Consider the following 144,179-nt stretch of genomic DNA (forward strand, 5'->3'; position numbering starts at 1 on the left):
TCTCTCTAAATCCCTGAGCCCTGTATCAGTACAGGCTCCTTACGAGGATGGAGTTCGGAACAATATATAAAGCACAGGCATTTGCTGTAATGATAGTCATTCTTGATTCACATTTTTCATAACATCCTATTGTAATGTCCCTACCATGTTTATGCTAAAACACAACAAGGCTCTGTCAGGGATCCAACAAATGTGAAGGAGTTGGAGTCAATGTGGAATTCACGATGTTAATATTTCCTTTCTGACCAAATGAGCTCCACATGTTTTCTGCTGCAACGAATCTCCTTCCTGTGGAATTAGGCATGCTCTGACTCATTCTTTATTTTTTGAGCACAACAATTTAATCCAGAGTAGTCCTCATTTCACATAGCTTGGGGCTCTTGGTTCATATCTGTGTGCTGGCGTTAGGGCTAAACTACAGGGCAAAGGTATTAAGGTGGAATTGTAAGAGAAAGGCTCTCAGTACCCAGGTGCAGGCAAAAAAGCCTTGGCCAGTGACCTGGTAAAGAAAGACTGTAGGTAGCATGAGTCTGAAGAGAAAAAAACTGCTAAGATATCTGTTGATCTGTAGGTGTGATGAAATGCTCCAGAACAAATTTATGACATTTACATTAGACCTTTGGATTTAAATACGATGTGGCTAAATCTAAACAGCAATAAAGTGGAGCATGGAACTCCAGTGTGAATGTAAGGAGATGGTCATGAAGCTAAGGAATAACAGCAGAGATTCAAAACTAGCTCTTTAGGCCCACAACTGGGTCTGAACCTTTTCACTACTCCTTCTAAAGCAGGTTGTTGCATAGGACATGAGAGCACAGATTAAAACATGAATAATGTTTTAATTAAAGGTCAGAAAACTGAAGTGATTGTTAAGTCAGCAAAGATGAGATAGCAACAGCTTCATCTACAACCAAATCAGGTCTCAGTATCCTTTATCCTAGGCCTATCATTGTCTCCATCACTTCGATCACTCATGAGAACTAGATGAAGCCCATCACAGAACACTATAGAGTTTATAATAGTGAGCAAATATGGCACAAAGCAGAAAGTGAAAGACAGTAGGTATTTAAAGGACTGAAGCATGCACTGCTTATTTTTGTTGCCACCCTATCTAACATGGTGTTCCAAGCATGATGATCCAGGCTGTGACCTACAAACTGTCTAGGTTTCTCTATTTCTATTTTCTTATGAGTCACAATCACTGAAGAGGCCTGACGGTGCACGACATGATTACATCCACAATTTGAAGAGCATGTATGCCAGATAATGGAAGGGTGGAAAATGGCTGAGTGGAAGAGTGAGGAAATTGTCTTTGAGATTGGGAGGCTCATCAAGAAGTTCTTATGGGGTCCCACACCAAACAACAACCTGATAGGCTGATGCTTTTGTTTCTATCAAATTTCACAATTAAAGCCAAATGTGAGCCAAGCTAGCAAAACTTCAAAACACATGTACAACATGTGACCCTAGGGGCCAGGAAAGTTTTTCAGAACCCTATGCTATTGGAGTTGCAATGTGAGTGTGAGACACCAGATGTGGGTGCAGGAAAGAGAACCCAAGTCTGGAAAAGAAGCCAGTGCCTCTCTCTTCTCTCTCACACATCTCTTTTCTTTCTCAGGCTCTAGCAGACATGTATGTTTTGTTTTCTTCCAACTTATTAATCAGAAACTTCAAAACACAGACACAACAAATCTAGAAACATTCCTTTTTGTTTGTTTGCTTGTTTTCTTATTCAGTAACTCTTTCTATTAGATATTTTCTTTATTTACATTTCAAATGTTATCCCCTTTCCTAGTTTTCTCTCTGAAAATCCCCTATCCCCTCCCCTCTACCCCTGCTCCTCAACTCACCCACTCCCACTTTCTAGCCCTGTCATTCCCCTACACTGGGGCATAGAACTTTCACAGGACCAAGGGCCTCTCCTCCCATTGATGACCGAGTAGGCCATCCTCTGATACATATGCAGCTAGAGCCATGGGTCCTACCATGTGTTTTGTTTGTTTGTTTAGTTCCAGGGAGCTCTGGGAGTACTGGTTAGTTCATATTGTTATTCCCCCTATGGGGCTGCAAACCCCTTCAGCTTCTTGGGTATTTTCTCTAGCTCCTTCATTAGGGACCCTATGCTCCATCCAATGTTTTTTACCATGTCAAAGCCCTTAGGGGTTATTTAAGACATTTCTGTCAGCACATGGGGATGTTCTAGTACAACATAGGCACCAGACATTTTTATTAATATAACTGTTCTCCATTGTTTATGCAATTAAAAATAAATTGGCAAAATAGATGTTCAGTTACTTAAAAGATTAGTATGAAATAGGAATGTTTCACGTATTTAATTTTATATATTCCAAAAATATTTCCAATGTTAAGGAAGTCAGATGAAACAAAATCTAAAACAAATGTAAATCATAAACTAAAATGTGTTCCATCGAAAGTATTTCCTGATCTATTTAGCTTTTTAAAAATCAAAATTCTTATCTAACTTTATGCATTTCTGTCTGTGATTGTGGTTATTTTCCATAGCCCTATGGCAGCCTTAAAACTATTCCCAAAATGCCTTTCAGTCGAGTTTTATGCTTCAACTAATGAAGTTCACAGATGTTGCAAAGGAAGCCCTGCTGGAATCAACCCAAATCTAAATAAATAAAAATCCCTTCCATTACTGTGTCACATGATGGCTGTACCATATCCATTTCTTCAAGCCACAGCTTTACCTAGAAACACTCAGGGGATGCGATTGTCATTTTCTACCAGTGCTAACAGTTGATCATGTGACCAATGCTCATTCCTCATTCAAAGGCAGTTATTGTCGTCGGATACAATTATATAAAACTAATTTCCCTGCAGTCAAGGTAATGGAGGCACTTAATGAAAACCCTCATTCTGCTGGCCAACCTGCATCATAAACGCAAGGCTCCAGACCTCATCCTGATGTAGGGAGGCAAGGTGAACACCCTGTTGGGAGGAGGACCCTCAAATGAATGACTGTCTCATCTGAACACTGACGATGTGACACTGTGAAACATCCTGAGAATTGCATGAACTACTGTCTCTCCCCTAGGGCTTGTCTGTGGAGTAGGAAAAGCAAAATGAAACTGCATCCTTACCTTTGATCACAAGTGTGTACCCATGACACTTCTGAAATCATGAATTACTACACAATGCCATCCAATAAACCCCTTATGTACCTTACACTTAGAATCCTGAGTCATAACATCAGTATCTGTAAGTACAGTTTACACAGGTCAACTCCAGAGAATCAAACCACTGAAGAAGATGTTTATGCTATTTTTTAAGTGTAGAAAGCCAAATTCCCAAAAGACAGTATTTTTAGATTCAAATTTGTTTTAAAGGAAACAGAAAAATTATAGTGGTTTTATTCTGATTAAAACGAGTTGTGTGCATGATTCACTATGGCTGGCAGATATCCCTCATGAGCAACCCAGTGTGACTCCTTGAGTATTTATTCAAATTAATATAGCAGAACTAAGGGGTCTTGTTTTTGTTTATTTGTTTGTTTTTACTTTTTGGAGAAAGTTTTTGCTATGTATTTTCTTAAATCAGGAACTATAGTGAGCTCAGGCCGTAGACAGCCAGCAAGCAGCACCCTCCCTGTCTTCTCCTTCAGTTCCTTCTTCCATGGTTTCTACCTTCAGTTTTTGACCTGATTCCCCTCTGTGACAGACTGTTACCTCAGAGTGCAAGCTGAATAAACCCTATCTTACCACATGATTGATAAGTGTTTTTTTATCACAGCAATGTAAAAGAAACAAAGACAGTATTAAAACTCATAACTCCAGGCCTGCTGATGTACCCTAGAATTGAAGAAATCTGAGAAATCCAATACCGTAGAGTTTCTGAAATCTGTCTGCCGGAAGTATGCACATATGAGTGAGGAGGCTGACAGGCAAGAGTCTTGGCTGTGTGATGTGTATACCCAGCCTCTGACTACACACCCTACACTAGCAAATGTTCAATTATGTATTGTTCTTTTTGTTCTGGCTTCTACCTGTGGAGAGATTTTTTTAATATGAAATTTTTTTATATGAGATTTTTTTCATAAGGAGACAAAAATATATTAAGCCCTAACGTCATGTGTCTAACAAAAGAAATCAATTAATTGGGCTTAATCAGATCTTAATCTCAAAGTATGGGGCATACTCTAGCTTATATAATTTCAAAGAAAATAATTATAAATAAGTCTGAAGAAAAAGAACAATAGTGTTTGTTTGTTTGTTATTAAAGGACTTCTACCCAACATGTGTTCAAATGAAAAGGGCAGCTCCAGCTTCCTTGTGTTGAGTCCCATGGTATCCAGCAGTGGAAACAATTGTTCCCAGGCAACTTTCGTTGTGGACAAAATGAAAGACTTGGAAAATCCATGTGTACAACTGGTTCTATATTGCACTTGTGAGCAATTATTGAGACAACCTTGAATGTGTGTGTGTTTAATGCACAAATAATAAGATTAAATACAGTTGTCATATTGACACATAAGCGTACAGTACACTTTAGAATGGTAAAATCTCAATTATTTTTTATCATTTCTTTGTTAGGTTCTAGGAAGTGCAGAATTGCAGATCTAATTCCAGTTATTATCTAGGAAATTATAATCTACATATTTTACCTGATCTAATTCTCAGGTCTGATTTTGTATTTATACCTCTGTTCTCCGTGATCTTGAATCAATATATTTATTTTTCCTATATAAACTGTCTCAGTTTATATTCAGTTTATATTATAGTAGGATACGCCACTACAATAGAGTCTATATAGAAAGCAGAACCATCAGCTCATCTAGCATTCCTTTCTTCTTTTACTTCTTTAAAATTACTAACATAAAGACTAGACTGAGCTCTTAAAACTGTAATAATTTTGACTACAATAAAGAGCAGTGCTTGGAGCCTTATTAGCCTCTCTTACCTATAACTATGAGCTGCTGAATTGTTGGGTCCAGTCATCAAGTCGATGGACAACTGAAGTCATGATAGAGACTGGCTTTTCTCTTTTTGTAATCATTGTAGTGTGTGTGTGTGTGTGTGTGTGTGTGCATCTGTACCTGTGTCTGCTTCACTGTGTCTCTGTGCCTATCTGAATCTCTCTGGGTGTGTGAGCATGTGAATTTGTCTGCAACTGTGTCTGCTTCACTGTGTCTGTGTGTATGTCTCTCTGTGTGTTTGTGTGTTTATCTATATCTATTATATCTGTGTCTGCTTCACTGCATCTCTCTCTCTCCCTCTCCCTCTCCCCCACCCTCCCGCTCTCCCTCGCTCTCTCTCTCTCTGTTTTTTTCTCTCTTTCTCTCTCCCTGTCTCTGTCTCTCTCTCAGTGTGTGTGTGGGAGGGTGCGCACGCATATGTGTCTGTCTATGTCCTGTCTGCTTGTCTCTGTGTGCAAACTGAGCATGCAGCACCTGTGCAAAACATAAAAATGGCATCAGATCCTCTAGTCCAGAACTTATTTGCAGATGTGAGTCACACACATGCAGATGTGAGTCACCCAATTTGAGTGCTGGAAACCAAACCTGTTTTTTTCTATAAAGCAGTAAGTGATTTTAATCAATGAGCCATCTCTCAAGACCCTTGAATGGTGCTTTAAAAAAAAAAGCATTTACGTATATTTTAAATGAATATATTTATATGTTATAAGTACATTATAAAGTATATAATATGTACTTTAAGCATGCTATATAAATGTCTCACTACCTTCCTCCTCATTGTTGGTTCTTTTATTGTCCTAGACAGTTTAGTTTCTACTTTCATGCCATATATTTGTGTGTGAGTTTATATGTCTATATAAAATCTATAATCACAAATAAAAGAAAACATACAGTATATTTCTTTATGAGATTTTCTTAATTTGCTTAATATGGTTATCTACAGTTATGTCCTTTCTCTTGAAAATGATGTAAACTTGTTGTTATGACTAAAAAGCCTTCCTCTGTACATGTGTGTCTCTGTGTATGTGCATGTATGTGTGTCAGTGTATGTGTGTTTATGTTGGTGTCGGTATGAGTATGTTGGTGTCTGTGTATTTATCTGTGGTATGTGCCTGTGACTGTGTACTTGTGCCTGTGTGTCTGTGTTTGTCCGTGTAGGTGTGTGCTTATACATTTCTGTGTGTGGATGTGTGTTTGTATGTGGATCTCTGTATGAGTTTCACATTTTCTCTTTATATAGCTGTATCCTAATGATTCCCTACATTGTTTCCATAACTTTGCTATGTAGCCATTTTGAAAGTGGGTCAATGAAAATATAATGCAGTTATCTCTGTGATTCATTCACTGGGCATCTTTCAGGTAAACACTTACTTGGATCATATTGTAGTTATTTTAAATTTTTGAAGAATTGCTATTCTGATTTCCATATTCTGAATTAGTTTTATTCTTGACCCATCAGCAATAAACCTTCCATACTGCAAGACTTACAGAGATAGGATTTTATGTAAGCCAAAATGAACTGCCCAGTATGGAGGCTGAGCTTTCAACATCTCAGATGCCCCCCCCCAAAAGACTATCCTGACAATAGAGATGCTCCCTGATATTTATAGTGTAATTGTTACATTATAACATTAAAAATTTTAATACAAAGCTAAAACAATTTATTTCTTGTCTTTTGTCCCTGCCTTGTGACCTTTGGAGATCTTGATTTCTTGTCTTTCCTTTTCTTCTTTCATCTTACTCCAAGTTTCTTTTTCCTGTAAATAAACATGAGAGAAGACAGACATTACTTCAGTTGACTGTGCATGCATGGCAATCATAGACCAGAATCTCTCATGATGAAGATCATCCAACTTGATGTCCGTATCATGTTAGCTCACATGGGATGATGCAGGCTACAAAGATGAACTCTAGGACTCTTCTGTGTCCTTAGGCTAACCATGAGACTGTGATACTAACAGATGTCTCTACTTGGGCAACAATTCTATTTTACTCTCCATCCCGAAACTTCAATACCATAGAAACGTAAGTTCTTAATCCTGTCCAAGCACTAACTTCCTCATCTCTAAAGCAAGATTATTTTATGGTAGTGTAAGTTAATGACCACCTTAAAAATTCTAAATATCAGAGAAAGCATTTTTGTGTTGGTTTTTTTTTTCTGCTTTCGACTTGTTTGTTTTAGTGACACAATGACAGTTGTGTCATCATCTCTTAAAAGCATATCTTCCATGTGCAAGCAATAAAAAGACTGGAATTCTGTTCTCAGATGATAAGTCTCACATTGATGAAGACTTAATCTGACTGGCTACTAGCATCTCATTAAATGTTTTAGGGAATGTAGAAATATTTTTAAATTGTTATCTTTAAGTTGTAAATTTTTATCTTTGAAATTTTGAAATGTATGCATATATTCCCTGAGTGAGTTTTATGTGTTATACTTGCATGCAAAGACTATAAATGCAAAAGAGACACTAGAAGAGGAATCACAAGCGATTCTGAGCTGCCCAATCTGTGGGTATGAGAACCTAACCTGTGAACTTGGTAAAAGCAGTAAGTGCTTACAAATGTAGTGAATTCTGAAGGCGTTCTAGTCATTTTCTTATATAAATATCAAGTTGGATATCTTAGGAACAAATAGTGCAGGAATATAGACTTGTATACACATGGTAAATGCTTCCCTGTTCTACACCTAAGAGATCCCATTGGCTGAGAAATGGAGGCCTCTGGCTTTTTCTTTAAGTCTGAAAGGTATATCTTAAACACTATGTTAGCAATAAGAGCTTCAAGTTTTTTTTTAATATTTGATATTTTTATTACATATTTTCCTCAATTACATTTCCAATGCTATCCCAAAAGTCCCCCATAGCACCCCCCACTTCCCTACCCACCCATTCCCATTCTTTTGGCCCTGGCATTCCCCTATATTGGGACATATAAAGTTTGCAAGTCCAATGGGCCTCTCTTTCCATTGATGGCCGACTAGGCCATCTTTCGATACATATGCAGCTAGAGACAAGAGCTCCAGGGTTCTGGTTAGTACATCATGTTGTTCCAACAATAGGGTTGCAGATCCCTTTAGCTCCTTGGTTACTTTCTCTAGCTTCTCCATTGGGAGCCCTGTGATACATCCAATAGCTGACTGTGAACATCCACTCCTGTGTTTGCTAGGCCCCGGCATCGTCTCACAAGAGACAGCTATATTTGGGTCCTTTCAGCAAAATCTTGCTAGTGTATGCAATGGTGTCAGCGTTTAGAAGCTGATTATGGGATGGATCCCTGGATACATCAGTCTCTAAATGGTCCATCCTTTCATCACAGCTACGAACTTTGTCTCTGTAACTCCTTCCCTGGGTGTTTTGTTCCCAATTCTAAGAAGGTGCACAGTGTCCACACTTTGGTCTTCATTCTTCTTGAGTTTCATGCGTTTAGCAAATTGTATCTTATATCTTGGGAATCCTAAGTTTTGGGCTAATATCCACTTATCAGTGAATACATATTGTGTGAGTTCTTTTGTGATTGTGTTACTTCACTCAAGATGATGCCCTCCAGGTCCATCCATTTGGCTAGGAATTTCATAAATTCATTCTTTTTAATAGCTGAGTAGTACTCCATTGTGTAAATGTACCATAATTTCTGTATCCATTCCTCTGTTGAGGGACATCTGGGTTCTTTCCAGCTTCTGGCTATTATAAATAGGGCTGCTATGAACATAGTGGAGCATGTGTCCTTTTTACCGGTTGGAACATCTTCTGGATATATGCCCAGGAGAGGTATTGCTGGATCCTCCGGTAGTACTATGTCCAATTTTCTGAGGAACCCCCAGACTGATTTCCAGAGTGGTTGTACAAGCTTGCAATCCCACCAACAATGGAGAAGTTTTCCTCTTTCTCCACATCCTCGCCAGCATCTGCTGTCACCTGAATTTTTGATCTTAGCCATTCTGACTGGTGTGAGGTGGAATCTCAGGGTTGTTTTGATTTGCATTTCCCTGATGATTAAGGATGTTGAACATTTTTTCAGGTGCTTCTCTGCCATTCGGTATTCCTCAGGTGAGAATTCTTTGTTCAGTTCTGAGCCCCATTTTTTAATGGGGTTATTTGACTTTCTGGAGTCCACCTTCTTGAGTTCTTTATATATATTGGATATTAGTACCTTGTCTGATTTAGGATAGGTGAAGATCCTTTCCCAATCTGTTGGTGGTTTTTTTGTCTTATTGATGGTGTCTTTAGCCTTGCAGAAGCTTTGTAGTTTAATGAGGTCCCACTTGTCAATTCTCGATCTTACAGCACAAGCCATTACTGTTCTATTCAGGAATTTTTCCCCTGTGCCCATATCTTCAAGGCTTTTCCCCACTTTCTCCTCTATAAGTTTCAGTGTCTCTGGTTTTATGTGAAGTTCCTTGATCCACTTAGACTTGACCTTAGTACAAGGAGATAGGAATGGATCGATTCGCATTCTTCTACATGTTAACAACCAGTTGTGCCAGCACCATTTGTTGAAAATGCTGTCTTTCTTCCACTGGATGTTTTTAGCTCCCTTGTCGAAGATCAAGTGACCATAGGTGTGTGGGTTCATTTCTGGGTCTTCAATTCTATTCCATTGGTCTATTTGTCTGTCACTATACCAGTACCATGCAGTTTTTATCACAATTGCTCTGTAGTAGAGCTTTAGGTCCGGCATGGTGATTCCACCAGAGGTTCTTTTATCCTTGAGAAGAGTTTTTGCTATCCTAGGTTTTTTGTTATTCCAGATGAATTTGCAGATTGCACTTTCTAATTCGTTGAAGAATTGAGTTGGAATTTTGATGGGGATTGCATTGAATCTGTAGATTGCTTTTGGCAAGATAGCCATTTTTACAATGTTGATCCTGCCAATCCATGAGCATGGGAGATCTTTCCATCTTCTGAGATCTTCTAGAATTTCTTTCTTCAGAGACTTGAAGTTTTTATTATACAGATCTTTCACTTCCTTAGTTAGAGTCACGCCAAGATATTTTATATTATTTGTGACTATTGAGAAGGGTGTTGTTTCCCTAATTTCTTTCTCAGCCTGTTTATTCTTTGTGTAGAGAAAGGCCATTGATTTGTTTGAGTTAATTTTATATCCAGCTACTTCACCGAAGCTGTTTATCAGGCTTAGGAGTTCTCTGGTGGAATTTTTAGGGTCACTTATATATACTATCATATCATCTGCAAAGAGTGATATTTTGACTTCATCTTTTCCAATTTGTATCCCTTTGATCTCCTTTTGTTGTCGAATTGCTCTGGCTAGGACTTCAAGTACAATGTTGAATAGGTATGGAGAAAGTGGACAGCCTTGTCTAGTCCCTGATTTTAGAGGGATTGCTTCAAGCTTCTCACCATTTACTTTGATGTTGGCTACTGGTTTGCTGTAGATTGCTTTTATCATGTTTAGGTATGGGCCTTGAATTCCTGATCTTTCCAAGACTTTTATCATGAATGGGTGTTGGATCTTGTCAAATGCTTTTTCCGCATCTAACGAGATGACCATGTGGTTTTTGTCTTTGAGTTTGTTTATATACTGGATTACGTTGATGGATTTCCATATATTGAACCATCCCTGCATCCCTGGGATGAAACCTACTTGGTCAGGATGGATGATTGTTTTGATGTGTTCTTGGATTCGGTTAGCAAGAACTTTATTGAGGATTTTTGCATCAATATTCATAAGGGATATTGGTCTGAAGTTTTCTATCTTTGTTGGGTCTTTTTATGGTTTAGGTATCAGAGTAATTGTGGCTTCATAGAATGAGTTGGGTAGAGTACCTTCTGTTTCTATTTTATGGAATAGTTTGTGAAGAACTGGGATTAGATCTTCTTTGAAGGTCTGATAGAACTCTGCACTAAACCCATCTGGTCCTGGGCTTTTTTTAGTTGGGAGACTATTAATGACTGCTTCTATTTCTTTGGGGGATATAGGGCTGTTTAGATCATTAACCTGATCTTGATTCAACTTTGGTACCTGGTATCTGTCTAGGAACTTCTCCATTTCATCCAGGTTCTCCAGTTTTGTTGAGTATAGCCTTTGGTAGAAGGATCTGATGGTGTTTTGGATGTCTTCAGGATCTGTTGTTATGTCTCCTTTTTCATTTCTGATTTTGTTAATTAGGATGCTTTCCCTGTGCCCTCTAGTGAGTCTGGCTAAGGGTTTATCTATCTTGTTGATTTTCTCAAAGAACCAGCTCCTTGATTGGTTGATTCTTTGAATAGTTTTTCTTGTTTCCACTTGGTTGATTTCGCCCCTGAGTTTGATTATTTCCTGCCGTCTACTCCTCTTGGGCGAATTTGCTTCCTTTTGTTCTAGTGCTTTTAGGTATGTTGTCAAGCTGCTAATGGGTGCTCTCTCTAGTTTCCTTTTGGAAGCACTCAGAGCTATGAGTTTTCCTCTTAGAAATGCTTTCATTGCGTCCCATAAGTTTGGGTATGTTGTGGCTTCATTTTCATTGAACTCTAAAAAGTCCTTAATTTCTTTCTTTATTCCTTCCTTGACCAAGGTATCATTGAGAAGAGTGTTGTTCAGTTTCCACGTGAAGGTTGGCTTTCTATTATTTATTTTGTTATTGAAGATCAGCCTTAGTCCATGGTGATCTGATAGGATGCATGGGACAATTTCAATATTTTTGTATCTCTTGAGGCCTGTTTTGTGACCAATTATGTGGTCAATTTTGGAGAAGGTACCATGAGGTGCTGAGAAGAAGGTATATCCTTTTGTTTTAGGATAGAATGTTCTGTAGATATCTGCCAGATCCATTTGATTCATAATTTCTTTTAGTTTCTCTGTGTCCCTGTTTAGTTTCTGTTTCCATGATCTGTCCATTGGTGAAAGTGGTGTGTTGAAGTCTCCCACTATTATTGTATGAGGTGAAATGTGTGCTTTGAGATTTACTAAAGTTTCTTTAATGAATGTGGCTGCCTTTGTATTTGGAGCATAGATATTCAGGATTGATAGTTCCTCTTGGAGGATTTTACCTTTGATGAGTATGAAGTGTCCCTCCCTGTCTTTTTTGATGACTTTGGGTTGGAAGTCAATCTTATCAGATATTAGAATGGCTACTCCAGCTTGTTTCTTCATACCATTTGCTTGGAAAATTGTTTTCCAGCCTTTCATTCTGAGGTAGTGTCTATCTTTTTCTCTGAGATGAGTTTCCTGTAAGCAGCAAAATGTTGGGTCTTGTTTGTGTAGCCAGTTTGTTAGTCTATGTCTTTTTATCGGGGAGTTGAGTCCATTGATATTAAGAGATATTAAGGAAAAGTAATTGTTGTTTCCTGTTATTTTTGTTGTTAAAGTTGGCATTCTGTTCTTGTGGCTGTCTTCTTTTAGGTTTGTTGAGGGATTACCTTCTTGTTGTTTCTAGGGCGTGGTTCCTGTCCTTTTATTGGTTTTTTTCTGTTATTATCCTTTGAAGGGCTGGATTCGTGGAGAGATAATGTGTGAATTTGGTTTTGTCGTGGAATACTTTGGTTTCTCCATCTATGTTAATTGAGAGTTTGGCTGGGTATAGTAGCCTGGGCTGGAATTTGTGTTCTTTTAGTGTCTGTATAACATCCGTCCAGGATCTTCTGGCTCTCATAGTCTCTGGTTAAAAATCTGGTGTAATTCTGATTGGCTTGCCTTTATATGTTACTTGGCCTTTTTCTCTTACTGCTTTTAGTATTCTATCTTTATTTAGAGCATTTGTTGTTCTGATTATTATGTGTCGGGAGGTATTTCTTTTCTGGTCCAGTCTATTTGGAGTTCTGTAGGCTTCTTGTATGTTCATGGGCATCTCTTTCTTTAGATTTGGGAAGTTTTCTTCTATAATTTTGTTGAAGATGTTTGCTGGTCCTTTGAGTTGAAAATCTTCATTCTCATCCACTCCTATTATCCGTAGGTTTGGTCTTCTCATTGTGTCCTGGATTTCTTGGATGTTTTGAGTTAGGATCTTTTTGCATTTTACATTTTCCTTGATTGTTGTGCCGATGTTCTCTATGGAATCTTCTGCACCTGAGATTCTCTCTTCCATCTCTTGTATTCTGTTGCTGATGCTGGTATCTATGGTTCCAGATTTCTTTCCTAGGGTTTCTATCTCCAGTGTTGCCTCATTTTGGGTTTTCTTTATTGTGTCTACTTCCCTTTTTAGGTCTAGTATGGTTTTGTTCATTTCCATCATCTGTTTGGATGTGTTTTCCTGTTTTTCATTAAGGACTTCTACCTGTTTGATTATGTTATCCTGTTTTTCTTTAAGGATTTGTAACTCTTTAGCATTGTTCTCCTGCAATTCTTTAAGGGATTTTTGTGCTTCCTCTTTATTGTCTTCTACCTGTTTACCAGCGTTCCTTTGTATTTCTTTAAGTGTGTTATTAAAGTCCTTCTTGAAGTCCTCTATCATCATCAGGAGATATGCTTTTAGATCCGTGTCTAGCTTTTCCGGTGTGTTGGGGTGCCCTGGACTGGGCGAAGTGGGAGTGCTGGGTTCTGATGATGGTGAGTGGTCTTGGTTTCTGTTAGTAAGATTATTACGTTTACCTTTCGCCATCTGGTAATCTCTGGGGTTAGTTGTTGTCGTTGTCACTGTTTAAAGATTGGAGCAGAAGCTGTGTTCCACTCACCAGCAGTCTCAAAATCCTATGGCTGGGGTCGTGGGTACCTGGCGGTACCCCGGTGCTGGTCCAGCCGGAAGAGGCCTGTGGTCCTACTCAGGCCGGTTTTCTGCTTCCCTAACTAATGCAGTCTCCAAGTTTTTTGTTTTTTTTTTTAAATTTTTAATATTTTTATTACATATTTTCTTCAATTACATTTACAATGCTATCCCAAAAGTCCCCCATAGTGCCCCCCACTTCCCTACCCACCCATTCCCATTCTTTTGGCCCTGGCATTCCCCTGTATTGGGGCATATAAAGTTTGCAAGTCCAATGGGCCTCTCTTTCCATTGATGGCCGACTAGGCCATCTTTCGATACATATGCAGCTAGAGACAAGAGCTCCGGGGTACTGGTTAGTTCATCATGTTGTTCCAACTATAGGGTAGCAGATCACTTTAGCTCCTTGGGTACTTTCTCTAGCTTCTCCATTGGGAGCCCTGTGATACATCCAATAGCTGACTGTGAGCATCCACTCCTGTGTTTGCTAGGCCCCTGCATAGTCTCACAAGAGACAGCTATATTTGGGTCCTTTCAGCAAAATCTTGCTAGTGTATGCAATGGTGTCAGCGTTTAGAAGCTGATTATGGGATGGATCCCTGGATACGGCAGTCTCTAGATGGTCCATCCTTTCATCACAGCTCCAAACTTTGTCTCTGTAACTCCTTCCATGGGTGTTTTGTTCCCAATTCTAAGAAGGGGCACAGTGTCCACATTTTGGTCTTCATTCTTCTTGAGTTTCATGCGTTTAGCAAATTGTATCTTATATCTTGGGTATCCTAAGTTTTGGGCTAATATCCACTCATCAGTGAATACATATTGTGTGAGTTCCTTTGTGATTGTGTTACCTCACTCAAGATGATGCCCTCCAGGTCCATCCATTTGGCTAGGAATTTCATAAATTCATTCTTTTTAATAGCTGAGTAGTACTCCATTGTGTAAATGTACCATAATTTCTGTATCCATTCCTCTGTTGAGGGACATCTGGGTTCTTTCCAGCTTCTGGCTATTATAAATAGGGCTGCTATGAACATAGTGGAGCATGTGTCCTTCTTACCGGTTGGGACATCTTCTGGATATATGCCCAGGAGAGGTATTGCTGGATCCTCCGGTAGTACTATGTCCAATTTTCTGAGGAACCCCCAGACTGATTTCCAGAGTGGTTGTACAAGCTTGCAATCCCACCAACAATGAGCTTCAAGTTTTAAATATGAATATTATTTAAGTATAAATATCAAATGTATAAGGCTGCTACTGCATATTTGAATAGAAAAAAAAGTGGCTTGCATCTTTACACCTAGCCTATCAGAGTATGAGAGAAAGAGAAAAGCCACGACAATTTAAGACTTGCCAACTCTGCTTTACAATTCTGCAGCATGGTATGGAAAAGGGAGTGGCACTGGGAAATACTAGACCTGAACTCATCTTGAAGCAAGGAACAGTTATTTCAAACAGTGGGAAGGTCCACTAGCAATTATATCCCAGTAGTATCTCTTATCTTATAGAATCAGACTAATTTCACACCTGAGATGTGGGATAGGGAGAGAAAAATGGGTTGGGAGAGATAGGTGAGCATACGTAAGTCATACTTGGGAGTAAGTGTCTATAAGCCTTGTTTCTAGAAGATTTGATGCTGGAATAATTCATTATCCTCTCACATCATTATCTGGCAATTTAAAAGTATCATAAGGGAATAGCCAGTAAACTCAAAGCATTTTGTATGAGCTCTACTATATGGCAAGAACTCATTTCTATTGAATAGTGTGAAAACTGAAGTTAATGGGTGTGTTGAAGTTCAGAATAGACTTCAACTAGCAAGAACTAAATTAGACAATCACAGAAACTAATATCGTCACGTATATGGAAAGTGAGCTCATAAGTGTATAAGTATGTTTTATATAGTAGATGTATTGTTTTCTCTGTCTTCAAGGCTTACTGAGAATAAACTCACCCTTTCTAGTTCATTCTGGGTTCTTGCTGGTTGGTTCAACTCAGCTGTTCTGACTCAAACTCCTCTCCAAGCTAGATTCAACCTAGCTTCTTTCAGCTTCTCACTGAATTTCTCTGCTTGGCCTCAAACTAACTCTATCAGTTTTCCTAATTTCCTGGGCCCTTATTCTCTGGCTTCAGCTGCCTCTGCTGACCTGCACTGAACTGAATAAACTCGGGAAGCAACTCAACTCCAGTGCACTGCCTTCCTGCACTGACTCCCAACTGACTCACTCTTCCTCCCTGTGCAGCTCTTAGACAGCTTCTCTTTCCTGTATTGTTCAGCTCAAGAGAACAGACTGTATCCAATCTCTGAATCATTCTGTCAGATTGTTCTCTGACTAATCACTTTGTCTGCCTCTTAACCAGACACCAGCTTTAGACATCTAATTAGATAAACTAATTTTATCTTAAATGTGTTTACCAAGGGCACCTTTATATTTTGCATACATGTATGGAAATGGGACAATAAGCCAATGTATGGCGCCACTTGCCTCTTATCCAGCCTTCCAGAGGTTGATGCAGGAGGACTGTTACAGTTTAGGCCACTGTGACTATATAGCAAAATTGTCTTCAAAATTAAGAAAATATGAAAATGAAACCCAGTAACCTTTAGATTTAAACTATACTTTTAGGGTTGATTGTGTTTCTATTGTTATTGATATCCAGCTTTAATCCAAGGTGTTCAGATAGGATGCACACTCTTATTTCTTTTTTATATATTTTTGAGATTTTTTTTGTCTTTAGATGTAGTCAATTTTGGATAAATTTATAGAAATTGTTAACTGACTCCTTCAGTGTGTTTTCTGGCTTCCACTTGAGCACACACACATAAATGTAAGCAAATAACATAGGAAGCTCTTAGGGTCCCCAAACAGTGTTATATCATACTTTGGCCAGTGAGACTTAAACTTTAAGAACATAGATTGTGACTTCCTATAAAGTCAAGAAGAAAGGGAGTATCATCCGACATTTATATGGCAGCCTTTGAGTATAGACCATTCCTCTCTTCCCTTTGCCTGCTTCAGGATATGCTGAAGTGGAGATGTTTGTTAATTAATGACCCCAAAATTAAAACTGGTCATTTCTCAGACTAGCTTGAATACTGCTCCCGCGGGCTTTAGCTATGGTGGTGGAAGGACTACAGCTTTCATTTCGACTCTTTCTTATCTGGTGTTACTTCCACATGCTAATCGAGCTTTTAAAAGAAGAGTTTATTCTGGTTTACTTAGAATATCTTCCTCATCTTTGAGTTGTATGTAAGACTTACATAATAAACTATGCAATGAAGTAATTTTATTACTTTCTCTAACTTAGTCTTTCAACACTTAATTATTATTTTGAGCAATGATGTGTAGTTTTCACAGAATTAATTCAAGCTGAGATATATTTTACTTTCAAATGTCAATTTGGGAGAAAAGTTTGTATGTTCTTCAATATGTAATGATGACTATAAGTAATACAAAGAGCTGCTTTTCTAGTTCAGTTTTCAAACATAGTCATTCAAACATTAGTGATGTTTCCTTCTGAGAAATGGAGTGGATGAGTGACATGAAACCTCTCATTTACACATGATCACTGAGTGATGACTGCAACACTGCGTGGAAGCTAACTGAAGCTCAAACATTTCAAGGAAGCACTGCAGAGAAAGTACGTTGTTTTTTAGCTTGAAGTCTTCCCTTTGAGGAGACTGAGCATTGTGACTCAAGCAATGTAAAATATAGCTTGCTCTTTGCCAAAAGACAGCCTGTGAAATGATTATCTATCCAGCAGTAGTAATGATTGAATCTTCTAATTGCTTCAAGTGCTTTCTGGAGAGATGTAGAGGGTAAATTAGAAATATTACTCTGTTCTATGTATTCTTGAACATGAAACTCTACTCAATATTATAGGTAAATAATTATAAAAATAGGTATAGACCATCTTCCCCTTTCCTCCCTCCAGCCTCTCCCTAATGTTCCAACTCTCAAATTGAGAGCTTATCTCTCCCCCATCTCTCTCTTATAGATAGATAGATAGATGATAGATAGAGAGATAGAGAGATAGAGAGAGATAGATAGATAGATAGATAGATAGATAGATAGATAGATAGATGATAGAGTTCTTATTATTGTTATAGTATATATAATATATAGTTTAATATATATAAACATATCACACTAATATACATATACACACATACATATACATATGCACATATACGTATACATATATTTAAACATACACAAATATATAAATACAACCTGGTAAGTCCACTGTTTGTATATTACAGGGCTAATTACTCTGTATTTGACAGCCAACTAAAACAATAAAGGTATTGTCAATGCACTTGGTCTCTCATAAGTTGAAGGTAAGTCTCTACTGCTAAAGGCAGTGCACATTTAGGACCCAGGACCTTAGTGATTACAGCTCATTCTAACTTAAAATCCTGCAGTCTAGCTTTCACAGTAGCAGGATGTACTATACAAGCTGCCAAGGGAGAGAAGAAATTACCAGTCTACCAATCTGTGACACCTATGAATCACAACAGTGACCAACAAGAAATCCCTAATCATAAACTAGTGTCCCTTACATGGTGGTAACCAAAACCTCCCTAATTGAACCTAAGACCCACATCAATAGAAGGGAACCTGTACTAGAAACCACATAGTGTGTCTGTACAGCAAGTCTGAATTAGGAATCAGAGATGACCATGGGCGAAAGAGGTTCTTCCATCTCCCTAAGTTTTCCCTGAATAATTGTTCCTTAGACCCTACTTTTCAAAATCATCAGTAGTTTTGTAATACATAGGAAAACACAACTCAAAGAATTATGAAAGAAACATGTAAGAAATGCAATGTAAAATGATATGTATTGGGAACAAAACATACACAGTGAAGTAAAAATATGATAATCTAAGTAAATATTTACACCTATGTTATTGTTAGAAGACAACACATGAGAGAAAGAGTAATATATGAGAGTAATTGTAAAATGAAGTGTGTACATGGAGCTTAGCTTAGCAATCATTTGTCAAGGGCAGTCATGGGCTATAATAAGTAACAGGCAAATGTTTCATAAGTGCTACAGTATGGAATTTAAGTGTAATTAAGATTTATGACAATCTCCTCGGCATGTGGTTTTATTTTGGGCACATGTGGATTTGTCAACAAGTGGAGTAGCAATACATTTTTCTTCAAGTTAAAAGCAAGCTATGTAATGGCTTTGTTGTCCAGAGATATTCTTCTAGATGATTGACTGTCTAAAGACACTACTGGACCCCTGGGATTTCATCAAATTTAGGAAAATATACATTCCATACATCTCTAGCACGATTGTTTGGCTTGTTGCTATTCACCACTTGTCTTAATTCAGGTCTATCTTCAAATTTCCTTCACATACAAAATGCATGTCATCTTTGTGGCACAATATGATCATACAAACGAATTAAAATTTCTGTATGAATCTAAATCTCTATGTCATACTCTATATATACTCTGTATATATGTATATGTACAGGTATACATATATGTATATATGTATACATACATATATGTGTGTATGTATACATACATATATATGTGTGTGTGTGTGTACATATATGTGTGTATGTATGTAAACATGTCTTTCTTCCTCTCCCTTTATTTTTCTCCTTATCTCCCTGTTGTCTGTTCTGCTGAGATCAAATATAATTTTTCAGGAATCTGATGCAATTCTTCTACCACTAAAGCTACATCTCCAAATATTCCCACTGTATTCTTAAACCCTGTGTATTTAGTAGATTGTAGGAAGTAAGTATTGTATTTTAAGCAGACTTTCAAATAATTTTTATATGGATTCAGGTTATGAATTTCCAGTTCATACTGCATAGTTAATAATTCCTTGCTGTCACATTACATTTTGATTTTCAAAAGATCCCTCTTTCAATTAGTCATGCCTCTTTTGAGGATGTAACCTATCTTACTTATGCAAAGTAGTCAATTAATATGGAATTTGTTCAAATGCTTTCATATTGAATTATGTGTGTGTGTGTGTGTGTGTGTGTGTGTATGTGTGTGTAATTGTAATTTAGAAAACTGACATCTGGGAGGGGCAGCATTTGAAATGTAAATAAATAAAATAATTTATTAATAAAAGATTGACATGACAGATAATATTGCTTCCCTGACACATATCTACTTTGGCTTTCATTCTATACTTCCCCAAAGTATGCCATTACTTTCAGTTAAGATGTTAACAATCACAACATTCATGGTATCCCAAACAACCCCAGGAATTGGATACTGTGAGTATACTAATATGCTCAAAATGTTGGGGTAGGTAGGCAACTTTTGTTCAGTAAGACATGAAAGATTTTGACAAGCTGAAGAATTTTCCTAACCATAAAACCAGAAGGAACTCCACTGAGGAGCTCTGGTACAACACTGCTGCCCATGCCCCATTTCCCAGACTCTCCTGCTCTCATGTGACCACAGTACTCAGTTCCAACCAACCAGACATCTACAGGAACATATGGAGAGGTTTTAAGAAAGCTTTAGTTTATAATGATAGCCAACTCAAACATAAGTCACCATCACATCTCATCTGTTTCTTCCTTGAACATAAGTATCTGTGTCCAGAGTTACCATGAAGGCCCTGCCCTTGAAGTTGATGAGTGGAACTAATGTCATTATTTGCTTTCACTCGTTAAGGTATGACAAAAAATAAATATCTTTTGCCACTAATAATCAAATTGTCAATTCACTTGCTTGCTGATAATTTGACACACTAATCTGTTATTCAACTAATCCCATTACAATATTCTCATGTACAAATGCTAATGCTAATTTGAGTAAATCTTTCCTACATTACCCTGTGTTGTAGACATATACTCTCCATAGATGTATGTGAACATCTGTGGAGATGTATGTTCATTATTAACTAAAGGTTCACTCTTATAAATAGAAGGTACTAACTAATATGAACAGTCATGCACACTGTAAGTACAGTGCATAGAGCAGTGTGCCACAAAAGCACAGTTCATAAAAAGAAAGAAATCTGAGAATATTTGGAAGTTTACCATGGAAGCATTAAAGGGAACTGACATGGTTTGTAATGGTAGTTTCTCTAGACATCCACAAGGTTTCCTAAGACAGAGAATATGTTCTCCGTTCCCTACTTAATCCTCTGCTACAAGCCAAGGTTTTGAACAAGGTTTAGAACACTGATGAAGGATTCTTGAAATGGATGCCAATATATCTAATTGGGATCTCTAGAAACAAACAATGAAAAATTGGAATAGCACTACAGACTTCCAGAAAACGATCCTTCAAGTACAAAAATAAAAATAAAACAGCTTTCATGTTTTCTTAAGAACCCTCTTTTCCTGGCAGAACATATTTTTCTAAACTCCATGCTGTGTGCAAGCTCATCTCCAGATGCGTCCTTGTACATTAGAGGCATGCATGAAACAAAGTTCAGACATTTGTCTTTCTGTAAACATTTTTATATGTTTAGTAAAGATCACACTTTGTGACAGAGTATCAGGTGGTCAGATTACATCTGAATAATTGTGTCTATATTATAATTAGGCTGTCTGAGTGATGATGCATGTAAGTGGCCAAAGCCAGCAAAAAAGGGGGAAGCAATTAAATTATGTAATGAGGATTTAATTATGTTGATATGGTGAGTTTTTTATTCGACTTTACTAAAGCATTGTGGCTAGGGTAAAGACAAGTTCTCCATTTTGGGAAGCTACTTCATATTATCAATTCATGTTTAGTTTTCTAGCAACCATTTAAAAAGCACTTGTGTTGTACAAGGATAATGTGCTTAGTTCACTTCCTTCCTGTCTGCATTTATATAACTGATGTTTATAAACCAGGATGAGATTTTATATTTGAAGTCTAAGTTTGATATATTGGATGTTGCTTCAGACTTAATATGTGTTTTCTCCCCCACAGTCTTGTTTTATTTTCAATGTCATATTTATGTGCCTATGCACATGTATGTGACTCTCTTATGTGTCTATAAATCTTACAGCACATGCGTATGTGAGAGAAATCAGGATGGCTATCTTCCTGAAGTTGGTTTATTATTACTTAATATTATTATTATGTGCCCTCTTTCTAGATGGATTCAAAACACACATACAGGTACACGCTCTCTCTCTCGCTCTCTCTCTCTCTCACACACACACACACACACACACACACACACACACACTCACACACACACACACACACACACACACACACACACACACACACACCATTACTTTGCATTACTGGGACTATTGATGCTGGTTAGCTGGTGCTAAGAAATTATCGGTGATTAAGAAGAGACCAGCTTTTCCCTGATGATTAAGGATGGTGAACATTTTTTTTCAGGTGCTTCAAGTCATTCAGTATTGCTCAGGTGAGAATTCTTTGTTTAGCTCTGAGCCCCATTTATAATGGGGTTATTTGATTTTCTGGAGTCCACCTTCTTGAGTTCTTTATATATATTTGATATTAGTCCCCTATCTGATTTAGGATAGGTAAAGATCCTTTCCCAATCTGTTGGTGGCCTTTTTGCCTTATTGACGGTGTCTTTTGCCTTACAGAAGCTTTGCAATTTTATGAGTTCCCATTTGTCGATCCTCGATCTTACAGCACAAGCCATTGCTGTTCTATTCAGGAATTTTTCCCCTGTGCCCATATCTTCAAGGCTTTCCCCCACTTTCTCCTCTATAAGTTTCACTGTCTCTGGTTTTATGTGGAGTTCCTTAATCCACTTAGATTTGACCTTAGTACAAGGAGATAGGAATGGATCAATTCTAATTCTTCTACATGATGAACACCAGTTGTGCCAGCACCATTTGTCGAAAATGCTGTCTTTTTTCCACTGGATGGTTTTAGCTCCATTGTCCAAGATCAAGTGACCATAGGTGTGTGGGTTCATTTCTGGGTCTTCAATGCTATTCTATTGGTCTACTTGTCTGTTGCTATACCAGTACCATGCAGTTTTTATCACACCAGTCAGAATGGCTAAGATCAAAAATTCAGGTGACAGCAGATGCTGGAGATGATGTGGAGAAAGAGGAACACTCCTCCATTGTTGGTGTGATTGCAAGCTTGTACAACCACTCTGGAAATCAGTCTGGCAGTTCCTTAAAAAATTGGACATAGTACTACCGGAGGATCCCGCAATACCTCTCCTGGGCATATATCCAGAAGATGTTCCAACCAGTAAGAAGGACACATGCTCCACTATGTTCATAGCAGCCTTATTTATAATAGCCAGAAGCTGGAAAGAACCCAGATGCCCCTCAACAGAGGAATGGATACAGAAAATGTGGTACATTTACACAAAAGAGTACTACTCAGGTATTAAAAAATGAATTTATGAAATTCCTAGGCAAATGGATGGACCTGGAGGGTATCATCCTAAGTGAGGTAACCCAATCACAAAAGAACTCACATGATATGTACTCACTGATAAGTGGATATTAGCCCAGAAACTTAGAATACCCAAGATACAAGATACAATTTGCAAAACAGATGAAATTCAAGAAGAATGGAGACCAAATTGTGGACACTTTGCTCCTTTTTAGAATTGGGAACAAAACACCCATGGAAAGAGTTACAGAGACAAAGTTTGGAGCTGAGACGAAAGGATGGACCATCTAGAGACTGCCATACCAGGGGATCCATCCCCTAATCAGCTCCAAACACTGACACCATTGCATACACTAGCAAGATTTTGCTGAAAGGACCCTGTTATAGCTGTCTCTTGTGGGGCTATGCTGGGGCCTAGCAAACACAGAATTGGATCCTCACAGTCAGCTATTGGATGGATCACAGGGCCCCCAATGGAGGAGCTAGAGAAAGTGCCCAAGGAGCTAAAGGGGTCTGCAACCCTATATGAGGAACAACAATATGAACTAACCAGTTGCCCGGAGCTCGTGTCTCTAGCTGCATATGTATCAGAAGATGGCCTAGTTGGCCATCAGTGGAAAGAGAGGCCAATTGGTCGTGCAGGGGACGACCTTAGTACAGGGGAACGCCAGGTCCAAGAATTGGGAGTGGGTGGGTAGGGGAGTGGGGGGGCGATGGTATGGGGGACTTTTGGGATAGCATTAGAAATGTAAATGAAGAAAATACCAAATTTAAAAAGAGAGAGAGAGAGAGAGAGCCCAGCATCGTTGAGGTGACATCTTCTGGGAAGTGTTTTCTGAAAGCACAAAGAGGTTGTGTTCCAGAGATAGCCAAATTTGTACCTCGTGCAGCAGAAGGAATTGGTAATACGTATGAGTCACCCAGGTGGTACTGGTTTTGAAGGCATGAAGGCATCATGCAGAGCAGCTGAGGCTCGGCACTGTGAGAGGCCATGGAAGGCTATTGGTGAAGGTGCAGCCTCGGTTGCAATTGATGGCCCAGGACTGAAGAAGGGTCATGCAGTGTTTTGGAGATTCCAGGACCATGAGATGAGCACCAAGAACAGCAGCAGCAGTAGAGTACAGGCATCTGGAGCCTAGAAGGCAATGTGTGTGCTACAAAAGGCATGGCTGGAGAAGTGACCCAAGCCCTTGAAGGAATCCAGAAGATTGTGAGTGAATCCCAGACATTGGACAGTTGGAGTTTGATTTTGCTTTTGATTGTGACTGTGCCCTGACATTTTTTTCCCTCTTGAAGGAAGAAAATACTTTAGTGGAGCCCACAGTTAAGAGGCTTTGACTTTTTTTTTTCTTTTTTTTTTTTTTTTTGATTTTTAATATTTTTATTACATATTTTCCTCAATTACATTTTGACTTTTAAAAGATATTGGACATTTTATAGGGATTGAACTTTTAATATGTAAAGACTGTGGGTCTTTTAAAATTATTTAGATCTTGGGGATGACTAAGAAAGTAAGGGTTGAAGCTTAATAGTGATGTGTTTGTGTGTCAAGTTGACAAGAGGCCAATTGTACTGGCTGGTTTTCAACTTGACACAGGGCTGTAGTTATCACAGAGAAAGGAGCTTCAGTTGGGGAAGTGCCTCCATGAGATACAACTGTAAGGCATTTTCTCAATTAGTGATCAAGGGGGACAGGCCCATTGTGGGTGGTATCATCTCTGGGCTGGTAGTCTTGGGTTTTATAAGAGATCAGGCTGAGCAAGCCAGGGGAAGCAAGCCAGTAAAGAACATCACTCCATGGTCTCTGCATCAGCTCCTGCTTTCTGACCTGCTTGAGTTCCAGTCCTGACTTCCTTTAGTGATGAACAGCAATGTGGAAGTGTAGGCTGAATAAACCCTTTCCTTCTCAACTTGATTCTTGGTCATGATGTTTGTGCAGGAATAGAAACCCTGACTAAGTCAAATTGGCATATGTATCTTTAGGTTGGGTAAATTTTCCTGCATGATTTTGTTGAAAATATTTTCTGGTTCTTGTAGCTGGGAATCTTCACTTACTTCTATCCCTATTCTTCTTAGGTTTGGTGTTTTCATAGTGTCCCAGACTTCTTGGGTGTGTTTTGTGTCAGGAACATTTTTGATTATCATTTCCTTTTACTCGTTGTATCAACTTCAGCCAGTACAGTCAACAGAAATACCAGAACTGTGAATGATTATAGGAAGGGCAGAAAGAAGATGCAAGAGACAGAGATGGAAGGGCTGCTGGTGGATACCATGCAAACAATGTGTGTATTTTCTCAGTGTCTTTTAAAGGCAAGCAACACAAAATGTGACCAATCCCAGGAAGTTAAACAATGACCACACATGTTTACTTGATGAGTTTATGGTACACTGTATTTGTGCTTGACAAAGGCCATTTCCTTCAGGCTAGGACAGTCTCTTGAGAACATATGTGTAAGCTGAGGAACTTGGCAGGATACAATGCACATCTTAATTAAAAACAAAAACAGATGCAGGCAGACTCATTCATGATTAATCACAAGCAAGAAATCAGCCAAAGATAACTCAGGAAGTGCTCTCCATGTGTCTCCCTTTTCTTCATCTATACAAGACAAAGCTGTATCACCTATTGGTTTAGAAAGGCTGTCCCTGATTTAGAAGGAAGTATGGCCTTTACCCTGCCCATCATCATACATGAATCATAGCACTCACACTCTGTCTTAGGTTGATCCCTCTCTGAGAGACTTTTATCTATCTTTCTTATCTATAAGAGGCATTTTGTCAGTCACAGAGTAGAAATTTGTGCCTGTCTTAGCTTGTCATTTGAAAACATAGCTCTTACCCATCATTGGCATGCAAACAATCTTATATTTGTGGCCTTTCTTAGGTTGAGAAGTTTTTCAAGACGATCTTACCCATCATTGACTACCAACTTCTGCTAGGGAGAACTTTGGAGCCTGGACTTATGTAACTCTGCTTTGACATCTGTAAAAGCCCTGATGATTTCTCTCAAAAGCACATGTAATAGACATGTCATGAAAAGGATCATAAAGCCAAGTCCTGCTATGCCTGATGAGAGAGAAGTGAATGAGAACTATGAAGGAAAAACAGCCTGTAATTTTCTTTCAGAATATCATTTGTAGTGTTATTCATGACAAAAACAAGGATTTGCATTTCTTAGACTTACAACCTCCTTATGCAGGGCAAATAAATCTAAAGAAGTATTAGTATTATCTCAAATACACTAAAGTTGCCTTTTTACTCTGGTCCAGGTATGCTGACTCTCATTGTGCATTTTTTGGACTTATACAAATCTAGAGATATTAACCATGGCATTCCAAATGGCTCTGACTTTCATTCCTTGTACCTCATCTCCAGTGATCTGCACTATATAATGTGTCAATTCTTTGTTCTAGCTGCTTATCCAAATCTTCTTGTATTCTCGGGGCATTAATTACATATTCTGCGAGATGATTAACAAAACTGGTTGTCTGTACATCTGTGTTTAAGCTAATGCAGAAGTAGTAGCCCTGGCTATAAGAGTTATGAGAGCAACAACGGCAATCATCAGCTCAACCGTACATTTACTCTTTGACAGAGTGTGAGCTAATCCTTCCAATATTTGTAAGCCTTTTTCTGAATACCCATGATTCAGATAAATTTACAGGAATCATAATAAAAGCTTTTTAATGTACTACCATTACCAGTTGACCATCATACAGTGTAGAAACACAGTTGGACAAAAGACAATTAAAATAAGAAACATTGAACTCATTATCAAAGCTAATAACAAAGTTAACACTCCCAATTAGTAAGATGAGGTGGGGTAACACAGGATGGTACATTTGCCTTAACTTCAGAACCTGTTCATTTTTATCCACAATGAACGGAACATCATACAAAGCAGGTGCCAATTCCCAAATATGTCTCTGAAAATGTCCAGAACCAGCCCTCCAAATGCCCACTGTCATTTCCTTTTGTCCAATATTGGATTGATTTCCTGAACAGTCCATGACTGAATCAGAATAACTGGTCACATTAAAGGAAAGAGGAGGGTCATTATAACAAATTGTCCACTTGATTGATTTTTTTGAAGGCAGATTCTGCAGTCTTCATGTTCTCTGTCCTGCAAGGTCTAAAAGCCGGAGGCAAGGCAGCTTGTACAGTCTGATATAGACATTCCCATCTTAATGCTTTGTACTACAGCCTTCTTCCAAGTCTGAGGGTGCACAGAAACACATCCAGAATTTGGTACTATGTCTAGTAAAACAAATTGGTAGTCCCTGACCCATTCAATGTAATTCACCAATTTAGAATACTTTTTACTCTCAAACCGAGGGAATCCTAACAGGTGAATATTGTAGAGGTCACAATTATTTCTGGCCTTGACCATACAGAAGGATGTAGCAAAGGTGGGTCAGGAACATATGTTCAATAAAGCTTACCTGTCACCATTGTTAGTTTACTCAGCAAGATCACCGTCAGCATCATTTTTTGGATCAGCATTGGCACAATTCACCAGTTACTCTGGAAGCTACCTGGCACTTTCAGCATCCTGAGAAAAAAAACATGTATGTTCCCTCTTCCCCATATTAATATAGATCAGAGTCGTGCCATATGCCAGTAAGTGGATCCTTCCATTTCACCTATGCATGAACATGCTTAGTTGTAAGGTACCATAGACATGTAGCAGCAGAGCATTTTTGGCATCCAAGCTCAAAAAATTCAAAATAAAATTTTGTGGTAAAGGAATATACAACTCCTCATTGTTTATTTTTGTAACTGATTTTTTTAGAGCTCCATGGGTCCATTCCGTTATTCCCTGTATGCACAATTATGTATATTATATATAATAACTCATATTTTATAGATTTAATTCATATGATTTATACTTACCATATAATATATACTAACATAATCATAACAATGTATATAATTTATATTCATAAAATATATAACATGTTTTATAGATTTAACTCTTTTAATTCATATTTTAACATATCTAATTAATATTTAATTATATAATTTTCATTTAGAGCATACAATTAATATTTAATGCATATCATTTACATTTATTATATGTAATATATTAATGTATTTAAATAATATTCAATGTATATAATTCATATTTAAATTGTATGATTTACATTTAATGTATAATTTATATTTAATGTGGATAATTTATTTAAACACATGCATGTGTGAACATGCATTTAGCTGTATACATGTTTCAATGTATATAAATTCTAAATTGTATGATATATGCTAGTTTTTATAATTTATATTTGGGGCCACCTGCTGGATTGGATCAGAACAGGCAGGTATCTTTATCAGGATTCCATTTGGCCTATGAGAAGCAGATCCAAGTTTAGGACTCTTGATTCCCTGAAGTTTATGTGAACATCAGTTTACAAAAGGATGTACATTAGTATCTACCATTGTATTGAAATCCATATTTTAGACTATAGTTAACATTGGTTAGATAACAGGAGTAGACTTAGACCTTTGAGACCTAGTAAAAGCTATAGGCTTGGGTTCAAAGGCACAAAACATTTATTCCTCAATCCAGAAGGCTCAATATACAGATGGAATGGAGATGGTTTTTGGATGATGAGAAGCATCTTTAAGTTTATGTTCAGAAGATAACCAAAGATAAATTAAAATCTTGAGCTTGTGACTCTTGATTCCCTGAAGTTTATGTGAACATCAGTTTACAAAAGGATGTACATTAGTATCTACCATTGTATTGAAATCCATATTTTAGACTATAGTTAACATTGGTTAGATAACAGGAGTAGACTTAGACCTTTGAGACCTAGTAAAAGCTATAGGCTTGGGTTCAAAGGCACAAAACATTTATTCCTCAATCCAGAAGGCTCAATATACAGATGGAATGGAGATGGTTTTTGGATGATGAGAAGCATCTTTAAGTTTATGTTCAGAAGATAACCAAAGATAAATTAAAATCTTGAGCTTGTGACTCACCTATATCAGAGCACAACATTTCTGCATCAGCCGCAGTGTCCCCAGAACAGAGGGCAGGACAGATTCTCTGAAACCCACTTCTCTCCCTATACCTAGTCATGATCCAAAGAGTAAAAGTATCTATGGGCACTTTACCTAGTTCATGCACGTAATAAGAATTTAGAGGTCTTTCTCCAACTTTCTTCTAGGTTACTATATCTATTGTACCTTTCTCAGGTAACCAAGGACAAACCTTTCTACAAAATCTAAAACATTATGTCGTTGTTGCCCTACTTCAGTGAAGCATATTAAACATTTGCACAAAAAGCATATAGCTGTTTCCATTTCCATTCTTTTCATTTCTCTCCCTCTCTGTCTCTGTCTCTTTCTCTGTTTGTCTCTGTCTCTCTCTCCCTCTCTTTCTGACCTTTTTACTAGTTCTCTTACCTTTTTCAATCTCCTTTACTTTTTCTGAGCTCCCTTATCCATGTTTTCTTAAGTCTTTTTTACTCCTGAGAAAAAAACGCACTGATTGCTTCCTTTTTCTGAGTTTCCTTCTGTCTTTCTGAGAGCTCACTTTTTCAACACTGTTCTTCATGGCTCCCCCATAGTTGAGCCTCATGCTGAACACCATTCTATCAGAGCAAGCCATTACACTCAACTGAGAAACCACAACTAGGAGAGTAAGGATGACTATAGGAAGGGCAGAAAGAAGATGCAAGAGACAGAGATTCTTTTATTTGTGTTGATTGTGAATCTTCTAAGAGACAAGTTTCTTCTCTTGTGTCATTCACACCTGATAGTCCCTCTTCCATCTCTTATATTCTGTTGGTGATGCTGTGTCTGAAGTTTCTGTTCTCTTACCTAGGTTTTTCATCTCCAGAATTCCCTCATTTGAGTACTGTTTATTGCTTCTATTTCCATTTTCAGATCTTGAACAGTTTTTTTATTTCATTCCCCTGTTTGGCTATACTTTTGCTGTGTATCCTTAAGGAATCTATACATTAGTCTTTAAATGCCTCTTTAAGATTGGGTTGAAGGTCATTTTCTTGTGCTTTATCTGTGTTAGAATATCCAAGGCTTAATCTAGTAGGATAGCTGGGCTTTGTTGGTGCCATGTTGCTCTGACTGTTGATTGTGTTCTTATGCTAGCCTTAAGTCATATGGATTTTCCAGTTATTATAGGCTGAGATGCTAATTTCTGGGTTTCTTTGTTAAATGGATATTTTTGTGATATTTTTTCCTCTTGGTTTTTATTTACTCTGTCTTCAGAGAGTGACCTGGAGTTCTAGTGACTAATGAGTCCTCAGTTCTAGTAAGTAGAATGTTTATCTTTGTGTGTGTGTGTGTATATATATATGGCCTACATGGCCTCTGGTGTTTTAAACACTAACCTTGACTCTTAGGGCTCTATTACCAGCATAGCCAACAGTCCCTGGTACCACAGCGGCCTCCTGGTAGATAGTCGGTGTTGTGGGCTGGAAAATGGAGTCTAGGGAGTAGGGTGCCATTTAAGGCTTTTGGGTGTGTTTTTTTATTTCATTTTTTATTAGGTGTTTTCTTCATTTACATTTCCAATGCTATCCCAAAAGTCCCCCATACCCTTCCCCCCACTCCGCTACCCACCTACTCCTACTTCTTGGCCCTGGTGTCCCCCTGTACTGAGGTTTTGGGTGTGTTTTAAGAGGACTTTGTAGGGAATGTCTTGGTGAAGGGGTATTACCTGCTGTTCTTGGTGCCAACAGGCTTCCAGGAAAGCGAGCAGAGTTGTAGTCTGAAAAATGGGTGACAGAATGAAATTACAGCTGTTGGGTGTGATTTTGGGGGTCTTGGCAGCCAGGAGATTGGGGAGTGAGTTCTTACTTGGTTGTCTCTGATGCTGGCAGGCCTGGGAAAGCAGGCCTTTTCATCTTTTGAGATCTTGTCATATAGATCTTTCACTTGCTTTGTTAGAGTCACAAGAAGGTATGTAATATTATTTGTGGCTGTTGTGAAGGGTGTCATTTCTCTAATTTCTTTCTCAGCCTGTTTATCTTTTGAGTAGAGGAAGGCTACTGATTTGTTTGAGTTAATTTTATATCCACCTACTTCACTGAAGTCGTTTATCAGTTTTAGGAGTTCTCTGGTGGAATTTTTGGGTTTCCTTAAGTGTATTATCATATCATCTGCAAATATGTTGAATTCTTCCTTCCAATTTGTATCCCTTTGATTTCCTCTTGTCTAATTTCTCTAGCTAGAACTTCAAGAACGATGTTGAATAGATAGGGAGAGAGTGGACAGCCTTGTCTAGTCCCTGATTTTAGTGGGATTGCTTCAAGTTTCTCTCCATTCAGTTTGATTTTGGCTACTGGTTTTCTTTATATTGCTTTTACTATGTTTAGGTATGAGCCTCGAATTACTGATCTTCCCAAGACTTTTAACATGAAAGGATGCTGAATTTTGTCAATTGCTTTTTCAATGAGTTTGTTTATGTAGTGGATTACTTTGATGGACTTCAGTGTATTGAATCATCTCTGCATCCCTGGGATGAAACCTGCTTGATCATGGGTAATGATCATGTTGATGTGTTCATGGATTCAGTTGGCAAGAATTTTATTGAGAATTTTTGTATCAGTGTTCATAAAGGAGATTGGTATGAAGTTCTCTTTCTTCATTTGGTCTTTGAGTAGTTTAGGTATAAGTGTAATTGTGGCTTCATAAAATGAACTGGGTAGTGTAACTTCTATTTTGTGGAATAGTTTGAAGAGTATTGTATTGGTATTAGGTCTTCTTTAAAAGTCTGATAAAATTCTTCACCAAACCCATCTGGTCCTGGATTTTGTTTTGTTTTGTTTTGTTTTGTTTTGTTTGGTTTGGTTTGGTTTGGTTTGGTTTGGTTTGGTTTGGTTTGGTTTGGTTTGGGAGACTATTAATGACAGCTTCTATTTTTTTTTTTTTTTTTTTAGGGGTTATAGGACTGTTTAGATGTTTATCTGGTCCTGACTTAACTTTGACACCTTATGTCTAGAATATTGTTCACTTCATCCACATTTTCCAATTTAGTTGAGTATAAACTTTTGATGATTCTTTTTTTAATTTCCCTGGTTTCTATTGTTATGTCTCCCTTTTCATTTATGATTGTATTAATTTGGATTCTGACTCTGTGCCCTCTGGTTAGTCTGGCTAAGGCTTTTACCATCTTGTTGATATTCTCAAAGAACTAGCTCCTGGTTTTGTTGAATCTTTGTATAGTTCTTTTTGTTTCTATTTGGTTAATTTCAGCCGAGTTTGATTATTTTCTGCTGTCTACTCCTCTTGGGTGTATTTGCTTCTTTTTGTTCTAGAGCTTTCAGGTGTGCTGTCAAGCTGCTAGTATAAGCTCTCTCCAGTTTCTTTTTGGAGACACTTAGAGCTATGAATTTTCCTCTTACCACTGCTTTCATTGTATCCCATAAGTTTTGGTATGATGTGTCTTCATTTTCATTAAATTCTAAAAAGTCTTTAATTTCTTTATTTCTTCCTTGACCAAGTTATCATAGAGTGTTGTTCATTTTCCATGTGGATGTGTGTTTTCCATTGTTTTTGTTGGAATATAAGACAAGTCTTAGTCTGTGGTGATCTTTCAGGGTGCAAGGGATTATTTCAATCTTCTTGTATCTGTTGAAGCCTGTTTTGTGGCCAATTATATGGTAAATTTTGGAGAAGGTACCTTGAGGTGCTGAGAAGAAAGTATATTCTTTTGCTTTAAGATGTTATGTTCTATAAATATCTGTTAGATCCATTTGGTACAAAACTTCTGTTTCACTGATTCTTGGTTTAATTTCTGTTTTCATGATCTGTCCATTGCTGAGAGTGGGATGTTGAAGTCTCCCACTATTATTGTGTGGGGTGCAATGTATGCTTTGAGCTTTAGTAACATTTTTTTTTAATGAATGTGGGTGCCCTTGCATTTGGAGCATAGATGTTCAGAATTGAGAGTTCATCTTGGTAGATTTTTTTCTTTGATGAGTATGAAGTGTTCTTCCTTACCCTTTTTGATAACTTTTGATTGAAAGTTGACTTATTTGATATTACAATGGCTTGTTTCTTGTGACCATTTGCTTGGAAAAATTTTTTCCAGTCTTTTACTCTGAGGTAGTGTCTGTCTTTGTCACTGAGGTGTGTTTCTTATATGCAACAAAATGCTGGGTCCTGTTACATATCCAGTCTGTTAATCTATGTCTTTTTACTAGGGAATTGAGTCCATTGATGTTGAGATAATAAAGAAAAGTGATACTCCATGTTATTTTTGTTGGTAGAGGTGGCATTATGTTTGTGTGCCTATCTTCTTTTGGATTTGTTGAAAGATTACTTTCTTGCTTTTTTTCTAGGGTGTAGTTTGCCTCCTTGTGTGAGTGTTTTCCATCAACTATTCTTTGTAGGGCTGGATTTGTAGAAAGATATTGTGTAAATTTGGTTTTGTCATGGAATATCTTGGTTTCTCCATTTATGGTAATTGAGATTTTTGCTGGGTATAGTAGTCTGTGCTGGCATTTATTTTCTCTTAGGGTTTGTATGACATCTGTCCAGGATCATCTGTCTTTCATAGTCTCTGATGATAAGTCTGGTGTAATTCTGATAGGTCTGCCTTTATATATTAATTTACCTTTGTTCCTGACTGCTTTTAATAGTCTTTATTGAATTATTTGGTATTTTGATTATGTAACAGGAGGAATTTCTTTTCAGTTCCAGCCTATTTGGATTTTTGTAGGCTTCTTGTTTGTTCATGGGCATCTCTTTAGGTTGGGGAAGTTTTCATGTATAATTTTGTTGAAGATATTTACTGGCCCTTTAATATGGGAATCTTCACTCTCTCACTCTCTTCTATACGTATTATCCTTAGGTTTGGTCTTCTCATTGTGTTCTGGATTTCCTGGATGTTTCTAGTTAGGAGCTTTTTGCATTTTGCATTTTCTTAGACTGTTGTGTCAATGTTTTCTAAGGTATCTTCTGCCCCTGATACTCTCTCTTCTATCTCTTATATTCTGTTGGTGATGCTTGTATCTGTGACTCCTGATCTCTTTCTAGATTTTCTAACTCTAAGGTTGTCTCCCTTTGTGATTTCTTTGTTTCTCTTTCCATTTTTACATCTTGGATGGTTTTGTTCATTTCCTTCCCCTGTTTTCCTGTAATTCTTTAAAGGGATTTTTATGTTTCTTCTTTAAGGGCTTCTAGATGTTTACCTGTGTTCTCCTGTATTTATTTAAGGGAGTTATTTATGTCCTTCTTAAAGTCCTCCATCATCATCATGAGAAGTGACTTCAGATCAGAACCAAATCTTGATGTTCTAGTGTGATGGTATATCCAGGACTTGCTATGGTGGGAGAATTGCGTTCTGATGATGCCAAATAACCTTGGTTTCTGTTGCTTCTGTTATTATGCTTGCTTCCTGCCATCTGATTATCTCTAGTGCTCCCTGCCCTTGCTATATCTGACTGGAGCCTTTCCTTCCTGTAGTTCTGGTTGAGTCAGAACTCCTCAGAGTCCAGCTGTCTCTATGATCCTGTGATTCTGTGATTCTGAGTGTATCAGAGTTCCTGGGAGTCAAGCTGCCTCTGAGACCCTGAGATCCTGGTGTGACCAAGCTCCTGGGATCCTGGGATGCTGGTATCCTAAGGTCCTGGTCATGATAGAGCACCTGGTAGTGGAGCCTCCTCTAGGGGCTGTGGGACTGGCCTCTACCAAGTTAGTGCCCAAGGTAGACTGGCACAACCAGAAGGAACTTGAGCCACTGGTCGGAAGGCATTCCTGCATCCCTGGATCCTGCTGGTCCCAATCACTCAGATAACAGATAACTGGAACAGATGTTGTGTTCTACTCCCTTGATATTAACTTTTAAGGCAACATTATATTGAGTCTGTGTGATGGCTATTATTAAAGACTCCTGTGCAGGCTTGCATTGAAAAATGGCAAGTGGAATAGGAAGAAATACAAAAATGTACATTAAAAATGAATTAAAAAACCATAATGTTGCAGTCAAAACTTGCTGAAAGAGATAAAGAGATTAGTTCCATTAGGAGAGCCTTCCTCTGCTTCACTGTAATAAAAAGAAAGGTACCCTCAGGCAAAGACTCACCCAGCTAAACTTCTATGTTATAAAAGAGCCAGAGATATTTTCTGCTCTTAAGAGAGTAACTATGTGAGAAAGTGTGTAGAGCATAGCTTACAGAAAGCACTAGAGAAAGCAGAATAATTAAACACAGAGACTTTTTCCTTCTAGGGAAGGAAATGAGACCTTTATACCCAGAAGGCTGGAGTGGATGTTGTCTAACAACCTGGTGATCTTTTGCTCTTTTATGGAGCCAGCCTTCACCCAAATCCCTCCCAAATCCTGAACATTGTTTAGGCCCTGATCCTGAGCTTTGTTGGGCAATGGAACCCGTTATTATAAAAAGAGGTGCCATAAATTTGGCATTCTCGATCAATAGAACCCATCTTTCTGCTTACTAGAAATTCTTTTTCATTAGGTCCTTCCCTGAACATTGTCCTCTCTGTTAATAAAAACTCAACTCTTATGGTAAATGTCACAATTGCTTTGCTAAAAACGTGTAGATTGCAAAGGAGGTTCACTATAGTCATACATAAAATTTGTTGTGATAATTTTCAAGTGGAAACTTTTCTCTAAAGTTTTAAACTGTGTTCAAATGTTAAGAAAAATAAACCAGTTGGTCAGACTCCAGAAGTTTTTGACCCAGCGTGGGCTAAAGTCTTACTGACCAGAGCTTCATTTCTTAACCTCACCAGGATCATTTTCTCTGCTGGCTATGTCACTTGCAGGGAACCCTGCAAGAAAGCTGGTGCTAATGTGATTCAAGGGGGTTAGGGCCCTACCCCTAGCTGGCAGCCAAATTTGGCAGTCCTATTTAAATTATGATAGCTTAATAGACATGAAAGATCTGAGGAAACAGGTTTTAAAATCCTCCTCTGTTGCTTTAGAGAACCACAAACACCATTTATGAAACTGTGAATGTGAAGCCTAGGGTGCAGTAAAGGTGCCAAGATATAGAAAATGCCAGAACCATGGGATAGAAGCCAAGGAGAACAGGGTACAGGGAATGGTACCAGCCCAAGAGACACATGTTACAGTGTTAGAGACAGCAAAGCTGTAAAGTAAAAGCCATCTATGCTCTTTGACAAGATTTGGTGTTTTCACTGCTGGGTTTTAGGCTTGATTTGGTTCAGTATTTTCTCATTATGCTCTGATGGTGAAATGAGCCAATTCAAGCCAGGTTAGAATATATTAAATGCAGTTGTTTGGAGGAGCGGCTCTCAGGTAGGTGAGTTCAATGGCCCCAAGAATAAAGCCAGGGATGTCACCATGGGGTTGAGAGGAAAAAGAAAGTGTATGCACTCAACACACTTAGGCAGAAGAGAGAGAGAGAGAGAGAGAGAGAGAGAGAGAGAGAGAGAGAGAGAGAGAGAGAGAGAACAGCAGGGTGTCAAAATGTCTGGATGATATAGGGCAGAGCCTCTGTGGGAAGGACACCCCTGCCTCTGGACTGGGAAGTTCAGGATTGGGGGCAGGGTATGCCAAGAAGGGACTGCAGGATGCTGGGAGAACATGGAGGTCAGGTCTGTTTTGGTATGTAAAGTATGCACCTCAGCCCCTTGTTCTGGATTCTGAAACCAAAAGCTGTATTCCTTTCTTTAGGAATGGTGATGAGAGAGAGAGAGAGAGAGAGAGAGAGAGAGAATACATATAATAGTATATACTACCATACACACACACACACACGTGTGCACATGTGTGTGTGTGTTTGTATGTGTATTCTGTGCCATTATATGTTGGAAGAATGTAATTTGCTTTTGTATTTTAAAGAATCTTTCAATTAAGAGAGTTCCTTGAGTCTCACAAGAGACTTTGGACTTGAGAATTTTAAATATGAAAGGCTATGAAGACTTTAGTATTTGGACTTAATCATTATATGGCCTGAAAACTATGAGGTCCAGGTTCATAAAATGTGGTTTGAATGAGAAAGGTCCCCATGGTCTCAGGAATTTGAACAGTTCATCCACAGCAGATGGCACTGTTTAGAGAGCTTTAGGTGATGTAGCACTGCTGTAGGAAGTATGTCCTTGGAGATCATCTTTAAGAACCGTGCCTACCAACAATTTTCATGGTTTCTGCTCCATTAGAGACTCTAAGCCTCTGGAATCCTAATCAAAATAAACTCATCATCATGATATTCTATCACAATAACATTAAGTAACACTAAGATAACACCCAAGATGAGAAATGACGCAGCTTAATAAAAATCTAAATGAAAAGGAACTTTTACAGGAGATTCCAATGAAATCAGGAGGGTTGTTTGAGAATGCATGAAACAACCCCAGACCTTCAAATCCTGGAAAATCTAGAAGAAATAGAAAAATTCTTAGAAACATATGACATACAAAAATTGAAACAGGAGGATATAAGTAAAAATGATCACCAATTCTTCAGCTCTTACCTCTAGGTACCTGCCTTGAGTTCCTTCCCTGCCTTTCCTAGATGATGGTTTACAAGCTGTAAGATGACACACACCCTCCTCTCCTACTTGTTTTTGTGATGGTGTTTCATCACAGCAAATGAAACTGCAAATCAGACAGGTGGAGAGGAGGAAAGGTATCTTCCTTCATGTATTCTTCCATTCCTTCCCTCAAACCTCATCTCTCCTGAAACTCTGTTGCGTCTATCTATAAGACTGAATTAATAAGCTCTACAGTGGCAACAAATAAATAGATCTCAGATTAAGCCTCTTAAATAACCCCAGTAGAAGTATTGGAAAGCCATTCTTCATTGTCTGTTGTTTATCAATCACTACTGCCCTGTTACTCAAACTCTATTAAAGGCTTTGATGATACATGTGCCCTATTATATCGCAGCACTATTGGAGATATTGAAATATATTAAAGTTTTAACTTGGCAATACTTAATGTCCCTGATGTCAAAAGAATTTTAAGTAAAAATGTATTAATTTACATATATGTGTGTATATATACATACATATATATGTATATATATTTCTATCAAAGGTATTTCTTCAAGTCAACTTGTGTCAGCTAAGTTGTATATGGTTTCCTTAACTTATATATTTCATACAAATTATAATTGTTAAAGAAGATCTGATTATTAGAATTTTACATAGAAAAATAATACAATCTATAGATTGTACTCAAAATATTCACCTAATATAAATTTGGGGTTTTATAATGTTAAGTACTGTAACAATAAAAGGATATTATTAAATAAAATTGTACATAAAAGAAGTTAATACTCTGCTATTCTAAATTTCATTTGTTGTATGTTATGCAACGATACTTTAATTGGTTATATAAAACCTTTTCCTGAGAAGTTATTACAAAAAGATATTTTCTTCAGAAGTGCTTGTTCCTAGATTTTCTAATCTTTTCTAAGATAAATATAATAATTTATTTTATAAAGATTCTAGGACAGTTCTGCTCTTACATAACCAAGCCTGAAAAGTAATTATTATTGAATTACTAATGACTATTAATTATTGTTAAGAGGATCAAATGTCTTCTGCACTTTTCAAAATTCTCTAGGCAGTGCAGTAAATGTGCACTAAGGAAAGGCTGAGGAGGTAAGCTGTTAATATGTCCGAATAAAAAGAAAATTTGATGTATAACAGCACTCTGTTCTTTGAGAACTGCTCCTAATGCATGTTATGTTCTAGTTGCTAGTTTCCTCTCGCTTTTACTCACACTTGAAAGGTAAAGCTGATTAACAATCCATAGGGCATGCTGTTGCATGTGAGCATGCTTATGGATGCATGAACACACTGGCACAAGTGATGTGTGCTAAAATGTATTTTTAGTTCTTACATCAGTTCTTCCTTTAGTTCTGACTTCAGATATGAAGGTGTAAACAAATAAAAAAATTGATTCACAGCTCTCAGACCAGAATGATATTTATATTTTTTGCATGCTAATACTGCATTGTCTCTGCACAAAATGCCTTTTTATGCTTACAATATTAAAAAGGAGAAAAAGTAACCATATTTTTGTTACCAGCTGCATTAGAAAAAATAAAAACAGAATAATATAACAGTTGCTGAAAACATTTCTGCAAACTTGCCAACACCAAAAACTAGGACTATGTCATGTACGTATTTGAACTTTTTGTTCTCTCACTCACTTCAGGAATGAAACTGTAGCCAAATGTCTCAAAATTGGGCCCTGGAGACTCTCCTCACTCTCTCTTGTCAAAGAAAAATGTGAAAAATGATGGACAATCTTCACATGTTCTTCCAAAACTGACACACTTTAGTTTTGTGCTTAGTGAACCTTAAAATTTTGGATAGAATGAACTTAGGGGTGAGAAAATCTTGGAATTCTTCACAACCTTATGAAGTATTTTGTATAAAATGTCCTAATCTTTACCCAGAGAACACATTTTTTTCAATGATAAGTGCCTAACTATATGCATAATTGGTATCTCATGATCAAAACACTTGTTATTAGAACATGTAATGAAAGGGTTTCTAGCTTTATTTCTGTTGCTGTGATAAAATACTCTGGCCAACAGCAACTTATAATACAAAGCTGTTTATGTGTCCTACAATTTAGAGGTCACAGCCCTTCAGTCAGGAAAGTTATGGCAGGAACTCAAGAACTTGATGAAGAACCAATGAGGGAGTACTACTTGCTGGCTCGTCCAATATTACACTCACCTAACTTTCTTATACAACTCAGGACCATCTTCCCAGGGACTGCTGCTGTGCACAGAGAACTGTCTGCTTTCGTTCACAATCAAGATAACGTCCTCAGAAAAGTCCACAGGCCAATCTGATCTAGACAATCTTTTCATCAAGGCTTTCCTTACATGACTCTAGCCTGTATCAAGTTGACAGCTGGTACTAAGTAAGACAGGAGAGAAATCATCCATTGTGTACCTAGTTCTCATAGGTCCAAATTCGAATAACTTTCATGTGCCAATCATTTGTCCATGGTAAAGAAAAGAGCAGCAGATCTAATGTGCACTGACCAGTTCTCTCTTGTCTTCACTGGTTTGATCTCCTATCTATCCTTACATGATCTCTAACAGTCATACTGAACTCTTACCGTAAATATTTTATCTATGTTACACTTATTTTTATTGATACTACTCTCATATTTACTCTATTGTTCCCTACTCAATGTCAAATGTTTTGTGAAATTTGCCCAGAACTCTTTCTTTGCTCTTCCTGTTCTGGAACATTAAGCCAATTTTCATTCTCCTTGGTACATAACTACTGATCTTGTGTCTGTCAAATCAGGAAACGATTGGTCCTTTCACATCTCATTGCTCTATACTTCCTATTCAGTTCAGTACATGACAAGAGGTAGCTGTTCAGTTGACTGAACATTAGATTTCTCTGGTTAGTATATGAAAACTCTTGGTTTACTTTCTTTGAACACGTGATGTAATGCAACCTCATATTTCTCACTATGTTTTGCCTCTGAGAAGATCCTTTTTGTTTACTTCCTCCATCAGCATTCAATGTCCCAAGAATGGGACACATTTCAAATAGAGAAAGTGGAAAACTTGAATTGCAACTGAAAAATATTACTGGTATTACTGTGATCCTTTAAGCCAAGAGCTGGATGGACTTGAGACAGAAATATCATGTTCCACTAAGGCTTCAGTTGATTAAACAAGTAGAAAAGGTAATCTAGATTAGAATTCTATCCTACAGAGCATGTTAAATAGCAAAGTATCCCTCTGTACAATGCTGCACATATAATCAGAAGTTTTAAGACAAGCAACCACAACATGATCATCAGAATAAGTCTATTATCACAATAATTCACTATAACTTTTATATCTGACTATCACATGTTTTAGGGGGTATATTCCCAAAAGAAGCAACACTCCATCAAAACACACAGTTATGTTCTGTTTCATTAAAGGCTTTGGCTTTTTTCCTCATATGACTCAAGTCACAGTGAAATTGAGGTTTTGCTATACCATTGGAACCAGTAAATCTATGAATGGAACCCAGGAGATTTCCTGCTTCTTAATAGGTTCTTACCAAAATTCCTGGGCAATAGACACAAATAGTAACACAATGAAAACAGCACCATGGGATAGACCATTTAAGATGAGCTCAGCACTTACCACTCATCCAAGGGGCAGCCAGAGGTAAAATAAAATGGCCCAGGAAATTGAAAAGGAAATTACTCAAATTAGGTGTGATGAGTCCTCTCAGAAATGGGAGCTGAAGCAAAAAAAAAAAAAAAAGTTATGCTAATTACCATTTTCTACTTTCTATTCTCCTTTGCATCAATGCTTTTTCTGAGAACCCTGGGAGTTCTGCTTTCAAGTCCCTCATGAGCAACAAGCTCTTTCACCATGTAGAATCAGTGGGGTTCAGATAATGAGAATTCCTATAAAGTGTGAGAAGAAAAAAGAGTGAGATAAAGTATGCATACTCCTTCCTCTGGGTTGGTGAATCTATCCCTCTACCAAACACTAGTTTCATGTAACCACTCTGTTTTTCATACTCTATTCATGCCTATAAAGATCTTGTGCTACAAGAATTGTCTATGTTTACCAGCCTCTATATAGTATTCCTCTCTTAGTTGATTTCCTTAAACTTGATTGATTTCACTGAACCTAGAAGCAGCTCTCATTTACTAATTTTATAAATGCTATGTCTGCTGGAAAGGAAAAAAATAAACAAAGGGATAAAATCTGATAGAGTTGCCAACAACCAAAAATTACTTTCTTATCTAAAATATTTATCAAACTTTCTTTTACTGTGCACTATGTTAAACAGCCTATTTCCAACACGCTCTTGAAATGGGAAGAAAGATAGCTTACCCCAAGTTAAGTAAACCATGAGACTGCTGAACATAGAGGTGTTAGAAAGATCCTGCAATTACTGTAAACATAATTTTAAAAGTCAGTGGGGGAGGTTGTGGAAGGCCATATCATTTGAGATGTAAACAAATTAAATGCTTTTTTTTTATAAAGTCAATAACAAGAGGTTAAGAGAGGTAAGACTTGGATTAACTGAGTCACACCTGAGTGCATCCACTATCAGGTAAGTCAACATGCTCTCAGAGATGAGAAAGGAAAAAAAAAAACAAAACAAAAAATAAAACTAGCATTAAGTCTGAACTTTCTAGTTTTAGAAAGCTAGAGAAAAGTTTGAGTGACAATGGTACAACTTAAAGATCCCTGTAGGAAGGGAGAAAGAAGCAAGGCACCACACTCTCCTCTCTGTGTGTACATAGCTGCTCAACTGTGTGATTCCCAGCTGTAGCCTTACTTGTACTTAGAGCAGAAGTTCCTCTTGGGTGCTCATAGCATTGTTGGAAGGGAGAGGATGAAGAGTAAAGAGTGGCTCAGGGAATCTCAGAAAATTAGACATTGTTGTCAACAAATCATTGCAAGCACTCTACACTCAGTACAGTCCTCCTCCCTGTACACACTCCACACTCACAGTAGAGTCCTCCACCCTGTGCTAACTCCACACTCAGTAGAGTCTTCCACCCTGTGCTCACTGCCTGGCTGTTCTGCTGACTGCTAATCTGAAGAAGAGCCTGTCTAACACCTGAGCTGGCTAGGAATCAGGACTCTGGCCACACTAGATCAACTCTTTAGAATGGAGATACAAGTTCCATGGTAAACCCTGTGGGTAAAAGTATAATATACTTTGTAATTTATAAACATGACAAGGCTGTGGAATTGATAGATCATAAAAATCTCAGCAGAGAAATCAGGAAACTAAAAAGAAATAGAAATAATGCACCAGTATAAATTTGTTTTGAAGTCATGATAGTAACCTCGGAAGAACTCAAGTGATATTGCATTCCTAAGCTAAATAAAGTTGCCAACCTATAAAAATCAGTAATGGAAAAAAAGGCTTATAAATTATTATGAGAGTCATCAAATGAATTAGAATAATAAAAATATCAATCTAAGATTAATAATCAAAGAAAAAGATAAATATTTCATTAAAGTTAAAATACCAAGAAATAACAATAGAATATTTGTTAGTTTTTATAAATATTTAATATATAGGTTAGATAGATTAGATACATACATACATACATACATACATACATACATACATACATACATACACAGACAGTCAGACAGACAGACAGAGTCAGAGAACCTGCTGAGCTTGATGCTGGAGCCCTCTGGCACAAATCGAACAGTCCCTGAGGGAGGAGTTAGGATGATTAAAAGAAAGAAAGAAGAGACAAGAGATAGATTCAGGATAGGGCAGGGGCTGTCAGTGAATACTGTAGCCCCCAAGGTTATTTTGCATAGCCTTTTTATACCCTGCATTGCCTTGGGAAACAAAACCACAAGCTATCAGAAACAGTGCTGACACACACAAAATATACCTATTCCCATCCAGAGGCCTCCCGGCTCCTTCCACCAAGGTTAATAGAACTTTCAGCCCCTCTCCATGAACCTAAAGTATATCTCATCTTGGTTCCATGAGTCAGCAGGCCAGGAAATCTGCCTGCCTGCACACCATCCTGCCAGGCCAGCAGGCCATCCTGCCTGACCTGTTTGACTCGGCCTCGTAGACAAACTTTTGCTCTGCTAGAGAAGCAGACAAATGGCTCCAGACAGTCTGAATCCGTTCAGTGTTGCTTGTACCTGTATGATTTCAGGGCTTCCCACTTGGCTAACAATTAGAGGGCTTATTCCTGGGAAAGACTAACTGTGCCTCTCTCTTAAGTCACCAATTTCCTGTAATTCTTTGGCTAGGAATTGGACCCCCTGAGAAATCACCTTTTACATTAGCATATCAATTGAAGTTGTCATTGTTCAGAACTTGTTTATATTGCCATAGTGTTGAGGTATCATAGTTGTAACTTCTCTCTAATTTCTAAGAGACAAAAGCTAGCAGCAGATTTTCTAGCCTTCTAGCTTTTACAATCTTTGACCTAGATGTTTTCTAAACCTTAGGTACAAAACGTGTATTGTAGATGGATCATTTGGGGTTGGGCTCCCCATGAATCATTGATCTTTGCATTCTGGCCAGTTATGATTTCCTGTAATTGTCTCCTTTTGTTGCAAACACAGACATCTTAGATAAGGGGTGAGAGCTATACTTCTTTTTGGGTATAAACATAAGTTTAGAATCAGTTAGGAATTAACTCTGATTTAGTAAAGTTGTAGATTATTTTCTAAGGTCCATTATCTCACGAGTCCTAGGTCCTTGGCTTTGATTATACCATGTGTGATCTTCCTCTTATTGAATGGGCTTTAAGTACAATTAGACAACTGTTGGTTTTAAGTGTCCAATAGTGACACTGATATCTAAGTATCATTATTGAGTGTTGAGAGATATCCTACCATGCTTGTCATTACTGAGGTTCATAGGTGTCACTACTGGGTAGGACTATTGATTGATTCCCTCTCTGGGCAGCTTGGAGAGCTGGACTTTGGGAAGGATGTTTCAGACCTCGTATTATTCCTTATATCATTGTATTTTGAAAAGATCACAAATCACAGAAAGTACATTATATTTTTAAATTCTAAAGAGAATATTTTTCATTTAAGTGTGAAAACAAAATTTTAAAAGAATCATTGTAGACTATGATGCTCTAGTATCCATGAGTTTTTCCTGCAAAATAAAAATATCACAACTGAGACACAAAAGAACAAGTAGGAAAGATTATATGGATCTGAGAGTCATTCACTGAATGGACTCTTGGGGAAAGAGCCCCTTCTATAACTGTTTCTTATAATTGCAAAATCAAATAACAATTATGAATAAAACTACTGTGCAAGGATATGGTTCAAATATATTTATTAAGAAAAAAAACTTTCCTCTCTAAGCAACCAAATGACTAAGAGGGAACAATCAAATTACCATTAAATTACAAGATAAGACCAGAAAATATGAGCTCAATGCTAAGATAGATGACCTGTGTGTGTGTGTGAGTGTGTGTGTGTGTGTGTTCAAGGGGGTAAGGCAGTAAAAATGTATTGTGGCATATGTGTGGCAGGGGACAGCATTTCTAGGTTGTTTTCCTGCTTCTACCATGTGATTAGTAGGGATTGAATCAGGGTCAACAGTCTTGGTGTAAAGTGTCTTTATAATCATTTTGTCAGCCCTTAGGTAATTCAATTTTGTCTACAACTTTGAGATGAAGAATATACTAGAATTACCAGATGCAGTTACCATGTTTCCCCACTCACCAGAAAATAAGGAAGTAGGACTCACCTGTAGTTCCCTAAGAGATTACCGGTGAAACATGAAATGGTGACATCCATGGATGTAAGTTTAAATATATTAATTATCCATGAGAATATCCAAACAATTCTTCATCCAAAGAAAGAGTTGACTTATTAATTTATTCACATTTCCATTTGGAACAAAGATTTGTAATATTCTTATAGGTGATGAAACATATTCAGGTACAAAAAGTAAAATATGTCTATCAATATATAAATTAGAAGTAAATCTACCAGAGACATTCTGAGAAGAAAGAGGCATGATGGGAATCAACTCTCTTACTCCTGAGATCTCTTGTGTGCCCCCTATGGCTTCAGATATTATTGACTACGGTGATCCAAAATTAGCCTTCAAGACACTTCCACAAGAACACTGAACACTTAAACTATATTTAAACAATGGAAATACTTCACTGTTTGATCTTTTGAATGCAAGATAATATGATTGATATCAGGGTGATGAGCCAACAACACTGAAGATATTCATATAGGTATGGACACAGAAAGAGAAAGACAGAGAAGGCAACCAAGGTCATGTGCTTATGGATCCCATGCTCAGTGAAAGCCTTATAGAAAAGAAACAAACGAAAGCACTGTGTGATACTTACAAACTCAACCTGCAATCTACTATGGCATTTTTCACCATTTGACCTTTGAGAAGCTTCACGTTCCCACATCTATAATAGATGACTGAAACATTTAAAAATTAACTAAACTGTGTGATTCAACCTTGTCCTGCACTATTAGTCAATGCAACAAATGACAGAGATGTTATTATAGAAACGTTAATTCCCAGAAATGACATGCTTACAAATAGTAACTCAGTTAATTAATTTCTTTGAATCATGAGATTTAAGGGATTCATTAAGCATGAAGAGGAAAAACATAAGAGTCTGTAAAATATTAACTGCACTGCTAGACTAGAAATGACACTTTTAACACTCTTTCATGCTTCATTAATCAGTAACATTTTCTAACCACACAAATCTTGTAACCAGTTGAAAACCTGATCATACTCGGATTACAAATATGAAAGTTATGATCTCTTTTGTGGAAATAAGCAATACCTAAAATATATGAAGGCAGCAGATGCCACAACACTGTCCATTTGAGCACATATAGAGTGTAAACTTTTTCATAAACAATTTTAATTTTTGTACTAAGTTGATTGTTACCTTCATTCTTTACTGGGAAGTTGTCTCTTCATGATTTAATTTCTTTATATAGAGAAGTATAGCAACAATTGTAGAAGGGTTCTAGACTTTTGAAAATATATGAGCATTTATATATTTCCTCTAAGAATTCTATTGGAAACAGCCTATTGTTATAGTAAGGTATGTTACATTTGATGCTATCACAAGCTGCCATCAAAAATCAATGTTTCTTGAACACAACTTCTCTCATAGGTGATCTCTGTTTATCGATGAAAGAGATTCACTATTATTATTCTAGCACTCTCCAGGATGGTAGGCTGAGTGAGACATTAGGAAATGTTGTACCTGCCAAGATCTCATAGATAAAAGGCATTGAAATGTATCTCCCTTAGTCAGAATCTAAAGCTAGAGATATGAAATGATGATCCTAGAATGATTGCTCATACATCACCAAAATATTCATAATTTAACCAAACTATCCTATTAAGACAAACGTGCACTAAATATATGTATAGAGAGGTATATGTATATATATATATACACACAAATGAAAGACTAAATTGAATTGAGATAATTATAACTAAATGGGATTATAAGTAATCCTTTAGTTGTTGACTTTACTCTTTTTTATCCAAATGTAAATTTCCTTTATTTATTTTCACTCCATATTTTATTCCCTGCCCCATCCACCCTCTGACTGTCCCATATCCCATACCTCCTCTCCAGCCCACTGACTCCACGAGGATGTCTCCACCCCTACTCCACCTGACCTCTAAACTCCAGAGGCATCCAGATTATTGAAGGTCAGGTGCATTATCTCTGAATGAATATAGCCCAGCAGTCCTCTGCTTATGTGTGTTGGGAGGCTCATATCAGCTGATGTATGCTGCCTGTTTGGTGGCCCAGTGTTTGAGGGATCTCAGGGTCCAGATCAATTGAGACCTGATCCTCCTAGAGGGTTGACCTCCTCCTCAGCTTTTTCAGCCTTTCCCTAATCCAACAACATGGGTCAGCAGCTCCTGTCCATTGGTTGGGTGCAAATGCCTGAATCTCTTTCAGCTGCTTGTTGGGTCTTCAGGAGTGCTGTCATGCTAGGTTCCGTTTTGTGAGTGTTCCATACATAGCCTCAATAATAGTGTCAGGCCTTGGGACCTCCCCTTGAGCTAGATCCCAAGCTGCTTGTTGGGTCTTCAGGAGTGCTGTCATGCTAGGTTCCGTTTTGTGAGTGTTCCATACATAGCCTCAATAATAGTGTCAGGCCTTGGGACCTCCCCTTGAGCTAGATCCCACTTTAGGCCTGTGGCTGGACATTCTTTTCCTCAGGCTCCTCTCCATTTCCATCCCTGTAATTCTTTCAGACAGGAACAATTTTGGGTCAGAGTTGTGCCTGTGGGATGCCCCTCCTCCCTCATTTGATGCCCTGTCTTCCTGCTGGAGGTGGTCTCTCTAAGTTCCCTCTCCCTACTCTTGGGCATTTCATCTAAGGTCCCTCCCTTTGAGTCCAGAGAGACACTCACCTCCCAAGTCTCTGGTGCATTCTGCAGGGTCCCTCCATCCTCCTACTTTCCAAGATTGCATGTTTCCATTCTTTCTGCTGGCCCTCTGGGCTTCAGTAATTTTCCCTCACCCAATACCAAATCAGGTTCCCCTCTCCCTCCCCCCTTTCCCCATCCACTTTCCCTTCCTGGTTGCTCCCTTCCTCCCCACATGTGATTTCTTTCTTCTCCCTCCAGAGTAAGACTGAGGCATCCTCACTTGGCCCCTTCAGCTTGCTGACCTTTTTGAGTTCTGCGGACTGGAAACTCCTTCAGCTCCATGGGTACTTTCTCTAGCTCCTTCATTGAGGACCCTGTGCTCAATCTCTGTAAATTTCTGAAGTGAACATTGGCGGTTTTGAAAATTAGGATAGATGGAAATTTAGTCCTTCTCTCCTGATACAATAAAGAATTTGAATACAATTGTATAGTGATGTCAATATAAGATTGTAATGGTAAGAAAAACAGTTTATATTTGTATATAAGTATAATAACTTAATTCAGAAACTGAGGGATTCTTGAGAAATTTACTGATTTAGAGGCATTGCCTCTAACTAGATTCTATACTCAAGAACTTTGTTCTCAACCTGGGAAAATTGTTAAAAGAAATCTTCCAGTATTATTTGATCAGACAATAAGCCATAATTCTCAAGAGCATCCAGTTGTCTTGAGATTTAAGTACCATAGGGACCTTAAACTCACTACCTGACAGAATAAATGTATCTATTGATCAAACCTAACCATTTATAATATAAAATATCTATGAGAAAGGAATTAGTGGCATTTTTATTTTATTCTAGATATGTCTCCAGTTCACTAAGGTTTCTGAATACAGCTGTTTGAGCTGTGCTTGCCCTCCACTTCCTACTGTAATTCTGGAGTGCTGACACCCACTACCCATGATGATAGTGCTATAGCAATGGACAATTATTTTCCCCAATGGTCTTGTTTCATTTATAGCTGATATTTTAATTATATCCCTTAACTACTTTGCATATGCACATTTAAATTTGACAAAAAGTTAGATTAAATCCTATTGAAAAACACTTGAGTATTAAACAATTTAAACAATTGCCATCTCTTTTACGTGCGAATAAGACAGATATAAAAAAGTTGGAGAAAATAATTTTTTTAAAGGCAGAGTTGGTAGCTACTCCAAGAAAACAACATCATGTAGACATAATGGGTCTGTTACACATACAAACCCATAGAGACTATGGTACAACACGGAAGACCTTCAAGGGTCAAAACAGACAAAATCTCATCACTGAAAGTAGACATAGAATTCCACCTCTAACCAAGAATCTATTTGCAATCCATGCCTATTTGGAAAAGGAATATCGCACTTTTTTTTCTTGGTGGAACATCACTGGTTCTAGCGACCACAACCGAGAGCAAGACCCAGGCTAGTTTCACAACATAGGAGTCAGATCTCTACTTCTCCATATGGGCTTCCGGAAATATTATCTCAGCGCTGGTAGAAAGCATCTTTTCCTGTTATATCATCTCGCCAGCCCGCAATTTTTATTCTCTAAACAGTGTTCCTGTAAGGGAATATTTCTGTGTAATAGATATCATCAAATTCAACCTTAAGAAGAAATTAATATACCTATTCTGTCCGTGTTCTCAACCCATTTTCTCTGAAAATAAACGTACGAGTGAAAAGATATATTCAGTGTCATGGAAGGAAGGAAGCCAGTTACTTTTGCTTAGAAACCCTCATTATGAGCATAAAATTGGGTCTAAACATCTTTGTTCTTCTATTGCAAATGGGAACCAGAAGGTATGAGTAAGAAGAATGCATCTAAGAGAACTGACAGGATGATGTAGCAGACAAATGATCAGAATGCACGTAAGAAAGCTGGCAGGGGGAGATGACACTGACAAATGATGAGAACAAAAGTGTACATCTCTCCAGATGTTATAAGAAAGAGCTATGGCTTGCATGGGTGAGTGCGTTACACCATAAACCGAGGAGTTCTTCATATAGAGTTTGTGTGTTCTGAGATGCCAGAGAGTGCATTAAGATATCTTGGCTCTAACTATGGCCTCTGTAAATGTCAGCACATTCATCATGCTGTTTAGGCGCCACACTACTTAAACCAAAGCCAAGGATTTATCTCTTTCCATTTGTGTTTGGGGTCAAAAGCTTCCCCAAAACGACTTCCCCTAGTTTCAAGTTACTTTGTTTATCTCCATCTTAAGCGACATATGGTATTCTTCAGTCCCAATCAGGGATAATAATCTAAATTAAATTAATTAATGATTTATGAAATGTAAACTCATTAACTTTATTGATGACTGTATCATTAAAGACCAATCCGGGTAAAAAGGACAACACACAAAGTGGACTTTGGCTTTGAGGAAGTATAAAAAGTGCTCTACCTTTTCAAGGCATCCAATAGCTTATTAGAAGTATGACAAAACAAATAAATGAGAATGTGATTACCATACTTTCCAAGTTTTTAGGAAATCTACTAATATAGCATGTTTTGAACAAAAGACTGTAGGCGTTACTTATTTCAAAGACAACATATATATTGCTATGGTTACTAAATGGTTTTACATTAGTAAAGTTACGCTTCTGTTGAATTCAAACTACTACTGAATTTGTTAACATTACAATCGATATTATTTTTTGTCTAGATCCCAACCTGTGCTCTGAAGCCAACTAGAAGAATGGATTCTCTTCCATCTAATTTTAAAAATACAGGTCTAATAACTTAAGGAAAATTTCCTAATTAGCAATGATTTGTTCTTATGTCTTTAGGAGTAATTTGATATAGAAACAATTAACTTGAAATTTTCTAAGTGAATGGAATTTCATGTACTTTAAAACCTTTCTCAAGTCCCATCAGCTAGTAATGCAAACACCATAGATTATCTTCAAAGAAAGCAAAATAGCTAAAAATGTTGAAATTTATATGTAAGGCAAGGCCATACTTAGGTCAAAATCAGACTCAAATCCTTTAAAGTAGGTGGTGACCAGGAATGGATGGTGTGGGAGTGATGACCAGAAATGGCTCCTATAGGGGAGATGATGGAGAATGGTTGGTGTGGGAGTGATGGCCAGGAATGGTCGGTGTGAGGGTAATGACCAGGAATTGTTATGTTTGTGGAGATAATCAGGAAGGGCTGTGCAGTGATGTCTGTGAAGGTTCAAGGATGTTAGGTGGTGGGGTGTCACCAAATCTCCCATTTGTAAACATGTGGAACACTAAATCATGGAGTGAGCTTTAAAAGTCAAAATCAATAATGAATACAGAGGAAAGAGAATGCTATGTTCATACATCAGTGGATGTGTGTGAACACTGCCATGTCACCAGTTATCAGGACTCATGCATGTTCTAAATTTACTTTTTTATTGTTTCATAAAGAAAAACCACAGGCTGTTTTTATGGTGTTTTGGAAAAGGTTAGCCATACCCCCCAAAAATGCTTTTTAAATGAAATTATATTTTCTACTTTACCATCAGACACTATGCATTAGTTGTAATATGTTTTTTGCATAATTCTACTCCAGCAAATTCTATTTGTTAAACTAATTCTTTCAAAACTGTAGCTGCTTCTTCATGGTCTATACTATGGCTCTCATACATGGTACTACCCTCCTGTTGCAAATCTAGGGTTGGTCTTCTCATTGTCATGAGTTTTCCACTATACAATGATGTGTTATGATTTTGATTTTCCCTACAGTGTGTTGGACTATTCACTTTCCCAGAAATGAAAGTACCATGGTGAAGCAGAGATGGGGGAGGGGATTTCATTTATCTGTTCTGCCTCCCATATTGACTCTGTTCTTGTTATAGGCATGCACAGCAAAACTGTCTTCTGGAATGTTTTCTTTTTGAGCAGTAATGTGCTGTGGACAACCTGACAAATTCCAGGTTCAGACTTTGCATCTCTGGAGCCTCTTTTATTTAGCATGCTATGCAGATGTGCTGTTTTGCATGACCGATTCTCACGTCTACAACTTTGTGTTGACTTCTGAAAAAGAGGGGTATAGTTTTACTCGCTGTATTTGTAAATAACCACCAAGTAGAAAATTTTCTCTGGATTTAGATGTTACTATATCCAAAGCAGACCATCATATGAGATGTTTAAAATACAGGTTGGGGTGGTTTTTTAAATGCAGATACCAGAAACAAAATCCCAAACATAGCTTCCCTTATGGACACCATCCTTGTGGTCCTTATGAATGAAGTTATTAATGTTTGGGATATAATTATTATAAAAATGTCATGGACTATAGTATACTAATGGAGTATGTATTTTATCATTTAACAATACTGTGACCATATGCTCAGTTCAAAATCATTAGTAAATAAGAAAGGCAAGAACTTCTGTTCTCATAGATCTTAAGTTATGCTCCCCACCCCCACTGTGTATGGTCAATGTAAAGGGGCATAGACAACCAGCTATGAGACAGCCATCCAGCTATGAGATAGCCAACCAACTGTGAGATAGCCAACCAGCAAGGCTTATGCCTTTCATCTCTGTCCCTGACATGAGCACCTACAACACTAGATGAACTAATATGAAAATCGGGTTGATTTTTAAAATCTTAAGATGTCATGAGGAAGAAATACACTGGAAATTCAAATCTCTATCTAGTCTAACCATCTCTCCATATTTTGCTTCCTGACTTAAACATGGAAAAATTAATATACCAGCAAGTGGAATTCTATATAATAATCTTATTATCAAAATGCCTCCACCTAGACATTTGAAGTGCCTATTACTGAAATTCATGGTAATTCACACCTACTTACACTGATAAGCACACAATTATGTTTGTTATGTATGAATATTAGACACCAAGTTTTATATATGAAAGTATATATAAACCAGAGTGAAACAAACAGGTCAGACATTAACACTATTCAATGCAAACCACATTTAAATTTCTAATAGTTGCTGTTATTTATTTATCTGTTTATTTATGGTTCTGGGCACTAAACCCAAGTCCTTGTACATACTGGCCAAGACTGCTACCAGGGAGTTACACCCTTTGTCCCAGGACATTTAAGCTTTAAAATGTTTCATTATTATAAAACATGAATATACCTTTTATGTAGTAAGGAACTAGTATCATGAACTCAGGAGTAACCAGCCTTTCTGAAATGGCACTTCAAAGAAAATAAGTTAAACCTAATTATAACTTATGAGAGAAGACTACACAATGAAAAATGTAAGACAAACATGCCAAATGGCCACCAAATATATAGAGCAAGTGTTGTAAGTGATTTCGACCTATTAAACCATAAAAGAAAATGAGTTTTTCATGACATGGAACATGTTTTTGGATCCAAAGAATGAATCAATTTACATGTAAACCACAGTAATGATTCAGTCCATATAACAATAAATTATGTCCTGGCTTGGAGCCCATAGCAACAGGGGTTGCCTTATCTTGTAAACTTTATTAAATGAAAGGTCTATATGATAAATGCTGTGACCAGTCTTGCTCTGGAAAAAAATCAATCCTTAATGCAAAGGCACTGTTGTTTGGAGATTATCGGTTGTGGGCTGTATTCAAATAGGATGTAAGTTGTCCTTAAATCTCAGTATGCTTTTTGTAAGATATTTGGTTGATATCCAGAGAAAAGAGTCTTAAACAGAATAAAGGGTCTCAGAGTTCATCAAAGTTAATTCATGTTCTTTGGGGACTAAAGAGATAATGTTCAAAATAAAGGGGGGAGAGATATATGCTACTAAAATTAGGCAAAAGAAAATGTAAATAGACTGAAGAAGTGAACCAAATTTTAGCAAAGCTAAGCAAATTTTATTATTAATGTGAATTGATAAACAATGGCTAAGTGTGTTCGTTAAAGGCAGCCTTATGCATAAGGAGTTACTTTTGCATATCACTGTTTGTCTGCTCTGTATGTAGACTTTTTTCAGTCACACAGGGTAAAAACTGATAAAGTTAGTAGACAGAATAAAGAAAATATTAAACCAAACGTCGCAGGTTCTGCAACTGCGTGGGAATTAGCTCTAGCAGCTGGTAGCATCATTGTTGACTTGCTAGACTAGACTTGAGAGTTTAATTATTAGCCACATGGTTCATTTATAGAATTTCAACAACATGGCCATTCCTGAGAACTCTAGGCTGTTTATCTCCCTGCTCTCAGGGCTGACAAGGCCATGCAGAATTCCCATGTGAAGACAGAACATAGCCTCCAGGTCCAAGTTCTGCAGGTGGAAATGAAGGTACACTGGCCTGGGAAAGTGATAAGGGGGCAGCTGGGTAGTTTATCTTTCCCAGATCCTGCAAAACATCTCTTTGAAGGCCATTTCGTCCTTGTACAGTCCCCTCCCCCTTCCATTAACAATTGCTCAGTTATCTCAACAGCTTAGCCTGGGTTAAGTGAATTTGCCTCCGTGTTTTGAAAGGAATCAGGTCCTTACAAGTTGCTAATGCATGTTTGCTAGCCCACGTCAAGTTTACTCGGGTCCTTCACTTCCTGTGTTACTTCGGCACTCCACCTTGAGCCATGGAGTGCACAGCTCAAGTGTCTTCACCCTGTAATCGTGAACATCTGGGGCAGTATCAGAGCCAAAATAAACAGAACAGAGCAGATGATTCTGTGAGATTATGCTAAATAACATTTAAACAGACTCAAATGTCTTCTGAGGAAGTACAAAGAACCTACTTATACCAGTCCTTGTTTATGAGAGGCAGGCAGGCAGACGGACAGACAGGCAGGCAGGCAGGCAGGCAGGTCATCATTATAGCTACTCAGTTACTTGGCACAATTTTATAAATTATTTTTCATTAAAGACACGTTTTCTGCACAAGTCACAGGGCCTGCTTTCTCATTAACTTTCAATATGTGGTTGATAGTGTTTTTCTTTCTGTCTCTGACGATGAAAGGCCATCTGTTTTTGTGGAGAAAGTTCAGTAAGTGTTCAGTGATCACTGCTATCAGTTTGCTCTTGACTCTCATAAAGCCCTGGTTCTCTTTCTGTCATGTTTACTGTCCAGGTTTGCATGCACCAAGAGAAAGATAAACACATGGGCAGGGCATCAGAAGGCTGGCTCTTCCATTTTGTTGCAATAATAAAAAAAAAATCCAGACAGAAGTGGTGAGCAAACCACCGTGTTTAGAGTGTACTCTTTCTGATAAAAATAGTTGCCTTCGTTTCCTTCCACAATCAGCTTTCGTCTTTCTTCTCTCCCATGGAGACTGCTGTGTCCTCTGTCCTCTGGTTCCAGTCCAGCTGTGCTTTCCATTAGCAGTGTGTAGTTAGAACTTTATTCCACTGTCAACTCTGCAACACTATGCCTTTAATGAGATGCTTGCTTCATGATTTATATTTTATTATCCATCATCTGGGGATTTTGATATTTTTTTGCTCATTTCCAAATTTTGTTTTCTAAAACAACTATGCTATTTAACCACACCCCTTGATGCTTTACAATTTTTGTTGGTTTTGTTTGATTCTTAGATTTTTCTAAAAAAAAAAAAAAAAGATTCTCTTATGCCTTTTATTTCTATCAGAGAATGGCCAGCTACATACTGGTGTCTAGAATCAGTTAGCAACCTGTGACGATTGATATTTCTTGTTTCTTCTTCCTGACCTGCTGGTCCTTGCTCATGGCATTTGGGTTAGTTTTGTAATCAAGGGCTTTAGGGGAACACACTCACTGATATGTGAAAATTCATGAAGGTGTTTTTTTTTTTTTTTTTTTTTTCAGAACAAGATGTAGTTATGTTCAGAGAGATTCGGCTTTCTTTTGTGGGACAATGTCAGTCACAGTTTCTTCAAATAACAGGAAATTGTAGTAGTGACAAGGGCTCCACTCTTAAGAGGTATTTAAGGTCATTTTGTGGGGTTTGAGTTATATTCCAGTAATACTGCATTAGCAGGATGTTCAAAGCAAATCTGCATATTTCCTCTAGAGTACTTTGTTCCCCCTTCTAAAAATAACCGAAGCATCTACACTTTGGTTTTCCTTCTTCTTGAGCTTCATGTGGTCTGTGAATTGTATCTTTGGTATTCTGAGCTATTGGGCCAATATCCACTTATCAGTGAGTGTATACCATGTGTGCTCTTTGGTGATTCGGTTACCTCACTCAGGATATTTTCTAGTGCCATCCATTTGCCTAAGAATTTCATGAAGTCATTGTTTTAATAGCTGACAAGTACTGCATTATGTAAATCTATATTTTCTGTATCCATTCCTCTGTTGAGGGACATCTGGGTTGTTTCCAGCTTCTGGCTATTATAAATAAGGCTATTATGAACATAGTGGAGCAAGTGTCCTTATTACATTTTGGAGCATCTTCTGGGTATATGCCCAGGAGTGGTATAGCTGGGTCCTCTGGTAGTACTATGTCCAATTTTCTGAGTAACCGCCAGATTGATTTGCAGCGTGGTTGTACCAGCTTGCAATCCTACCAACAATGGAAGAGTGTTCCTCTTTCCCACATCTTCACCAGCATCTGCTGTAGCCTGAGTTTTTGATCTTAGCCATTCTGACTGGTGTGAGGTGGAATCTTAGGGTTGTTTGGATTTGCATTTCCCTGATGACTAAGGATGTTAAACATTTCTTTAGGTGCTTTTTTGTCATTCAAGTTTCCTCAGTTGAGATTTCTCTGTTTAGCTCTGTTCCCCATTTTTTAGTAGGATTATTTGATTCTATAGAGTCTAACTTCTTGAGTTCTTTGTATATATTGAATATTAGGCCTCTATTGGGTTTAGGATTGGTAAAAATCTTTTCCCAATCTGTTGATTGCCATTTTGTCCTGTTGACAGTATCTTTTGCCTTACAGAAGTTTTGCAATTTTATGAGGCCCCATTTGTTAATTCTTTATCTTAGAGCATAAGCCATGGGTGTTCTGTTCAGGAAATTTCCCCCTGTGCCGGTGTGTTTGGGGCTCTTCCCCACTTTCTCTTCTATTACTTTCAGTGTATCTGGTTTTATATGAGGAAATACAGAAAGTATGAAGCAGAGACTGAAAAGGCCATCCAGAGACTGCCCTACCTTGGTATCCATCCTATATACAGTCACCAAACCCAGACACTATTGTGGATGCCAATAAGTGCTTGCTGACAGGAGCCTGATATAGCTGTCTTCTGAGTGGCTCTGTCAGAGCCTGACGAATACAGAGGTGCATGCTCAAAGCCAACCATTGGACAGAGCATGGGGTCCTCATTGGCGGAGTTAGAGAAAGGACCAAAGGAGCTGAAGAAATTTGTAACCCCATTGGAAGAACAACAATATCAGCCAAGAAGACCCCCCAGAGCTTCCAGGAACTAAACCACCAACCAAAGAATACACATGGAGGGACCCATGACTCCAGAAGCATATGTAGCAGTCGATGGTCTTGTTGGGCATCAATCGGTGGAGAGGCCCTTGGTCCTGTAAAGGCTAGATGCCCCAGTGTAGGGGAATGCCAGGGCAGGGAGGTGGGTGTAGATTTGTGGGTGGGTTGGGGAACACCCTCATAGAAGCAGGAGGAAGGGATGGGATAGGAGATTTCAGGTGTCAGGGAACCAGGAAATGGGATAAAGTTAGAAATGTAAGGTCTAGCAAACTTTATATGCCCCAGTACAGGGGAAGGCCAGGGCCAAGAAGTGGGAGTGGGTGGGTAGAGGAGCAGGGCAAGGGGGGGTAATAGGGAACTTTTGGGATAGCATGTGAAATGTAAATGAAGAAAATATCTAATAAAAATGTGGGGGAGAAGAAATGTAAATAAAGAAAATATTACATTAAAAAAAGAGTTAGCATTAAAAAGCAAGTCTGTTCTTCAAACATGCCCCCTTTGCAGTGTGCCCTTGCCACCTGCTTTCTATCATGAATTAAAACAGCATTCGGCTCTCAACAGACTCCATGTAGATACCAGTGTAGCAAGCTTAGAATTTTTACCTTCTACATCTAGTAGCAGTGAAACTAACTTCCATATTTGTAAACCATGCAGTTTCTTCATAGTGGAAAGTGGAGTCAAACAGTCTGTATCTTCTTGATGACCTAGCTCGTGATAGGAGAGTCTGTAATGAATTCCCTATCTTAAGATCTAGGGCTTTAGCTCCTCCACTGGGGGTGCTGGGTTCCATCCAATAGATAACTGTGAGCATCCACTTCTGTTATTTACCAGGCACTGGGATAGAGGAGCTAGAGAAAGTACCCAAAGAGCTGAAGGGGTCTGCAACCCGATAGGTGGAACAACAACATGAACTAACCAGTACCCCCAGAGCTCATGTCTCTAGCTGCATATATAGCTGAAGATGGCCTAGTCAGCCATCATTGGGAAGAAAGGCCCCTTGGTCTTGCAAATTTTATATGCCCCAGTACAGGGGAATGCCAGGGCCAAGAAGTGGGAGTGGGTGGGTAGGGGAGCAGGGTGCAGGGGAGGGTACAGGGAACTTCCGGGATAGCATTTGAAATGTAAATAAAGAAAATATCTAATAAAAGTAAATAAAAAGATCTAGGGTTTTGACCTTTGTCCCAATCTCTCTTTCAGACTACCAAATTTGAAGCCCAGGATTAATTACCCAAAGCCTTGTGGACATATTTGTAGTTTTGACCATAATACCTAAGAGAGGAAAGAGTTACTTTAGTTTTTTTATTTCAGAGGGCACAAACTCTAGTCGCTGGCTTGGCCTGCACTGGTTCTTTGTTGAGCAGATCATCATGACAGTAGGGACATTTACCAGAGACTATCTTCTTCTGATTGGCAACAAGAAATGGGGCAAGAAAGAGAAGTGAGGAAAGTCCTGGAATGATAGATCTTCTCCTCAAGGACACAGCCCCAGGAACCATCTTCCTCTGTCAAACCATACATCTTAGAGCTTGTCAGAGCCCTCCAAAATGAAGCTGCCAGCTGTGAGAAAAATAATAGTGATAATTATTAGTAAGCTTACTTAGCTTTCTTTTCTATCTTATTCATCCATTTCATCAAGCCTGACTCCAATTCCTGGCTTCAACCAATGTCGCTCTCTCTGTTTCTTGGGCACTTGTTCTATGGGACTCTGACACGAAGCCTGGCTCAGTTAGCTCTGACATCATAATCACTATTCCACTGTTGCCATTGGTCTTATTCCAAGTACACATATCATCTGATTGAATCTCATCAAACCCTAAGAAATTAATCGTTTTCCAGAAACACAATTGCAAGCTCAGGAAGTAAAATAAATAATATTTGCCCTTGAGATCATGACTTAGGGCCATGGTCTTTTTTGTAAGACTTTATTTATATACATTAACTTCTGTAGATCAACTGTATTAACACATGGAGTGTAGCAAACACACAGTTAATGCTGACAACATTGGATATTCCAGAAAAGCCAAGTAAATAATGTTTTTTATTTCCATTTTGTTGTGAAACCATTCTTTGGTTCAGAAATAGGTTAGCACTTCAAAATTTAAGTCTCTGGAAACTTCACAAATATTTTATCTACAATCAAAAGCATATGGTAAGGTGGCTGCAGTCACATAAGGTTGTATTTTTAACTTTAATAACTTTATAAAGTAAATTTGTATTTCCATTTTACTATTTTATAAATAGAGATCTTTTTCTAACAAATAAACTTCAGCCGTTCCACCCAAAAGAAGAACTCTGAGTTATCATCTCAGTAGAATAGCAGTTATGTAGGGGGAGCATGGCTGAACTGTTATTAATGTTAATCAGAAAAAGTTACACATTATAGAAAAGAGTAGTGATGTAATGATGGGATTATATTTATAAATATAACAACCAGGAAGGTGTTAAAATTAAAACACATGTCCACGCATAATTTAAAAAATAGTTCTAAGAACTTGACACCTACCAAAAGTATTCAGTCTTTCAAGGGATAAGAAAACTGTAAAGGCAGTATAAAAGTTGAATCAAATTTCCCAAACTTTCCCCCAAATCCTAAAATACCAAGATGGCTAAATTACACTCTGCCATTTGGCTAGCAATTGAATTGCTGTTATTTTGAAATGAAATGTTGTCAACAAATTCATTAGTTTCCCAAGAATTGGTCAATTGTTTATTTTCCTTTTTATAAATGCATTAATAATGTTGACTGAATGGCGTTGGGTCAGTGTCCTGTTGATTGAGATAATTGTTGTTTTTGATGAAATGGTATGGACCTGATCCAGAAGAACATCCTTGAGTCACTCTTTCCTCAGTTCAAGCATATCTAGACATTTTCTTTTGAGACATTTCTAGGGATGGAGTCATGGTCTTCTTCACGCAAAGCAGATACGCTTGCCCTGAGCTGTAACCTATCCCTTAAATGCTAATGTTTAAGTGACCCCACGTCTCCTAATCTGTAGCCTAACCTCTGGGCTTTACTTTCCCCTCAGTTCTGGGACAGATTCTTTGTACTTCAGCAACTTTACTAACTGGTATATTTACCTTCAAAATAAATGCTATGTGGCTTGGAGAGATGATGGGTCAGCAGCTAAGAACATTTGCTGATTTTGCAGAAGAATTTGGTTTGGTTCCCAGAACTCACATGGCAACTGACTGTAACTCCAGTCCCAAGATATCTGACACCCTCTTCGGTGTGGGAAACAGATAACCTGTCTAGCACATATAGACATGTAGGTACTCACACATATACATTAGATAAATAAACATTTAAAACTAAATAAATATATGATAAAGTATACCCGCGGATACAAATCCCAGATTTCATTTTTAAAATAAAATAAACCAAAAAATGTAGGCCAGTGAGATGAGTGGACAAGGGAATACACTTCTGTCAAGTCTGAGAATTCAGGCTTGATCCCTGATGCTCACGTGGTGGAAGTGGAGACAGACTCCTAGACACAGTCTTCTGACCTCCACTTGCAGGCCTTGCACACAAACATAAGCAGTACTTACAATAATAGTAATAATAACTTAAAATATTATTTAAAGAATTTTTAAAGAAAATACGTGTTATTTTTAGAAAATTCACTACCCAATAATATAGCATTTTTTTAAAAGTCACAAACCTGATATGAATCCCTTGAGAAATCAACAACTTCTGGTGATAAATCCAATAATCTCAAAAAATGGTTTTATTTTTTTTCCCAACTACAGGAATTTTAAGAAAATCTATACTTGCTTTTTGAGTGTTGCTGTTTGGTATTTTTTAAATAAGTTACCAAATCACTTAGATTGATTTCCATTGTTCTCTCTCTTTCTCTCTCTCTCTCTCTCTCTCTCTCTCTCTCTCTCTCTTGTGTGTGTGTGTGTGTGTGTGTGTGTGTGTGTGTGTGTGTGTGTGTGTGATCTTCATCAGCTGAGGCTATCCTCTCACCTTCATGGGTCATGGAACAGGTATCATAAACCTGACAATGTACAAACAGAGCACACATATAAACACAAAACACACCACATATATGCACATGCACACACACACACACACGCACACACACATACACACATGCACACAAATGGACACATACACAAACACAGACACACATGCATACACGCAGATACATATACTCATACAGACACACACATGCCACACACAGACACATACACACACAAAACTGCAGACATAGAAACACACACACTCATGGAGACAATACACACTAGCCTGTCTCTTCACCTAACCACATTTTTTTGCTTTGATAATGCCCTGATAGTAGAGTCACCTAGTCACTAAATCTGTTACTGTTAATATTTGTCACTGTTAATATTTTGCCCTTTCCATACCCTGGCTTCCTCTCTTTCTAAAAGGAGAACGTATTATTCCACTGGTAAGCTGGATTCAGCCTTTCCACTGGGGGTCACAGTATGATGACAGGATTCAAGGTCTGGTTTGCACTCTCTCCGCATTATGAGAGTTGTTCTGGCATGTAAGGCATGTTCTTGAACAGCTGTGGCATCTATTCATATCTCTTTCCCACATTCAAATCTGCATTCTCCATGAAGTTTAGCATCAGTACAGGCAATACTAAACTTTGCCCTTTCTCTGTACGCATGATCAGAGTATCTCTCAGCTCTCATCAGAAAAGTGTCTCTTTACAGTTGATAGTAACTAACACAGAACTGCCCAACATGCAGAGCATAAGATACTGTAGAGTGTTCATCCTTATAGGGAACATGCATACCATACCTACTTCCACCAAGGCTTGGCGTCTTGCAGAAAAGTGAGTGGACAGATTGTAAGAGACAGAGATTGTCAAATAACCTCAAGAAAACATTTGTGTAAAGTCATTAGGAGTTGTGTTAATACTAGGTCCATTTAGCATAATAATAATATTGGGTTTTCCCTCTAAGTTCTACGGCATATCTAGTCACAGCTTCTTGCCTTCTTTAAAAATGTCAGGTGTCTGATTCCATCACATGGAGTTGGCTTTCCATCCAATCAGAAAGTGTCTGATTACTTCCATTACATTTTTGCTGCTACCATAACAGTCACTGTTGTCACTTTCAGAGTTCATGCTGAGTGAGACTGGGGCTTACTTTTCTCCTACCGCAATGTGTGTAGCACCTTAGAGAATAGCTGATAGGAATGAAGCTGCTGAGTACCCTTCAATTTCTACATGGTAGGAAGTCTTACTATAATGTGGGCATTGCATTCTGTGAGCTGAGTCCTGTACTGAATGAAAACCAGAGAGAGAGAGAGAGAGAGAGAGAGAGAGAGAGAGAGAGAGAGAGAGAGAGAGAGAGAGAGAGATCCTATTGCTCTCTGCTTATAGAAAATGGGTCCAATGTGAGCAGCTGTCTGGAGCCTCTTCTACTTCAATTTATCCATAATGATGAACTGTAACCTGAAGCTGTAAGCTATAATAAATCCCTTCTCCCTTAAGTAGCTATTGCCAGAGTATTTTATTACAGTAACTGGAAATGAAACTCAGACATATACAATACACTTGTAATCACAAAGCATGTGTTGTTGATTGTTTGTGAACTCTTCCGTGGTGCACACTCAGAAAGTACAGCCTGTTTTTCTGCATGATTATTGAACTGATCCTTTTGATACTTTTATAATTGATGACATGACAATTGCATAACAAATAAACAGACATTAGGAGCAGAAATTATTCCAGATTTCACAAAAATAGACTCTCAAATTTTATGTAACACTTATAAATGTGTTCAGTAAAGTAAAAGAATGGAAATATTGGCTGTGATTTAGTAAAGTGACTTATTTTAAAAATGTGTTCTTTCTTAAAAATATATTCAAATTATTTTATCATTTCATTTATATGAGTTATTTTGCCAGCAGGTATGCAAGTATGTGCACCCCATGCATGCCTGGTGACTAAGTGTGTGAGAATAAGGGATTAGATTTCCTAAGGCTGTAGTTACAGACAGTTGTGAACCACCGCATGGGTACTGAAAATGAAACCTGGACTCTCTAATAAAGCAACAAGGACTCTTAACCACTGAGCAAACTCTCCATCACCAAACCTCTTTTTAAAGCTTTAATTTCTGTTGTAAATTAAGTAACTAACTGCACAGACAACAAACACGTAAACACGTAAACGGCAGTGGAGTGTTATGATTTGATTGTGAAATGTCCCACATCATCTCACGTGTTGGAACACTTAGTCCACAGCTGGTGGCCAGGTTTAGGAAGGTCATAGGAGTTAAAGAATATGCAGCCTGACTGGAGTGCATGAATAACCTAGTGTGGGCCATGAGTCTTTATAGACTCATGACCAGCATCCTGTTCATTCTCTTTCCTGAGTGCAAATGCAATCAGACAAGCCAGCCTCCTGCCTTTCCTGCTTGCACACCTATATAGGGCATCCCTGCTACCTGTAAAACTTCCCATGTAACTCTTCAAACCATGACCTCACTGTGGTGTGATCACGAGAAAGCACTGACCTGTGTTTTAAAGCTTTAAAGGTTTATCTTCCTCTAGAATAGTATGTGCATGGAATTACCCAGCATGCATTGCCAGGCTTCTGGGACCTATTCATGTCTCTGCACATATTAATCTTTGTGCATATGAAAACACTGTAGTAGGCTAATTAATATTGCTTTGGGTTGTTTTTTTAGACAGGCTTTCATGCAGCCCAGTCTGCTCTCAGACTAACTATATAGTTGATGACGACATGGCTCTTACCACATTTCTTATAAAGTATGAATACCTTTTATATTGAAAGCTGAGCTGTCTGCTTGCCTTATCTTTCTGAGTGTTGTGTTTACAGGCGTGCAGCATTTTGCCTAGGTCCTGCAGAGTTATCAGACTCAGAGCTTCTTAATACTAATTGACTGACTGACACAGCCCATCACTACATATTCTAAATGTCCTATTCATATAAACAGAGATATTTCAACAGGATATATATATATATATATATATATATATATATACATATATATATATAATATTTAAATGAATATTTTTAAATGATTTCAGTTGCAACTCACAGCAACTGAATGAGTTAGTGCTGTGATAAAATACCCAATGAGGGCAAGTTAAGAGAGAGAGGATATATATTAATACACAGTTCCAGGGTACAGTCCACTGTGGCAGTGAAGCTGTCTTGTGACTTGAGACAGCTGATGATATTGTCTGTAAACAATAAGCACAGGGAGATGGATGTGCTTGCTCAACTAGCTTTCTCTTTTTTATTCATTCTTGGATCCCAGCCAATGATATTATGCCTCCAACTTCTAGAGTGAATCCTAACACCTCAAATAACCTGACAGCTATTCTCTCACAGGAATGACCAGAGTTTAACATAATCTAAATAATCCCCCACAGGTGCACCAGGAGGCTTGTCTTGGAAGAGATTCCAGACCCTGTCAAACTGACAGGAACCATCACACTTCTCTCGATTACAATTAATGGATTCTGGTAAGTCACTGATAAGAGAAATGAGAAGAGGAGCTGCAAATGAAACAGAGAGTTTAGGATGTGCAAGTTTGAAAAAGCACATAGAATAGATGGAGAATCTCTAAACAAATAAGAAAAGTAAAATAATATACTTGAACTGTAAAAATCATGAAAAAAATTCCCTACAGAGAATAAGGTACCATATGATCAACAAACTTGTTAAAGGTGATGGATGTAATTATAATAAAAAAAAATTCAGACCAGGAGTCCACATCAGCAAAGCTGGAGGGGAGGGCACAACTGTTCATTTCTAGGATAATTAAGTATATGAAAAACCAGAAGTATCAGTGTGCTAATAAAAGGGTGAATTGGTAGAATGGCTGTGAGAAAACTTTCAGGTTATAGCATTTTCTATAGCCTAATTATGTCATTTTCATTATGTTTGATTATTGCATTAAAGAATTTTAAATATCATTTCTATGGTCCATTTATTTCTTCCACACTGAACCAAAATGAGTGGTTACATATATGGAAATAAATGAGTTTTTTTTAACAGTAGCTGTGTTTATCATAAGGAAAATTGAAAAAATATAACCCAAACATCCATAAATAGTAGAGTTGGTATGAAGGTCACAGGATGGGTTGTCCACTGAAAGAAAGAAAGAGATGAAAACCTTTAACTCATTTACCTGAAGGAGCAGATGATAAGGAAGGAACTGATACTGGATACAGTGCCATGGATTCATGCAGACATAATATCACCAAGTCTGAAAACACAAAACTGTACACCGATGGTAAGCATGTGAAATTCAAAAGCAGTTGTTGCTCTTCCTGGTAATTACAGAGTTATAGCCATGTATAAAAGCTTCTGAGAGAGTTCTTGAAATGTTTTGTACTTATGGGAATGTAAGATGTCTGAAAATGAACATGATGGTTTTAGTTAAATGGAAATTTAACCATAGGCTTGGAATTCACTAGTTCATCCAGTTACATGTAGTCAACCTTAGTGGGGTCTTCTATTTCTAGAACAAACAGCAGTTTTTAAAGATAGCTCAACTTTGCATATAAAATTGTAGGAATGGCTAATTCACTCAAATGTTATATGAAACATAGTACTAAGAAACAGGCACAGTAGCTCACACCTATTAACCCAGAAGCTGAGGCAAGAGGACTGTTGTGAGGTCAAGGGCCCCTGGGCTATATGGAGAGGCACATTTATTTGTCTGAAATAATTATGTACTAAAGAAAGTATATGGTAACAATTAATTATAGCGAGAAATAAAATTCAAACATGTGTTTTGTGAAGAAATAGTTGCATAATCATCCACTGATTCTTTTGTTCCAACATAAGCAAATCTGTAGCCTTTACTTAATATAACTAAAAATATTTTACATTTATTTTAGAATTGTGCATAGCTAGTACAAAATGTTAATTAAGTGAACTAGAAGTGATACAGATACTTTTATCATTCCCGATACTGTAAGAGACAAATATGAGATGCCAATTTTGAGTGTTTTGTTTGGTTTGGTTTGGTTTGGTTGTGTTGTGTTGTGTTTTTACCAGAGTTCGACTTATGTTTTAAACCTGTTTTATGGAAGCCATTCATTGACAATATAGTATATAGTATTTTTACACACTTGAATTGGCATTAAGTAACAATGGGGCAATGAATCTACCATCCTGGATTTACTGTATAAAGAACAACACAGAAATATTATCAGGATGCAATGCTGAAATTGGGTCAGGAATACAAACTCTATGCCAAAGTCCATAGCACAGTTCCAGGCCAGGGACCACAAAGTAAAAACTAAATCAACATTACAAACAAAGCTCCCAATAACTTCTCCACAACATTTCATTCACAGTAACTGAAGCTCAAGTGTCCTGTATTTCAATGTTGGTATAATCATTTCCTTGCTAAGCCTATTCTCCTTTAAGTGTGTGTGTGTCTCTGTGTGTCTGTGCATGTCTGTGTGGTGTGTGTGTGTGTGTTCATGATACAAAATAATCCAAATGAAAGACATAAGAAAGATGGAATTCACCATGTTTCTAATCCCAGGGTCCTCCCGACATTCCTGGTAATGACTGCAGGCTTGAAAGGGTTTCTGTAGCATGCCAGGGCCAGAGTGGGTGACCCACATCTGAGGAGTCTAGGAACCTCTGCTATGCTCACTCTCAGACACAAACCAGATCCGTCCCCATCTGCTTTGCTTCACAGTGATCGCCTACTTTCCAGCTTAGATGCCCTCCACAGAATCATAAACAGATCGTATATTACATGATAATGGTTCCTCCTGGATGATAGCACTGAAAGAAATCTATTTTTTTTTTAGGTGAGCTTACTCCAGAAGGTTGAAAATTCAAAACATAAGCAGTAACTCAACTAGGAAATGAGTTCAATATACATTTTAAACTTTTACTTAGGACACTTGGAATATATTTCCATGCCATATTTTTTCAGAACTTATCTTTGTAACATAATATTAACTAAGTCTAAGGTTGAAGGATACAAGCAATATATTTTCAAACTGTATTAGACAGTACCCAAAATGCACTGTAGAAAGGGCCAGAATAAACAAAGCCTTCCAGGGGCTTCTTCTATCAACTCTTATGATTATAATTTACTTTTCTGTTAAAATGAGATTTTTATGGTCCAAATTTCAAGGAAAAACTTACTGATGAGGCTTCTCTTTGCTAAAAATAATAACTTAAGAAGTAGTCTTTGAACCATAAATTGTTGAAACATGAGATTGGAGGCCTTGCCGCTTACCCACTTGGTGACTTTTTGTGATAATCAGGATGATGAGGTAGAGTGGGTTTATGCAATTTTTCTGTATTAATGTCAACAATATCTTGCTCTTCAGTCATTAAACACATAATAAAGGACATCGTTGGGACTGAGGAAATAGCTCTGTGGATAAAGTGCTTGTTGAACAATCATAAAGGCCTGAGTTTAATCCTTAACACCCATATAAAAACGATGAACCTCATGGTGCACATCTGTAATCCTAATTCTTGGCATGTGGAGACGTACAGATGCCCGAGATCATTAGCTAGTCAACCTACCCTACTTGATAAGATCCCACCCAACAAGAGACTCTGTCTCCAAAGAAATCAAAGAGATGAACTGGCTTGAGAAAGGACTGCCTAGATTGACTTCTAGCCTCCAGATATACATCCCACATACTTACTTCACACACAGGAAAAATAATAAAAGGGATTGTTGTCACATTTTTATAGAAATATTTTTGGTCTCCACACAGTCAAATGGATGCAGTGACAAGATCCGATATGATAAAATATGTTTGGCCAACTCCTCTCTGGATCTCAAATGTACCCCATTCAACCTTTTGTTAACTTCAATCATTCATGATCGTGAGAAAAGATGGATGGCTCACTTAGTAAAGTGCTTGCTGCATCAGGATGTAGACTGACTTTGATCCCCAGAACCTGCCTAAAGTCAGCTGTTGTACACATCTATAACCCTAGCTCTCTACATTGGAGAAAAAGGTGGAAACAGGAGGTTTCAGGCCAGCTAGCCTGGTGTACATGGCAGCTAACAACAAAGATACTACACTTCAAGCACATTGGAAGGAGAGGATACAAGATTGTCTCCTGACCTCCATACATGGCATAGGCACACATAACAACATTCACACACATAGATGTGTGTGCACATGCACTCACATCATAAACACAAAGAAAGAATGAAATAGTATTTATGGAATGAATGAAATAAACAGTAATTAGGAATGTATTGCTTGACCCTTGAAAGAAACACATTCTTTATCTGATGATGTAGAAAGCTCCAGAAAGAAATAAAAACAAAAGTTTGATAAGACTCTCTTCTGTTCTCTGGTTGTAATCTAAGCTCCAGCATCCTATTTATACTCAAATTTGGGGAAGGACTATCTGAAATTACACAGACAGCATGATGTCTTGACATTCCTCCCCTCAGGCTGCCTCTTGTAAAAGCACCTTGTTTTGTATTGCCATTTGGCATGTTCAGATGTAAACATATTAGAGTTTTGATACTAAAATGTCCCCACAACTCCATGTGTTAGAGGCAGGTCCCCAGTGTAGTGACAGAGAAGTGGTGGGAGTTTTAACTGGGAGTCTTAATGATAAGTCACTGATCACTTGAGAAAAAGATGCCCAAAGGGTTTGTGGGACTTTATTTAGTCTCTTTATATTTTGCTCCTTTGAATCATTTTTCTGTGTACTTCTACTATGATGTAATAGCTCCAGAGTTATTAATAGCACCAAAGCCAGATGAATAGACTGGACCAAAATGAACCTTTCTCTTTATTAAATTCATTATCCAAGGCACTTGTCATCATGATGGAAAACTACCCCACCTTTGTCTCCCTTCGTACTATACTACTTCGACTGTCAATTATAATTGTGTCTAAAACTTCAATCAAACCTCCACAGATAGCTTAGTGAACTAATGCCTTCAGTTCTGCTGGTTCCAACACTCACTTACATCTCATAAAATCATCAGCTTAATATTTCATGCTTTTCATCTTCCAAATGTCCTGAGACACCCAGCTCACCACTATCCTCCACTAGGTACAGCAGCAGCAATAACATACACAAAAACTAAGAGTTATTCCTTTTAACACATATGGGCACTATCAGAAGGGATTGGACGTCAAACATAGAGTGTGATCGTCCTCCAATTCAAAGGTTCTGGAAAACCCCTTCATTATAGCAAATGGCATTCTCATTCAAGAAAAGTTGGAGAGTCTTAATGTCTTTTGTTTTCCTTAGAATCACAACAAAAATCATCACCTAAAAGCCAAGAAGAATGTTTTTATTGGAATTTTGATGCAAGAAACTTGGCTGAATTTCTGAGAAATTTCCAGAGCCTGTATGATGGATAACTTGATAAGAAAACAGTTTTCTCTGTGATTACAACTTTCTTCAGTAGAACAGAATTGCTTGGTTAAACAACAGTGAGGATAAAAGAGGGGGTAGCACATATATGTCCACAATCCCTTTTCCATAACTGTAAAATCCAAAATGTCCAAAAATTCGATCTTCTTTTAATTATTTTTGGCTACAAGCCAATGACTTGACATGAATTTATCCATATTGTGTGTTTATTCAAACTAGAACAAATATCCTACAGCTTGCTACATAAACCCAATGAGTTGAATCATGGATCCTACATTGAACTGTGTTAGACCTGTTACATAGATTTTCAAAATTTGAATTCAGAATCATGTTTGTTTGAAGGACTATTCATAAGCAATTGTAGATCAGTATAAATATCCATTCAATGTGGTATTTGTACAAAAAAATCTTCAGTTTTTGTATAAGTTTCAATTGCTCAGAAATTATACTACACATATTTTGAAAATTGAAAAATGACACAGGGAGCCCAGCTATATCACACAGAAACCCAGATAAACAAACCTTACTCCTTCCTACATATCCCCCACCCTCCACATCCTACCCTTAGATCATAGTAAAGTCCTACTGCTGCTGTCTAGACAGCAGCCACCTTCTCCTAGTACTTTGGCTTCCCTTTGGGACTTATCAGATCCCAGACCACATCCACCTGGGATACTTCAGCCCTTGTGGTCCAGAGACTCAGATAGGCTATTGGCTCTCTTGTTGCAAGCTTCCCTTCATAACCTAAGTCACCACAAAGCCTAGCAAATGCTTACCAGTCACCACTACCTCCTGCTAGACTCTGGATCTCCCTTTGAAACCCATGATTCCCAGCATACTCCCTATAAGGGAAGCTCTAGATACTATACAAGAATGAGAGACCCATGCCACACCCTTCCTTTGGGATTCCTCAGAGCCCTGCCAGCTGCCTGATTAGAAACCTGCATTTGCAGCATCCATCCTTGAGACTCAGGACCAGTCCATACCACCAGGGAAATTTTGCTTCATACTCCTTGTCTAAATTGATAAAGACACAAAATTGTAGGTGAGAAGCAGGAGACCTAAGCTGGAGGCTATATTCATAAATATCAGAGAGAGGAAATTGAGATCCCAGCCCTGTTATAAATTATGCCCATCCTGAACATATAAGCACTTTTAAAGAAAAAAAGGAAGACAACTTGAACACAAAAGAAAAATTCAACCAACACACTAAGCCCAGATGTGCAAACATAAACAGGAAAAACAAAATGGCATGTCTTAGTTTTTAAAAAAAAGGATACAGAAAACAAACAAACAACAAAATGAATAGTAATCTTATAGTAATGGCTCCTCTTGAAAACTTCCTGGAAGAACTCCCAGACAAAATTCAAAAGGATTATTATGACTATGGTCAAACAACTCAAAAAAAAATACAAGGACAAGGAGATGGATGAAATGAGGAATTCAGTCCAAAATATTCAAATACAGTTTAATTTCTTAAAAAAGAAAACCTAGAACATAGGTGTTCCAGAATTAAAACATCCAAATAAGCCAGTTAGAAGCTCAGTGGAAAGCATCTCTCAGAGAATGGACCAAGTCAAAACCAGGCAGTCAGGGATGGAAGACAATGGGCAGAAATTGGGTCAATCAGTAAATGTCAGTTAGAAAAAAATTAAAATATCTGGATAGCATGTTGGAGAGGTTAGGGCACACAGTGTGAAGAGAACCCACGATTATGGGCAGAGAAGAGGGAGCAGCCAGAGTAAAAACATAAAGTAAAACCTGCAGCAACATCATAGAAGAAAACTTTCAAAACCTGAAGGAAAATATCCCATCCATGTATAAATTTCTCTTAAGATATTATAGTTAAAACATTATAAACAAGGACAAAGAAAGGGTATTACAAGCTTCAAGAAGGACGTGTCAAATCATTTGCAAAGTCAGGTTCATCAAAGCAGCCCTGAACTATTCAATAAAAATCTTCAAAGCCAGAAGGCTCTGGAAGGATGTATTCTGTGTTCTGGAAGATCACAGTTGCCATCCCAGATTGTTATAAGGGGAAAAATCTGTCATTAGACTATTACAGAGAAGTAAAACCTTTCCATGATAGTAGAATATTAAAGCCCTACAGAAAATACTAGAAGGAATAAATCCAGGAATGGGTAAAGATACTCTGGAAGCCATGGGCAACAAATAAATAATGACAGAGTACATCATCCAAAAAAAAAAAATCTGAGAAAACAAAAAATCAACGAAATCACAGGAAAGAATAATTACTTTTCATTACCTTTTAATAATTACTGAATATTAATGGTTTCAATTTTCTATAAAAAGACACAGACTGACTGAGCTTGGATTATAAAAAACGGTTCTATCTTTTTGTTGCTTCCAAGAAGCCCATATCAGTAACTCTCTCTTTTGAAATGTGTCTATGTATGTTGGTGTTTTTTTTAAACTATTCTTTTACAAACTGTGGTATTATTTTTTGTTGCTAATGAAATTTTGGGTTAATTGATCAAGCATCTGGGTCATTTATCAATATTCTGTGGTACTATGCAAAAATATCTGTTTCGGGATTTGAAGAACAGTTTCTTCATTTCCATTTACAGATGTCTGTGTAAATCCATATAAATATTGAATTAACAAATACTAAAGTTTAGATTTCATAGCAAACAAGGTCAATGTACAAAATCCTTTGCTTCTTATCCTCAGTATCATCTCAAATATGTGGGTTTTCCAGGTGACAGCCTCCTACAACTGCTTAAATTGCATATGAAAGTTATGTCTGTAACACTGTCATAAAGTGTGTACATTTAAATTATTCCAATCTGCTGATGTGAGATACACTTGCCACATCTGCAAGTTTAGTTTTAACAACTTTAGTGTTTCAAAATATGTCTCAAAAGATCTACAGACAACTAAAGAATGTGACAATCAGAAAGACTAGTCTTTCCAAGTAGAGAGCACACCAATTGGTTATATAATGCTAACCATTCAATCCTAAAAACATACACAAACATAAGTCTGAACACACACATACAGACTGAACGGTCTGCATTTATATTAATATACACAGAAGTTATGACAACTAATGAACAAAGAGGGCATGAGTTGGACAGAATTAAGGAGGGCTTTCAGAAGGGTTTGGAAGGAAGATGGGAAAAGGGGAAATGATGTAATCATATTATAATCTCAAAAATTAAGAGAGATTTTAAAAACAATTATAATAAATGAGTTATATTTAGATGTTAAGCACTCATTAAGAAATTAATATTTCTTCAGGTACAAGCACAAAAGATCATAAATACCTTTGATTTCAATCCATCAATGGTAGTGTAAACTGCAATTTTTATTCCTTACAAACCCATGAACTTTCCACTTTTTTTCCTTAGGAGTGTGATACTTTGTTTAGATATAAAGAATCCACAATCAAAAACCATATAGGGAGAGAGTCTCAATAAAGAATTGTTTGGATTTTGCCTGTTGACATGGCTATGAGAGGGTTTTTTTTTTCTTTTTTCATGTTTATTACTTCATTACTTTTTATTTATGTGTATGTGTGTATATCTGTGTAGTTGTGTGTGTGTGTGTGTGTGTGTACAATATATGTAGGTGCCTCTGTAGGCCAGAAGATGGTATTCTAACCTCTGAAGCTGATGTTACAGGCAGTTTTATGAGATGTTCACCATGAATGTTAGGAGCTGAGCTTAAGTTCTCCAGGACAACAGCAAACTCTCTTAACCACTTAGCCATCTTTAATGCCATAGTGAGATTTTCTTAATGTGATTAACTGAGGTAGAAAGCCCTACCCTGAGTCTGAGTGGCACCATTTTCTGGGTTGGAACCTGGGCTGTACAAGAGTAGCAATTGATGCTTACCTTTTGATAGCCTCAAATATAATTCCAAAAATTTTCTCAAATCAAGCTCCCATTTCCATTCTTTCCACCATGTACTTCTAACCTGTATCAATAGTTTATTGCAAGTTGCTGAAACAACTTAATATCACAGAAGCATGGCACACAGGGTTCAGGAACAGGCAGTTTTCATCCTCTTGTTTTACAAAGGTTTCTATGTTCCTCTTTCTACTGAGAAAGGGTCTGACACTCGCTGTTCTACAAATACATCTTTGCTTACATTATTTAATAGTTGTCATGACATATATTTGACCTTCAGAAGCTTGAGTTTTTATATCTGTAAAGCAATTGTTACAATAGAATAATAAGCACAGGCCCTGTCCTCTGCTTGGCTTGCCTTTTTTTATAAGTAAAATGGGAAAATACCTTTAAGACTTATGTCCAAGTGATTTACAACATGAGACTCACTAGAATTTATATTGGATTTCAGATCAAGGCTTGGCAATATTAATTCTGGCCATTCATAGTTTTTACTCCTCAGTTCCAAGTTCACAACTGTATTCATGAATAGAAAGGCTGCCAAACCCTGGAGAGCCAGATAAGTGGGGTATAGGGCACATAGAATTATCCTCTGATCATGCTTGGGACACTCAAGATTCCTAATTGATCATCAGCTTCCAGAATTAGAATCCAAGCAAAACCATTTCATCTTTTAAAGATAGACACAGGATGTGTTTATTGAGTTCTTGAAGAAATAACTCATAATCCTCCTTGGTAAATTCTTGATTTGAGATGTTCAGCAAGGAAACCATTATAAAGGGCTACAGAAATGGCTCAGTAGTGAAGAACTGCTCTTCCAGAGAACCTAAGGTTTGATTCCCAGCACCTACATGGCAGCTCACAACTTTCTTTAGGGTCCAGTTCCAAGATATCCGGCTATATCTTCTGGCCTCCATAGTCAACAGGGATGCACATGGTGCACAGACATTCAAGCAAGCCAAACACCCATACATGTATAAAATAATTTGAAAGCATAGTTTTAAGTAAACCATTATAAACTTATCGAGAATTCTAGTTAAGCATGAGCAATAGTTTTCGCTTTATGGGTTTTCAAAGTTACTTTACGGGTTACTTGCAATCCAAGCACCATCTCAGATTCTAATGTTTTCTTTCCTTTCGCCTCTATGATTATCTTTAAATAAGGAAAATTCTGCAACAAAAGCAGAGCTATTTAGGTAGAAGACAGATTGACCCAGGAGCAGAGGCGGCAAAACAGCTCCTCATCGAGTTTGCTCTTTAATCACAGCTCCCTCTAAGTACCTCCTTATCTGCCTCTCTCTGAAGCAAGATAAGTGGTGTTCTGGACCGTGGATGAGGTAACTTTGCTGGTTATGAACAATAAGCTAGAAGCTCTGGCAGGTTTGCTGGATAATCCATCAGTAAATGCAGACAGACTTCCCCAGGCTTGCTTTGATAAGCATGGAAGCTAATTTGGTGCAATCTGAGGCTGGGCTCCCTGGCCCACTGAGCTGTGACCTTTTGACCTTAAGCTTAAACAGAATGAGAAACACAAGAACAGCTGTTGGCAGTTTCCCAGCAATAACTTATTTAAGGGTATGATAATTTTGGTTTTTTATTTTTTTCATTTTGCTGTATTTATTTATCTGGCAATGCTCTGAATTCCATAAAAGCAGAAGCCAGCCCATCTGCCAGCACATATTTGATAGATTGTCTGTCTACAGTACAGCTTTCTAAGCATTAGTATTTTTGGTCAGGTTAGGGAAAGTATTTAAAAATATAGAGAGATTTAGAAGCCATTGTTGCATTGTTACATGAAAAGGCAGTGCTAGCACCTAAAGGTATAAATAGTAAATTGAGACCAGAAGGCCAAGAGTAACACACTGTCACAGTGAAGCCTGTCAGTGGGGTGCTGCAGCTATTTATGGGATGGAATAGATCACTCAGAAATGGGTCAAGGTGAAGTCAGAGTGACTCAAGCAATGGTGTGTACTTTATCAGAAAGTGGGTTCGCTGTGGGCTGGGGATGCAGCTTAATAGTAGGTCACATGGCTAAGAGGGTTCTCCTTTTCCTTCTATCAGTCAAAGACCAAAAGAAAACCATTATGTGTTGTGGAAAACATCATCCTTACACTGGCCCCTGCTAGTGAAGTCTTTGGATTTCCTTATATAGTACAACTCCAGAATCATCAAATAGGAATCAGTTGTGCCTAGCTAATGGTATTTTGGTAGAGTATAAACTTGCATGAATTATCCAATAACTTTTCCTTCCTAGTTCTCTACTTGCTTTGACCATAAAGGAGATATTTTTATTGAAAATATCATATTTCTTAATTTTTCACTGTGTTTTTAATACTATAGTTACACACATCTCTGTATTCTTAGAGTTTTATTGTTACAAATAGTGAAAAACCCAGCTTCTTAGATAAAATCATACATGGGGGAGAGGGGGAGGAAGAGGGAGTAGGAGAGAGAGGGCAAGAGAGCGAGAGAAAGGACAAGGTGTGCATGCAATAGGCACTGCACTCACATAAATATACATATACATGCAATCAATTAAATCCTAATGGAAAAGATAAACATACAGAAAAAAAGTTAGGATAGAGTCTCTCTCTGTGGCTCTGGCTAGGTTAGTACTTGCTATGTAGATCTGAATACATTTACTATAATGTATTTGGCATGATCTTAAGAAACCATAAAGAAAAATATCAAAGTTATAAAAATAACACAGAGAATGGTAACTTATTACACCAAAGTATAAAACTTTAGCCAACAAAGTTTCATGGCAGATGGCAAGATGGCACCATTTTAAAATTTCTTAAAATATTAAACATACACATACATATGTACTGATGCTAATATATAGTATTCTATGAGTAAATAAGGAAATGAAAATATTCTTAGGGTGAAAAATATAAAAGCTAAAGTTCATTAAAAAAAGAAGAAACAAGGAAAAAGATATCAAACATAGAAGATTCCTAGACACTCAAACCCCTTATGAGTGAGCTAAATGTAATTAAAGCAGTATGCCACATAGCACCTGTTAACAGAAAACGAAAAGGTAATGATATCATGTGCTTTGGGAAATCCTCATGTCTGGGACTTTTCCTACCGTCAGTAAGCACAGTCATGTTAAAGCTCAAGTTGGAATGAAAGGTCAGTATTACTCTAATATCAGCTTTTCTGCAAGACACATCAAGGAGCAGGGTAAACTGGGAGAAAAACCGCACACTCAAGAAAGATATATGGAAAATATATTTTCCCTAAGGGTGACTCATTTTGGCTTCATGTTTCTAGATCAGGAGAGCCGGTAAGATTCCAGTGTAGCATTTACATAAACCAGAATCTCTTTGGCAACTTGTCATTTGGAACACAGACACTCTCTTATCTTATTGTGCATATCTCCTGTGCGTGCATAGGGTTTGTCCACCAATAACAAGAGCCAGAAGACAATGGGACAGAGCTGTTGGTTTTGGAGAGGAAGTTGAACTATGTTAAATAATCCATGCTTTATAAACACAGAAATGACCAGGAAGATTGTTAAGTGGGTAAAGACACTGCTGTATAATCCACAAACAATCTCCAGAACCTATGCAGCAAGGTCAGGTGCAGTGATGTGCATTTTTAATCTCACAGAGGAGAGAAGAAGGATTCCTCATGCTCCCTGACCATCCAGCCTACCCAGGTAGGCAAATTCTATGCCTATAAGAGGCCTGTCTCAAAAATAAGATAGACAGTGTTCCTGGGGAACAGCACATGAGATTGTCCTTTGTCCTTCATATACACACAGGTACATTCACACCAATACATACACACAGACATATGCACAAAAGAAAAACCTACAGAAATACACAGAACATACTTGATCTGGAATGTCCTATTTTGACATTTTCCATCATTATTAGGACATATATGCCATGATACTCTCTCTTACCAGGATTCACTCACTGGTGGACTCATAATGTAATGGCATTATTAACGATGGTAGAAAGGAAGAGATGGGCCTACCTAGAGGAATTAAGTCATTGATATCTGGGACCTAAAATTATATAACTTGTCTCCAGTGCTCTGACACACACAATCTCTCTGATTCTTAGGCACCCATCATCAGAAATATCTCCTATGTATATTATAGCATATTTCAATGTCCTTAACAACATTGCAATGGAGGACAGACTCCATCAATGATGGTGGTGTCATAAGATTAGGACCCAGTTTAAAATCCCTATCTGTAACTGTAGTCTTTTCCACCCATGCCCAAGTTCCCAGAATAGCGATGCTGAGACTGGATTATTTATGAATAATTGCCAGGTTAAAAGGTTTGGCTCATTCCCATTAGCTCATAACTCAGTTATCCCATGTATTCTAGTCTAAGTACAGCCACATGGATAGTTATTTATTCTTAGGTTCACATAACCATCGCCACCAACATTCAGGACGATTCTCTCCCATGTCTGATTCTATCCCGGAAATCCTCTCTGTGTCCCAGAACTTCCACTTCCCTATTTCCTGCCTAAGCTCATAGACTGACAGCATTTTATTGACAGATGATGCTTCCAAACATTGCACAAGAGATTCTCTCTACATCTATCACCTAAAAGCATCTTACATTGAGATGTCTTATTGCAATTCATTGCTCAGCAGTCATACAAAATTCCAGGGCATGCAATTCTGTGTAGTATGCAATACCTGATATGATAAGACAGGATGATGTTACTGGTTTACTAGTGGACATTCATTACAATAAACTTTTCATTCTCATCTAAAAGGTATATTCTTACTTAGTGGGGAAAAAGCAATGCTTTGAAAGACCATGATTTTATTAACATGATAGTGTCATTTCCTGCACACTACAGACCCTGATTTCATTGATGAACCTCATTCAGGAAGGAAGCTATATCCTCTAGGTTTGCCTAACTGTACTATACAATGTTCTCTGTATAGAAATTGAATAATAACAATAGGAGGCACAGGACTGCAATTAGTTTTGCAGATATGTCTTAGGATGAATGCTGAGAGAGCTAAGATTTTACCCTATCTTCTTCTTACTTTTCTATACTAAAGCTAGTTTTAATTATTATGGTTTAGATGTGAATTTCCCCCACAAGCACTTGTGTTAGAGTGCTTTGTGTTAGTGTTTTGTTCCCAAATGACAGTGTTGTTTTAAAAGGTCATAGAACCATTGAGGGTGGTGCCTGATTGGAGGAAGTGGGTTGTGAGTAGAATTTGGGTGAAGTACTCACTGAGTGTTATAGTCTAACTTATATTCTAGTTCATCCTTGCCAATTCTTGATCTTCCCAGATACTGAAAAGAAGCCATATGATAAGCTTGAAAGGTCATAAGAAAAGCCACCATTGCCATGCCTTCTCCACTATAATGGACGCTGTCTCCAAAAGTATAAACCAGAAAGGGGAAGAAAATACAGGAGATAGCGAGTGGGAGAGACTTGGGATGAAGTGAGGATAGGGGGGGAGGGGAAGGAACAGGATCAGGTATGGGAGGAAACGGGGATGATATACAGAGGGTCAGGAATTTGAACAGAGGTGTATAGCAATGGGAGATGGGGAACTGGGTGTAGCCACCAGAAAGTCTCAGATGGGAAGCAAGAGGCTCCCAGGACCCAATGGAGATGAGATTAGCTGAAATGACCAACAAAGGAAAGGAAGAACCTTTAGAAATGATATCCAGAGCTTAGGTAAGATCCCCAGTTGGGGGATGGTGTCACCCACTCATCTCCAGATTTTTAACCCAGAACTGTCCCAGTCTAAAGGAAATACAAGGGCAAGTGTGGAGCAGAGACTGTCACCCACTCATCTCCAGATTTTTAACCCAGAACTGTCCCAGTCTAAAGGAAATACAAGGGCAAGTGTGGAGCAGAGACTGAAGGAAGACCCATCCACTTGGGGATCCATACCATATACAGACACCAAACCCACTCTTGCTAATGCCAAGAAGTGCTTTCTGACAGGAGTCTGACATAGCTGTCTCCTGAGAGTCTCTGTCAGAGCCTGACAAATAGAGGCAGATGCTTGTGGCTAACCACTGGACTGAGCATAGGGACCCCAATGGAGGAGTTAAAGAAAGAACTGAAGGAGCTTAAAGGGTCTGCAACCCCATAAGAACAACAATATCAACCAGAGCGCCCCCCCCATCTCCAAGGGGCTAAACTACCAACCAAAGAGTACACATAGAGTGACACATGGTTCCAGCTGCATATGTAACAGAGGATGGCCTTGTCTGGCATCAAGGGGAGAAAAAACCCTTGGTCTTGTGAAAGCTGTATGCCCCAGTATAGGAGAATGCAAGGGTGGGAAGGTTGGGAGTGGGTGGGGGAGTGGGTGAGAGAGCACCCTCATAGAAGCAGGGAGAGGGGGATAGGATAGAGGGTTTCCAGAGGGGAAACCAGGAAAGGGGATAACATTGAAATATCCAAAGAAAATATAAAGAAACTATCCAATTTAAAAAAAAATTCCTTCAAGTTGCTTTTTTGAGGTGTTTTTATGAAAGCAACAGATGTATCTAACAAGTACATTGCTGAATTATTCATTTTTCTTAATGGATATTCTTGTGTTAATATATTTTGCTGAGAATTTCATATGCATATATTTGCGTGGGGGGTATGTTTGTGTGTGTGTTTCTTCTGATCAAATATATCCATTTACCACTTCTCCAAGTTCTTCTCTATGCACCTACCACTTTTCCCTCCCAAATTTATATGATATGATTTTAAATCCATTGAGTCATCTGATTATGTGATCAAATGTAGGACACTCTACAGGAGCATGGGTAGTCTTTTGGTGATTTCAACACTGAGAAAAACTGACATCCCCTCTCCCAGCATCTATCAGTTGCCAATAACTTCTTAGCTGAGGGTATGACATCATATTTTACTCCTCCATTCATTCTTAAAGCATCGTTGGATTGATCTTGTACAGATCTTGTGAATGCAGTCTCAGGCACTGTGAGTTCATGTATGGGACAGTCTCATCATGTGAAGTAAATACCATTACATGTCACATTTCATTACCTCTGACTCTTACTGCCTTTAAGCTCCCTCTCAGTAATGACCATTAGGCTTTAGGTGTGAGATGGCAGAACTATTTAGATCCCAGCATTTCACAGTTGCTTAGTCTCTATACAGTGAACAGTTGTGGGTATCTGTATCAATGTGCATTGACTAAAAAAAGAAAGTTTTCTGGTAAGGGTTAAGTTATTCAATAATCTATAGGCACAACAATAAGGACTTGGGAGCCAGTTTATAACTATGCCCACTTAAACCAATATAGCCATATTTTATTTTCCTCTAGGTCCCAGGGTCTAACTATCCATGGGTTTTAAAAGAAATTAGTAAGAAACCAAAATACAGAACTCCCACCCACGTGATGGAATATTAAATTTAATATGGAAAAATGACCACCCTGCCAAAATCAGTTGATGGATTAAGTGCAATCACAACCAATATCCCAATGCATTTCTCCACAGAAATTGAAGAAAACATTCCTAAATTCACATGGAAAACACAAAAGATCTACAGGATAGCCAAAACAATCTTGCATAATTAAAAGTTTGTGAAGAAGTTATATTGACCAGGGTAGCTTGGGTGCGGAGTCTGCTGACACCCACAAGCTACCCACAAGACCCACCACGGGGATCTTAAGACCTCTGGTGAGTGGAACACAGCTGCTGCTCCAATCCAATCGCACGGGACCTGAGACTGCATTAATTAGGGAAGCAGAAAACCCAGCCTGATCAGGGGCACAAGTCCCTTGCAGTCCCCGCCAGTACCTTGGTAGCTTGGGCGCGGAGTCTCCGGACACCTGCAAGGTATATACAGGACCCTACACGGGATCTTAAGACCTCTGTGAGTGGATCACAACTTCTGCCAGGAGGCAGGTTCGAAAACCAGATATCTGGGCAACTTCCCTGCAAGAGGAGAGCTGGCCTGCAGAGAGTACTCTGAACACTGAAATTCAGGAGAGAGCTAGTCTCGCATGTCTGCTGATAGAGGAAAATATAAACACCTGAGGAACAAGCTCTAACCAGGGACAACTACAACATCTAACTCCAGAGATTACCAGATGGCGAAAAGCAAACGTAAGAATCTTACTAACAGAAACGAAGACCACTCACCATCATTAGAACGCAGCACTCCAACCCCACCCGGTCCTGGATAGCCCAACACACCAGAAAAGATAGTCCCTGATTTAAAAGCATATCTCATGATGATGGTAGAGGACATCAAAAAGGACTTTAATAACTCACTTAGAGAAATATAGGAGAACACTGCTAAACAGGTAGAAGACCTTAAAGAGGAAGCACAAAAATCCCTTTAAGAATTACAGGAAAACACGGCCAAACAGGTGATGGAATTGAATAAAACCATCCAAGTCCTAAAAAGGGAAGTAGACACAATAAAGAAAACCCAAAGTGAGGCAACACTGGAGATAGAAACCCTAGAAAAGAAATCTGGAACCATAGATGCGAGCATCAGCAACAGAATACAAGAGATGGAAGAGAGAATCTCAAGTGCAGAAGATTCCATAGAGAACATCAGCACAACAATCAAAGAAAATACAAAATGCAAAAAGAGCCTAACTCAAATCACACAGGAAATCCAGGACATAATGAGAAGACCAAACCTACAGATAATAGGAGTAGATGAGAATGAAGATTTTCAACTTAAAGGGCCAGCAAATATCTTCAACAAAATTATAGAAGAAAACTTCCCAAACCTAAAGAAAGAGATGCCCATGAACATACAAAAAGCCTACAGAACTCCAAGTAGACTGGAACAGAAAAGAAATTCCTCCTGACACATAATAATCAGAACAACAAATACACTAAATAAAGATGGAATATTAAAAGCAGTAAGGGAGAAAGGTCAAGTAACATATAAAGGCAGGCCTATCAGAATTACACCAGATTTTTCACCAGAGACTATGAAAGCCAGAAGATCCTGGACAGATGTTAAACAGACACTAAGAAAACACAAATGCCAGCCCAGGCTGCTATACCCAGCAAAACAATCAATTACCATAGATGGAGAAACCAAAGTATTCCACAACAAAACCAAATTCACACATTATCTTTCCACAAATCCAGCCCTTCAAGGGATAATAACAGAAAAAAAAAAAAAAAAAAAAAAAAACAATACAAGGACGGAAATCAGGCCCTAGAAAAAGCAAGAAAGTAATCCCTCAACAAACCAAAAAGTAGACAGCCACAAGAACAGAATGCCAACTCTAAAAACAGAAATAAAAAGAAGCAACAATTACTTATCCTTAATATCTCTTAATATCAATGGACTCAATTCCCCAATAAAAAGACATAGACTAACAGACTGGCTACACAAATAGGACCCAACATTCTGCTGCTTACAGGAAGCCCATCTCAGGGAAAAAGACAGACACTACCTCAGAATGAAAGGCTGGAAAACAAATTTCCAAGCAAATGGTCTGAAGAAACAAGATGGAGTAGCAATTCTAATATCGAATAAAATCGATTTCCAACCCAAAGTTATCAAAAAAGACAAGGAGGGATACTTCATACTCATCAAAGGTAAAATCCTCCAAGAGGAACTCTCAATTCTGAATATCTATGCTCCAAATGCAAGGGCAGCCACATTAATTAAAGACACTTTAGAAAACCTCAAAGCACACATTGCACCTCACATAATAATAGTGGGAGACTTCAGCACACCACTTTCATCAATGGACAGATCATGGAAACAGAAACTAAACAGGGACACAGTGAAACTAACAGAAGTTATGAATCAAATGGATCTGGCAGATATCTACAGAACATTTTATCCTAAAACAAAAGGATATACCTTCTTCTCAGCACCTCATGGTACCTTCTCCAAAATTGACCATATAATTGGTCACAAAACAGGTCTCAACAGATATAAAAATATTGAAATCGTCCCATGCATCCTATCAGACCACCATGGACTAAGGCTGATCTTCAATAAGAACATAAATAATAGAAAGCCAACATTCACGTGGAAAATGAACAACACTCTTCTCAATGATACCTTTGTCAAAGAAGGAATAAAGAAAGAAATTAAAGACTTTTTGAAGTTTAATGAAAATGAAGCCACAACATACCCAAACTTATGGGAAAAAATGAAAGCATTTCTAAGAGGGAAACTCATAGCTCTGAACTAGGAAAAGAAACTAGAGAGAGCACACACTAGCAGCTTGACAACACACTTAAAAGCTCTAGAAAAAAAGGAAGCAAATTCACCCAAGAGGAGTAGACAGCAGGAAATAATCAAACTCAGGGGTGAAATCAACCAAGTGGAAACAAGAAGAACTATTCAAAGAATCAACCAAACGAGGAGCTGGTTCTTTGAGAAAATCAACAAGATAGATAAACCTTAGCCAGACTCACTAGAGGGCATAGGGACAGCATCCTAGTTAACAAAATCAGAAATGAAAAGGGAGATATAACAACAGATCCGGAAGAAATCCAAAACATCATCAGATCCTTCTACAAAAGGCTATACTCAACAAAACTGGAAAACCTGTACGAAATGGACAAATTTCTAGACAGATACCAGGTACCAAAGTTAAACCATGATCAAGTTAACAATCTAAACAGTCCCATATCCCCTAAAGAAATAGAAGCAGTTATTAATGGTCTCCCAACCAAAAAAAAAAAAAAAAAACCCAGGAGGAGATGGGTTTAATGCAGAGATTTATCAGACCTTGAAAGAAGATCTAATTCCAGTTCTGCACAAACTATTCCAAAAAATAGAAGTAGAAGGTACTCTACCCAACTCATTCTATGAAGCCACAATTACACAATTACTCTGATACCTAAACCATGTAAAGATCCAACAAGGTAGAGAACTTCAGACCAATTTCCCTTATGAATAACGATGCAAAAATACTCAATAAAATTCTCAATATCTGAATCCAAGAACACATTAAAACAATCATCCATCCTAACCAAGTAGGTTTTATTCCAGGGATGCAGGGATGATTTAATATATGGAAATCCATCAACGTAATCCATTATATAAACAAACTCAAAACAAAAACCACATGATCATCTTGTTAGATGCGGAAAAAGCATTTGACAAAATCCAACACCCATTCATGATAAAAGTCTTGGAAAGATCAGGAATTCAAGGCCCATACCTAAACATGATAAAAGAAATCTACAGCAAACCAGTAGCCAACATCAAAGTAAATGGTGAGAAACTGGAAGCAATCCCACTAAAATCAGGGACTAAACAAGGCTGCCCACTTTCTCCATACCTATTCAACATTGTACTTGAAGTCCTCGCCAGAGCAATTCAACAGCAAAGGGAGATCAAGGGGATACAAATTTGAAAAGAAGTCAAAATATCACTTTTTGCAGATGATATGATAGTATATATAAGTGACCCTAAAAATTCCACCAGAGAACTCCTAAACCTGATAAACAGCTTTGGTGAAGTACCTGGATATAAAATTAACTCAAACAAGTCAATGGCCATTCTCTACACAAAGAATAAACAGGCTGAGAAAGAAATTAGGGAAACAACACCCTTCTCAATAGTCACAAATAATATAAAATACCTTGGTGTGATTCTAACTAAGGAAGTGAAACATCTGTATGATAAGAACTTCAAGTCTCTGAAGAAAGAAATTAAAGAGGATCTCAGAAGATGGAAAGATCTCCCATGCTCATGGATTGGCAGGATCAACATTGTAAAATTGTCTATCTGGCCAAAAGCAATCTACAGATTCAATGCAATCCCCATCAAATTCCAACTCAATTCTTCAACGAATTAGAAAGAAAAATCTGCAAATTCATTTGGAATAACAAAAATCCTAGGATAGCAAAAACTCTTCTCAAGGATAAAAGAACCTCTGGTGGAATCACCATGCCTGACATAAAGCTTTACTACAGAGCAATTGTGATAAAAACGGCATTGTACTGGTATAGCTACAGACAAGTAGACCAATGGAATAGAATTGAAGACCTAGAAATGAACCCACACACCTATAGTCACTTGATCTTCGACAAGGGAGCAAAAACCATCCAGTGGTAAAAAGACAGCATTTTCAACAAATGGTGGTGGCTAAACTGGTGGTTATCATGTAGAAGAATGTAAATTGATATATTCCTATCTCCTTGTACTAAGGTCAAATCTAAGTGGATCAAGGAGCTTCACATAAAACCAGAGACACTGAAACTTATAGAGGAGAAAGTGGGGAACAGCCTCAAAGATATGGGCACAGGGGGGAAATTCCTGAATACAACAGCAAAGGCTTGTGTTGTAAGATCGAGAATTGACAAATGGGACCTCAGGAAAATGCAAAGCTTCTGCAAGGCAAAAGACACCACCAATAAGATAAAAAGGCCACCAACAGATTGGGAAAGGATCTTTACCTATCCTAAATCAGAAAGAGGACTAATATCCAATATATATAAAGTACTCAAGAAGTTGGACTCCAGAAAATCAAATAACCCCACTAAAAAATGGGGCTCAGAGCTAAACAAAGAATTCTTACCTGAGGAATACTGAATGGCTGAGAAACACCTGAAAAAATGTTCAGCATCTGTAATCATCAGGTAAATGCATATCAAAACAACCCTGAGATTCCATCTCACACCAGTCAGAATGGCTAAGATAAAAAAATTCAGGTGACAGCAGATGCTGGGGAGGATGTGGAGAAAGAGGAACACTCCTCCATTGTTGGTGGGATTGCAAGCTTGGACAACCACTCTGGAAATCAGTCTGGCGGTTCCTCAGAAAATTGGACATGGTACTACCGGAGGATCCCACAATACCTCTCCTGGGCATATATCCAGAAGATGTCCCAACCGGTAAGAAGGACACATGCTCCACTATGTTCATAGCAGCCCTATTTATAATAGCCAGAAGCTGGAAAGAACCCAGATGTCCCTCAACAGAGGAATGGATACGGAAATTATGGTACATTTACACAATGGAGTACTACTCAGCTATTAAAAAGAATGAATTTATGAAATTCCTAGCCAAATGGATGGACCTGGAGGGCATCATCTTGAGTGAGCTAACAAAATCACAAAGGAACTCACACAATATGTATTCACTGATAAGTGGATATTAGCCCAAAACTTAGGATACCCAAGATATAAGATACAATTTGCTAAACGCATGAAACTCAAGAAGAATGAAGACCAAAGTGTGGACACTGTGCCCCTTCTTAGAATTGGGAACAAAACACCCATGGAAGAAGTTACAGAGACAAAGTTTGGAGCTGAGACAAAAGGATGGACCATCTAGAGATTGCCATATCCAGGGATCCATCCCATAATCAGCCTCCAAACGCTGACACCATTGCATACACTAGCAAGATTTTGCTGAAAGGACCCTGATATAGCTGTCTCTTGTGTCTCTGTCTCTGTGTTTGCCGGGGCCTAGCAAACACAGAAGTGGATGCTCACAGTCAGCTATTGGATGGATCACAGGGCTCCCAATGGAGGAGCTAGAGAAAATACCCAAGGAGCTGAGGGGATCTGCAACCCTATGGGTGGAACAACGTTATGAACCAACCAGTACCCAGAAGCTCTTGACTCTTGCTGCATGTCTATCAAAAGATGGCCTAGTCGGCCATCACTGGAAAGAGGCCCATTGGACTTACAAACTTTATATGCCCCAGTACAGGGGAATGCCAGGGCCAAAAATTGGGAGAGGGTGGGTAGGGGGGTTGGGGGGGAGGGTATGGGAGACTTTTGGGATAGCATCAGAAATGTAAATGAGGAAAATACCTAATTTTTAAAAAAAGAAGTTATATTAAAGAGTCTTGGCAATAACAATAGAATGGAACTTGATTAAAAAAAAATTGACACACTGACCAATGGAACAAAATGGAGTGCCCCTATATACACATTCCTATAGTCTCTTGATTTTTGACTAGGAAGCAAGAATATACATTGGGGACATGTCAGTTTCTTGTTTAGTGTTTCTAATGCTGTGAAGAGACACCATGACCACAGTAACTTTTATTTTAAAAAAATTAATTGAGGCTGGCTTATAGTTTTAGAAATTTAGCCCATTATCATCATGGTAGGAAGTATGGTGGCAAGCAGGCAGACATGGTGCTGAAGAAGCAGCTGAGAGTTCTATATCAAGAACATGGGCAGGCAGCAGGAAGTGAATTTGACATTGGGCATGGCTTAAGCATCTAAGACCTCAAATCCTACCCTGAAAGAGACACACTTCTTCTAACAAGGACATACCTACTCCAGCAAGGCCATGCCTCCTAATAGTGCCACTCCCTGTGAGTATGTGGGGGTCAATTTATTTCAAACCACCATAGACAGCAATAATCTTGGTGTCTGGGATGGGTGCATGTTAACATACTTGCATGTTGTAGTATTCAGAGTTTTTCTAAGCAATTATGTCATGTTGTTGTAGACTACAATCCAATCACATCTTCATTAAATAGGGACTGTCACACACCAGGGGATGTCCTCCTAATTCCTGCCCTTGACTAAAGGACATTCATTCTCTGCCCTTAAAAGGCATTGCAGGTATGGCTACTGTCATGGTGTCAGATGTCAGAGAAGAGCAAAGGTATGTCTACCCTATGTGTTCTGACCTATGACCATCTGAATGAGTAGTAGCCTAACATTACATGAAAGTGTGAGCCTGAGATGACCACAAGTTCGGTGCCAAGGAGCTTGACAGGGTGATAGCCTGAGACAACCACTAGTAAGGTTATACACAGGCCTTTATGACTCTCAGGACCAGAGGTAAGCCAGAGACTAGAAGAACCCTGTCTGTGACTGAGGGTCCCAGACAGGAGTAGCACAAAACAGATGATCCTCACATGGGACCACTCAGGTTGGTAGGGTAAGGAGCAAACCCAAGATGACTACCAGATCAGTACCATGAGGCCTACACAGGGACCTACCTAGGCTTAGAGGACCACAAGTCAGATCTGGAATGAGGCTAGATCACTCCTTGGCGCCATAATGAGTGGTGAGTCCAAGAGGAGCAAGAACATGGTGGGGAAATAGAAGAAAAAGATAAACTGAAGGTTGTGGGTGCAATGAAGAGGGGCAGAACTGAAGACATGAGGGTAGTCAGGAACAGCCCAATTTGAGTAGAAAGTAATGCCATGTCTGAGTTCATGGTCCTGCAGCAGCAGGGTCTGTTAACTGCACTGGTCAGCCAAATGTCCCTGGTCTGGGCTGCTTCGGGGAGACATGTTGATGTCTGAGGGCTGTGCAGAACTGAACCCACTCCTCACCTGGACATCTTGGGAGTGCTGGACCTGGAAGCATGAGAGTAGGAGAGCTTATCCTGCCCCTAGCCACCTGCAGTGCCCAGAAGAGCAGGTTCTACACCTCCACTGGGCAGCACAGTGGAGTTGACCCTGATGGCAGGGGCACCAGTTAGCCAGTCCTGAGGGTGAGAGCATGGGAGAGCTGGCCTGACAATTTGAGCAGCATTGAATGACATTGTCGAAGGAAAGATCACACACACACACACACACACACACATGCTACCTTGTTTCTTGCCACCTACAACAGGCAGGGAACCTACACCTGAGGTCATCAGAGTGGGCAAGTCCTCCTTGCCCATCACCTGCTTCAGCACTCAGCACAGTAGGGCTAGTCCTGGATTCAAGTGTTGAGGGAGAGATGCCTTCTTCCCTTTCCTCATCCCTCACCATCTCTGGCAGGTAGGAGAGATGGCCTGGGGAGATCATGTGAGTGTAACTGACCATGTCCCTTGCTGGCTGCAACACTTTGAACAGTGAGGCTTGTACCTAACTTGGGCAGCAGGATAGAGCTGGTCCTGGTTGTTGGGGCTGCTGGTGAGCCAGCACTGAGGGCTTGAGAGCAGGAGGACCAGCAGGGTGACTAGCTCAGATAACTCTCAAGCCCAGATCCACGACTGTGAATAGGTCCACCCTACCATCTACCCCATAAACAAAGTGCTGGAGTACATGAAGATACCAGTCCTACATATCTAAAACTACAGGATCTCCATGACACAGGGCAACAAAATATTTGAGAAAAGTCTAAGTGATGTTCCAGTATTGAAGAATAGCAGAAGCCAGAGGCCTCATACCAGACCAAGGAGTCATTGCAATAAACATTTGCAAGCAAAGAACCATAGTCAAAAGGGTATACTGTGAGACACACTGTGGCAGACTAAAGGTTCCACAGTGAGAGTGTTTTTCTCTGTTGTGGGAGATGAGATTGCAAGGGTATAGCTCAGAAATAAGGGGAGGGAGAGATGAGTGATATTAGAATGAATGATGTGAAATTCACAAAGAACCAATAAAAAATATTTTTTAAGTTTTTCTTTTTAATTTAAGAATTTATCCTCCCTCACACTTCTACTCTGAGTCTTTTGCTGGCTCTTGTAAGCACTGGGGTTATCTCAAGACTGTGATGCTCAGTTTCCTTTTGATGTCATTTATGCTTTGCTCTGTTCTTCCTCAGCTTACTTCGACACCCAGAAGACATATCTTAATATTACGTAGAGATCCCTGTGGTATTGTTGCAAGGAGCTCAGCAGAGATGACCACCCAGACACAGTTTAGGGCAAGAAAAATGTTTAATCCACCTGGCTGGGACTACACTTAGGTATTTAGGTCCTAAGTATGTTCTGAACCAGTTACACCAAAGGGATTTTAAAGGCAAAATCCACGTCTTGATTTCTTGATCTGCAGCTGTAGTAGGAGCTTTTAGGCAAGCAAGCAGTTTAGCAGAAACTAAAATGAGCAGTTAGCTAGTAGGGGAGCTACTGTCCAAGTAGGTTATCTAACTGATGGTAATATAAGTTAGCTGGAGCACCTTGGCCTTGGGTCCTAGAATAGAGTTGTGTAATTTTTCAAGGGATTTTCCATGAAGGAGATCAAATTCTAATTAAGCCTGAAATGGCCTCAGTAAGAATACAAAATGGAGGAAACTGCATTGTCTTGCCTTGTCATAGAACCTACTTCTCCTTAAGAAGCAAACTTCTGGGAACTAATTAACTATAGATGTTGACATTTGTCTCCAAGATATAAGAAGGTATAAATGAGATAGTGCATGAAAAGGTAAAATTGTAATCAGATCATCAGAACAATGGTCAGTTTAATTATGCCTCAAACCCCTGCAATCCTTCTAAATATGGGTATATTCATTTATACACACACACACACACACACACACACACATATGGATACAAAGTTTATGTATACACACACACACACACACACACACACGTGTGTGTGTGTGTGTGTGTGTGTGTGTGTGGGTATTACATAGTGAAATCCCAGCACCCAACCCTGAAATGTGACCTTACTTAGTAATAAGTTATTATTATTAATGTGATTAGTTAAAATGCAGTCATACTAGATGACTCTAATACAACTACTGCCCTTGTAAAAAGATGCCATGTTAAGAATAGGAACCAGACAAAATCTTTCTATGAAGATGACAGCAGGACTTGGTGAAATGCATATACCATTTAAGACTTAGACTTCAGTTGTAAATATCTCAGACTTCTGGATTTCAGAACCAAAATAATAAATAATTTCTCTTGTGTGACACAGAAAGTTCTTGGGACTTTTTTACTATAGCCATTGAAAACTAATACTCTAGCTCATACAAGAAACCAGAATGCTGAGACATAGTCACTAAGTTGAAATATGCACAATAGGCTGGTTTTCCTTGTTTTAACATTCCAAGTGAAGAGCAAAATTTTTCTTTTCTGTAAAACCTATTTTCTACATCATATCATTGAAACTTAAACTTCACAGTAACTTACTTGACTTCATATAACATTAAAATCTTCAGTACAAGATAGGTTACTCATTATAATTATAGTATATAAGAAAGAAAAGAAAAAAATGTCCCGAGCTACCATTCTCGCCTGCAAGAACACACTCGGACAACCGGAATCTTCTGCAACAAAAAGCTTTATTGATTCTTCAGGAGGGAAGACCCCGACTCTGGAAAATGGCATTGCTTATATAGCCCTCAGCCATGGCGTTTCAGCACCTGATATGGCATGTCAGCTCCTGATTCATTGCTCGCCCATCACCCCATTACTACGCCCTGAGATGGGCAGTGATTAGGTGTGAGTTCACTCTCGCACTTGCGCACAAGGCTTCTTTACTAGTTAGGCACACCGGAGGCCAGCACAATCTTTTTTTTTTTTTTGAATTAATTTTTTTTATTATGTATTTTCCTCATTTACATTTCCAATGCTATCCAAAAAGTCCCCAATACACTCCCCCCCCCACTCCCCTATCCACCCACTCCCACATTTTGGCCCTGGCATTCCCCTGTACTGGGGCATATAAAGTTTGCAAGTCCTATGGGCCTCTCTTTCCAGTGATGACCTACTAGGCCATCTTTTGATACATATGCAGCTAGAGTCAAGAGCTCTGGGGTACTGCTTAGTTCATAATGTTGTTCCACCTATAGGGTTGCAAATCCCTTTAGCTCCTTGGGTACTTTCTCTAGCTCCTCCAGATTGCTCACAGCTCAAGATTGCTCGCGGCACGGCTCTCCACAAAAAAAGAAGAATTGAGAAAAGAAGAAAGAGAAAGAAATAAGAAAGATAAACATGTTGGTCAACTAATAGATATTCTACCTATTTTAGTCTAACTGTGCTTAAATATATATATTTTTATATAATATATATTATATATAATATATAATATATAAATATATATTTATATATAAGTCATATATAAATATATATAAATATATATATTATAATATATACTATATATAAAACATTATATATACATACATATATTCACATGTGTACCTATAGATACATGTGTATATGTGTATATGTATATATATGTGTGTATATATATATATTTCTATCTATTCCCTTAATTTATCTCAACTATTTGATTCAAACAACTTTAACAAAATACAGTACAGTTTTACTATCAATAGAGCATATATAACATTCAATTTTTATGCTTTTGAACTGATTCTCAAAGCCTTCATTTGTACTTCAAACTTTCTGCTGTGTGAAGTAAGAAATCTGTAAACTTTGTTAGCATGCAAAATTGTGTGATTATCTCCCATCTATTTTTTCCTAAAGCTTGTTATAAGGGGCAGGTCTTAGTAACAATGCTACAATAGCTAACATTTTTGATGTTTTGCTATGGGCCAGTCTCTGTGTTAACCATTATCATATTAAATGGCACACTCAACAGGATTAATTGACATATAAATGAGTCTCTCCAGGGCTTAATGCATAGGTACTGAATCACCATTTTTATCAATATTGAATTGGAGTCATTTCAAACAGAATAATTGATACCAGATTAGATGTTTTTAATATTCCAATGTGCTTTCTGGGAGAGTTAAGAATACCAGACAGTTTGTGATTCCAAGGTGGTGTTTGTTTTGCCTTACAGACATAGTCTGCCTTTTACTTCAACAACTGGGAAACTTGGAATTCTTTGGAACACTAAACTCATTTCACAATGTACAATTGCCAGTAGCTGGCAGTCTTATAGTTTCAACTTGATATCCAAAAACACTTGTCAGTTTTGGTCAAGAATCATTAAGTAAAAGAAAAAAATGTGTATCTATTTCCCCCTTTCCAGAAAAGCTAGCATTTGTTACATATGACTTATAAGGAAACTAACTGACACTCAAATCAATTTTTTTCTAAGATTTAATAAAAATGTTTTGGGAATGCTTTCTTTGTTACCACACAGATGTGTCACCCTGCAACTGACACACATTTGAAGGAAATGTTTTACTAGTATATACCAGAACACTGTCATAAAAAGATTCACCTCTAGTAACTACGCTATAGCTGGTTTGGCCTCTGGGGACCACATGAACAAATGCATATTGATAATAAATATTGGTAGTTAAGATGCATATGAGTTCAAGTTAAGTTATAGGACATATTTCATCAATTTCTTTAAGTCTCATCTGGCATATTCCTGCTTCCTTACCTCTACACCTCTTGGATTCCAATTGGATAAAAGACAACAAAAGGTCAGTCATCTTCAGGACTAGTGGAATTCTGATAAATGTACATTGTTTCCTTGGTTATAAAGTAGCTTATAATTGTGTTTATTCCTCATGAGAACTTTTCTCCACACCAATGTGGAAACAGAGAAGGCTGGGGTATTTATAAGTTATAGACCTGGAATGCGAATGTGCTTATGATCTCATTGCTGTGACACACACACACACACATTCCTTCTATAGTCTTTGCATTCAGATTAGCCACCAAAACACAATACAAAGTTTTGTTCCCTATTTTCAGTGCTGGGATTTGAACCCAATGCAGCATTTTGTAAGCACACAGTACATCTCCTATGGAGCCATATCCTCATGCTATGCTTGTGCTTTATCATAATTCATTTGCCCAAAATCCTCTTGAGAATAGTAAATGACACTTTAATGCCCTTTCTTCCAGGATATAAAATATCCTTCATGATTTAGGTGCAGTAGAAATTGTGATTTCTTTTAATTAATGTATGATTGAGGTGTTTCGTGCTAGGGACTGTTATTATCCAAAGCACCATCAGTACTGTTCACACTTCAGAAAAATAAGATTAAAAAGCAATGTGGTTTCAAAGGCAAAAATATTTTTGACTTATACAGGCAATATAATAGATATTATGACATAAGAAGCCATTAAAACCATGGTTCTCAACCTGTGTGTCACATATCAGATATTCTGCATTTCAAATAATTATATTACAATTTATAACAATGGCAAAATTATAGTTATAAAATAACAACAAAATAGTTTTACGAGTGGCGGTCACCCCAACAGGAGGAACTGTGTTAAAAGTCACATTAGAAAGGTTGAGAACCACTGTTTCAAAATGTCAGTCTACTGTTTTAGGAGAAAAATTACATGTAGGATGATAAGTACACAAGTCCTGTGGTCTGATCCTCATACATGTATATACATGTCAGAACACCCAACTGTGTCCCACAAAATATGTATGATTACTTCTTAATTCAAAAACTAAATAGAGGATGGAGAGATGGGTCTGTAAATGAAAGCATGTGCTCTAGAAGCATGAGGACCTGAGTTCAAATCTCCAGCTGGCCATGACCACATTTCCCTCGAACCAGGTAGAAAGCGGCAGATTTCAAGATCCTGAGAGCTCCTTGGCCAACTAACCTAGCTAAAAGGGCACGTTTCCATTTCAGTAAGAATTCATCCTAAGTAAGGTAACCCAATCACAAAAGAACACACATGGTATGCACTCACTGATAAGTGGAGATTAGCCCAGAAGTTCAGAATACCCAAGATACAATTTGCAAAACTCAAGAAGAAGGAAGACCAAAGTCCACACTTTGATCCTTCTTAGAAGAGGGAACAAAATACACATGGAAGGGAGTCACAGAGACAACGTTTGGAGCAGAGACTGAAGGAATGACCATCCAGAGACTGCCCCACCTGGAGATTTATCCCATAACAAACATCAAAGCCAGAAACTTGGCAGATGACAAGAGCTTGCTGATAGGAGCCTAGTATAGCTGTCTTCTGAGAGATTCTATCAGTGTCTGGCAAATACAGAAGTGGATGCTCTCAGTCATCCATTGGACAGAGCACAGGGCTCCCAATGAAGGAGCTAGAGAAAGTACCCAGGGAACTGAAGCAGTTTGTAGCCCCATAGGAGGAACAACAATATGAACTAACCAGAACCCCGCAGAGCTCCCTGGGACTAAATCATCAATCAAAGAAAACACGTGGTGGTACTCATGGCTCTAGCTGCATATGTAGCAAAGGATGGCCTAGTCGGTCATCAATAGGAGGAGAGGCCCCTGGTCCTATGAAGGTTCTATGCCCCATTATAGGGGAATTCCAGGGCCAGGAAGTGGGAGTGAGCAAGTTGGGGAGCAGGGAGAAGTGGGAGGGGATAGAGGATTTCAGAGGGGAACTAGGAAAGGGGATAACATTTGAAATGTAAATAAAGAAAAATAAAAGAAAAATTTTTTTTAAAAAATTCAGTAATGTAAACTAAAAGGTAGAGAGCAATAGAGGAGGAAACCCCATATCCTGCTCTGATCTCTACATATATGTACAGAATCCTGAATCTTCATTTATATACTAGAGAGAGAGAGAGCTCTTAAAATGTTTTGCAAATCCTTGGCTTTGAACATTGGAAGGCATTGGTTCTCACAGTTATAAATCAAAGCTTTTTGAATCAAGCAAAATGATCTGATACACTTTGTTCCACTTCTCCCAGTTTCCTCTGTGACTTGTGAAGCCTACTAACCCCACACTCATCCTAGAACAGTCCACATGTACTAAGGGGAAAGTGGAAGTCAAATTATTTTCATCTTAAATATTACATGACAGCTGACATCCTGTTTCTTTCCCCTGCTGACTTTTATTAAATCGAAATACAAAAAAATACTTTCTCTATGACTCAGAAAACATTCGGAACAGAGGGCAGCAGGAATAGACTGGGAGTCATGAAAGCTGAAGAACTGAGTCACTGAGTATCACCTACGTTCCAGTGTCAAATATGGATTAAATTACAGGACAGAGGAAGAAAGCTGATTCTTATGCTAAGCTAAGGCAAAAGCAAGCACTAATGTGCTTCTCCCAACCACATACAATTCTGCATTTCAAGTATAAGGAGGCTGAAGAACTCTTTGCTCTTTTAAGTGATATAATTGAAAGGTCTTAGGGTAAAATTTACATGGAGATTTAAAAAATATATATCCTAGTAGTCATGACAGCATTTGCAATGAGGTGTGCCCTTAATGAAATCCCTTATGATTTTAGGAAAAGTTAGCAAGAATAGTAAATTCATAAATGACTTGTTCCTAAGCATCAAAAAGATTGGAAAGAAAGGACCAGAAAGGTAACAAGGCAGGCAGAGGTCCATGACAGTGTTGATAGATGCTCTAAAAACACAAAGCAGGAATCCAGAAAATGGTGAATCCTACCTCATCCCTCAGTATTTAAGAATGACTTATTCTCAAAACAAACCCAATAACTGGTCAGATTCTTGAAGAAATTTTAGGAATTAAGGAATCAAAGTAATCCAAGAATGGTAGAAGAATTATTCATTCCAACTGCCCTTTCAAAGATGGAGAAAACCTCAGAGTTGAATCAATACAATGCACACATAAGGTGGGAGTAGGAGTATGTATACCGGTGCAGAATGATCTTATTTTTGGTGACTAGAATGTACATTAATTACACTGGATGTGATTGCCTTTCAGTATATTTGGACTCTTAATTAAAATTTCAAAAGAGATGTGTCCATAAAGGGTGAATACCATGTGACATGAAGACAAACAACGTGGGTAGGGCTGGGATATGTTCAAGGATGGAGATAAGCCTCTGAGCAGGGAGTAGCTGTATTATAAGATTCCAGTTGGAATATTGCTAAGGAATGAGTATCAAGGGAGTAGCCTGAATCCTCATGTAGCAACGTGAAAGCTCTCTTTAGTAGTCACTCTGACTCATTCCCGTACTGACACAGGAATATAGCTGGTTCAAAGAAGAACAGAAGAGTCATGGCTACAGAGCATTGCTTCCAGAACCAAAGAATTCATCATACATTCTTGAAAAGAAAACAAGAGAGGGAGGCAAAAGCTGAATGCCACAGGCACCCATAATCAGAGAAGATAATGAAAGACATCCAGGAATCACTCATATTCTAAGGTCATGGTGAGTTATGTTAGGATTTCATGACACTGAATTTATTACTTAACATAAATTCTACAGTTAAAAAAATAGATAAGTAACATAAAATGATGTAATAACCATACACACACATTTATAACTATTTTGTCACTAGGTGTTATTTTGTTTTGTAAAATAATTAAATGGCAAGTAGACCTTAAAAATAAATTAGTAGAAAAATCTAGAAGTTAACTGAAGATCAGTATAGAGTCAAAACTTCCAAATATTTACCATTTGAAAATATGACCTAAGGTGACTTGAAGAAAACAAGCTTCCTACTGTCAGCTCAGACCAAAGACAACTCACTTACAATGGATGCCAATAATAAAGTTCTCATTTTTGTGTACGGTTAAACTAGGTCACTAATGACAGAAGAGTAAAGAAAAGAAATTCAAATTTTGTGGTTTTGCTATGCTCTGAGCACTTTGCATTTTCCAGTGGGAAACATTCCTTTCCTAGTTTTATCAATATCAGCTAAGGAATAGAAAATGGAATTTTTTTTTTTTTGTCAAACCCACTATTGCAAATACTGCCAGTTGGACACAATTTCCTTTCTCGCCTTTCTTAATTACAAAATCCCTCACTTTTCAGCCACATATGCAACATGCACATACTTGGCAGCCCATAATAAAGACTGCAATTCCCAGCCTTCTTTGCATCTTCTGATAAGGTCCAGCCAATATCAAAAGAGGGAACATCAGGGTTGGATAGATGGCTCAGTGGTTAAGCAAGCTTGCTGCTCTTACTGAAGATGCAAGATGTGTGCCCAGGACCCATGTTAGGTTATTTGCAGCCATCTTGACTTCACACTTTACACTCAGCACTTTCGGCCACTGGGTCACTGCTATTGGTGGTAGTCGGTGTCTCTCTCATTGAATTTAAGATCCTCTCACCAAGAGAGAAGGCAAGCCTGGTTCTGGAAACCTAGCCACCTATATAGGGCTGGTGATGGCTTGGGTCCTGGAAGAGAAGCTATAATTGCACTTTACTAAAATAGCATAATCCTTAACTACACTCTGAATATCTACTTATACCACAGATAAATGTAGTTCTTCAAGTGTTTGGAAAGAAGATTGTTAAATAGATACTAGGGTGAGTTGGTGAGAAAAACTTCTTTCTATAAAACAATGGATAACTATGGTTCCCTGGATAATTGATTGTATACTCCAAAGTAGTGTGCATGATTCTGAATCATCCAAAACAGCGCTAGGCTCTGATCATGCCTGAGGGCCTAGGGTGTGCCCTAATCAAGATTGATCTGTTTGGCAGGGGCTCTAGTGTCAGGAGCCATCAAAGGACAAGCTAATAACTAGCAGGTGATCTTCCTAAAAGGACTTTGTCTTAGATTAAAATCTACAAGAGAACTATAGTAGGCACAAAGTCCAGGAGAAATTTTAGAAAAGATTCCTGCTATTGATATGCTTTTCCTGTTACTATTAAATCCATATAACCATCACGAGGGATTAGCCCACCTTTTTGAGCAGATCTCTGCAGAAGAATGAAGATGTACTATCTTGAAGTAACGCTATATCGACAAATAGATGGCTTCTTAATTCTTAATGATAATCCTATAAGAATTCCTAAAATTATATCCGTATTTATTAAGCTCTTTTACAGTGAGACTGCTATTAGGTCCTTTGCTGACTGTCAAAACTGCAATGAGACCTCTGTCAGCCTCCCACAGATCACCAATGAATTGCTTCTAGATGGTAACCAGACTTTCTACTACTCAGAGTACATTCCAAAAGGTTGTAAAACCATTAACCAAAAGTCATAAACAGTGAATTAACGATTTATTATAGGTGCTAGGTCAGAAAATAAAAAAGTTGACTGGGTTTATCTATAAAAAAACTTCACTAATAACATAGTTACAGTTTTTAACTTTCAGTCAACCTGTGGAGCTGTGCCAGGTGGTGAACCTTTAGCCAGATAATTACTCCTCATAGATATGCAGGTAAACATTCTCAGCTGCAAACTACTGATTCAATTTGTGATTTGAATTTATGGCTAAACTTGGGATGAACTTTTTGACCATGTGATCGTGTATTCTGAAAGATGTATATGTGCTGAGGACAGAGAAGAGACAGAACTGAGCTGAGGAGACCAAAAGATGGCCATTCTGCTTTACCCTTTTCTTAGCTTTCATAGAAATGTTTTACAACTTAGACATAAATGCTAAATTCCCATTTTCTTCCTGTGACTTCAGCTAGCAGGCTGAAAGTTGGAGCCCTGCAGTTCCTGCAGAGATAGAACAAAGGCTGCATTACTTAACCACCTCTCACCCCACCCCTCTGCCCCCAGGTCACCCATCCCCCACCCCTGCCCTGTTAGGCTACAGGTGTTAATCACCTAAACCAGCTGCTTTTAATCATCAGAATTAGCAATAAAGTTTTTAGGACTTTTTAGAAGTTATCATCAGCATTCAGTACAGAGAGCTAGAACATTTGAAGACCATCCATCTTTTTTTTTCTTTTATTGGATATATTCTTTATTTACATATCAAATGTTATCCCCTTTCCTGGTTTTCCCTCCAGAAACCCCCTATCCCATACCCCTCCCCCTGCTTCTATGAGGGTTTTCTCCCACCCACCCACCCACTCCTACCTCCCCACCCTGGCATTCCCATACACTGGGGCATCAGCTCCTTCTCTAACTCCTCCATTGAGGTCCTGTGCTCAGTCCAAAGGTTGGCTATGAGCATCCACCTCTGTATTTGTCATGTTCTGGCAGAGCCTCTCAGAAGATAGTTATATCAGGCTCCTGTCAGCAAGCACTTGTTGGCATTTTTAACACTGTCTGGGTTTGCTGTCTTTATATGGGATACATCCCCAGGTGGGGCCTTTCCTTCAGCCTCTGCTCCACACTATTTTCTGCTGAGAGTATTTTGTTCCCCATTCTAAGAAGGAATGAAGCATCCACACTTTGATCTTCCTTCTTCTTGAGCTTCATTTGGTCTGTGAACTGTATATTGGGTATTCCAAGCTGTTGGGCAAATATCCAGTTATCAGTGAGTGCATATCATGTGTGTTATTTTGTGACTGGCTTACCTCACTCAGGATGATATTTTCTAGTTCCATCCATTTGCCTAAGGATTTCATGAAGTCACTGGTTTTAATAGTTGAGTCGTATTCCATTGTGTAAATGTACCATATTTTCTGTATCCATTCCTCTGTCGAGGGGCATCTGGGTTGTTTCTTACTCACCTCTTTCTTCTCTTGAATACACAGGGATGTGTTAATTTCTTTTCAATATCAATACATAACCACAACATACACTGATTGAAAAATCATCTCCTTTACATTTTCTTTATAAAATAAAAAAAAACTCATACTGTTAAAGGTTATTATATTGTATGTTGAAATTAAAATTTCTACCCAGAAAGGATTCTATGCTTTAAAAATTAACTAGTTCTTTCATTATTTTTAGTTCTCATTATCTTAATTTTAATCTATCATATATTAACTGATTTACCTATTTATTTGTTTATCTGTTTATTTATTTGAGAGACGTTTTCTTGTAGTCCAGGCTGGTATCAAATTCAGTAGTTGAGGATGGTTTTGAAAACCTAATCTGTCTGCCTCCATCAGCAAAGAGATGGGGTTACAACTGTGCATTTTCAGCAAGTCATTAACTATGGTGGTATAAGAAGAAACTAAATATTTCATCAATTATGATTCTCAATAGAATTTCAGTTTATATACTAGTTCCTAGTAACCGCTCTTGCTTGTCTTCTTCTAGTTGCTGTGTCTTCACACTCTGTACTTTTGTACACAGCTCAGCAGAACCTCCTTAATGTAGCATCTATTTTGTGGAGACCTGATACTTGAATTTTCTAACCTCTACTCTTTGCTTTGTTGGTCCCCTGAACATAAAATATTAGTCACTAATCTTCCTTGTAAAACTGAGAGTAAAATCATTGTCTGAGAAATCTAGGTATTGCTGTGTTTAATTTATATTAAAACTTATGTACTAATATTGATATTGAATGATCAGTCACTTGGAAAAGACATATTATCCTAGGTCTTAGCATCAAGTACATTTCTCTACACTCCATTCCTCTGGCCTTAAGAGCCCAGATTTTCCTTGCTTTCAGACTTAGCACATGCTATCTTCTGTGTCTGGAATCCACTCAATGTCCTTATTTAGTCCTTGAGCTCTCTGTGTATCCAAAGTAATCAAAGAAATGAGCCTTTGAACTGTAGAAATTCTGTGTCTTCCTGGTCCACTAGATAACCAACTCTGGATAATTCTTCCAAATGACCTTCATGTTTCATCAAAAAGATCTCACTTACGTTTAGTAGCTCCCTTTCTTATTTGTATATTATTTATAGTTTATTGGAAAGAAGCTGAAAATAAACAATATATGGACGTAAAAGTTTCCTTTATTTTTAAGAAAATCCAATACTTGTAAGCAAAGGAATATTGAACATTTACTAAGTGAAATACTACATTATTGAGGGATGATGAATTCATTGTCATAAATGTCTGTTGAAGCAATTTCCACTGCTTTGAAATCACACTAATTTTAAATTGCACATGAGAAAGCCATGTGATTGATGAAATATGTAGCTGATGCCAACAAAAATTATAATTTATACCTAAAGATAACATGTTATCATTAAAACAGCTATTCATTATCTCTCAATAATTTATTGACTTCTTTGCTTTGTCCTGAGTGTTATATTTTTTCAATAATTCACTTTTCATTCTTTGTAAGTTGAAATCAGCCATGTCTTTTTCACAAATTGGTAATTCCCTTGTGTTCAATTTCTATTTGGCTCAGCTTTGATAATTTGATTATACTTTGCCTTTACTTTTCAACACATAGAAGAAACTAATGGTTGCAATCACCCACATGTAAATGTGTACATATCTTGTCATCTTAATTAAATTACAATCATCTAAGAAATAGATTATAGCACATGACTGTCTCTGAATTCTTAACAATGTTGAGAATATTTTGTATATAACAGGCATTGTTTTTGAATGTCTGAATCATATACTGAATTGCATTTTCATATCTAAGTTTAAAGACTAATATGTACTTTTTAGTCTTTTTCAAAATTTTCTGGAAGCAATTGTGTATCCTTGAATATTTTTCTTTTTTTTTTTGAATCCATTTTTTAATTTATTTTATTTATTTATTTTTTTATTACGTATTTTCCTCAATTACATTTCCAATGCTATCCCAAAAGTCCCTCATACCCCCCCACTTTCCTACCCACCCATTCCCATTCTTTTGGCCCTGGCATTCCCCTGTATTGGGGCATATAAAGTTTGCAAGTCCAATGGGCCTCTCTTTCCAGTGATGGCCGACTAGGCCATCTTTCGATACATATGCAGCTAGAGACAAGAGCTCCGGGGTACTGGTTAGTTCATCATGTTGTTCCAACTATGGGGTTGCAGATCCCTTTAGCTCCTTGGGTACTAGTAGCATATTAAATATCCTTAATATCTTGTATCAATTAACTACATTACCAAAACAACCAAAACAGCTTCAAGGATATAACCAATATACCAGAAGAATTTAACTAATTGAGGATGCTGTTCTTCATTTTGGTATTTACTGTGAAACAATCAGGGAAGCACTTGCACAGTGCTGATGATCATGGAATTTATATTAACTGTGCTGGACAGGCTACAAGGTTGTCTGGGTTGTATCCAAGCAGTACAAACTCATGGCTGTCATGGATTCAGGACACCAGGGTTGTACTTCTATGTCCAACATCTAGTATAATCGAATGGAATGCAGCACTGAAATGTGAAATTCAATGTCTCAGCTAAATCAGCATTCAAGTTGGCAATTTATTCTATGCAGCATGTTCAGAACTGAGGAATTTAAAATTGTCTAGACTATACTTCAGACAATGAGCCACAAACCCCAATTCAGAAAATTCTGTGGTTGCATAACAAATTTCTTCTCTCAGAGTCAATGAAGAAAAGTACTAGAATAATAAATATCTATACAGTCAGACCTCATCATATAAAGTTTACCCATAACCATATACTATTACAAACAGCCAAATGCAAAGGGTACTAAAACCTCTAAGAGCAATCCCACAGAGTACATAAAACCACCAATTAACAGCGGTATTATCATGCAGCAATGGATCATTGACTCTATGCCAACTCTCAAATGTTGCTAAACAGAAAGTAAGTAAACAGTTTAACATGTTTGTTTATTGACGAATTCTCAGTTTTATAAATAAATGTCATTACTCTAAAAAATGGGCCCGATAATTTCACATATAAATATGCATATACATATACTTCTTTGAAGCTGATGAAAATAACGTACTATTTTTATGTTCTTTAATGACCAGTTGAAATAATTCTTTTATGTAATTCACTAAATATTTTTACCTCTAGTATATCAGAAAATGGCATGTCCATGCCACTAAATGTTCTGTTCAGATTGATTATGATAATCAGAGCTAAAGGGCCTCATAATTAGTAAGGACCTGACTCAAAGATTAAAAAAAATTAAATAAATTGACAAATAATTTCCCAGTGCAAGAACAGAGCAGTAGGACTCCTCTTGCTTTGCTAAGAAAAAAATTGTGAACAACAATTTATCCAAAAAAGCAAGCTCAAATTATACCCACACACACCCCCCCACACACACAACTGTTAGTAAACTGTACTTTAATTCAATGACAATGCGAATGAAATTTCTTTCAGCACCATTCTTAACATGAAATGGTATGATTGCATGACTTTCTAGATATGAGGCTGTATATGGTATAGACAAATAAAACCTAATAATTTTTCTATAATGATGGCTATAGTTATTTGATTTCTCAAAATCAGACCACAGAAGGAAACACTCTCTTCAATGAAATTTTTTCGTTTACTTTCAACAGTGGAACACTTAAGACAGAGTGTTCTTCCGAGAAGCATTACTTAGTGACTTCTAAAAATAGAAAGAAAAAATAACTGTCTAGTTAGAATCAATCTGCTAGTATGCAGTGTGCATTAGAAAAGAAATGATGCTGAAATGTTGAATTAAGCTCTTAGTAATCCATTCAGAGAGCATGAACAGTAAGTTCCCATTCATAAGAAATAAAAAGCAAACAAATTTGTTCCTTTCATTCAAGAGAAAAGTGGTTGTAGTTGGAGACTGGAAAATTGACAGTTATGAAACAAAAAACACTGACATGCTCAACTGATTAACGGAATTAGTTTGTTTAATTTTATTAGTGTAAGGAAAATATAATGCTAAATTATCTAAGATTGTGGCAGTATGTTATTGATCAAAACTTCATTACACAATGGATCATATGCAGGAGCTAATTTCAAAGCCTTATCATGTTAAACACAATCTTTCCTTTCCTTCTTCCTCTTTTGTTCCCATCCTATTTTCCAAAAAGAATGAATGATTTCAGAAGAAAAGTTGTAAATTCATGTCTAGGCTTGGATTTTCATAATCTTGAGCAAATGGCTGATTTCTCTGGAGGTAACTTTTGTCCTCCTTCTAAAAGCCAATATATACACTGTATATAATAATATATTCATAAGGATATTCATCTATCTACTAACATGACATATTAATTTGTTAGTAATTCAGATATTCTTTGCCAGAATTGACAGCAAACGGATTCTAATCTTACCCTCCAAACACTTCCCATCAATCTGAAACTGTGAGTCTGGCCTTCCCCCACATTCACATCAGCATCCAGGTGTCTGAGCTCCAACAATTTCAGCATTGTGTACTTGCTCATCCAAACTTCAAATTCCTCCCACAAAGCTATTTCATAGACTTCCCAACCACAAGTTTAAAATCTCTTAACTATACCCTCTTGGTCTCAATATCAAGTGTACTTCTGTTTTCTAGCCCAACTTCATATTTTGACATTTTTTCTGGTCTACTCCTTTGCTCCTGATTTTCATGTAAATTTGACCAAATGCAGCTGATAATAACCACACTCCTGCCAGAATGCAGTAAATTCTTGACATTTCCTTAGACAAACTATCTTGTTGCTTTCAAATTCAGGCTCACTCAAAGAGACTCAAACAAAATGTTGGTAAATTCTTTTCTATAATTTAATGCAAATGATACCTAGTATTAGAGGAGTATTAGTATTTGCATCTGAAATCCTGTGTCTGGCTTTTACTCCCTATAATTGATGCCTTTTATGCCCCACAATAACATCATCATTTGGGTGCTCTGAGCCACAAATGCTCTAGTTTTCCTCACACTATTCAAAACCCTTTCTTACTATCTTTTCCAAAGTATTCAAGCTCCCTACTCAAATTCCTTTCTAAGGATTTTGACATATATCCCCACTTCTTGTCACCAATTTTTGCAGTAGCTTATGATACTATAGAAGAACCCAAGCAAAACAAATTGAAGATCAAAATCTGGCTCATTTTGTGAGGTTTCACTGTAAAGTATATTAGACCCAATAATGGCTAATATTAATTGCCAAATTGACACAACCAAGAATCAGCTCAACAGAAAATCTCAAAGACAGATTGTCTACATGAAGTTGGCATGTTGGAATATGATGGGGGAACATATTAGTTAATTGATATGCAAAAACCCAATCAGCTATGATGATACCATTCCCTAGACAGGTAGCCCTGAACTAGAGATCAAGGTGAATATAATAAAGCAACAAGCAAATAATCATGGATGTATATATTTCTCTCTGCTCTTGTCTTTAAATGTGATATGATTTTCTGTTTGAAAATGCTGTCTTGTTTTCCCCAAAGTGATGGACTTTAACCAGAGCTGTAAAATGAATTAACCTCCTTTGGGCCTTAACTTGTATTTGTCTGGATATTTTACCATAGCAATAGATAATAACCTAGAATAGATCTATAACATGGCAGAAACATAATAACAGATGAATATAGGACAGAGTGAAAAAAATGTGTTCACCTCATGACAACTGGGAAGTAGAGTGACAGAAAGGAACAGACAGGCATATTCAGCAAAGGTATGCCACCAATGACTGACTTTCTATAACTAGGCCTTAATCCCGATACTTCATTTACTCACCATTATTCGTTCATTCTTGTTCTCTCACCAACAATTAACTTGCAAACAAAATGAGTGTCTTTTGAAATTGACTTAACATAATTCAAAATGCATTTAGCATACCAAAGTTCCTAAGAATTGTAGTAACACAATGTACTTTAAAACATTTAGTTTACTTTCTCATGACTGACTCATGATGTTCAGATTAGGGATGCTGCTCAGCATGTCAAGAGAGTAGCAAGTTCCTTAACACTGTATTAGGAAAGCATTCAAATTCAAACAATAGATACGGCTAAGCATATGTTGCTTTTCCATCATTCTATGGTCAAAAAATTACAAGGTAAATATCCATAAATCAGGGAACATCTGTATTTCTGTAAATCATTCCTATAGAATTATGGTTTGATGAGAAAGTCTACATGCTCTTATATACATTAAGAGAGGATGCAGACAAATCAGTGGCTCATCCAAGTGAGGTACCATGACAATAACTAATCCACTCTTTAAAGCAAAATATTGAATGAGAAGATACACTCAATGTGTTGTTTTTGCATTATCAGTGCAAGACAAAGAGAATTTTCTGATATATAAAAGACAAAATCAGTTTTCACGATTCAAGAATACCATCATAACTATTGATGAAACATCTATTTCTCCCAAATGATACATATTAAAATATATTTGAATAGCTTCTAAGACTGTTTCTTTCTGGGCTGAGATCTCCTCCAATAAGTCATACTAAGACACTATAAGAAGTTCAGAATTGGGGTTAAGAGTTAAGAAATATACTAGCTTAGACAGATTTTAAAGCACTTAATAAATCTATTTCCAATGACATTGATGAAATATAATAGATAAAAATAAATCATGAGGGGATCTATCCAGTTTCCATCTGTGCCCAGAGCTGATCCTGTGCCACAGCTCTGCATACCCAGATCCTGCAACAAGAGATTTGTTCTCCCAAAAGTGCTGACACACCTGAGATCACAGGTGAGACCACCACTTCTGCTCAAATTCCTGGCCCAAGAGGCTCCCACGCAGAGCCATCGGGACACAGAAACCAAGAAACAGCAAGGGACAGGATCCTTCCCGTTTCCATCTGCACCCCGAGGTGACCCTGTGACATAGCTCTCCATACACAAATTGCTCCCTGAGAGAACTAATCTCCCAAATGTGCTGACACACAGGCTTATGGGCGGGACAAGCCACAGTCACAGACAGCAAAAACGGCTAAAAACAGAGATAACCAGATGGCAAGAGGCTAGGGCAAGAATATAAGCAAAAGAAACCAAGGCTATTTGATACCATCAGAACCCAGTTCTCCCACCACAGCAAGCCCTGGATATACCAATACACCAGAAAAGAAAGACTCTAAATCATATCGCATGATGATTATAGAGGACTTAAAGAAGGACAAAATAACTCCCTTAAAGAAATACAGGAGAACACAGGTAAACAGATAGAAGCCATTAAAGAGGAAACACAAAAATCCCATTAAAAAATTACAGAAAAACACAACCAAATAGGTGAAGGAGTTGAACAAAGTCATCCAGAATCTAAAAATGGAAATAGAAACAACAAAGAAATCACAAAGGGAGACAGCCCTGGAGTTAGAAAACCTAGAAAAGAGATCAGGAGTCGTAGATGCAAGCATAACCAACAGTATACAAGAGATAGAAGAGAGAATCTCAGGTACAGAAGATACCATAGGAAACATTGACACAACAGTCAAAGAAAATGCAAAATGCAAAATGCAAAATGCAAAAAGCTCCTAACACAAAGCATCCAAAAAATCCAGGACATAATGAGAAAACCAAACCTAAGGACAGTGGGTAAAAAAGAGAGCAAAGATTCCCAACTTAAAGGGCCAGTAAATAACTTCAACAAAATTATAGAAGAAAACTTCCCTAACCTAAAGAAAGAGACGCCCATGAACATACACGAAGTCTACAGAACTCCAAATAGATTAGACCAGAAAAGAAATTCCACCAGTCATATAATAGTCAAAACAGCAAATGCACAAAACAAAGAAAGAATATTAAAAGCAGTAAGGGAAAATGGTCAAGTAACATATAAAGGCAGACCTATCAGAATTACACCAAACATTTCACCAGAGATTGTGAAAGCTAGAAGATCCTGGGCAGATGTCATACAGACCCTAAGTGAACATAAATGCCAGCCCAGGCTACTGTACCCAGCAAAACTCTCAATTACCATAGATGGAGAAACCAAAATATTCCATGACAAAACAGAATTTACACAACATATTTCCACAAATCCAGCCCTACATAGGATAATAAATGGAAAACTCCATCACAAGGAGAGAAACTACACCCTAGAAAAAGCAAGAAAATGATCTTCTTTCAACAGAGAAGATAGACGCATAAACATAATTCCACCCCTAACAAAAAAAATAACAGGGAGTTACAATAATTTCTCGCTAATATCTCTTAACATCAATGAATTCAATTCCCCAATAAAAAGACATAGACTAACAGACTAGCTACTTAAACAGGACCCAACCTTTTGCTGCATACAGGAAACCTGGCTCGGGGACAAAGACAGATATACTACCTCAAAGTTAAAGGCTGGAAAACAATTTTCCAAGCAAATGGTCCCAAGAAACAAGCTGGAGTAGCCATTCTAATATCAAATAAAATCGACTTTTAACCTAAAGTTATCAAAAAAGATAAGGAAGGACACTTCATACTCATCAAAGGAAAAATCTACCAAGATGAACTCTCAGTTCTGAATATCTATGCTTCAAATGCAAGGGCACCCACATTCATAAAATAAACTTTACTAAAGCTCAAAGCACACATTGCACCTCACAAAATAATAGTGGGAGACTTCAACAGCCCACTCTCAGCAATGGACAGATCATGGAAACACAAAATAAACAGAGACACAGTAAAACTAACAGAAGTTATGAACCAAATGGATTTAACACATATCTATAGGCTATTTCATCCTAAAACAAAAGAATATAACTTCTTCTCAGCACCTCATGATATTGTCTCCAAAACTGACCATTTTTTGGTCAACAAATTGTATGAATATTGAAAACTGGCCTCAACATATATAAGAATATTGAAATAATTCCATGAATCCTATCAGATCACCATGGACTAAGGCTGTTCTTCAATAACAACAATAACAACAGACAGCCCACATATATGTGGAAGCTGAACAACACTCTACTCAATGATAGAAGAAAGAAGAAATAAAAAAAATACAGACTTTTAGAGGTCAAGGAAGAAATTACAGACTTTTTAGAATTCAATGAAAGTGAAGGCATGGCATACCCAAACTTATGGGACACAATGAAGGCAGTACGAAGAGGAAAACTCTTAGCTCTGAGTGCCTCCAAAAAGAAAATGGAGAGAGCTTACCCTAGCAGCTTGACAGCATATCTGAAAGCTCTAGAAGAAAAAGAAGCAAATACACTCAGGAGGAGTAGGCTGCAGAAACTAATTAGACTCAGGGCTGAAATTAACCAAATGGAAACAAAAAGAACTACTCAAAGAATCAACCAAACCAGGAGCTGGTTCTTTGAAAAAATCAACAAGATAGATAAACCCTTAGCCAGACTAGCCAGAGGGCACAGAGACAGTATCCAAATTATCAAAATCCGAAACGAAAAGGAAGATATAACAACAGAAACTGAGGAAAATCAAAAAATCATCACTCCTACTAAAAAAAAGTCTCTACTCAACAAAACTGGAAAATCTGGATGAAATGGACAATTTTCTAGGCAGATACCGGGTAACAAAGTTAAATTAGGATCAGAAAAACCATCTAAACAGTCCCATAACCCCTAAAGAAATAACAACAGTCATTAAAATTCTCCCAACCAAAAAAGCCCAGGACCAGATGGTTTTAGTGCAAAATTCTATCAGAGCTTCAAAGAAGACCTAATTACCAATTCTGCCACCAGACAGAAGAACTAGTAAGCTTTCATGAAGCAGGTTCAATAATCTGGTCAATCTCGTAACTGAGGATGGCAAGCATTGGAACTAACTCCTGGCCAGGTCTACCTGTCCAGGAACTTATAACCAGGACACCCCATTGAAAGAGCCATGAGAACCAGTCATATACAGACAACACCTGAAGTCCTTCCACATACAATTGCAGCATCCCTAACATCTTAGATTCAAACATGGAAAACATCTATCCCTGGCTCCCACATTACCTCTGAAATGTTAATAAGGTCCCGATCCACAGGGACTAAAATAGAGGAGTTATTTCATCAAGAATTGTCAAAGGGTTGCTGTTTCACTGAGTTGTGACACTCTAGGGTTTCTGCAGGCATGGCTTTCACTCTTGGCAGTGGTTGCTTGCCTCACTACTTGCTCCAGCTTTGTGTTGGGTATGGCCTTCTACTGTAGCTTGCTACTGCGTTCACAAGCACTGGGTCTACAATGGTAGTGGAAGAGATCTGGCTGCCTACCCTGCCCAAGCTTCCCCTCTGAGACCTGTAACACCTTGGCAGCTCCAGCCAGACCAGAGCCCTGTGGAACTTTTTGCTGTGGCTGGGCTAGAGATCCTGGGATTATGTCCTGTCTCCCCTAAAGCTGCCAACGGGGTGTGCTCTGGCATCCCAGCAGTAAGACACTCAGATATTGTACACACACCTTTTGCCAGCTGAGAGAAATTCAAGTTTTCCTTATATGATACATTCAGTCAGTTCAGAAACATGAAATGGCATGCTACATCTAGCAGATTTAATAACCTTTAGTCAAACATTTTAGAGCTGTTACTGTTAATGCTATTTGTTTGTTACCATGAAACAAATTAATCTGAAAGTTAGCAGCTTGAAGCAACACCTTTGTTTGTCTCCCTAGTCAGAGAGCTAGCCGTGTAGAGCTGATTTGTTCCTATGATTTAGGATCCCTCACCCATCTAAATCCAATGGTTAGCTATCATGTCACATCCACATCCTGTTGCCCAAGGAATCACTTTCCTAGCCATTTGCCTGGCTATCGTAAGGATTCCATTTTTTAAGTGCTAAATCGAAGAACCTCATTTATTGCCAAATGGGCCCCTCAAGCTCTAACGTGGGTGTACACTGCAGTTGGAAGGGGGAAAGTATGCGGCAGTGGTTGTCATCAATTTCACTCTGTTGTATTTTGTTGCATGATTTCTTGGGACGATGACAAAAGACCCTATAAGCATCCTAGAAGGACCTCAGACCAACTGAGGAAAGGTATGCAGAGGGAAAGTTAAGTGATATGGGGAGCGAAAAGGCTCTGACTAAAGCCTTTTTTTTTCCAAATAGCATTAAGAATTGGAGCACATATAACATTTACTGTGAAGGTTGCTGAAATACCATTGAAATATAAATAACTAACTACTGATATTGAAATAACAGAGCCTTATCTACACTCTGTGAACTCATATTCTAAACTGTATTTCCTTTCTTAATCAATCTCTCAGCTTCCATATGTAAGTAAAAACATGAGTTTTCTTTCTTTCTTTTTTATTTTCCTCTATTGCCTGACATAACTTGTTTCCCAGTTCAATCTAAATATCTGCAAATGTAATGTAATGTTTTCTAATGGTCAAATAATACCCACTGTGTCTATAAATAAATGTACCACATTTCCTTGTTCATTTATCTTTCAATGAATTGATCAGTTAATCTAATATCTAGATAGCTAGGAAGAGTGCAATGAAAAATAAATGAATTCAGGTACCTCTGACATTGATTTTAAGTCCCGTGGGTTTATATGACAAGTAGTATGATTACTAGGGCATATGGAAAGTATACTTCTAACTCTTGGCACATTTCACTATATTTCTAGCCTTTGAAGGACACTGTCTTATATAATGGCTGTACTAAATTTGGATTATCAATTGAGATATTGTGAGCATTTCCATTTCTCCACATCTGTACCATGTGAAGATATTTTGACTTCCTAATAACAGTAATCTTAGCCATGATGAGATTATATCTTGTGGTTTCAATTTGTATGGCTAGGATGATTATCAATTGCCAGCATGGATGCTGGATTCTATGGGAGAGCAGAAAGTACTCTTCTTAGTGTCTCTCTAGCCCCAATTTACTTTTTACATTTTTTAGTCTTATTCTTATATAAATAGAAACACAGACTTCTTTTTTCCCAACAAAGTGACTTCTCACTCTTTTTTTTTCCCCAGTGTGGTTCTAACTGATGGCTAAAGGGTAATTTTAGATGACTGCATTGAATTTTGGCCCTTCAATCCTACCATCTGCTTTCTCTTTGTATTGGCATCCATTGGCTGTATTTTTGCATTCTATTAGAAATATCCTTCATTGTTGTCATGGTGAGTGGTTGTCTTAGTAAAACCTAAATATTTCTGGCGGTTTTATTGGCTTTCCTCTGCAGGGATTAAAACTATGCTATTCTGGAAGTATGTGTGGTGGAGGTAAAGGTAAAATTTCAGATCTCCAACTTAAGTTCCATTAACACACAAAGGAGAGAAGGCTGCTTCTCATTATTGAATAGCGGTAAGGGCATTCGCTTTCACCACTGATCCTTAGCACAATATTACTCTGGTAAGAAAGACTAGATGAAATTTATTGCCCCTGTTGGTGTCTCCTTTGTACTACTACAGAGAGGAACAGAACGTGGGCAATGATGACCATCCACCAAACAGACTTTCCCTCTAAGGCTTTCCCTTACACCACTGCAAAGAAAATGGAGGGTATTATCTTTATTGTTGGGTGAATGTGAAATCCCAAGCTCTTGGGGGGGGGTAATCCTTAACACCATGTCTTCTCTGGTGCCATTAGAAAGAATGTGGGGAGATCCTATTTATGACTGGGAGGATGTGAAAGCACAAAGTCCCTTCGTGGTAATTATTGATGCCAGCAAAGATACCAGGGCAGCTGATCAGCCTTAGCAGGAATGAAAGCTGCAGTTTCCTGCTTAGTTTTCTCTGGCATTCCTCTTGCAAAAGTTTGGAGGACATCTTTACTTACACTAGGAAGTCAAATGTCCTACTTAGCCTTTACAGCTATTGTGATTTTTTTTTTGATGGTTTCTGAGAATTCTAATCCTCTTCAAGTCTCACATACATACAACAAAAATCAAACTAATAGAACTCCCTACCATGTCTCTTTGGAGTCCAAATCTTAGTTAATCTGGCTTCTCCTCTGTATCTTTTAGTCTTCTTGTGTATATTTTATAAATAGTATTGAGGTATTCAATTATATTCCATAAGACTATGTCTACATTTTCTGTCTGGCAGAAATATTTCTTTGAAAGTGACTTACCTTTAAAATATCTTTCTTATAGAAAAAAAAAGATGACTGAATTCATACATCGTATTGCATATATTGTCCAGCATAAAGACGTGGAATCAGAGAAAGGATCAATACAAGGGTAAGAATGGTGTAATGGTTTTCCTGACATAATATGATCAAACAATAAAAAATCAAAATTTACAAAATTAGTCCAAGCTACTATGATTCCAAATGAAAAGGCTGCCTTATGCTTTATCTCCAGTCTCTGTAGCCTACTTGAATTCTATCAGGCTCATTCAAATCCCAGGCGCAACCTCATCAACAGCAGCTTGTCACTCAGAGATATCTAGGAGTGGCCTATTTCTTCTGCAGTGATTGCATCTGTGCCGTGAGCTGTTCATGCTGCTTCTGAATTTTTCAACCAAGAAAAATGTCTTTCCTTGAATGTTGTGAATATGGAAAGGCATGAACCAAAGTACCTTGTCCAGATGCTGAATAAAATTTAATGGAGACCAAAATCATCAGTCTATTCTAAATCTGCTTGACATTTCTAAGTTTGTTGTCATGAAGCTGCTTTGAATAATCTGCTCTTGGTGTGTGCTGCTACATTCCATAATTCAGTACAAGGGCATATGCATCTTAAATGACACAAAGTATCTTAAAACATATGTGTTCAGGGTAAAGATAGACTCATTACAACAAAGAACAGATTTCATGATGCCTAGCTGCCACACAACAATCAAAGCTGAGACATATTTTCCATACTGAGTTATGAAGTATAAAAAGGACCTTCTTTTTCTTTTTGAGAAGAGAGAATAATAATTCCTTAACATTTAACTTCACATTCAAAGAAATATGAAACTTTACCTTCCTGACAAAGAATATCCATTAATTAAAAATGACTACATAGGCATTTTTAAGTATTTCTTTTCCTATTGCAGTTTTGCTTTAGGTAAGAGTTTGGCAAACCCAAAATACATGACCACAGTTTTCAAGGATCTGTTCAATAAATGTCATTGGTACTTCAAAATGGTGAACAAGATCCTTTGGTAAACATGATGAGTTGCCACATTTAGTTTTCTTATGCGAAAATGGGAAAGAGAAGGATCCGAGCCATATAGACATAGGGCCAGGGACCAGAAAACAAAGCCAAATCCTTCCAAATGAAGCAGCTAAAACTCAGAATAATATTGAATGCTAAAATGGGTCACAGAAAATGTCTAGAAAGTTTTTCAACAACTATTTTTGTTGATAATTTTATGTGACTCTAATCATAAGACTGAACTAAAGCACAGAATGTTTCATTTAGTTAGTCCCTTGAGTGATATTGTGTGGTTTTCAAAACCACAGCTATAAGAAAAAGAAATCAATTTGGTATTTGTATTAGTATATTGTTCAACTGAGTCTATTACTAAACACTAATTTTTTTTAAAAAAAATCATGTTTTAGTGTATTCACAAAACAAACAACAACAACAAAAAATGCAAGAACTTGAGCTTGAACCAGTGGTGAAAGACATACATTCTGAATCCTTCTTCCCTTGGTAGTATGTTAAAATAAGAATGATTAAACAGCTGGGCATGGTGGCACACATCTTTAATCCCAGCACTTGGGAGGCAGAGGCAGAGGCAGGCAGATTTCTGAGTTCGAGGCTAGCCTGGTCTACAGAGTGAGTTCCAGGACAGCCAGGGCTACAGAGAGAAACCCTGTCTCAAAAAAAAAAAAAAAATCAAACAAAACAAAACAAAAAAACCCTACTTGGAGTAGTTCTCAGGATACATAGAATACAAAGACCAAATTAAAACATTTTAAAAAGATGAAACCACACCAAAATAATAGAAACATAATACAACAAAACTCCAAGTGACTGTAACCACCTTGCGTGAATACTATGTGGTCATTCATTAAGCTGAAAGACGATTTGGTGGTCCTTTTATGCTGACTTTGTGTGTCAGCATAGTCCTGAAAAAAGAAAGATTAAGGCAGGTCTGTAGAATGTCTGTTTTCATGTGTTGTTTACATATAGTGGCTCAAGAGAGACACAAGTTGGGTTGGAGAGATGACTCAGAGGTTAAGAGCACTGACTGCTCTATTAGAGGTCCTGAGTTCTAATTCCAGCAACTACATGGTGGCTCACAACCATCTGTAATGAGATCTGATGCCCACACACACCAGAAGAGAACCTTATAAAACAAATCATAACACACTTCCCCAAGTATACATATATATATATATATATATATATATATATATATATATAGAGAGAGAGAGAGAGAGAGAGAGACAGACAGACAGACAGACAGACAGACAGACAGACAGACAGACAGACAAGACAGAGACAGAGAACGCCACTAGTTAAGACTTGAATGATGTGAGTTATGTGCTGGTTGTTAGCACAAGAGTGTTAGAGAGTGCTATACTCTTCTGCAGCTTGCATATGTTGTTACTGATCTGTTAGGGCATCTTCTGGCCGTGCAGAAGCCAGGCCAACAGCTCTTTCAGCTCTTGCCAGTTCCTATACATCAGCCTCCAGTACACAAGCTAACACCTAATAGTAACTCTTCCTTTACAGGTGTGTACGTCATAACATTGGGAATGAGACAAAAACAACAGCTCAGGTTTTTCCAACAGATTCTCATGTACCCTTGTGGATTCTATTTCTTCTTTACCTTATATCTAACTTTTCTTCTCCTAGTTGTGGAACCAATGGCAACTTCAGTCTTAACACTTGGCACAGTGGCAGCATACCTGCATAAATGTCTTACCCGGCACCCATGACCATCTGTGATGTCATCCCAACAGTGTTTTCTAGTCTTAGGAGGCACCATTTCACTGATTGGATAAGAACTGATATGCTATGATGAAATAAGGAGAAATATCAAAAGAAAGAAAACAGGTCAAGAAAACAACGAATCTCACCACTGAAAGAAGTTTTGAACTTTTATCTCAGGATGAAAGCTGTGGAAGGCAGAAAGTAACCAGATCTTGGGAAACATAATGACATGACTTTCAGAAGAAAGAGTGAAGGCAAAAGGATTCTACAGAGAAGGTAGCATGATCAGGAGAGAAAATAAAAACCAGGATCTATAAAAATATAAAAGAATGAAGGATGGATTAGAAAATTCAACTAACACAAACTTTCACATAATCAATACTAGTCACAGTAAATTACCATGCCTAAATTAGACTAGGAAGTGATGATATTCTAGAGGTGAAATGGAATTAATTTTAGGGAATATAGAATGGGAAAATGGCAGATAACATCAGGAACATGGAAAGAAAAAGCATGTAACTTCCTAAAAAGATACAATTAAAAAAAACTATAAACTCCAGAGAGTTCCAGGAAAGCACTATATAAAATATGTAAAGGAATTTGTAGTGGATTTTCTTTCCTAGACTTTGAAGCGATGAAGACGTGAAAACAGAGTTAAACTTTTCCTGTACATGCCAAAGGGATTCGAGGAAGAAGAAAAACAGTATTTCTCAACACTATTGTAAAATATATTTACAACAGTACAACCAGCATATTGACTGTTGCTCAGCTTCTCAAATCAGCCCATATATTGACTAGCAGGCTAATATAACAGAAAGAAAAAAGCACAGGAAATAAAAGCTGTGGAAATTAATCAAATCCTTCCCATGCACCAAAGGATACAAAGAAAAATATCATTGGATGTTCTTCATGTGCTATAATCTTTTTATATTAAAAAAAAATGAGCACAGGTCAGGGCACAGCCTTCAGTCCCAGCACTAGGGTGGCAGAGGTAATCAATCTCTGTGAGTTCGAGGACAGCCAGGTCTACAGAGTAAGTTCCAGGATGGCCAGGGCTACAAAGAAAAACCCTGGCTCAACGTCCCCACCGCCCCCCCCAAAAAAACCCAAAATTACAGTATAATACAAGATGATGTGGGAGACAGAGATAAGACTCAGCAGCTGAGAGCACATACTGCTCTTGCCAAGAAGACAACTTTTGTTCCTAACACCAACATCAGACAGCTCACAGGCACCTGCAACTCCTTTCCAGGAAATCTGACCTCCTTTTCTGGCTTCTGTACGCATTGAACACATGTGATAAGGTGCAAAGGAACTCACACAAGCATAAAGATACACAATTATTTTAAAATAAAATTTAAATTAAAAAGTTTAAATACATTTTAAAAATACAGATGATGTTTTGCTGAAATCTACCAAAATGCCAAATTTAATTGTACTCTGAAAATCCATATTCTAGAAAACATTCTTCTATACTCTAGTATAGACAGCTGTCTGTTTTGTCTGGGTATCTTTCTGATTGAACCCATGTTATTCTAGTCCAACTGAACTGATTCTTTTTATATTTTCATAGCTATTGTCCTGGGCCAACATTTCATAACTTTCTTAGGTCATTTGGTCTATTAAAGTCTAAACAATAAAAAAACAATTTAACATTGGTTTCCTGAGATACTTGGGTTTTTAGATTTCATTGAAGGTGACTCAGAGAACCTTATGAAACAAATCATAATACACTTCCCCAAATTCATGTAGAAACCCTCAACCTAGTGTGATTGTGTCTGGAGATGAATATTTAAAGAAAATATGTATATATGTAAAGACGAACCTTTGAGATTCACCACCAATATCAAAGGAACACACCCCTACTGCTTCTTCATGCTCTTCCTAAGAATGGCATATTTTCACATATCCTTTCTCTACTCCTTTCTCATAATTTTTGTGGATTAGACTCAGCTGCCTTTGTCTGTATCCATAGATGCTTGCCCAGGATTCAGACTGTGCTGAGGTACAGTAAGACGGAAGAATGTACGGAATGCAGTTGCCATGGTGGCAAGCATTTCCAAGCAGAGATGGGCCCACAGGGTTATCTTCATGTAAACTTTGTAAAATGCTGTGAGTGCCATCTGCTTTGAGATACAAACACAACCCAAGCTTTGTCCCATCATGCTTTGTCTCATCGTGTACAGATAATTCTCCGTTCTATTTTGTTTTTTCCTGTTTGTCTTCCACTTCTTCATGAAAGATATCCAAAACCTGATCTTCACTGGAAAACAAGACTGAAGGCAAGCAGAAGGTTGTTTTGGCAAAGCATACTGAACTGATAAAGAACTAATTAGTATATTTGAGGTCAGGCCTTGGGACATTTTGTCCAAATGCTTTCTTTTTTATTCATAATTTAAAATGCACCCCTCTCTTTTCCTTTGAAACGCATGCTTCCTTTGGAGAAAACTCTGATGGTATGTAAAGGAGTAAGTTATAATCTAAATGATTTAAATGTGTTCACCATGAATTGCCAGTAAATGTTTTACTCTCCTGACATTATAAAATCTGTCAAATATAATTCAGGAAGATGTCAAGCATTAAACAGAGATATGACAGCTTTAACCTGGGTTGAATTCAAAAGTACCCTACTCTCCCTCCCTTGCTTGAGAGTTTTTGTAACATAAATCAAAGCACAGCACTTATAAAATACATTTGTCTCATTTACTGTGCTCTGTCACATCTTTGAAGGTGTTTCAGGCATTTATTTACTCAGACTCAACAAGGAGCTGAGATGGTGAGGATGGCACAATCAGAATGTAAGGGATGCCTTCAAAGTCCAAACTGATGAGAGATGCTGTTATAAAAAAAAAGACATAACCACAGATAAGTGTAGACTTCACTCCTATCAAGGAAACTCACTATTTGCGACACAGAGAAAGCATTTTAGAAAACCACAAGCAATAGGAATGCAGAGCTGTGGAGCCCAGTCCCAATGGATATACTTACAGCTCTTGCTGCTAAGACTCCAGGAATATTGATGAAGGAGGTAGGGGATACTGATTGTAAATATCAGAGAGGATCAAGGAATTTTTGTATGTGTTTCTGAGACTGTGTGTCCTTGTAAGTGGAGAAGTCACACTCATAAAGTCTCATCAACATGGCTGCCTACACATGAACTGAACAAGGACAACAGAAATTCACGTGTTAAAGTACGTGGGGGAAAAACAAGAGGCCTCAACACTATACAAAAATAGGCAACTAAAGAACTGGCAGAGCGGGAGAAATAATCTTCCTTGGAGAAGAACACACCACTTGGTTATCCACTACCAAACGGTCAGCCCTGAGAACATGCAATCAAACAACAATATACAAACTGAGAAGATTATATATTGGGAATATATATACACGTGTGTGTATGTGTGTTTGTGTGTGTGTATATGTTTGTGTGCATGTGTGTGTGTATATGTGTGTGTGCATGTGTGTGTATATGTGTGTGTGCATATGTGTGTGTGTGTATATGTGTATGTGCATGTGTGTGTGTGTGTGTGTGTGTGTATGTGTGGTGTGTGTAACAACAATTAATTAATAAAAGGCCAGGAATTTACAAGAGAATGAAGAGGGGGTTATGGGAGTGTTTAGAGAGAGGAAAAAGAAAAACAAAATAATTATAATCTCAAAGGAAAGAAAAATAAAGCCATTTGTTTTTAAAATTTGGCCATGCTACTGTAAAAAAATTAAAATCATGTAATATTAATTATTGATCTCTGTGAGAGTGGAGAATATACTTAAGCTTATTGTAAAGTCAAAATATGCCTATTTTAGCTGGGTGTGGTGGCGCACACCTTTAATCCCAGCACTTGGGAGGCAGAGGCAGGCAGATTTCTGAGTTTGAGGCCAGCCTGGTCTACAAAGTGAGTTCCAGGACAGCCAGATCTATACAGAGAAACCCTGTCTCCAAAAAAACCAAAAAACCAACAAAAAAAAGTGCCTATTTTACACCTAATTCATAAATAGCAAAGCTGAATCCATTTTCGTCCATTCTTTCTGCCCTACCACATAATCTTTTCCCATCATCCATGTGTTGGAGATTCTACCAAGGAGAGGTTCCCTGTATAAGATGCATTTGGCCATGTTTTCTATACCATCAATATCAATGAAGATATTCCAATGGATTTTAAATAACTAGTTTTCTTGAGAAAAGAAGGAAATGTCAGCAGGCAGTAGTTAAAGTCTGTCACATAAAGAACACATTTCGGGGATTTCTTGATAGAACTTCTACATTATAAAGCTATTATGAAGACAACAAAGGTAAATAAATAGAACATTGCATTGCATGTGGTAAGTTCTCAATAAATTCTGACTTGCTAGGAAGACCTCCAAAGCTACTACTCAACATAGCAAGACAGGAAGTTGGTTTACATTTACATGAGCAGAAAGTATCTTTTCTTATAAAGAACAAAACAAAATGCCACTTAATACTTCTCTGTAATATGTCAGACCCTGAACTATTTAATCCTATGTTTCTGATACTCTGAATATCCTTACCGATATAAATTATGCATTAAAAAAGCTAAATCTATCTCATGTTTACTTTACTTTATCTGGTTACTAACATGTTCTAACAATCCCATTATTTCTGTAAAAGTATAAAGATCTAAGAACTTAAAATGAAATTGATCTTTCCATGAGGACTTGAAGGTATTTATGAATGAAGGTTGGTAAACAGATAGCCTCATCTCACCAAGCAGTAAGAACTTACAGAAACATCTGAAACTGTCAACTGGGAACCCAGGAGGCAGTATCATCTTACCAAGCTAAAATATCACCTCTCCATGTACAGTAACTTTGGGATAGGAACACAGCTACTTAGGGAACTTTAAGCTACTATTACAGGCAATGAAATAAAACATATATTATGGGAGGGGGAGACTTAATGAGCTGAATGTTCCCAGGAGTTTTATAAACTACATGTCTGTTGATTACTGTGGCTGAAATTGAATCTTATCCCAAGCCCCTGGCCTCTTGTCCTTCCAGTAGACTTTGCTAACCTGAAAGATATCAACTCCCAGGACTTTTAGAATTAAGAACTTAGGAGTGCTCCTTTTGGGTTTTGTTTGTGTTTGTTTTCATTTAAATAGTCTTAATTAAGATATAACTAAAACGATTTCCTCCATTTTGATTCCTCCCATTCCTAACTTATACATGGACTTAAACAACCCATGGAGTTTGTCAGAGTGTGTGATTTCAGCCTGACTTCATTGTCTTGGATAACCAGTTAGAACCTATATCAATGCGAGAGGCTAATTCTCACTCTCTTACTTACAAGTTGTCTGTCGTTGTTCATGCAAGAGTGGAACATCCAGAGATTTTTCTACTTCTTTCTTAGCATGTCTGTTGGGACTTTGATTGTTTGAGTTTTGTTAAACGGCTATATTGTTGAGTTCTCATGGGTGTAACTTTTCTGTTGATTCTAAGAAGGAGTCATAATCTCAAAGCAGACATCTGGGTTCTCTCTCTCTTACTATTTTTTCTCCCTCATCTTCTGTGATGTTCCCTGTGCTTTGGCTTCAGGAGCGATATTGTAAATGTATCTGTTTGCCACTTGTTTCCTAATGATCTGTTGATTTCGGCATGATGACTAGGTGTGCCTTTCTATAATGGTCTCTGTCTATTGCAAAGCTGTCTCTCACATGGAGGATGAGAGCTACATATATTCGTGGGCATAAGGATAGGCTTTAGAAAAAAGTTAGAAATTATACCTGGCTAGTAATATGGTAGCAGTAGGCTTTCTTCCAGGATCTATGACCTGGATATTTCCCTAGATTTTCAGTACCAGGCACTATATATTCTAACTCTAACTTAACAGAAGTTGGTTACCACCAAGACATGCGTGCCAATGCTGTATCTTTAGGGATAGCTTGACATGGTGGTTCAGGTTATGGTTCATAGGTATCACAGCTAGATAGGGCTACTAATTCCTTCCCTCCCTTGGTAAGTTGCATAGTACTTTCTGATGCTAAGGATGTCCTTAGCATCTGATGCTAAGGATGTCCTTCATCCACAGGAAGAAGGACATCAGGTCAGATGCAGTTAGAAGCATCTGGGTCCCATAGCCTAAGGACGCTACCTTCTGTAACTTCAACCTCTGGAACGCATCCCAGGGCAACACCAACTGCCTCCATTATTTTGGGAGTCACCTGGACTATCCCACAAATACCTTGAAAGGAGGTTTCTCGTGACTGGCACTGGGGATTTTGTCAGATACTTTGTCAGAAATGCAGTAGTCATATTAATAGCATCCAAGTTTTTTGGTCGGCTACTGGATATTTGTCTTTTTGTAAGCATTCACAATGGAAGATGAATGACAGTTGTTTACAGCCATCCAACAGCAGGAGTTATTTTTTTCCAAGTTTTACTAGCCTTTAGATACATTTTCTGACAAGCTTTACAATTTCAAACAAGTAAATATTTTATAGGTGGCAGGGCTTCATAAAAACTTTTATTACCCTAACACTTTCAGATAAACTTAGGTAAACATTCTTGTGTCCTGCTTACAAAAATAATGAAAACGGACCTCAGCTTACATATTTTTATATACTGTCAATGTTAGTATTCAGCCTTCACAATGATATTTTCCCCTGACCATAGGTACTATATTTGTTTTATTATAGATATTTATTTTATTGTAGGAAAGCTGATGTTAACATAGTTTAGCCTTCACATAAAAGCTCAAATGAAGTGGTGCTCCAAATGATGTCTGTTAGAAATTTAAATGTTAAAGCAATTTCAAAACTTTCTTTAACAAGCAGATTCACTGCTAAATCACAAGACAGGTTCATTAAAAGATGATTAGTAATTTATAAAATATATAGTAAAAATAAATATAGTCACTAAAACTTCTATTTTTTTAAATTGTGGTAAAAACTGGCATAGTGGAGTTTTCCTAATATGCATTCTTTGCTTCCTAACACTTGAAATTGTCATAAAATTTGGAGAACATGTAGGACTTCTCCAACTGTTATTAGTACATGCTAGCTACTTTTTAGTAACTTTTCTAAATTTTGAGCACCCTGAGTTAAAAGGTTTTGAAAAGTCATTTTGCCACCTTGCGTTCTGTACTGTCAAGGCAGTTCTGTGCTTCTGGGAAACCACTGGAAATTTTCTGCCAACAGGGAAGTCTTAATTCTGAATCAGAATTCTAGAATCATCCTGGACTCCTTCGCCTGTATTATTGTTTCCAAGTCTTCATGAACCTATCAAAGATATTTGTAACTCAATATATTCTTATGCCAGAGTTAGGATTCATTTCTCATTATTTTTACTAAGATTTTGAAAGACAAATAACAAAACGTTAATTGAAACCATATGTGATTCTGTAAAAAAAAAATGTTTTCTTACATATTCTTAACTGAATGACTAACTGATACATGAAAGTATGCATAGTGTATACTTAATAAAACATAAACAAAGAAAATACAAGCTTATATTTTAAAATACTTCTTGTGTAAGTGATGAACAACTTGTGTGTGTGTGTGTGTGTGTGTGTGTGTGTGTGGTGTGGTGTGTTTTGAACTCAGAAAACTAGAAAAAGCAAAACTCCAAACTTCCATAAAATAAAATTAAAAAAAATACAAAAACCCAATGATAACAAAGGATTGTTGTAAATCAAGTTGAACATCAATAAATAGCCTCACACACCTACTTTGCTGAGAACACAGTATGTAGTCTCAAGGCTATTGATGCAGTGCATCTTCATAATGGTTGACCTTGCTTTCTTAGGCATTTCTTTCCTTGATATGGAGACTCCTGAACTTTTTGTATTTCATTCTGTTCTTTTTGACTACTTTATCTTGAAAGTCATTGAAGGACTACATCAGAAATGTATAGATATGACAGTTAGAGTGGTAGGGAAAAGGTGGTTATGGTAGTAGTCATATTCTTAAAGGGCCTTTTCCCTCCTCTTCCAGGGGGACTTTTAACTTACCACAAAATAACTGATTTGTGTGACTACAATCCCTCTGAGGAAATGATCAATGTGAACGGTGTGCTACTGCCCTCTTGTGTCCAAAAAGAGTCCCTCAGTTTCTGTAGCGTGCTAGTTGGAGTGAGGAATTCAGAAATGTTCTGAAGCTAGCTTTCAGGCTTCTGCAGTAGAATGTAGGAGGGACCCGGCATAGTCTCACAAGAGACAGCTATATCTGGGTCCCTTCAGCAAAATCTTGCTAGTGTATGCAATTGTGTCAGCGTTTGGAAGCTGATTATGGGATGGATCCCTGGATATGGCAGTCTCTAGATGGTCCATCCTTTCGTCACACCTCCAAACTTTGTCTCTATAACTCCTTCCATGGGTGTTTTGTTCCCAATTCTAAGAAGGGGCACAGTGTCCACACTTTGGTCTTCATTCTTCTTGAGTTTATGCTTCATTATACTTCATGCCTTTAGCAAATTGTATCTTATATCTTGGGTATCCTAAGTTTTGGGCTAATATCCACTTATCAGTGAGTACATATTGTGTGAGTTCTTTTGTGATTGTGTTACCTCACTCACCCCAGAGCTCTTGACTCTAGCTGCATATGTATCAAAAGATGGCCTAGTTGGCCATCACTGGAAAGAGAGGCCCATTGGACACGCAAACTTTATATGCCCCAGTACAGGGGAACGCCAGGGCCAAAAAAAATGGGAATGGGTAGGTAGGAAAGGGGGAGAGGGTTTGGGGGAATTTTGGGATAGCATTGGAAATGTAATTGAGGAAAATACGTAATAAAAAATATTAAAAATTTTTTAAAAAGAATGTAGCAGGGAGACCTTTTGGCTGTGGGTCTCGTGAAGCAGCAGTTTAACCCAGAACGCATGACATTCTTGAAGCTGCCAGGGAGTGCATGACTTACCTGCTCCTTTCGGACTTTTACTCTGAGATGATACTTTTAAAGTCTCAAGCAAAAATTGGAAATCAGAGAAAGCAACAGATGAAGGCAAGAGAATATCACTTTATCACTAGAAACTACATGGAATTTCCAAATGTTAGAGCCATAACGTTTTCTCTAAGTTTTAGTGTATTAATCCAATATAGTCAATGCTTCAAAACTTGGGTTGCTTGAATTTAGAAAAAAATCTTAAAGCCATAAACACTTTCAAAATCCTTCAATTCATTACATTACATCAAAAGAATTCTCAGCATTATGACTGTTAAATATCAGGTCAAGTTGCTGAGAAGATTTCACTATTGTACATAAATATCCAAAAGATGACTTTAGTACTTAGCTATTCTCAAAATCTATGCAATGTAAGAACAACCATGAATATTAGAAAGAGCACAGGAGTGCCCCAGTGTTAATCTGCCAACCCAGCATGAACTTTCAGCATCTTCAAAACTCCAAGTACATCAGAAAGAATTCCTCACTCTGGAAAAATAAATGTGTCCTGAATCTCAGTGGAGAGACCAAGTATTATACTACTTCGTCACTCAGTACTGAGTCTACAAAATTATCTCAGCTATAGAAGCAACACCAGGTATTATGGGAGTATGTCCAGTCATCCCATAACTTCTGTGACTGAAGGAATCTGAAGTAATCTTTTGGCTGAGAGCTGGTCTTGGCTTTGCATTTGAAATCATAGGCTGGTTTTCAGGCCAGGCACTGCCCACTGATGGATGCTTCTGCCTGGCTGCAAGCTGATCATCTGCAGAAGGAGAAATGGGTCTCTGTTATCGTCATTTCTTTTATCTGAATCAATCTACTCTTGTTTTGAGACTTTGATCCTATAGTCAGCCTCCTATATGACAGGCTTTGCCAACCCATCTATACAAAGATGAACTGCTAATGGGAGCCTCAGCTAAAATAACATGCACAGGTTTCCAGGCTGACTATGACCCATCGATCCTTCCCTTAACAAACACATCTGAGGTCAGGGCCCTTGTACCTGTGCAAGTCCTTGCCAGAGAGGAGGCTAACAGGCAGAGCTGGCATGGACGTTAGGCTGCATTGTTCTAGTCTTGCCCATCTGATATTCCTGTCTCAGAGGAAGAGCTGTAGGAACTGATATAACTTTGGAGAGCCATACTTCCTTCCACTTCATGGTTCTTGACCAATGAAAACAAAGCACCACCACCAGCAACACCAGATTTGCTTAGAAATCATGATAACAGACTAAAGCATACAGAGTTTTTCTTGTGGACATTGCCAGCACATTACCCAGCCAAGTCCACCCTTCTCTGAGAAGTTGGTAAATTTCCCTCAGTGCTCAGAAGATGACAGTGAATCCCATGACTCTTAAAGCTTTATAAACGCAGTCTTGCTTTATATTATTGACAGCGAAATTAACTGCATTGCTTCATAACCTTTGAGAACAGAATTTAGAAATGTTAGATATCCCTTTAGAAATTTTAAACACAAAATTTCTCATATAAAAATACTTTCTTATCTACAAATACCATAATAGAATTATGGTAGTGAAAAATGTAAATATATAAAATAGAAAGCGATTTTGAAATCCATACCAGTGGAAACTGTAGTGGTTATAAAATAATACTCCTGAGGCTAATTCTGACTGCTGAAAATGACCAGCAGCATCTGGGTTTTTTCCTATCCATTATGCATATTATATGTTATCATGGCTTGCCATGGTTGTTAACCTTGGATAAAATTGAATTTGTTAACAGGACTGTTTTGTGGAAAGTTAGACCACAGTGTGCTGATGAAACACTCAATGAGATTAGGAGGGAGGCTCAAGGGTCACCAAGGTCATCACATTCAAAAAATGAGGATGGCTCCTGGCAGATTGGGTTGATTTGAATGCATTCACTAGACCCTTGAGTCTTTTGCCTAGTTTCAAAAATGGCTTCTACTGTTGAGCACACTCCTGATGCAAACCCATAAATTCCTCTACCAATGCCCAGCTTACATTAGACGTGTGTGTTGGCACGTCAAGCACTGTGAGTTAAATCTCTTCTTGATAACGTCAGCCTGCCTCCAGTATTCAAAATGGTGAGTTTGAAGGGATACTTTGAATTGTTGATGTTCTTCCTACTAGACAGACATTTGGAATAGGGGAAAAAATGGTCTAAAATAAGAAATCAAACTTTCAAAAAGATTACAAATTTATTCTAAACTGTACCCAGATGTATTATTTCAAATTTACCAAAATGTTATTTGTGTGTTTTCAGTGAGAACAACAATAAACATGCTAATATACACAGCATTGGAGAGAAAGGGTTGGGTAGGAGGCCTCAACCCTACACAAAAAACTATAGGAAACTAAGAGATGCTAAGAATTGGAAGAAACATTCTTCCCCAGGAAAGAGCACACCAACTGGTTATTCAGTACCACATTGTCAGCCCTGAAAACGGACATACAAGTAACATTATACAGACTGAACAGGCTGTTCATGTGTATAATTAATGAGAAAGAGGCTATAAATTTGAAAACAAGCAAGGTATAAGAAGGTTCAAAGAGATTAAAGGGGTGGGCAAATGGTATAATTGTAATCTTAAATAACAAGAGAAATAACAAAAAATAAATTCAAGTGTTTCTTATATCCTATTCCTCAAAAGTCTTCTAATGTTTTAGAATATTTTAGTGAGATCCTTTTTATTAACTTTTTTTTTACTATTTCTTTATTTAAAGGAACTTAATTTACAGTGACCACTGTCAACTATCAACCACTTGTGTCTCATGGTAAATAATTGGGAAAAGCATGTTTTATACAAATTTCAACTGTCTAAGAAAGTGATTAAAATATAGGAAAAATGTCCCAGATTTCTTTCCCTTTAGTGAGATTCTTAACACCACATGTTAAAAAAAAAAATCATTTTAGAGAGATTCTTATCCTTACATGTAAATAAGAAGTGTTAACAATCACAGTAGCTTGGAATTGCCTAAGACACTAGCTTTACCTAGGTTTCTTGGGAAATATTTTTTTAATTTTATTTGTGGTCTGAGGTTTCAATTCCTATTTGATTATGAACCTAGATTGAGCCATAGTCGTGCAATATCTCTTAAAAAGCAACAACAATAAATAAGATTTTGTTGGGTTGTATCCACAGGAATTTAGTGAGGTTCACTGCTGAGCAGAATCTTGGATTTTGCTCATTAAAAGCTGGAATGTAAAATGACCAAGAAGAGGTGTAACAGAAAGCAGACTCTGCCACATCGCTTCTAATTGATGGCCCCAGTGAGAGAGATCTGAGACAGCGTAGCCATCTACTACATCATAAGAGATCCATTTAGGAAGAGGGCAGAAATCATGTCGAACACAATACGTGAAGCCCAAGCCAACATGGGGGGAAAGAAAGACCTGAAAGACTTTCAGATGGGGCCCTGAGGTGTCGAACATCTTTTTAAAGAGGTCTATCACAGGATAAAGCAACCAGAGTTCTTCCTATCAACAAAAAGCCCCATAAGTCAGAGGGCATGGGATGTTACTCATGCCCTCACTTTGGCTCTGATTAGCCCTTTAACCCTTAGTCAAACATCAGTGTTTGGTTAGAAATTGTTTTACAATTAATTCCACACAGTGAGACAAACTGTTTTTAAGGCGTATTCACTCCCTGGCCAGTTACCACCATAATTAGCCAATAATTGCTTCCGGGTTTGTTCTTCAGCTTTTCCTTTTTAAATTTTTTCAATTATGTATTCTGCAAACCTCTGTGATTATTTACTCCATTCCAAGCTTGAAATTTTAAAAGCACATAATAAAAATTTAAGTTCAAAACCTATTTGATTAAAATTTAGAGACTGCCGTATCCAGGGATCCTTCCCATAAGCAGCTTCTAAACGCTGACACCATTGCATACACTAGCAAGATTTTGCTGAAAGGACCCAAATCTAGCTGTTTGTTGTGAGACGATGCCGGGGCCTAGCAAACACAGGAGTGGATGTTCACAGTCAGCTATTGGATGTATCACAGGGCTCCCAATGGAGAAGCTAGAGAAAGTACCCAAGGAGCTAAAGGGATCTGCAACCCTATTGTTGGAACAACATGATGTACTAACCAGAACCCCGGAGCTCTTGTCTCTAGCTGCATATGTATCGAAAGATGGCCTAGTCGGCCATCATTGGAAAGAGAGGCCCATTGGACTTGCAAACTTTATATGCCCTAATATAGGGGAATGCCAGGACCAAAAGAATGGGAATGGGTGGGTAGGGAAGTGGGGGGCGGTATGGAGGACTTTTGGGATAGCATTGGAAATGTAACTGAGGAAAATATGTAATAAAAATATTAAAAATAAAAAAAGAAAAGAATACATCTTTTAAAAATAATAAATAAATAAATAAATAAATAAAATTGACTGAAGTTCAAAGACTCTTATTTTAAACTATGAACAGTAATTATTTTAAAAATGAAAAACTGAGAAATATTAATGAGTCTTATCTAAGGTGTTTTTGTTCAGGAATTACCTTGATGATAACAAATACTATTTTTTTTTTCTAAAATTTAGAGGAAGTTCCGTCCCTATGAATAATCCCAGTAAGAGGACTGAATTGACACTTCCACTGTGGTCCTCCACATCCTGATGGCTGGTTTTACTACCAACCATGCATTTTCGTCACAGTTACTGGCCGGTCTCAAATAAGTTGTACTATTTAATGCCATTGAACTAAATGATTGAGTTCCTATCTACATGGAATATATGAAAACATTATGGTAAACTGACTTAAAGTAAGGAATCAGTGAAAAGAAATCGAAACAATCTGAGATCCCAATAATTAGGAATGATGCCATATGTGATGTCATACACAGTGCTTCTGTTCCCTCTTTACGAGGTCCTATGTACACAGGAACTATTGGGGGGTACAATGCAATACCTATAAACTCCACAATTGTCATGTCTAGTTATGGCCAAAGTTTCCAGAAGAGAAAGTCAGAGTTGATACTATGGGAATGGCAATGGAACAGGAGCAGCGGGTAGCACACGGAAGAGGGGAGACACAAGGAGAAACCAACGAGGTTATGATAACATCAGTGAGAATTTCACTCATTGGCTCCATTTCCATTTTGTAAGTCATCTGCAGAGCTGCCTTGGGTTACACTCTGTAGTTTCAACAGAAACCTGAGCGCCAGTCTTCTTTGATGGCTAGCAATTTAAGGCTGCAAGAGGTCATCGCTTTTGCCATCCTTGAATCAAAACATATGCTCTTGAGAAAATAATTTTTAAGAGCTTTAAACCTAGCACCTTTTGCCAGCTTAATTCTTTGAAAATGTTAGAAAAACAAAACCTTTTTTTTTTCCTTTCTTTTCTTCAAACTTGCTCTGAACTGACTTGAATTTTTCCCACCCAGGGAGTAACTCAGGAAAGATTCTTGCTGCCAACTGTTCGTGGCTGAATTGCTCAAGCATGACCTAGGTTAAAGTTACTTCAGTCCTGGGATGATGGCCTTTTAACCCATTTATAGGTTTCAGATTTATGTTTCATCTTTTCTGGGAAAGTGGTTATGAGAGTAGGGTGGTGGAGCAGTGTCAGAGTGCCCCTGCCTTTTCTAGGAGGACATGGTCTCCTAATGGTGATACTGTCGCTTTAACGTGAAAATGCTGACAGCTAGGGTAGGGGATCCAAAGAAATAAATTAACGCCCTTGACTGGTGTTCAAAGCTATGATTTCATAGGAGTGTGAAAATGATTATTCCATAGGAGAACATAAGCTCGCTCTGACGGATGACTTAATAACCTCCAACAATAGTGTAAAGTAGTTTTATAAAATGATGTCTTGCTGTCTGGTGTCTTCTGTAGGAAGCAGACAGAATGAGAACAGAGAGGCACAAGCTATGTGCTACCACAGGGATAGATATCATTTAGAAATTCTGGATTTCTGAATCAAGGTGGTCATTATGAAAGAAAATCAGTTGCTAAAACAAAGATTGCCAAGGGTTCCTTGCAGGAGAAAGAAATCAACAGGGTGAGTGATCAGACTTTTTTTTTTTTTTGAAGTATTCTTGACGAATTGGGTCCTCTATGATGGCAGCTCGGTTTACAGGACCTATGTTAAAAATTCTAAAGTTCATCTCTGTTATGTGGAAAGAATATGTTTGTCCTTCACTTGTGTGCAGACAAAAGAATTCTGCATTCCCCACATGTATTTCAATGCCAGGAAGCAATCAAGTACACATCTGACACTTTGCATATATTGTACATTATGATTGATGGTAAAATGCATGTCATGGCATCGGTCAAGAGTTCAGCATACCTGTGAGAGCTCATGTGCTTTGTGTCCTTTGAGACTATCTGGTATCATAACATTCTTCTCAATCATAGCCTTGTCCCTGACCTTGCTCTGTCCACCTCCTCCTCCAACTGTTCTCTGACATTAAGAACCATCTGTGAGCATGCATGACCATCAGATTCGGAGGGCTGATGTTCCAAAGAAGCACTCAAGAGCCCATGAGTGCCCAGGAAAGGCACTTCTCACCCCTGTGACACTCCAGTTGCCACTGAGAGCCCCTTCCCAAGTGCCCCCCACTTTTTGAAAGAAAAATGAAGCTTTACAACTCCTTTCCGATCAATCACAGCTCACTGTATGACATACACTCTGACTAAAGCTATAAAATCAGATATTCACTCAGAAGAAATAGTGTAGGCATTAACTTTGGACTGATTTCTAGTGCTATATTCTTAACTCCTTGCCTCATTTCCCCTACTGCTCCATCAGAGAGTTTAAAGGATTTTCTAAAGACAATAAAGCTAAGAGTAATGGAAAGAAATCTTGGCCAGATAAAAAGAAAATAAGTATTCAATATTAAAGTCCTTTGAAAAGGAAGGAGTTACATTAAATAGCAATTACAGTGCAGTGAGGAAATAATACCGAGGCTGGTAATCTCATCACGATTTGGGAGAATTATACAGCAGAGCAGCAGAGGCAAAGCTCTGGAGTGAGCACACAGCTACCAGGGCATCAGTGTCTGCAGGATGACAGAAGCAAAGGCCAGTAATATGGAAATCTATGGAGGGACCATTGCTGGTGTCACACCTCCATCCATCCCATCTTTTCCAAATTTAGGCTATTCCTTTGACATCTGAGAATCATTGTGGTAGACAAATGCATGAATCTATGTATTTACTCAATTGTTTTCATGAACCCATCATGGGATTGGGTTCTAACCAAGGGAGAAGAGAATGAAAAAACTCTTTATCACTGGTTTAAAGTTGCTTGTGGTGCCACTGATAAGTTCTCAGTCACTACTGTTGAAATATCAAATCAAATCAGCCTAAAACTACTGATATTTTATGTTGCATAAAAGGGAGGGACAAATGTCTGGAAGGAGAGAGGAAAGAAGGGAAGTGTTCACTTGCAGATAAACCTCTTTTATAGGGTTCCTGTGGGTGCTTCACTATTGTACCATATGTTGCTGTCCTTTCTGTCAAACAGTTGTTGTGTTATAGTGATCATCAGGGGTTTTATTATTTGACACATTTCAGTAATAGTATTGGTTTTTGTTAGATATTTTCTTTATAAACATTTCAAGTGCTATCCCAAAAATTCCCTATACCCTCCCTCTGCCCTGCTCCCCTACCCACCGCTCCCACTTCTTGGCCCTGGCATTCCCCTGTACTGGGCATATAAAGTTTGCAATACCAAGGGGCCTCTCTTCTCAGTGATGGCTGACTAGGCCATCTTCTGCTACATATGCAGCTAGAGATACGAGCTCTGGAGGTACTGGTTAGTTCATATTATTGTTCCACCTATAGGGTTGCAGACCCCTTCAGCTCCTTGGGTGCTTTCTCTAGCTTCTCCATTGGGGGCCCTGTGTTCCATCTTATAGATGACTGTGAGCATCCACTTCTGTATTTGCCAGACACTGGTATAACCTCATACGAGAAAGCTATAACAGGGTCCCTTCAGCAAAATCTTTCTGGCATATGCAATAGTTTCTGGGTTTGGTGGCTGATTATGGGATGGATCCCCGGGTGGGGTATTCTCTGGATAGTCCATCCTTTCGTCTTAGCTCCAAACATTGTTTCTGTAACTCCTTTCATGGGTATTTTGTTCCCTATTCTAAGGAGGAATGAAGTATCCACCCATTTGGTCTTCCCTCTTCCAACTGGTAATAATAATACATGCTCCACTATGTTCATAGCAGCCTTATTTATAATAGCCAGAAGCTGGAAAGAACCCAGATGTCCCTCAACAGAAGAATGGATACAGAAAATGTGGTACGTTTACACAATGGAGTACTACTCAGCTATTAAAAACAATGGATTTATGAAATTCTTGTTCAAATGGATGTATCTGGAGGACATCATCCTTAGTGAGGTAACCCAATCACAAAAGAAGTCCATAATAGTACTGTAAGTGAGTTCATGTCATTACCATTCGGAATTGGTGAGTCCACACGTGAAGCTGAGTGAAACTCTGAGGGTCTGACTGTTTCTAATCCCACAAGAGAATCTGAGTGAGGGTACTAAGGCAGCCATTGCTTCTCTTCTCCATGTGTGCTTTCCCCCAATGATACACTCACCCCCATTCTCTGTGCTTTTTAATCTTAGCATGTTTTTCATGTTTTCTGGAGGAGACTTCCCTAATTCATATGGTCTTAATATTAAATTTCTCAACCTGGTTTTAAAATTAAGCTAGTTTACAAAACAGACAAAAACAATGTGTGCAGAGGAAGCCGGTGGTGGACAGGTTGGTAGATGAGGAAAGCTTTTTTCAACATGGGAACTCCACTAATTTTGGTATCTGGGGAAAAGTGATTCTAATAAATTTTGCAACGTGGAACTCCATCCAGCTCATGTGGAATATTGATTAGCTTTTAGATGTTTTTCTGTGTAACGAGTAATAACCCTTGGTTCATAAAAAGAGAAAAGAAAAAAACAGGAAACAGAAGAAAACAATCTCCAGTGTCTGTAATCATAATTTGTTTGGATACTAATTCATGCCATATTTTTGAATTTTTGTCAAAGTAAAATATCAAAAAAGTATTTATATTGGTTTATGAAAAAAAGGAGGAACAATTTGCTCCTAATAATTGGCATTATTACTTCTACATATTTTAAGAAGGAGCAATTGTCTAATCTAGTATATATCGCTTTTTAAACAATTGATTTTGACTTCTAGGAAATAACCAACCTGCAGACAGCTGAGTATTCTGATTTTGTCCAGGATATCAATTATGACTCCACATACACACAGAGACAGACAGACAGACAGGCAGGCAGGCAGACAGACAGAGAGACAGGGAGGAGGAGGGAGGGAGAGAGAGAGGAAGAAAGAAAGAGAAAGGAGTCCTTAGTTTGCAGAGATGAAACTCATATCTCACCTCCTTAGAGGCAGTATAAAGCCTAGTATATTTGCTGAAGCTTTGCCAGGATAGTCAGTTTGTAAGCATCTATTAAATAGACTAGCCCAGAAAAAGTTAGGAACTTCCAATGTGTCTTTTTCTTAGATTGAATGAATTCTAAAACCAGTTCATATTCGTCCACTTGCTGCTTACTTCCATTTGACCAAAGTGATCACCCAGCTTTGCGGTCCTAGTTTTACTTCGCAGATTGGCTTCTCCCAGTTCAGCACTCTCAGCCTCACAGTAATTCCAAAGAGCATCAACACTGTCCACGCAGCAAACAAGCCAATGGATTGCACTTCCTTGCAGTAAGAGCAGGTCCCTAAATGTGTATGTACAAAGTGCTAAGTGATGGGTGTATGGAAATGGGATTGCCCACTGGAAAAGCTCTTCCTGCTTCGAAATGTTTCTTGGATCCTTTTGTTTTCCTGCTCTTTTCTTTTAAATGAGAAAGCTGTTTGTTTTTGCTCATAGCAATATCCATGGTAGTAAAACAATCTTTGTAGAGAAGATGATATATTTAGGTTGGAGCAGGAACCCACAGTCATGAAACTATGAAGGTCGTGGTAGAGATAAACACAGAGTAACTTGGATACGTACATCTGAAATACCTATGTGCATCTGAGGAATGTGGACTGTTTCTCAAACCCGTGCAATACAGATGATTCAGAAGGCAAAGTCATTTTCGACTGCTTTTTCTTTTTTAATTAATTATTTTAATTATTTACATCCCAAATGTTGCCCCCTCCCTGTCCTCCCTCACATAATTCTTCCCCCAACTCCCAAACCTCATTCCCTTGGCCTCTGAGAAGGTGCCCCTCTCCAGGTATCCTCCAACCCTGGGGCATCAAGTCTCCGTAGGATTAAGTGCAACCTCTCCCACTGAGGCCAGATGGGCAGTCCTCTGCTATTATGTGTCAGGGGACAACACACACTTTGGTTTGCGGCTCAGTCTCTAGAAGCTCCCAGAATTACAGGTTACCGACTGCTTTTTAGTTCAATGACTGCTATCACAGGAAGTTGCTATCAATTCCTGAGAACCCGGGTGATCATTTGCATGTTTACTTCACACACATTCTTCTGGGATTGGATCATGGTTTGCTAGATTTTGGGTCTCCCCTCATCCCTTCAACATAAAATACATGACAATTCTACTTGTAAGTTTGAAGCATATTCATTCTATTTGACTTTGTAGATATTCTGATTTATATTTCCATCCTGAGGATGAGGTAATCCCCTTCTCTGTGTTCTCAATCGCAGTTTTTATGATCATTTTGATGGTATCTATTATAAGCGAGATGATAGTCAATTGTCATTTATTTGCATTTTCTTTCCAATTTAACACCAACACTTCGTCATCTAATTTCCAACTCTGCTTATGCCTCTATTTGAGATTTTTTTTTTTTTTTTTTTTTTTTTAGTCAGAGCCAGGTATGATATCAGTCACCTATAATCTCAGCAATTGGGAAATTAAGATGGAAAAATCAGTACAGTAGCTAAGGGGCCAATGTAATTTATATAATGAGTTTTAGATTATATTATATTTATTGATGATAATAAATAAAAACAAATGTGTGTCAAGGTCACTTTCCCATTATAATTAAATCTTTGTTCAAAATTATTACAATTATATATGTATACGTTTATATGTAATTTTTACATCACTATACATAAGTACATATATAAATACCATCATATGTAAACTGATGATGATTTTCATGAGCCAAAAAGAGTAAAAATCCAATTTCTATTTGTTTAAAGAAGAACAGAAGTTGAGGGTGCATACTGTAGAAGGAAAATGCACTGGTCATAGTGCTGAGGTTGGGAGCAGCTTTTCCGGATGAACAAATCCTGTGGAACACAGTATGGCTATCCCCTGGTTACACACTCCCTCTCTTTTTCTCTCGACATCATCCACATTTGCAAGAATCTTGTCTTCCTCCTAGGATAAAGAGAGGATAAAACAAAGGCATGCAATGTGTGTTTTCATATAACATTTGAAGACATGATTTTGATGTGTCCACCCTGGTTTGAAATTACTTCTAATTCATTAATAATAATGACCTTAGCAATCTGGAAGATGTGCATGTTTATCCCAAACCATGCCATATAAAAGAAGGTTAAGAGACGGGGAGAGATTGGCTGAGAAACTTTTTGTCACAAACTCAGCATCTTGTTTAAATAATTGGCCAACACTCCCATCTCCAAGAGATGATGGCTGAGTTTACTTCCTGGCCATGCTCCCAGCCTTTCCACCCTCTTTTGATTGCTCTACTAGTTCACAGGGATGGAAAGTCACTCATGGAGGGATGCACATAAAAACAAATCCATGTGCATCTTCCATTCACCCACTAAAGGGTAAGGTCCCTTCCTGCATATGATCTTCTTGTTTCCATCCTGTAAAAGGAGTAAGAAATAGAAAGGTCCACTAAATCATCTTGACAACTCCTTTTCTTCACTTCCAAGAGTTGTTAAGTGAAAGGGCATCTCCAAGGACAAAGGTAAGGAACCCCTCTGGAATTTATAGATATATCCAGCAAGCCAGCCAGCAACAAGAGTCTCAGATTCAGGATTAAAAATAAAGTAACAGTGTTTATCAGCACACATGCTACTGCCTCTTTCTCTCAGAATCGCCAAACACACAATGGCCTCTCTCTTCTGTTTGTCTTTGTTGGGGGGGAGGGGGTGCGTTGATTGGTGTAGAGGAAAAGTGTAGCCTCTACTACATATGACTACCCTGCTGTGCTGCACTAATGAGTCCTAACGTTTTTCACATGTGTCCATGACTGAATTACTTGAGTCTTGTCTCATCATGGAAAAAAGTGCTCATTTGTTGGATCTTAGCTTGAAGGAAATACTCTACTCTTCCACACCTTTATCAGAATGCTGACCACTTCATCCCAGATCCCTATGCCATCCTTATGATTAAAAGACCTTTTAAAAACACAATATTAAGAGATCGTGTAGCAAGTTGATATGGCAAAGTATCTTCCACTTCATTAGCCAAACACAGGCCCTGCACTTACTGGTCATATTGTACTGGAAGCTTTAGAATAACAAAAGAAAACTCTCCTGTCTAGGTCTGCAGAGTTAGTTTACTGATGATGGAATTCTGTTCAATGTCTCGGAATGCTGCTGCTCTGGAAAACATTAAAGGTATGAAAAAGGGGACCAACAGAGACTCTACGAAATCCAAAACAAATAAACATTCATAAGAATGTGCCTAACCCATAGTCTCCTCACTTCTAACTTCTAATGTGATCTGAGGGAGTCACCGGCAGCCTCCACACTACAGTTGTGATGGCGGCCAGACTCTGTGGTGTCTGCTGACCTCTGGCTATCTTAGCATCACCAGGAGAGTCTTCAGAGGAACCTATGCTGCAGACCCCTTTCTGGGAATTCTGATTTAATTGGCCTGGAATGAAGCCAGACACTGGTATTTTTAATGGTTCCCTGGGAGCTTCTAATGGGCAGCTGCTGAGCAAAAGCTCAATTAAGCTGAATCTTAAATGAATTATAAGTGTATCATATATTATAATTGCCTATAAGACTTTACTAGGAGACTTTCAGCAAAATTTAGAAGAAAAGCCTTCTGTTTGAAATAAATAAATAAATAAATAAATAAATAAATAAATAAATAAATAAATGGTTTGGTGCTAGATCCCAGCCTCAGTCTTCTATATGAGACAGAGTGGTGGGGGGTGGGGGGAATAGGAAAGGGGACAAGGGAAGAAAAGAGAAACTTTTAAGTTCTCCATCCCAGAAGGTGGACTATCTCAGCTTTCCTAGTGGTCCAGAACCTTGGCATAAAGATGCATACGAGAAAGGACCCTGACATGGTTAAGATACTGTTCTTTATCTTTGTGACTTCAAATTCTTAAAACGATGACATTGCTTGATGATCTTGGTTGAATGATTTAGGCCCCTTCCTCCTGCATTTTCTCTCTATGACAGGTTAACAGCACTAATTGAAATGACTGAATCTCTTAACAGGCACAAAATAGTCATTGGTTCCTGGCCCAAGGGAATCTGTACAGAAGTAAAGTGATATATTATTAACATTCTTTTGTTAGCTGATTTCATCATTGAGGGAACATGATAGAGTATACTTACACATGCCTGAAGAGTATCACCTACTATGTACCTATGCACTATAGTTTTTGTTATAGGTATACTGTGTCAATGCCTAAAATGTCCATGCACAATAAAATCCTGTACTCACTATCACTACCCAGAAATGGACACTGACTGAAAAGTAAGAAGAAAAGCAAACCACAAAGTAGCTGATATGCAAGTAGAATGCTTCACACGAAGGCGGGCCTCCTTTCTCTGCTGCAGGCAGCTTTACCATTGAGAGCACATCTTAGGTACTGGCCACATGAGCCATTTTCTTTCATCAAAAGGTTCCATTTTGTTTTTCTGTTTCTTTTGCCAGTGTCGGAAATTTGGCTCACTATAATTATGTGCTTACTCGCAGTAAGTATTGTTGTAACACTATGAAAACTATAGTCTCCCAGAGGTTTTGTGTGCTTCTATAGCAGTTACAATGCTATTTGGAGCATGAACAGTATGCAAGGCTAAAATTAAAATTTCCATTTGTACAATAACAAAACTGACATAATGTGAATTCAAAGTGGCAGGGAAGAAAGAGAAAACAATGAAAAAGGTTTTTTGTGTAAACATGAACATCTCTAACTATTGACTTCATTATTTGACAAACACCGATGGAAACTACCAGTCATACCATCAGTACAGCTTGGATTTTTCACTCTTGACCCTCATGTAGTTCTTGACTTTTCCTTCCTTCACTGTGGCAGAATAAAAATTTAGATCATGAGAAGAAAGAGGCAAAAGAAAAAAAATATCTCCTTCTCCTTGAATAAGGCTGCTCTACTCATGAGTAGCCACCATGATGAAAAAAGTTGACTTAATTTCTCTTTGTTCTAAGTTAATTTGACTTAATTCACTCCTTAGTCTTTAGTCATGCTGGAAATGCTTTTGTTCTTTACAGTAAGGTAGGGTCTGTTAGAAATAATTGTAGTAAGAAGTAACCATCAGCAATACACACAAATTGCTGGGCAGTGGTGGCACATGCCTTTAATCCCAGCATTTGGGAGGCAGAGGCAGGCGGATTTCTGAGTTCGAGACCAGCCTGGTCTACAGAGTGAGTTACAGGACAGCCAGGGAAACTACTGGTTTTACACAAAGAAACCCTAAAAAAAAAAAAAAAACAAAAACAAAAAAAACCCACAAACCATATTTGGCAAGGCAAGCTAAATAAATAACATCAAAGCAAAAATACCAGGTGTAAATAATTGGTACCTGTGATCATTGCCTTACCCAGCAAAGGAAAAGTTAAGTCCATGAAAGTCTTAAACTAGAGGGAGCAACCTGGGCACCCAGGTGAATGCTCCCATAACCATACTGTCCTAAAAGAGAGATACAAAGGAGTGTTTTATGAAATTCTTAATATTTCATTTTCTATTGTTTTCTTCTTTAATTCCACTGTGCCTGGAAAGATATTTGCTATGAATTTCGTGGTTTTTACATTTTTCCAAACTTTTTAATTACACATGCACACATAGACGTTATTACTCATATCTATTGTTCTGTATATGTTCTGTACATGTGTTGTGTCTGTTAAGTAGGCTATTTCACCATGTCTTCTGTCTCCTTACTCATCCTCTGACTAGCTGATTTCCTATTATTGGAAATGGTGTGCTGAAGTCTTCAACTATTGATGTATAGCTGTCTCTTTATTCCTCAGTTCTCTCAGAAATAGATATAGCATATGGGGAACTCATATACTTTTATGTTATACTCATGGTCTGATTCAATATAATTCAAAGAAACAAAAAGGGCTAAAATATCACCTAGAAAACTGTAAACATTATTTATTGATAATATGTTAAAATTAAAAGAAATTAAAATAGGGAAAATACTTATAATTATGAGATTAAAATTTTATTAAATTTCTTCACTGGTATTTTCTTCCATGTTTGCTATATATTCCTGCCCCAACCCTCCTCATCTCTCACCCAGCCATATCGATCTCCTCATTCTCTATAATATTCTCTTTTGTATTCATGACTTTATATTTTGTTTTGAAACCCAATAGGTTTAAGCAGAGGTTTCTGCATGACCACAGTTTGGAATTCTCCAATATCCTGACGGGCTCACTAAGAGGTACACAAAAGATGACAATGACTCCGCCTTCTCAAAATCTATACGTTCTAGCAGTTCAGGACAGGGGAACTCAGTGCCCCTTGAGTCTTTCTTTCATGCATGGTTGGTTGTTCACCAGCCCAATATTGTTTAAGCTCAATTAAGCAAGCACAGTTATATTAAATTCATGTTTATACAGCTGCATCATGCCCAAAGGAATGCATTTGAAACCCCTCTCCCTATATTTTGAATCTTACATTCTTTCCATCCCATCTTCTGTGGTGTCCCAGGAGATTTAGAGAGCAGTAGAAATGTCTGATTGATGACCAAAGACTTAACCTTCCCTTATTCTCAGCACAATGAGCAATCAAATGTCATTCATTGCCTTTCACAGCAAAGAGAAGCTCTCTCCTTAAGGCAGAATAGTATTTGTCCTTGGATATAAATGTAGTTAATTGGAAGATATATGGGCAATATAAAAATGCATTCAAACAACATTAGTATGTTCCTTCCTTGGACTTATTACTTCACAGGCACCGCCATTTTTAATCATAGTTCTCAGTAGCAGAAATGCATTCCCTCTTGTGAAGCATGCCTGCTGTCTAATCAGAGAGTAGCTTATTCCCTTGTGACAGTTGTGTCACTGTTGCACAATTAGGCACAACTTTCCTGGCACATTTGTGTTCTAGCTTATAGAACTTACAGTTGAGCAAGACCTCTGATACCTTTTATCTTCCAGTAGCTTGAATATTAAAACATTTCAAATAATTGAAAAAAAAATAACTTCAATAATAAAATGATAAAATATACTTATGTATAATTTAGTAAAACAAAGCTGTAAATAACTGCTAATCATGATATTTAAAACTTCTGGTTTCATTTCTGATCATAGAAATTAATTTAAATGACAAGGCTCTTTCAAATATTGAAATAACATTTCAATATTAGTAGGGATCATATGGAAAAACAGTACTATTAGTCATAATACAGATTTATCCAAAATTTTCAGTATTTTTTAAATTTTCCTTAACTGTAAGTATAAACTAAGATTAATGAATCTTATTCATTTATTTAGTTTTTCTACAAGTAGAAAACTGGAATCTGAACCCTTGAAAATAATGAATTGTCTGTAAATCACTTTATTGTTTATACAGATATCAATGTGCCAATACAGATATGTTTATTTACATGGAAAGATATTAAGCAAAATATGAAATGGAAAATGCATACCAGGAGCTAAAGGTTTAAGTGGGGATGGAGCGACAGGATATGGGGAAAGAAGGATAGGGCTAAGTTAACCAAAATTAAAATTGTATGAGCAAATCTTATAAAACCTAGTGGTTTGTGAGCTAATTAAATCTGTACTTTTAAAAGAATTTTGAACAGAATTACCCGACTGTCTATTTACTGAGAATCTTACTTTGAGATAAAGGTTAACTCCTGTGAGCTACTGATCAGAGAAAACCCAAAACAACAAAGGATATTTCAATCACTATCGGTTGTCCACCCATTGCTGAAGATAATACATACTCTGGTTACAGGATTCAGAAAAATCATTTTTTAAATGACCCACAAAAATTCCCCTAACTGTCCAGTTAAATAGATCTGGAAGATCTCTGTGGGAGGAAAGTCATCAGCCGTCTGATTCTACTGGGCTTTGCATGAGACAAGTCAATGTGGCCACCAGTGCAATAGTGACAGGGGTGTTTGTAAGAGTAACCAACCACTCTCTTCCAGGAATGAATTCATGTCTGGTACTGCAAACAGGTTAAAACCCCATGACTAGGGAAGTCATAAGCCCAAGGGGATAGCCTATCGATGTTATGTTTCTAGCTCATGTTATACTACCTTTTGAATATTCTTTTTTTTTCTAAATAGATTTGTGCTGCTCCCAACTTAGGTCAGCGAAACCTCTTCTTGCAGTGGTTAATTCAGAAGCATCTTACTGCTCAATGTGCTGAGAGGGCTCAGCCATAAATAGGACATCTTGATTTCTAATGTCCTCAAAGACTTGAGTCCTAGAAAGATGACTACGGATGGTGAAAGAGTAAAGAAAGAACAGACATAAAGACACACATATGGAAAAGCAGGGTCAGGTCTTTTGTACATGCTCTGATGAAGCCTTGGCTATTATACAGTTACCTGGAACTTCAGCAATTTATTATATATAACACAGAGAGAAGAGTTAGCTAGACTCATTAGGAGATCTCCTTAAGGTCAACAGTCTCAGGCTGTAAACATCCAACAGGAAGAAGCTGCAGTTGCTACCTTTTGCATACACTGCTCAATTGTTTGTAAACACCCATACTTGCTCTGTCAATATTCACACTCAAACCATAGAGGTAGACTTTGCAGTCTCTGAGCTTCATACCCCATTGTGACTGTTGCTCAGTCCCCATGGGTGAGATATTGGTTCTTGACACAGGCATGCCCATGACAACAATATCCATTCACACAGGACTTTATCTACTCTTTACATATTCTCTCTAGGCTTCCTCTACTCCTCCGGAAGACATCGGAGGATGTAAATGCTGCCCTTGACACGGCATGGTTGTTACATACATGAACTCACCCATAGAAAACATGCATGGGAATAAACCAGTTAATTTTTTTTACATGGAGGAGAAAGGGGTTCCTGTGGCACCAGCACTTGCTGAGGAATTATTGACATTTGATGCTTAAGTAGGAAGAACCATTTATATGCAAGAGTATGGCCACTAGTCAGTTCACAATGCCCCAGTAGTTGACCCCACACTGTGAGCATATCAGCAATGCTGTTGAACTTGAAGGGGTAAATGAAAAATATTTATAAAAGAAAGACATGAAGTTGTTAGAGAAATGTGATGAGAAATCCTGGAGATATTTGGAAAAAGGGAGAGATGGCCAAGTTATTCTGTGTACATGCATGAAATTTTCAAAACATAAAAAGTATAATAAACATGTATATATGAAAACAAACATTTGTACAAATAGAATTTGTACTATGTTACAAAGCATAGCAATTGTTTCTGTGTTATAGAATTTAAAAATCTAATGTTTGAATGTAAGGGATTTTCAGTATGTTAACACTGTTTGCTCTAAAACAAGCTTGGCCAGTTTTGTTACTAGTAAGTTTTGATGCAGGTACAGCATTTCATAAGAACCAGTCCTCAGCCTAAACTGCAAAGATGAAGGATGTTTGTATTGGCATGTGGCAATCTGTATTGTACGTACAAATGTAGGAAAGGGTGGAAATAACATTTATCCAAATTTCTTTATGAGAAAAAGATAACTTACTGCACAAGACGCCCTAAAAGTTTATTAGGTAATTATTAGCCTAAAGAAGTAAAGACTTGAAGTTGCAAAGTTTTAGAGATAAAGTTTGAAAGACTCATTAAAAGGAAATCAACACAGGAAACTTCAACCCGAGTACACTGGTTCTTATAACTCAATAGATATATTCACTATAAATCATGGTGCTCCCTCAAAACTGCTAAAAACAGGTAGGAAAAGCTTAGGTTGGAGTAAAGAAATTAAATTACTAATATTTCTAATATAAAATGAAGTGTTAGTTTTTTTTTTCAGAATAAGAAAGACATAAATAAAATTCGAGTTCACACTGAATCTTTAGTTTGAACAGAGAACAGACACAGACGTGCCTGTAACAAATACTGGTAATCCTGGGGTATTTAAACAAGAACAAGACACAGACAATGTTAAGTAAAAGAAAAATTTGTTTAAACTAGCAATTTCAAACACCTGTCAGTAACTGGGGATGATCTTATTGGCTTTTATACTGAATACACACACACACACACACACACACACACACACACACACACACACACACACAGAGGGAAGGGAGGAAAGATGAGAAAGACAGAGACAGAAAGAGAGAAAGAGAGGGAAGAGATGTCAA

General features: G+C 37.8%; 2 long non-coding RNA genes and 1 pseudogene across 3 annotated transcripts; 2 read left to right on the forward strand and 1 right to left on the reverse strand.

The window, feature by feature from the left end:
* Nucleotides 1-25,281: 25,281 nt before the first annotated feature.
* On the reverse strand, nucleotides 25,282-45,749 carry LOC110311199 (uncharacterized). The gene is made up of 4 exons (XR_002379939.2): nucleotides 45,683-45,749; nucleotides 40,983-41,082; nucleotides 27,346-27,455; nucleotides 25,282-27,119 (listed from the first exon to the last, which is right to left on the reverse strand). It is a non-coding gene; the product is annotated as an uncharacterized LOC110311199 (long non-coding RNA).
* Nucleotides 45,750-53,862: 8,113 nt separating this feature from the next.
* On the forward strand, nucleotides 53,863-112,102 carry LOC115029547 (uncharacterized). Of its 2 annotated transcripts, none has more exons than XR_003835108.2 (3): nucleotides 53,863-53,975; nucleotides 64,419-64,511; nucleotides 112,023-112,102. It is a non-coding gene; the product is annotated as an uncharacterized LOC115029547 (long non-coding RNA). The 2 variants fall into 2 exon arrangements; XR_015045683.1 differs by lacking the exon at nucleotides 112,023-112,102 and adding an exon at nucleotides 65,186-65,274.
* Nucleotides 87,734-87,858, forward strand: LOC115029648 (small nucleolar RNA SNORA17; annotated as a pseudogene).
* Nucleotides 112,103-144,179: the final 32,077 nt, after the last annotated feature.

Source organism: Mus caroli, unplaced genomic scaffold, assembly GCF_978045245.1.
Source record: "Mus caroli unplaced genomic scaffold, Mus_caroli_1 scaffold_17, whole genome shotgun sequence".
Classification (NCBI taxonomy): domain Eukaryota; kingdom Metazoa; phylum Chordata; class Mammalia; order Rodentia; family Muridae; genus Mus; species Mus caroli.